The sequence below is a fragment of the Bacidia gigantensis genome (genome assembly GCF_019456465.1).
Source record: "Bacidia gigantensis strain McMullin 20006 chromosome Unknown contig_245, whole genome shotgun sequence".
NCBI lineage: Eukaryota > Fungi > Ascomycota > Lecanoromycetes > Lecanorales > Ramalinaceae > Bacidia > Bacidia gigantensis.
Window position 1 is genome coordinate 661,549 of NW_025408601.1, and position 144,179 is coordinate 805,727.

Genomic DNA, 144,179 nt, shown 5'->3' on the forward strand with positions numbered 1-144,179 from the left:
ACTCACTCTGAAAGTCCATAGTCTAGCCGCCAAGACCGTCAAGGCTCTTCATATAAAGGAGGAGCCCTGCCCATGTAATAAAGCGTCGACAGCCACTCCACTGGTACCGGCAACTGCGTTAGATCGGTAAGCTAGATTGTGTCTACCGCCAAAGGTGAGTCTACTCTTCTTTTTCTTTCAATCTTTCGCCGACCAGTATTAGTCCTCGGCATCGAAGTACCTCTACGCCATTCCACTCAAAATGAAATGAATCTCTTTGAGCTGACAATTACTCCTAGATTCCGCGTCGTGATTAGGAGGGCTATTGTCATAACAAAATCCATAACGGATAGAGAAAATGACGACGAGTTTAGGGGAATCTGGTTTCTGCAAAAACAGTCAATGTGAATATGCCAACAATGAGCACCGGTACAGAGTTTGTAAGGCGTACGGATGCAATGTGCGATGGAAGCGTTGTCAAGTCGCTGGCAGATGTAACGGTGTGTATTATAGAATCTGTAAGAAATGTGAAGTACATCCCGGTGCAGAGCTAGACTGGTGACGTGATACGCCCATAATTGCGGGGAAATAGGGAGTTTTATAGCTGTATTGTTTTACGCTATATACATAATTGAGTTCAAAACACTTTACCGTCTAAGGACAAAATAGTAAACCGACAATGCACTCCCTAGTGGGCACGGAGGTTAGCTAACTCCGTGGGTGGCCTCGAACCTTTTCTTACCGCTCTTAGCGAGCTCATTTCGGGTATTTTATGCAATTGTTTCAAAGGACAATAATTAGCTAATTATGCCTATTAATAAGAACCTTCCCATCTACAAATCGAGCGGGTCTTTAGTTTTTTACCTAGGTGATAGGATTTGCCCTTCAATAGCCTAATTCGAAAATGCTATAAGAGTAGGCTATAAGCTTTAAAGTTCTTTAGCATTGGATACTAGGAATAATTTGAGCCTTCTATGTACTGCTAATTGTCTAACAGATCTCCTATAGCATATTCCTACTTTCTATACCTAATATTTAAAGGCGTTTTCGATCTTTAATAAACCCTTTCCGTAAGTTAAGTTCGCTCTAGAATAGATAACGACAACTAATAAGACTTATAATTAACTTGTAAAACAAACTTATTACTACCTAATTCTTAGGATTTTAGAACCTATAGCTTATAAATTTCTAGATCCTTTAGAGGCACGCTTATATTGGCCTAGGATTGGAGCGGACTATACTTATTATCTATTTTACTTTATCTTTAGTTAGATATATATTTTCTCCTATAGATAGGTTAAAATACTTTAAGATATTAGGGAAGAGGTCCTTCTCCAACAGAGTAAAGAACTAAATTATTAAAATTTCTAGGAAGTGGTTGCCGGTCCCTATTAACAAGCTATTATTATCTATAGCGGAAATACCTTCTATATACTATAGTCTCTAGCTGCGTCTAATGCAGCACTATAGTATACTTAAAAGTTATCTATTTACTAGAATAGCATACTAATATAGGGCTCTTAGGACCTAGTTTCTAGAAGTCTCACTTAACTTGTTTTTTGCTTTCGATATCTTTGTCAACTATTATAAGTTAGAAGGTATTGCCTATAAATATATTGCTGCGCTAGCTATAGTCCTAACGCTTCTAGAGCGTAATAATTCTCTATTTATGCTTTTATACTTAAAAACACCCCTAAGATTTAATACTATATAAGGCTAGAAAGATAATTACTATAAGAGTTTATTTAATTGTTTTAGTAGCTGCATAACTTTAAGTTATAGTTTTGAAGGGATAGACTCGCTTTTCTATAGTGTTTTCTTTGAGCCTATAGTCCCTTGCAACTTCGTTCAAGCTTACTTATTAGGAGTTATAAAAGCAATCGAGCTATTATAGAGCAATCTGCGGATCCTCGCACTACTAATAGCTAAAAAATGCCTAAAGGTCTCCTTATTATAGCTAGCAACGATCTAGAATAGCTAAGTAAGCTATATTCTAAAATCTACTATAGGAGGTCTACTACTAATTAGTCTTCTAGCTGCTTCTTAGATAGAGATTATCTAATTATTTCTCTAAGCAAGATATCTTTCAATTACTAATCGATATAACGCTATATTACGCGCCCGCGAATATAGTATAGCTTATTTTGTTTAGCCTAATATTATGATTCCCTTCACACCTTTGCTACTATTCGGTGAGATAGCTATGTCTAATCTTAGCCTTAAAGTCAAAATGCATTTAAATTATAACCATAGACCTTTTCTATATAGTATAAGTTAGATATTAGAAACTAGCGAAGAATTACTAGATTAAAGAGGTTTAAAGTTAGTTACTTAACTAAGTATTTATTTAACGCCTATAGATTGTATAGAATATGTTAAGGGACTTCTGTAGAAGTAAGTCGCATTAAATGATATTAGAGGCTGTTGACTGATTCCTATAAGTGAGGCATATAGAGAGGCTAATATTGTGTCCTGTGATGCTAGTTTCAATCTCTTCAATTAGTATAGAAATAACGAAGGGGGTTTGTAGCTCGCTGAAGGTTTCGAGGACGTTGATGCCGTTAGGAGAAACAATTCATATCCATGGGTCAAGAATGATTCGGACGAAGATAAAGTTTTAGAAAGTAGAGATTCTGAGAATACAGTCAATCGGGACAGCATTAAGAGATAGCGAGATAGTATAGGCCAATGAGGCGGAGAGAAACACGACTTTCGAAACAGTCGTTGTTTAAGGTTGTCTTTCACATCCAAGCATCGGTGGGTGAGATGATGATACAGGATATGCATTTTTCGATAAGAAGTCGCTTGGAACAAATTTGGACACGAGGGAACAAGCCATGTAGAAGGCTGAAGCTCCTGAGCAGGGGCCTTGTTTTGACATTTGACCCGTTATCGCCAGTAGGCAGATCACGTGACTCAAGCTTGGCGTGATCACTATCAAACACGTGACCCTATACCTCTACGAAAGTGTTGCAACTTCTTGTACGATATCCAGCATGATACTTAGTTAATGGTATTTATATACATGTTCTACTATACGGTTCTTTAGCAAGCTTACGTACCATTGTCACAGCTAATTACGTGGCTCCAACATTGTATTCGTCACCAACATAACTGGTGTACTATTCCGGGCTTGGCTGGCCGCTTACTAGTCGAGCCATGGCTGCTCCGCAACAGAAAGGTCTATGTGAGAATAAGGCTCTTCATAACGTCTGTAGGTGTATGGACATATACACTCCTTTTGTGATGCTCCTAGGATCCAGCAAAATTTAAGGGAGGTCGGACATCCAAGGCACTAATAACTGTAACCGAGGTCGACACACTTTTCAGCCTCGGGATTGAGGAATGCAATTTTTAAGAGGATGTGTTCGTCAGGGGATATTTGATGCCAATCTAGCAGGTCAGAGAACGTCCCTTTACTGCGTGGAGCTAAGCAAGATAAGTAATATTGTTGATTATGATTATAAGCCGCAAATTCTGCTGTCACCTGTGACCTGTCTCTTCCTATTTTCAATCTGGCTGATGTATCAACTATCTAACAAGCCTTACACGTCGTTCGAATGCTTCCATATTAAACTTATGTGGCAGCGATGAAGGCCAATATCAAAGTGCCTTACCAAAGTACCGGGCAGATAGGGCTAGGTGAGGAAAGTATGACCTGTTGCCGTCCTAGGTTGAGTACCGTTTATGCAATTCTTCCAGCTCTTCAATTCCATGAAATGATGTTGGTACCTTCGGTTGATCTCACGCATTTCTTCCGTCTTCACCTGACGATCGCTTCGGGCGCTTCTGATTGTGCTGGGTCCAGGCTTGCAACTTCCTTCATCTTGACTGTCTCGGTGAATCATCCCTTTCCATTCCCTTCCCTCATGCTTCTCAGGTATACCGTCTATACTCTCAGCTTCCTTCTCCTTTTTATTGGTTTGATCTGGCTGATTCCTTGTTCTAGGCGTTTGATTCTTGCTCAAAAACTTGCCGCCAGGCCCTCTGGGTCGTCTAGCTGCATGCCTATGTCGACTCTCGTGCATGTATGGTTTGCGGCCTCTTGGCATACTACCCGAAAACTCGTTGAGTCGCTGTCTTGCATCGCGCCGTTTCAATTTCCGATTGAATTGTTTGGCATTGACATAGACCGGAGTGTCATCAGAAACCTGAGAAACCTCTTCGCGAGATTGAAGCTCAGAATGGAGAATCGTTGCAGTTGGCGGATATGGAGGATGAGCCATCCAGCCCGAAGGCGGGGCCTGAGAGGGCGGACCTGACGGTGGATATTGAGTAGCCTGTTGCATTGGCGGAAGCGAAGGTTCTTGGGCGAAATGGTTTCGCCACGCATAGGAACCAGCATAGTTGATGGATTCGGCGGAAGGCATCGCAGAGTTGTCGGATGAAGTTCGCGCAAGGTGGTCCTGAAGCGCGACGTTCACGTCCAGGAGCATATGGGATGTCGAGCTTGGAATAGAGGAGGGTCGTTCTTGGAAGCATCCTCCTTCCGGTTTGGTTGAAACATGGATTTTATCCATCCCAGCAAAACGAAAAAGAACGTGGTAGCTTTGTTGCAAGCACTGGACGTGTCTACACGATGAAAGGTTAGAAAATGTTTGGTCTGTCCGATTGTTGATTTCTCACGAAATCACGCCCCTAGTGCTACGAGAGTTCCTGGGAGACGTGACGACTTTACAACTAAAAAGGCCTATTTAAGAAGCAGAACAAGGAATGATCAGCATTGGCGCATCCTACATAAATTGATCATCTAGGCTACCGCAGACTTTCGCCGCTGCAGCATCTTCTACGCCATGATCTGCCGTCTTCGAACATACCTAGTGAATCCGGGTTCTAGCGATACTACGAAGGCTGCTCTCCTATGTACAAAACCTACAACTTTCCAAACCAAAGATGCTTCCATTACAAGGCTCTGCGCGTGTAAGCCACAAAGTTGCGCAGGGCGCCAGGTCTGTGTACAGACTGAGCGAATGCCGCTTCCATGTTGTAGGACACAAAGGAGAATGCCTCAATCGGATCTAACCGTTCAGCATTCGTGTACTGGGTGAGATAGGGGGTTAGGAAGGGAAGTCCCGGACGTCTCCTCATTTCAGCGCGGAAGACCATGTAGTTACCATTGGGGTTGATGAGGCTGTAGTGCGGAGAGTCGGCACCTGCTTGCTTCTGGCCGTGCACAATGGCAGCTAGGCGGTGCCAGTTACGATAGCAACGTAAACCCTTGAATCATAGTCAGCAAAGGCAATCTGTATCCATGAGTTACTCTCACATGCGCGATTTCGTTGACACGATAGTTCAAGCGGGGATATGCTTTGCAGCACTCAGCAATCGCATCACGAAAGGAACACCAATTGTTGAGCAGGTGGATCGATTGTGATCCACTGTTTTTCAAGGCTTTAGGGCACACAAGGTCAAAATCCTGCATGTCGGAAATGGTCATCTCCCTTGCATAATCAATAGCGGGAGTAGAGATCAAAGCATTGAATGTGTCCACCTCAATTCTAAATCGCGGCCATGTGGTAGGTAACGCCTGTTTGTAGGTGTAATCGAAGCGCTCTGTCAGTATTTGGAGTCTAGTGAGTATTGCGCCGAGGGATATAGTCTCATCTTCTGCAAAGGTTCTGAGTGGTTCACATATCGGCTCAAGGTTAAAATACGCAGGGTATTCAGGTGGCAACAGACCGTTCAGGACCGCTTGATGAGCCAGTGCGCTTCGGTTTCGCAATTTCTGTTGTAGTCAGCAAAGCGACTGAGAGAGAGTTAAGACCGAGAGGGCCTACCTCTTCCACGTGAATAAACTTTTTTCTTTGGGTGGGAAACTCGCGTAGATAGCAGCGTATTTTGAGGCTGAAGCATCTATGCTGGACAAAGAGGTGTTCTATCGATTTCTCCATCCACCCTATAGCATATTTCAGACAATTTTCGATCCGAATATTTCTGAACAACCAATGGCTTTCTTGCTCAATACCGATGGCGATCTGCTCAGCATCCATAGCTACTGTGTCGCGCGGTTCCCAGTTCGAGCTGACATCAAGGAAAGTACGATCGGACTCCGCCAGTTCCACTATCTTATTCACCTTATGTTCTCTCTCAGTGTTTACCTGGGGCCTGTCCATGAAAACGGTGAGAATGTCATCCAGCCTGAATGTCCAAACATGTTGCAAGTTATGGTGGAGGGAGCTTTCGTCTCCATACAAGCCGAACCGTAGGAGGAGTTGTATTAGTTGGAGATCACCAGAGCAGAGAATCTTTTTCGCTTCCGCCCTCCACCAAGACGGCTGTTGATTTAGGGTTAGTGAAGCCAGATCGTGCTGAGGGACAGCTCTCCGAAGCTGTGGGAGGTGGGTCTGTTGGTCCAAGGCCTCTACATAAGTCGGTGGGGCTTGTGGCTCTTCTTGGCCTTCAATTGATGGATCACCAAGCCAGCCATTCCCCGTGCCTGCTGGGAAATTATTGAGGCTTTCAGCTTCCGTTGAATTGTTGGAAAGGTCTCGAATGGATTGACGTTGCAAATCCATAGATGCTAGGCTATGAAGGGGCAAATGACTGTGAATCCGAGATGGGCGATGCGCAACACCAGGCAGCAAAACTGGACTGGTCACGAGTAATAAACGTGTCTGTGGTAAGAGAATACGTATACTCTTCAAAGAAAGCCGGAGAAGAGGAAGCGAACGAGATGATTATATCTTACTGATTTCTCAAGCTGCATCCGTGTTGACGCGTTGATGATGGCGGCTGCATGATCAATCATTTGATACTTCGCCGTGACTATCAAGTGCGTCAACGTGATAGCAGCTCAGCCAAGCTATAAAAACTGGCGTGATCGATAGATCTTGAGTCAAGAGCTTCTCCACTAGTCACAAGCCACAAGTCAACTCCACGCTCTGGTTGGCTCCACAGCGATGCGCTCTCCAATTGTAGGAGCAAGGAGCTACCCACAGTTCGTCGATCCTGGCAGTCCAGAGGTTTGAGTATTCAATCTCTAATCCCAACTTGGTGTTCACATGGCTGGCGCTTTCCGAATCCGTAAAAGCGCAAACTTTATTGCCACTTATTTGCCAGTCATTTGAGTGTCAACTGCCAGCCGCGTTTCGGACCAACGTACGATGAATTATGGCGGAGTGAAAGCCCACAGGCTTGAGGGATGGTCTTTGGACATGGGCTTCTGTGCCACGATAAAGAGCAAGCTTTTCCATCGTCAGTTCATTTGGTTCTTCATTAGAAATTTAATCTGGAGAGCTCATATCCTGTCCCACCAGTGTCTGGATGTTCATATGAGTCCACTGTACAATGGATTCGGCCCATAGTAAGTCAGTGACAATATTTTCCAGGTAGTGAGAATAAGATTCGCGCAGATTCCACCCCCAAAGCCACTACAAACGTCGTTCCAGGATATCGATGTTTAACCGACGGCGCAAGCATGTACCTTGCCTCTTGGCGGCTTACAGATTGGGATACTGAATTCGTTCCGAGCGAATTTTCTTTGCCACGCCGGTGTATTCAGTCAACACCGGTTTGCAGGAGTGTGGTCATTTAAAATCCAGATCTTTCACACTTTGATTTCTTCCATTTTGTTTCTCAATTTGGGCCTGTGTATATCGCACGATCGACCCCAGCGGCTGCGTGGGTGACTTATCTCTCAAAGGAGGACACTAACCGATGCTTTGAGGAATTTGTTGATAAAGGGTACCGCGCGGCAATCATTGTGGTAGGTGCCCAATTGATAGAGAACGTCGGTGACTAAACGGTATATAGGGAGGCATTTCGCTGCCAGTTTATTGTCGTGAGGCTTCCGTCGATCTTGGTGTTTGGAACAATGAACATTGATTTGCGGTGAAGACGGAGTCTTGAATGCTTTCACTCACGAAATTGAGCATTCAGGCGTTTGCCTCCCTTGTGTACTAGTTTACCATTAGGTAGAGGGTAATGGGTCACGTGTTTGATAGTGATTACACCAAGCTTCCATCACGTGATCTGCCTACTACCCCTTGCACCGGCTCAAAATAGCCGCTTGGCAGACAGGGGTAATGATTGGATCGGAGAGGCCCTAATCGTAGTATTAATCAGCAATACTCACTAGTTAAGCAAAAGATAACCTGACCAACTAGTCCCCTGTAAATGCCAAGCGGCTTTTTTGAACCGTAGCAGGGGATAATAGGTCAAATGCCAAAAACAAGGCCTGCTATATATCATCCACTCTGTGTCGGCTATGCTCCTTAAATACTCCTTTACAGGACTCGTGGGTGTACTCACTCAGAGGCCCCCTCCAATACTAAAAGCCATTACGGAACGGCCAAAGGGTAGATAGACAAATCCTCATTGCTTAGTACTTAGATCTTTCATCAACACATCATATTGCTCCTACTTCATCCCCACAAACTATATTGCTCTCACGAGGCTGGCGACTGCTGAACGTCGCTCGCACTTATTGAACCCTTCGGCGCTTGGTCCATCTGCGTCTTGACCTTTGACCTCTCGTAGTATCTGTTGAGGTACGGCTTTAGAGCTTTTGCATAATGCTCGAAACCAAGCACATCTATCGCCTCGAGCACATCGTTGCCGGCTATAGTTTTCCTCTTTTGGGAGTCCCCTATTTCTGCGGCTAGCCGCTATGTCAGAAACATGCTATAACGTCTGCTTCTTTGCCAGACCTTCGCTAGTAACGAACGAAATAAACTCGGTGGCGCACTCCTGCATGGCTTCTTTGGCCTCCTTACTGATTTTAGCCTCGTGGGGGAGCACTTGGCTCATGATTCGAGCAACTAAGTTGACCACCGTACATCAGCATTTATAAAAGCGCTGGTAATCACCATTGCCAAAGAGAAAGCACATCGCGGACGAACCGTTGGCAAACGGAAGTTGATTTTGAAGATCGAAAACTATATTCGAGTTTAGTCGTATTCTCCATTTAATAGCAGGGTGAGTCTCACATGCCTTCTTCGGACATTGCTTAGAAGAATCGCTATAGTTTTTTGAAATTAATAGCAAAACACGCGCCACAAAATTTGGACCAAAGTTTGGTGATTCTCCAGAATAGGGGAAAAGCAAGCAGGAAAGATTACAAATGTGCAGCGAACGAAATAAAGATATATTGCAAGCTGGGAATGGCACCGGGTGTTGATTTGCCAACATGAAAGCGTTATAGTGGAGTGGAGCCGTGTGATAGCAACTCCTAAAGAAACATTTACCCACACTCCATTTGAATCACAAAGCACAGGCCATTTTAGCGTTTGGCTGTCAAGGACGGTTCGCTACCCGCAAATACGGCAGTAAGTAGTCGATTTACTGATGTCAGGGGTTTAATTATAGAAAGTGCACCCCATAACTCAACTCTGTCTTCCCATTTTGATGGCTTGGCATGGAGAAAGAGCCGGAGCATTAAATGTTAACAAGTCTGAAAATTTATCGCATACTTGTTTTGTCTTCTTAGCAGGGATCTCTTTCTAATTCTGTCACCTGATTTCATACTAAACCGACTTGGAGATCTATCCAAACGTTGCACCTCCTTGTCGGCGTAAATCAATACTGTATGAGGTTTAGTTCTGGTTACGTAATGCCTGTCAGCTGCTCATCAATTTCCCCTCAACTCCCCATCAGCTTTCAGTTCAGCAGCTGTTAATTACACAAACTTCAAGCGAACGATCAACCTTTGATGATGGACTCGACGAGCATTATTCTCCGTACCGCAGAAGGCGATTTCTGTCCTCCCAAAATAGATTACGGGGAGATAAGCGAAGCCCAGCTGGAGGCGCTTGTTCAAAAAACCCGCGATGCAACGCTAGAGCTCGAAGCAGAGCTCGAGAAGCGTCACAACGCGACATCTGCTGCTCCGTCAAACCTGATCAAAGAATGCGAGAACAAGCTTCATAATTGCCTTCAGTATCTCAAAATTCACGGCCGTCTCGATGCGAGATCTGCCAAGTCAGTCGAACTGGCCGTCAGCCTTCTTCCGACTAAGCAGACAGTTCGTGGCGCTAGAGTCTACCGGGATTTCTTGAACGACGTAATACGCCACTGTGGTCATGGACTTGCTTTACTGTGTGCTGCCAGCCTTGGTAAGCAGAACATTGTGGCTATGAACGCGCAGGCTAGAACCAGCCTCATTTCCCATATCAGAAGCAAGAAGGTGTCTCTTTATTCTCCGGACCTGGAAACCCTCGCCAAACAACATAATCTGCCAATTGGAACCGGTACGCTATGCATTTCTTACACGTGGCCAAAAGCTGACCAGGTTGGCAGGTACTGAGCTTGGCAGTCTGGCAGAACGGCCAACAAAACGGGTGCGCGAAGATCAGCCCACAGCAGCTGCAGGTCATGTTCAGACAGAAAAGACAAACGAACAAGCACATGCCAGGACAGAAAGAGAACGTGATGATACATCTGTACCGGCTGACTCTAATCGAGTTGGTGGTATGTCATACTTTCTAGCATAATTGAAGACTTTTAAGCTTATGCAAATCCAAGGACACATTGAAGGTATTCCTCAAACCTTAACGGATATCCGGGAAATTCATAGAGCAGGAACGGATGCTCAATTTTCGAGAGTGCAAACAAGTAGGCGTAAGCAAAAGCTTTCATTACGCGCAAGACACCACTAAACTATGTACTATAGAAATTCAGTTCATGTTCTTGAAAGCACCCATCAGTCAAATACCACTCTTGAGCAATCTCATTCTAGATGCAATTCAGAACAGCCGTCAGTGGAAAAAGGAAAGGCAGCTAGGAGAATCGACGACAGACTGTCTGATGACAATGGTCCCCACAGACCCAGAGCAGGATATCTCTATCTCTTTGTGGGTTAGTCATAGGGAGGGACTTCAAATGAACGAGATGATTATGCTTCAGCGGACGTGGTCAGCCTGGCATAGCCATTAATCACTTCAACCTCAAAACCCTTTGGGACAGATATCTTCTAGTCCACGGTCGTGTTTGGATATTCCCGAGTACCCCCCTTGGAGTCAGGATTAAACACCACAATCTATTCTCCTCTTCCTATTATTTATCTGTCGTGATCTTCTTTAGTAAATCGATGGCTGGGTAGATATTCCTCTCTTCCTGCAAGTGCTGTATCTCCACGCTATATTTAATGCCTAAGTTAGATTCAGATACGTGCTAAAGGATTAAAATGAAATCACACACCTTTCTGGGCATGATCGACGACTTATGGCGAGTTGCGAAAGGCGTCCGTGCAAAAAGCCACCTATCCCATGTTAATATGAGCCCTCCATGCCCTCAAGTAGATCCTCACAACGCCTTTACCAACAGGAGCAAATCGTAGTTTAAGCTATAGGTCAAATTTTCTCAATAGCCTAGTATGTCCGGTAGATGACACTTGTTGCTTCGTTTGTAAACGTTGATAAAAAGACAGTTATTATATTCGTTCCCAAATAGGCAGACAGTAAATCGTGAGCTCAAGTATCGGGATAAATGTAGCAATAAGGAGCTACAGGAACCGGCTATAGATTAATAATAGCCGTATGCGAGGACGCGAAGCCCGCAGGAAGACAAGTGCCTAGCGGAGAGAGAGATATGTTGCGAACTTAAGTGACATGCCTATCGCCTATTCGGCACAATTAAGCTTTACGGACTGCAAGGCGGATCAAATAAACTTAGCCTATACTCACCTCATCTATAAAACATTCAATTTGCTTTAAGGGGAAGTGGCGGAGTGAGGTCGAGTCTTATAACGTGAGGAGCAATCTGTGTATTTAAAGAGGGTTTTCTAGCGAAATAAAGGAGATAGAGCAAATTTAAAAGCGTACAGCGCAAGAAGACATAGAAGTAAATGTGCTTTAAGAAGGGTAGATATTAATACCCAATAGATTTTAAGGAATATCCCTTAACTAGGTAGGACTAGCATTATTAGCGGGTCTTAGCCGAGCTAGATAAGCGACTTGTTACCGGTAATAGGCGCCTAAATAATTAGGCGGCTTTTTAAAACCTTGGCTTTAGTTTTCACTAAATTCTTATAAAAATATATTTCTTAGCATTTATTACTAGTGCATAGGCCTACCTAAGACCAACGCATAATACTATTACTTGCCGGCTGCTAGCGCGATACATAGAGAAATAGGTAGGACTAGGCTATATATTGTCTAAAAGGGAGATTCTCTTTATATATATAGAAATAGAACTTTTTCAAATATATATATATAAGCTTAAACCTCTCCTATTCTTAATAATTTATATAAATACTATTTATTCCAAATCCTCTCTAGCGGGTATATTAGCTATAATATTATCGAATACTTTAATAATATAGTTATATAAATCCTCTAATAAATATAAGGGATTTCTAATAAGCAAACTATTCTTATAAAGGGAATAAAATACTATATATCTTTTTATATAATAGCTTAATAGAATTAAAGGCCTATAGGTAATACTTATATAAGGAGTAAGTATCTCACCTACATAATATAAGTTAGCTATATAGATTATAAATTAAAATAGCTTAAGTTATACTAACCTTACTTATAAGTTATTATACTATATTAAGGGGAAGAGTAAGGTTGACTTCGCAAATATAAGAGGTAGGGCAGTCTACACCTTTGAGAGGCTCTTTTGCATAGAAAAGAGAATAAGAGTAGGGTAAAAAGCATATAGTATATATTAAGCTAGAAGTAAATATAATTAATAGGCCTAAATATTAATACCTAATAGCTATCCTTTAATATAGGGTTAGATAAGTGTAATTAGCGAGCCTAGCTAAAATAGATAATAATACTGCAGTAATATGCACTAGATAGCAGATAGAAGTTAAGTAGAAACTAGGTTATATTATTTTATTAATTAAGGTATAAATAATTATTAAAAGATTATAAGCAATTTAGTAAACCTTTAGTAAAGCTTTATATTATATAGTATTTTAAATACTTACCTTAGCCTTACTAATTTAGGGCTAGTAGAAAGTTAGTATAAAGGGCGCCTATAGAAAGTACTAGTAAGTTATAAGAGAGACTTTTATAGAACAAGTGCCTAATTATTATAAAGTATCTAGCTATAAGAGAGTACCTAGCCTCTATATAATTTCCTATTATAGTAAGATATCTAGTTATTAAAAAGAAAATTTTATTAGAATATTAGGGAATTAGAAAGGGAAAATACTTCTATATATTTATAAAACCTATAGGGACTTTATTATACTGCGTTCCATCTAAACGCTAAGCTAACTAGTATAAGATATCTAATGTTTACTACTTCTACTAGCTAACACCTTATTACTATAACCCTTAGGCTAGTTATACTTATTGCTCTTCTATATCCGCCTTATTTGCCTTCTTAGTAGAAACTAAAATCACCCCCCTAAACTTTCTCCTTTAGGTCTAGTCTCTACTATTGTTAGCGCCACTCTATTAATACTAGTTAGCTAACAATTAATATTAGAAAGGCTTTTAACTAGAGTCGCTTACCCTGCCCTATCTATAACCCTATATATTACCTATATTATCTAGCCTAATACCTTCGCTCTTATTACTACTCTTTTACTAGCTATATAATGTGCCTTAGCTTACTCCCTACTTTAGAATTCTGCTTTCTAAATCCTACTTTTTACTATTATAGCTATTGCTAATATAAGTTACTAATCCAATCCCTTTCCTAAATACTTAATTATAGCTTCTTAGTGCCTATACTTAACCTCCTCTATAGCTAATAAGGAAATAGTACTAATAGAATCCTAGTAATACGCTAGCTATACCTAGTATTGTACTAGTAATAATATTGAAGCTATAATAGTAGAAGTTAGAATATTATATAGATAAAATATAGACTATAAAACTAACTAGGATAAGAGGAAAGATAAGTAAGTATATTAGAGGTACTGTGGCTTCATTATATATATTTAAGTATTTTCTATTGCTATTAGCTTTACTAGCATTTAATACTTATAAATTAAGTACTTAATCCTACCTATTTATAAAGCTTTAATAGTTAAGGAATAGAATAGTAATTATAAACTTTATATAGATAAAAAGAGCTAAATAGGTCAAGCCTATAAAAGAGACTATATAATAAGTTTTAGCTACTAAAAAATATAAACTAGTTAGTAGCTAACTTATATAAGGAATAACTACTTAGAAAGCTTCTAAATCTATTATCTAGTACTAATCTAAGGTTTTAATATATAGTCTATGAAATTAGCTTAATACCTTTATTAACTTAATTACTAATACTGCTAATAGTACTATTAAAGCTCTTTATAAAGTCTAGGTTATATTAAGTAAGAAGATCTAGTTATAGTCTATTAATTATATTCTTAGTATTATTTATAATAATAAAAATAATAGTAAGTAAAACTATAAGACTTATTTAACCTATATTCTATTCCTAGAGCTTATAATATAATAATATATCTCTTAAGATAGATTTGCCTATTGCAAGACTAAAACTAATAAACATTATAATAATAAAGATAATTACTACTAGGATAACTAGCCTTAGGATAATAAGCAAATCTATAGATATTTTCTTATTTAAGATATATAGGAAGGAAATGTTAGGGTCTATAATATTAAAGGGACACCTATTAAGTATAATAGCTAAGAATATAGTATTAACTATAGCGATAGCTCTACTATATTATAAGTAGAATAAAAGGAGTTATAAGCGACTTACTAGAGGCTTTCTACTTATATTATTATAATTTAATTAATTATATATAAGAGTACTAAATGTTTAGAAAAACAACCTGCAGATCCTAGTCTAGACACTATATTATATTCTATTATAAGAGGAGGGTTATAAGTTAGAAATTATAATAATTTTAAAATATAATTTATATAAAGAAATAAAAGATAAGCTAAGAAGAGCTAGCAACATTATCTATATAATAGCGGCATTTTATATAAAGCTAATTATATAATATTATTTCGCTTTATAATTAATTAAGTTACTTTCCTTAACTTTTTATTATAATAAGAGTTAGCTAACTATAAAATATTATAATTATTTAAAATATTTAATTATTTAAAATATTTAATTATTTAAAATATTTAATTATTTAAAATATTTAATTATTATAGACCTGCTAGTAAGGAACTAATATAAGAGCAAAAGTAGAAGGAATCTAGCGCAAAACTTGCAATAAGAATAGAATTTCATATACTTATCTACTCCTACTTTTTACTATCCTCTATAGTATCCTTAAATACTTTAAGGATAGGCTTATATAAGTCCTTAGGGTCTTTCTTAGTTCTAGTATTAAGCCTACCCTTCTCCTTATATAGAAATAGTATACCTTATAGCAATTTATATAAAGGCTTAATATATTTAAATACTAGTAGGAACTCCTTTAAAACCTTATTAAACCCTTTATCCTTAGCTTTTATTATATTAGTAAGTTTATCCTATACAATATCCTTAAAAGTACTAGCTTTAGGTTAGCTGCTTAGATTCTTATAGAGATCCCACCCTCGTTAAGTATAAAAAATTTAGTATATCTATTTACCTCTACTTTTTACTTCTATTATATCCTTAAGTACTTTAATTATTTTACTACTAGATCTTAATCCTCTTGCTCTTCTTTATTAGATGTGGCAGGTCTAAGGCTACTAATAACTTATAAACTATTTTGCTTATTATATCTTTCTAGTTATAATTGGAATTTAAAGTATAGGTTTTTTCTATATATATCTTAAATCTATAGCTAGCCTAAACTCTATAATTAAATCTAGACTTCCCTATAGACTAGTATATTTAACATATTATTGCCTCACTAAATCTAGGATATCTAAGGTGAGTTCTGCGCTAATGTTCTAACCTATAAAATGCTACGAAAAGTCTATTACTATAAACGAATTTAGCTATAGTTAGGTTGCGAAGAATCTAGCTCTTAGTCTTAGAATAATAATTATCTATCTTCCCCCTAAGAGCAAATAAATACACTTAAGTATATAATGATTTTAGAAGATATCTAGCTTCATTATATATAGTATAGGGAAACCGCTATAATTAAGAATACTTTAAATAAAATCTATAGTTAGGCTCTTCTAGTAAAGGGCGACATAGTATCTTATAAAGCTTTACTTTAGAATTAACTTCTTAAAATCGACCCTTTACTATATTAAATAAATTTCCTAGCCTTAGGTAGATACTATTATCTAGATCTATTTTAGAATTGTTTAGACCTTTATTAACTATATTTTCCTCTTCTATTGTTAGGAAGCCTACTAGTAAATCGTTAGGTTTATACTTGTCGCCTAAATAGATAATTCTTTTACTAGCCTAAGGACTTATAAACTTAGTAATTTTTTGCTAGAAAAATAGCTAGCCAATTCTCTAGAGTTGTTTCAAAACTAGACTAAGACGAAAATAGGATAGTAAGTCTAGGCTATAAAAGATTATTAGAATTAGCTTGTTAGGGATTACTACTAGATATAGTTAGGTTTAGTATAGTGACTTTAGATCTTTTTTAATTACTAAAGGTTTAATCCCTAATTCGTTAACTAGGTGCGCTATTGCATAGGATAATTGCGCTAGACTTAGCTTAACTAGCACTATAAGAAGGTCTATAAGGCAGTTGGCTTCTTTATTAAATAAAAACTTAATAAGCTTACTATAGCCTAGAAACTAGGTAATATCCACTAAGACAATATACTAATATTAACTTATAGTAAGTACCTTAAAGGATAATTTTAAGGTAAAATTAGTAAAAAATATAATTAAACTTATTTTGTTATAATTTTAAAAGGGAAAGTTTTTAATAATTAATTTGTTTTCAAAACTAAAAGAAGGGATAATCGCCTATAGAGGTTAGTGCTTAGTTGTGCGCTTTAATACCTAGCCCTTCTAAGTTAAGGACAGTAAAAGGTAGGACTTCTATACTACTATAGCAGGGTAGAAGCACTCGGAGAGAAATTTAAGGTTAGTAAGTTAGCTATAAATACTATATAAAGGACAATAATATATAGCTACAAACTAATATTTATTATTGCGCCTATATAGGGATCTATATATAGGTAGAAAATAAATTAATTATAACTATAAAAGAGAAAATAACTAGTTTATCTAGTACTAGTTTTAATTTAAAAAAACATTAAAACTTTAGTACTATATATTAAAACTTAATATAGGCTATAATATAAAATATACTCTAAGAATAAATAAGATATACCCTAAAACCAATAGAAATCTAAACGCTAAGCTATAGTAGTAATTAAAGACTTAATAAAAAGCTTACTAAAAACTACTTTTTTCCTTTTTATAAAATCTACTTACTTAGATTCCTATCTAAAGGGCAATATTTGCTATAATATTATTAAATACTTTAATAATAGGATTATATAGCTTTTTAAAAGTACCTAGTAGGGTTTTTTTAAAAAGCGCTCTATTTTCTAGAAAAGGGAAAAAAATACCTTATATCTTTTTATATAATAGCTTTATATAGTTAAAGGCTATTAGAAATTTATTTAATAATTTCTTAAATCTATTAATATTTATAGTATACTTTTTTCTTCTAGTAATTACTTTAAAGCTGCTTAAATACTATTATATTAGGATATTTTCTTTAAGCTAGTTAGTAGCAAAATAAAAAAATCTTTTCTTTTAAATATAATAGGTAAGAATCTATAGAAGTATATAAAAAAATAACTTAAAATTATATTAATAAGTATAATTAGTATTATATAATACTTTAATAGCTATAAATTCTATTATACCTATTTAATATTATATATTACTATATCTATTATTAAGCTTTTTTATAAGATTTAAATTAATAAGTATTCCTATAAAATTACTAGTTTTCTTTATTTTTATAATTATAATATTATTCTCTAAAATATCCCTATATAAAATATTTCCTTTTAGATATAAAAATTAATATACTTTAATTATATTTTAAAAAGTAGTAAGTAAGCCTTTAATAGCTAATAAGACTAATAAGTCTAGCTTTTTAGACTATTACTTCTAGATAAACTTGCTTAGCGTTTAACTTGCTAGTATAATTATTAGATATCTAAATATATAGTTACTATACTTATCCTTATTAAACTTATATAAGCTAATAGCTAGCCTACCTAATTTTTATAATATTTTATATTGTTAGCTAAATTTAGATTTCTAGCTATCTAACCTAGATATTTTCTAACTACCCTACTTATTTCTAAGGCGCTTTTACTTTAATAAAGTCTTTAAGATACTAAGATTTTATATAAAGCTAAAAGACTAACTTAGCTATATCTAAGAAAAAGATATTATAGTACTTACAGTACTATCTTAAAATTAATATAGAAATAGAAATATTAATCTACTATATAGTTTACTAATACTAGTAATATATTAATATTTTATAAATTTAATAATACCTTTTATTCCCTTTTTATATACTAGCTAGAAATAATTTACTTTAAGTAGCTGCTTATTAAATATCTATAAAAACTTAATAATATTTACTTTATTACTATTATAGAAGTAGGTTATACTTTAATATATAATTATATATTACTTAATAAATAGCGCTTTATTTAGCTATATTTTATTCTTAATCTTTATTATATTTTTACTAATAATAATAAACTAGCCTATATTATCTAGCTTAGTAAATATATTTAACCCTAGCTTTTTATTATTTATTATAGTATACCCTACAATAGCTTAGATAAATTTCTTAAGTTTTTTATATATATTAAATTCCTTTAAGCTATATAGCTTAAAGCGATTAAAAACCTATAATTCTATAGTAGTTTTATATAAGAAGAAGCTATAAATAAAGCGGCAAATAAGCTAAATAGTATAGATATTATATATATACTTTATAAGCTATAGTAAAAGCAGTTTTAAGTTCTACTTTAACTACTTAAGCTTTCTAATAATATATATATCTTTTAAATTATATTTCCTATTATTTTTAATATTTTGTCTTTTTATAAATATATTTAATTAATGCTATATCTTGCTATTAGTAAGGTTATTAATACTTTCTATTATATAGAAAATACTATATAAATTTAAGAGATATTTATCCTTAAAATAAGATAGCTAGTCCTATATAGTATCCTTATTTAATAAATTAGGAAAATTAGTCTATTACTTGCCTCTATATTCCTTCTTTACTATATTATAGATAGCCTTACTTTTATAAGTCTAATACTATCCCTTAAAGTATTTTTTAAAAAAACTATTAATATTATAATATATATACCTTTTTATCTTATAGAATATTACTAACTTAATAATCCTCTAAGTCTATTTACTACTTTAAAAGGATAAGGATAATATTATAATAAAAGTACTATTAAAGGAAGGAAGAATACTTATATAAGGGGTTATTTTAAAGATAGTAATAATAAAGTTAAAGATAGTATTCTAGATATTAATATTAAGGGCTTTTTTAATAATAAGGTATAATAGTATATAATAGTATTTATAATTATAGTAGCTACTTTAAATAAGTCTAAAAAGCTTTAATAGCTTAGTAGCTATATTATTGTTTCTAATTTTTAAATAAAGGTTATAAGCAACTTTATAACCTATTAGAGTAAGTAGAAGTTTTAATATTGCCTTTTATAGTTTATAATTAGAACTATTAGTAGCGCTATTAAATAAGAGGGAACCTAGCTTATAGCTCTACTCTATTTTTTAAAGTAGCTTTTATAAATAGTTAAGAAAGATATCTAAAAGATATTCTATAATAATATTATAATTACTTTACAATAAGTTAGCTATCTTAAAGTATAAGGCGCAAGGCCTAGGCTATATTAAAGTTAGTATTTTATTTAAAAGCTATTATATAATACTATAAAATATTAATAGGTTTAAAGTTAATAATAAGGAGGCTAAAGAGGTAAAGAAGGCAAAAATATAATCCTATATTAACCTCTAAGATAACTAATATACTATTAAGTATAATTAATAAATTTTAGCGCTATACTAGGCAATAAGCTAGCTCAACTTTAAGCTAAGAAACCCTAAATATTAAGCTAATTATATATTATATTAAGCTTTTAAAATATAGTTCTAGGTATTTTAATAATAACTATAATATTCGAGCTCTAATACTAGCCTCTTCCTCTAATCCCTTATCTAGGGTATAGAGTTTCCTTATATAAGTAACCCTTTTTATCTACTATAGTATTTAACTATTATATAAGGAATATATAGCTAATATTTACTATAGTTATCTATAGAGTCCTTCCCTTCTTATTCTTCTATTAGTAGCTGCATTCAACATTAATAATAGGCAAATATTATACTAAGGACAACTTTACTGCATAGGGTATTATAGGCCTTAGAGGTTTAAATTTCTTATAAGTCCTTTCTTTAATACTCTTAGCTAGAAACTTTATATACTAATAATTTAATATAGTATAGCCTATATTATAGACTAGATCTACTATATCTATTAATAATAAGTCTTTCTATAGACTTAGGGATTTTATAATAGATATAGCCTATATATCTTTAATAGCTTAATATTATAATACTCTATTTTAACTATTAGTTTAGAGCCTTAAATACGTACTATAAAGTACTTATATAGTCTATATATATTATATAAGGTCCTTACCCTATTAGGGCTATAATATTATTCTAGTATTTCTGCCTAGTTATAGATATAGTAATAGCCCCTATAGTATAGCTCTCCCTTGCCTCTTCTTTGTATTAGTGTTAGTAAAACCGCCTAAACTCTTCCTTTAGTTAGTAAAATAATAAGGCTCTTAATCTAAATTATTAGGACTAGAATTATAGTTCTACTAGTTATATTTCCTTTATACTACTAGAGCTTACTATTACTTATATATTATATCCTTTATTAGCGCCATTAACTCTAATACACAAGACTACTGCCTAATTATATTATTATAATCTAAAAGTAATAGTAAAGAGCTAGGTATAGGCCTTAATTCTTATATTTAATAAGTGTAAAGGATATAATAGTATATAAACTTTAAGGTATATTCGCTACCTTCTACAATCTTTTAACTATATTAGCAGTTAGAAAAGGTAGATAAAAGCAGATTATTATACCTTATTTAACAATATCTTAAGATTAGAAATTTTAAGGTATTATTTTATATAGCCCCTATAAGGATAGCTATTTAATAGGCTATTCTTTGGAAATATCTTATATACTTTCTCTGCCTATTCCTAGTTAGAATTAATACTATTCCGCTAATTATTAAGTATTAGTGTCTAGTATAAGGCAATAGCTAATATTAATAGTAGATAAGAGTAATTAGGCTAATATAGGTAAGTAGGCATAGATTAAGAATTTAATTCCTACTATAGTAGTAGAGGGTTAATAATAATAAAAGATGCCTAGCTATATTATAGTAGACTAGATATATCTAGTCTTAAATATAACGCTAGATTAGGCAATACTAGAGAAGCTTAGGAAATTATAATAGTATTATAGGAGTTGTTAGAAAGAGAAGGGTTAGCGTAGTTATTGTTTATAAGGTATGGAGTGGAATTCATAGTACTCAACTCTTATTATAAGGCTTAGTTTCTCTTAGTAAAGGTTGTTAGTAAAAATCCCTCCTTGCCTAAGAAGAAGAATCTTTATTTAATACAATTAAGGCTAGTAAAATTACACTCTATTAAGATAACTATATTCTAGATGTTTAAGCCCTAGCCACCGCCGCTACATATAATAAGAAGGGGCTTAATAAGGGAGGGATAGTAGAGTAGGCAAGACTATTCTTAATAATAATAATATCTCTAATTATCTTTTTTCTTTATTATTATATTTAATACTATTTCCCTAGTTTCCTTAAGGATTACCTCTATACCTATATCCTGCTAATTCTAGTAGTAGAGTCGATAAGGAGGCTTAGCGTTTTCTAAAGGAATTCTTTAGGGGCAGTATTACCCTCTTTAATGTTTAGGCTCAAAGGCTTAAGAGATCTACTAGAAATATATAGTTATAGGATTCCTATATATAGGGGATTAATAATTTGCAATAAAGTAAAGCTAGCAATAGCCTTATTGAAATAGGCTTCTTTAATAACTAATTATTGTTTATAATTTATATAATTTAACTTTTTATATTTATAGATAATCTATACTTAGACTATACTTATATTTAACTATTTCTATCCTATATTTAGGTTCTTTTAATATTAATAGCTATATTTACTTCCTTCTTAGCTTATAATAATAGAGCCTCCTAAAGTATATATCCGCTATTAGAGTAATCCCTTATACTAAGTAGCAACTAACTACTAGATTATAAATATATAGTTTATTAAGTAATTTATTCTCTTACTTATATAGAGTTTTTAACTTCTATAATCTTATATTTCGCTTAAAGCTATTCTAAATAATATATTACTTTTAACTACTTTTCTTTATTTCTATAGTAATAAGTATAAAGTTGCTTATACTATTCTTATTAATAAAGTATATCTTCTAGCCAACTTTTAGTAAATTAATCTTAGGATTATTTATTAAGTATTTTATAAAAACTTTATATATTACAACTATAATATCCTTTTTTTCTATATTTTTTAGTTATTTAACTAAGTTTTTTAGCTTCCTATAAAGACTCTTTATATACTCCTTTACTACTTTATTATCTATAGAGTATAAACCTTCCTTTAAATACTAATCTTATCCTAAGCTCTTAAAGTCTAGTTAGGGAAAAATCTTTTCTAATATATAATAACTAGATCTAGTATTATAGGGAAGTGCGCTTTACTCTTATAAATCTAGATCTATTACAAGCTTTACGCTATTTTTAATACTACTTCTAGAACTAAAGTTAAAGTAGTATTAATTAAAAATATATAGAAATATAGCTAATATAGTTTAAATAACCTATTAAAGGGGAGAAGTAAGAATAATTATAACCTATAATAAATAATAAAATATATAGTTAAGTTGGGCAGCTTATTAGAAACTAAGCGAAGTTAAAATTAGGTTAAGTTTAGAGAAGTCTCTAGAAATATTATAGATAGATTTAATATAATAAATAATATAAATTTAGGAAGCTATTTAATTTTACCCTCTTCTAGTACTAAAAACTTAAAATTTAGTAAGTAGTAGGGTTAGATACCTTACAAAGATTATGTAATAAAAGTTAGTAGGTTAGAGAAATAAAATAGCTAATCCCACTTTACTATATATAATAATTAAAATATATATTCCTATACCTCTCTCCTACCGCATCGCTTTATAGTATAATCTATTTCACTAGAGCTCTTTCCTAAGTAATTGCAAAAATCTTATTTACTAGCTTATAGATATTTATACCTATACTTAGAATTTCAGCTTTACTGCTTTTAAAGGCCCTCTAGTGCATTTCCAAATTTTATATTAGAGGCTTATTAAGGGAAGAAGTAGAAAATAAAAATAGGTTAATAAGTAGATAGTATATTAGATTTTATTCCTCTTCTAAGTAGTAAAGGTTCTTGTATAGCTAGAGGTATTAAGACAACTTATTAATTTAAGGAAATAGATAGATTTATCTAGAACATATAAGCTAATAATTAGATTTAGTATTAGGAACTCTTTACTATATACTAAGGTCTCCTTAGGCCTAGGAATATAAAGATAATCTTCTATTTTATATTATTATATATAGGTTTTATCCCTACCTTACTTATATTCCTTATATAGAGGTTTATAGTCCTATAATCCCCTTTCTATATATTTAATATCCTATAGAGTAGCTTATAAGAACTTATTAGTCTAATTTATAGTCTTTCTAGTGCAATAAGGATATTTGCGCTTTCAATTAGTATCTAACACATAAATAAGGTTTTTCTAGTAGTAGTTTATACTATTCTTTCTAGCTTAAATATATTAACTATTAGTATTATAGTATTAGCAGCTATATAGCTAGTAGAAAAGGCTATTAAAGATAAGCTTAGCTATATTTTAATTATACTTAGGGCTTGCGTAGGTCTATACTATAATATATTATAATATTTCCTACTCCTTATATTGCTTAGTAGTCTTACTACTATAATTTAAGATAGTTAAATAAGCTAGAAGATTAGTAAGTTAAAGGTAAAATTTAAATAAAAAAAATATAATATAAAGGACGTTGTAGAGGGAGCTAGTATAACTAAAAATATACTACTTAAGGAGATAGTAGAGAGCTAGAGTAGTGTTTAGAAAAGGCGTACTATAAAGCCTCTAAACTAGGCCTATTCTATAGAAGCTCTTCTATAATCTTTAGTAAATACTTAGCTACAACTAGCTAGGATAGAAGACTCCTAGGACTATATAATTTATATTAAGGCTAGTATTTTACTTATTACTATCTTTTTTAATAAGAATTATATCCTATATAGTAGATTATAAATTCTTATCCTAAGTTATAGTATCCTTTATAAGTGTCCTTATCGTTTATAGCTTTACTAGTATAACTCTATATTCTTTTAACTTTTTTGCTAATATATATCTAGTTAAGATAGTTATTTTCAGTAGTAGACTAGTTATTATACCCCTTTTTCATTTATATATTATTAATCCTAAGTAAGTTTCAAGCCGCGATTTCCTTTTAGAGCTTACTATTATTTAAGCTTTCCCTAGCCCTAACTTCAACTTCGTAGTTTATCTTAGTGCGTTTGCATTATAATATTCTCCTTTACCTACTATTTTTAGTATATTCCTTAGGTTTCTAAGGATATTCTATCCTAGTATTACCCTAGCCGTTGCTATGTAGAGCTTTTAGCGAATTCTGCAGAGAAAGAAGTAAGTAGTAAATTTACTCTAAGGAGTGAACGCAATAGCTGTAGGATTAGTGTTTATAGCAGTTTATAGATTTTAGGAGATTAGCTATTTAACCCCCGAAGTTAGTCGTGGACAAAGTCTAGCAAAAGAGCTATAGTGGGTTGTAGTTGCTGTTGTTACTTATACGGAGAGCGCATAGTTTAATGTTCCGCTAGCCCTTGCTATAGTGATTGGTGCTATGTTCGGACTTTGTTAGTATGGTGCGGTGGGGCGATAAAAGAAATTTCAAGCTATAGGAATGTTATGCCCTCTTCTTTCCTTAAATACTGTCTTGTGTTTTGTAGAGTATATTACACCTGTAACACTTATTCTTCTGGGCTTACCCTTTTGTAATCCCAAACCGCACCTGTCCATCACACCTCCAAGCAGAACGGCTGTTGGCGCAGGGGGCTCACATTCCATCAACGAAACTGATTGCAGTAACTGCGATACACCAGGGATCGTCACCAAATGCAGAGTTGGCAGTCTCGTCAACGAAACCATCTCCTACAACCGGTAGACAGCAGTATAGACCCAGTAGCCTCGGTCCCCGAAATGATAGCGTTTGTTCAAACCATAACTTGCTCCCATCAAGGGTCCAAGCAGAAAAACTACTCAGCCCTAAAGCGCGCCTTGCGGATTGAAAAATTTGGCCATGAATGGCTAGCGCAGTCGCCTCGCCTTGACTTGTCACCCATGCATCAAGGCTGCCGAGGCAATATTCTGGTGATTGGCTACTGAACCGATCTGAAAATCGTGTGGCGTTCGATATGAGATCAGTGCTAGTTGGCCCTTGCATACAGACGCAAGAACCACTTACCTTTTTTTCTCTTGTACAGTATTGTAAGACCTTGTTTAGTATGTATTCGTTTCTGCGCTATTCAAGGGTTCCTTGCGCAGATGTTCGTAGAGACGCAGATCTAAGCATTGGCCCCATTATTTCTTGCGGCCTACTGACTCGCCTTGCCTTGTCGCTCAGCTCTCATGTTCGCAAGGGCCAAGAACTGTGTGGAACCACAGTGCTTCAACATGTTCCGAGTAGGAAACTCGCTAGGCAAAGGTGCTTTACTAAGACTTTTGAATGTATCAACAAGGCGCTCTGGATGTAGCATCCGCAACTGGTCATTTCCCATTGCATTGCCTCACCAGGATTTCATGGAGGAAGATCGACAGCCGCAAGGCGAAGCTCTGCCTCTACGTGATGCCTAGAAACTCCCTGTGTCTGATATTAGAGCAACTCCTCGTTCCGGTGCAGTATCAAAATGTCGTACAAATTATCGTCGTTCAAAATCCAAGCGAGACCGTGCACCCAGCATTTTCTTACGAGAGCATTCATCTCTTACAAGATGACGATAAAAGTTAGAGATTGTGGCCCAACTACAAGTATTAGCATTCTCCTCGAAAATATCAGCGACAAGGAAATATGTCTGGACAAGGAGAGACGCCCCGATGAGTCTCCTGCAGATCGAACGGCGCCGCCCAGCGTTTTTCCAATGATTAAGCTGCTCCATCAGCCTAGCCTGTTGGTAGACCAACTCGAAAAGATGTACCTGAAAGACGAAGCCAGCAATGTCAGCAGTCACCGACCTTCACTCCAAGCACACGGTTTGACAAGACAGCAAAAGTATCCGTACGTGTTCATCAACAGCTTTGCACAACCAGCAAGATCTCTCAACAGCAGTATCCGACGTTTCGACCCACCTGTGCCACCCTCCTTGCTCGTCCCCAAACCACCGACCAACTCACCAACAAACCACCGGCACACCCAACACCTCCATACCACCAGCGCCCCAAATGCCCTCGAGGCCCTTCCCTCGTCCTCCTTCCTTCCCACTTCCCCCCTCTCCCAATAGAGCCCCCCTCTTCCACCCTCAGCCCCCCTTCCCTGTCCCCCCACCATCAGCTCCTCATCCAACACCTCACTTCCTTAAAGGTCCCACTAACCTACCTCCTTCCACCATGCCATAAAGCGGACATTGCCGTTCTTCTTAACCCTAAGAGGCTGGAGGATCATTTCGCGAGAGAGGCCTTTGATTTGGTGGAGTTTAGTGAGTGGTTAGGGAAGTTGGTGTTGGGTGCGTGTGCGCCTGTGAGGGATGAAGGGGTCAAGGGGTTGGTGGGAAGCGTGAGGGGGAGATTTGCTGGAAGGGGGAAGAGAGGGAAGGGTGAGGAGATGTTGAAGAGTGTCGAGGAGGTGGTGGGACGGTGGTGGGGAATATTGGAGGTTATGAGGGACGTGAGCTGTCCCTTCTTCCTCGATCTCTTCGATCTATGGCTTCTGTGGTCTTTTCAGCCCGCTTTGGTATTATCATATCTCCTGTTCCTGCTGTTCCTTGCTCTTCCGGGCACAACGCTTTTCAATAAGGGGTTACTCTGACTGTTCCATCCATAGGATATTGAGATGTGTCGACAAAAGATGGCAGCAGTACAGCAGATGAGAACGAGGTTATCGATAGGGTGACCACACGGCGCAGTTGTTAAATGCGTTTATACATGCACAAGTGAGAACTGGATAATATTGGAAGCGAAGTGGTAGCACAATCCCACGTCGATCTTTAGGATGACTTAATAGGATGTCAAGGGCAACCAATCGCTGTACGAGGCAATTAGCCGGTCCAACCTTAAGCCGACAAGCGCTGACTTGTTTGGCCGGCTGTGAAGTCGGCGCTGATTATCAAGCTTTCAGGATCTAGTTCTAGGTCTCAGTCACAACAGCAATATTCGTGTTTTGCTACTAGCTTTTCCTTCCAATTTATCTGGTGCACATTATGTCCTTAAGTAAATAATCCCTTTCCTTCTGTCCCTGCATTTGACTAGAAAGAAAAACCAAGACAAATGCGCTGCGTGGCTGGCTGGCTCCAACCCCGCCAACGCTTAGTCATGCAGGGTCTGGGTTTGCTCTCACGTGGTTTCTCCTCCATAATGATCTTCTCTTTCCAGCCAAGTTACCTAAGGCTCCAAAACGTTGGCGATATCCCGTTAATTCATTATGTATTCCCCGCCATACATCTATTTCCATAGTCGTACAAGGGTTCAGGTGGGAGGACGGAGTCGACCCTATTTTACAGACACTTAACTCCCTCAATGATGCTCCAAGCGATCTCCTCCGATCTCTCACTATTAACGTGTCGCAACCCGGCGCCCTTATGACTTGGCTCAGCACAAACAGTGCCGCTCTAATCACCGATCTCTTCATCTTTGTTGATGCGGTGGTCTCCGATTCGCCTAGTCCTTAGCAATGGTGCCGACTTTTCGATAAACTGCAGCAAGACGCAACGAATCTTCAACGGTTAACCGTCTCCTGGGACGCAGTGGGACCTTGGGGCACACGGAAACCGTGGAGCATAGAGGATATAGTGCATATTGGACTGGGAAGAAGCGTTGTCTTTATCCGCGACCTGGCACAGCTCAAGCTGAAGGAATCGGTGGAGATTTGCGGGTTTTATGCCAAGTACTGGCCGAGATATTTGGAGGAGAAAATAGGTTTGAAGCCGGTTGAGGATATTTCGAATAGGGATTGGGAGCGGGCGCTTCGAGATTACCAGGATAACACTGAGCCGCTGAATCCTTGGGTTGATACTGAGGATAGGAGTTTAACCTACCCTTTGATATGGTAGAGATATGTCTTGCTATGGCGTTCACCTACTCATGGTAGGATACTCTTAGCAAAAAATCTCGTTGAGAATTTGATACAAACTTAACAAAGTCATGGGTCGCGCGTCCTCGAGACGATAAAGAGCTAATTTGTGGGTGTTTACACTTTCTTTCGTTGGCTCGTCTTCATTGATCCCGGCCCGAATTTCAAAGCAGAGCTTTCATGAATAGCCAATGACTCTTCAGCTTTGAGATATAATCGTCAATTTCTCTTTCATATGTAAACTTCCTGTGGCAGCATACACCTTTCGAGCTTTGCTTATCCACCATAAATACCATAACCTTTGCTAACATTTGGCAATGTTAATGAAAAACAGCGGGAATATGTGGTGCCCGACAAAGTCGGACACAAATGCTTATAATTTTCCCAATCCAACCCACTCTTGAATATCTCCTCGAGCGGTTGTCTTTGGCTGACCATTCTGAGCAAGCTCCCGGATTTCGTAGCCACAAATGCCTCTTGAACATCGGAGTCGCAGGTACGAAGAGTCGTACGGAGCTTTTCCTGCAATAGTACGTCGAGAGGGTCTCCCACAGTGGCATGGTGGATTATCGTCAGTGATGCCGCGATAATCATCAAAACAAAAAAACCGGTCGGTGCAGTTTGGTGTTTTGCACGTGTAGTAAGGACGACCAAAATTTCCAATGTCCCTGTCTGGGGTGGTCGTTTGGGTTATCTCATCTGATGTTTCCTGGTTGCATCCAGGACATAAAGGTGCTCCGGTAAAGTAGGAGGTACTTGACATCTTTGAAATGCTTTATGACTTTTGAAAGACCGATGAGTCTTAGCTATTCGCCCAAAAAAATAGTGTTGCGTAGCCTACCAATTCAAAATTTCCTAACAAGTTCTGAAAGGCCAAGTTAGAAAGTCGTCAAGGACCTGGTAAATTCAATTGCGTGGTAGGTTTAAACCCGATGGCGAAAGGGCTGAGAAGATTGAAGGTGAACACCCCGCGTCGGCCTTTTAGGATGACTAATATGGTGTCAAGGGCCCAGTCATTCCTACTGCAAAACTAGTCGGCCCAACTTTATGCCGAGAAGTGCTGAGTGTCGGCTCGGCTCGAAGACCCAGCGACTGCAAAGCCAAGTGACCATTCACTACGCCCGCTCTGGGTAGGTGGCCCTGGAGATAATCAGCTATCCGGTTTCGTGTCTCGATGAAGCTTCTAGAGATTGAGCGAAAGTTCACCTGGAACCCAGCCAGCCTCAACATTTTGCTGTCGAATGGGGGCCAGCCTCCTTTCTCTTCACGTCCCACGATTCAATCGAAAATATTCCGCGACACCTATTATGATCTGGACAATAGGCTCTCCAGCAAGGGTCTCTGGGTCCGAAAGCGTTTTTACAACCCTCACAAGCAAGACGATAGGTCAAAGACCGGCATGTGGGAAGCCAAACAATCCATGCCAGGGAGTTCTTTCGTGCGCTCAACCTATGATGAAACACAAGACCCAATTCGGATTTGGCAAATGGTCAAAAATTGCGTCCCCAAATGCGCTGGACCTAATGAGTCTTTTGGATTAGAAGAGACTTGTCGATTTGTAACTCACCGGCGGTCATTTCTCGCGGACGGAAAGTTCATTGTCGTGCTCGATGAGACGGACTTTGGGCACTCAGCTGGCGAGGTGGAACTACTTGCAGAGGACGCAAACAAGGCGCATGCGGATATTGATGTCTTCTTGGCTCGCTACGCATGGCTCTTCGATTGCTCCAAGCCAAAGGGGAAGCTCACAGCTTATTTTGAAAAATATCCTCGTAATAATGTGTGAACTTATGGATTGGGCTGTCATCTTCAAGCCTATCAGGACTAAGCTTGTGATATGAGAAGGAATGACTGGTATCGGATTGGTCCAGCTACATCCATTTTTGATCATCAGGATGTTAGGCATTCAAACAATTGCAGGCATTGGGTAAGGCAAGGAAAGCATGAGTCGGTCTTGAATTGTGCTGTCGTTCACACAGTGCCGAGCTACTCATAAATCAGAAGAGAAGAGCAAATGCTTCGAGACCAAATGAGACCATGCCACTCAACTGTCGCGCTGCCTTTCGTGCAATGGTCCTCCCTCCCTATCACTGATACAACGGCTTATACGAACAAAGTACAAATCCTGTTCTGCGGACCATTTCTACCAGTCCAGATCAGGCTTGGGAGAGTCTCCCGAGCAATCCGACTTCGACCATTGGTATATCCCGCCTCGCATCTCAAACCCATCTTCGTCCCAGTACACATCTTTCAATGCCGCCGCAACCCCAATCTCTAGAATACTTTTTGTCGGCTCTCCCACCCCTTATTGAGGAAACGCAAGTACTCGTCTAGCAACAAGTAAGAGCTGGCCATAACATCGTTGCCTTCTGGGACGAAACATTCCTGATGCCTGTGTTTCTCGTTGAAAAGACGCCACTCATCATCACTGATGAGGAAACGCCTTGCATCACGAAGGGTATGCTCGGACCCATTCTCTTCTGGAACGATGAGCACTTGAAAGCATTTCCAGCGAAAAGGCTGTATCTCTTCGATGGCGGCGTTCATATCTTCGTGGAAATTGTAGCGATTCACCACAGTATTGATCTTCAGCATGATACCATGCTCTTTGCATTTTTGACTCAGTTCCACGACCGTCTTGAGGTGGTTACCGGTACCTCTTCCGATTTTAACATTTGTTGTTTCATCAAAAGAGTCACAGGAGATGGCCATGATGTCCGGATACTCGCCATATTTGGCGAGCCATCTCTTTGTCACTTTGCTACCATTTGTGACTACGGAGACAGATTCCAAATTGAGAGTTTCCTTGCAATACATGACCAGTTGGCCAAGAAACTCAGCATTCATGAAGGGTTCTCCGCCAGCAAAGTTGATCTTCTTCATGCCGGCAGCTCTGAGAATAGCCATGGCTTTCTTCGCATTAGGAAGAGGCTCAACATGTGACGACGTAGCCGTGTGGAAACAGAATCCTTGTGTGGACTTAGTCATGGTCTCTCAAATAGAATTCATATTAGGACACTAGATTTCCTTACCACAGGAATAGTTGCAATGCCTAGTCAGGTGATAGTTGACGGAGACTGGGATTTTCCGTCGCTTGCCCCCGGATTTTAAGAGTTGGTACGACGCGAAAATCAACCCGATGAGGCCAAGGAGGACTGTGGTTATTCCCAAAGAAGTACGAGTGAGCATGTCTAATATGAACTTGTAAGGATGGATATAGAGATACTAGTCGATAAGAATCCTTCACGAGCTTTCATGCTCACAAACAACCTGTAAGGCTGACACTTTGTGAGGGGTCGCATCGGCTGCCTGCATGTTGTTGCCTGCTGGACAAGAAATCTCAACCAATAATAAACCATAAAGTAACCATAACTGTGGACTTGACCCCCAAGGTAGCGCAAAAAGAACAAACGAAAGCAGGTCATCACTCGCAAAGCACAAAGTGTATTGTCAGGCATGGAGACGACTCAAAATGCATGGATCGACTATAAAGCCGCCAAGATTGTTTGCGTTGTCGGTGAGATCTCTGGAGCGCTCTTACTATTGTTGTCAGATGCGTTGCTCACCAAATCACCCAGGAGGTCCCGGAGTAGGTAAAGGAACCCAATGCGCAAGACTCGCCGCAGATCTCGGGCTTGTGCACATCTCTGTTGGCGAGCTCCTGAGGGAAGATGCCGTAAGGCCATCTCTCAATCGCGACCTCCAAATTGAGACCATCATGAGAAACGCGTCCCTCGTTCCTTACTACTACGTCCGCAACATTCTCGACATCTGCCTCGTTAAGCACATGCGGAATGGGCGGGTCAACTTCCTTATCGATGGGTTCCCAAGGAGCAAGGAGCAGGCTCAGTTCTTTGATGGAGAGGAAAGTATAATTCCAATTGAGGTTTTCAGGGAAGAGAGATTGACTGTTATTGCAGGGCTGGAAGGCAAAGGCAGTTCTTCAGTTTCATTGCTCTGAAGACGTTATGCTCTCGCGCATGTTGAAAAGAGCCGAAATGTCTGAGAGAGTTGACGACACCACCGAGGTTTTTCGCAGGAGATACGCTGGACATGTGCAGGAGATCTCAAGCGTCACCGGGGCATTCATGGGGAAGGTTATTGATGTGCGAGCTAGTCATTAGTACCGGAGAGATGGTCACTCACTGTGATTAGGTTGATTGTGAAAGGGCTCTAGATGACATTTACGGGGAGCTCAAAGGCCAAGTTGAGGTAAACTGCGCCAGATACCACCAAATCTTCTACTAATAAAATGTCAAGGGGATCTTTGGAATCGTACCGGAACGAAAGGAGGATCTGGGCGGGATTCACGGTGCAAGCCATCAATAGTTCACGTTCCGGGTTCAACAGATTAAGGTTTGCTTTAGGGAAGCCCATGTCACGAATCTATGACGAAAGGAACTAATTTGGCTTCCTTTTCGGAAGAAGCAATTCAGGCAGTGCGTGAAAGAAAGGCGCATACTGGAAGAGAAGCTATTGGCCTTGAGATCTAGGTCATTCTGTAAAATACCTCGGCGATCATACATACAATGGCTGCAAGAAGTCGGGTACCGACCTTACATCTCAGGAGATTTTTCCTATGATAATATTCCTAGGGGATTCGTTAAAATTCTCGGCGAATTGATGGTCATTCATCAGTGGCTCTTGGGAAATTTTTCTTGGGAGCAATTCTCTCGAGAAAGGTCTTCGGAACGCACCATTACGAGGATTCTGGGTCGATTCTGGGTCTGCTAGGTACGTGGGGAAAGAACATTCGCAAGAGTCCTAAGAGCAAGGAGTTAAGCATTTCATGGTCGGATTGCCGTCAAAGCAAGAAAACATTTGGGTGGGGTTTTGGAGAAAAGGTCCGCCAAGACCTTCATACTTGAGCCAAGTTTAAAGACACGTGTTCATTGACAACAGCCTTGGCGGGAATGGTTCAGGAGGAGCCTGGTCGCTAGAATAGAACAATCTTGAAAAGGCTTTTGCTATTTATGTAAACGGTGGACCTCCCTACAGAGAGACCGGTCACTCAAAGAGACTGGTCACTCAAAGAGACTGGTCATTGAAAGCGTCTAGTCAGCGAAATCGCTCTGGCTGATTAGCCGCTTTGAGTGGCTGATCTCTTTGGTTGACCAATCTTTGGAAACGTTTGAACGTTTTCAAAGACTGGTCTAAATATTAGCAACCCTTTTTCTACGTTCATTTTGGAGCTAGCCCGAACCTTATCCCAGGTACAGTCTTTTGGGAGCCGTGTTGTTCTATTAGTAATCCCTTTCGAAGTAAGCTAGGGTCAATTGACTCCTAACCCTCCCAAGAAAATGCTCCTAACTTAAGAGACTTCCTAATTCTCACTGGGTTTTCCTCGGTGCCCTGTATAGCTCTGGCGGAGAGTCAGAGCTGGGATTAGGGCTAGCGCACCTGACGCGCGGAGGGGTCAAAATAACTATTTGTCGCTATAAAGACCATGCAGAAATTTGCGTTTACTATCTGGGTATTGGAGAAAAGGTCCGCCAAGACCTTCAAACTTGGGCCAAGTTTAAAGCCACGTGTTAATTAACATAGCCCCTTGTGCTTGGCGGGAATGGCTTATTTATGTTCAAGCGTTTAAAATGACTGTTCGATCGGAGGTTATTCATGTGGACAAGCTGTTATGCAATCCCTAAAGACAACCCATTTCATATACCAACCGTCCCCTGGTGTTTCTTACGCACGTGATGCCGTTGAGATATACCTTCAGTGGCAACTCTCTTAATTACACCTCATAACCTAAGTCATGGCAACTAGTCATTCTCTCATCTTAATGTTCTCGCGTTCTGCTTCTTCCGCAGATGATGCAGTTGAGATATATCCTCGTTCGTGACTCGTTTGAGTATACGCTCTTGGTGAGATAAGGCATCGATTCTAACGTCCGATGCTGAAGATCTAAGCTCCTCAGTGATGCTGATTTTGCTCTCAGGAACCAAGAGTATCGTATTTGTCCCATCGGCGACGACCGCTGGGAAGCAATCGCATGGAGCCAACAAACGCAACTCAGTATCGAATGGCCTCATTCCCTGTCTCATGTGTTCTTTTGCCATGCGCTCAATCTCGGATGGATCGAAAGGGTCAACGTCGCGAAAGGTAATATCTTTCCAGATGCCTTCTTCAAGAAATTTAAACTTGATACGGATCTTGGTGGTGTCCAGCCTGGCGAGCCTTGCTGCCGAGGCCGCTGAGTCAATCAAAGTTTCCCTTGGATCCTGACCTGGTGTTGGAATCGGTGCCGAAGTCGTGTGTTCTGCTGTCTCCTGCGTCTGGCCTTGTGGAGTTTCTTGCCTTTGGTCCGTAGTGCTGTGCAAGTCATCAAGGTTTTTGGAATCGTTTATGGCCTTCTCAATATCAATTTGGGTCCCACGTTTTGGAGCTCTCGACGTCGAGACTTCGCCTGCTGGCGCTTGCACCGACTCTTCCTTTTGTGCCCTTTCTACTTGGTCTATAAGGTCTTCGTCGAGTAAGTCTTCTTGTTCGGCTCTTTGTCGCTCTTCTCTCTCTCGTTCATTCTGCTCTTGCTCTTCCTTGTGCCTTTCCTGCTCTAGCTTCTCCCGCTCGAGTCGCGCACGCTCTTGTTCCCGTCTTTCCTGTTCCAGTCTTTCCTCCTGTCTCTCCTGCTCTATTCTAGCAAGCCTTTCTTGCTCCTGTCTTTTCTGTTCCATTTTTGCCTGATTCTCCCGTTCCCGTTGCTCTTGTGCGATTCGTTCCAATTCTAGCTGTGCGAGTCTTTCCTGCTCTTGCCTTTCTTGTTCCTGCCTTTCTTGTTCCTGCCTTTCTTGTGCCTGCCTTTCTTGTTCCTGCCTTTCCTGTTCGATTCTAGTGAGCCTTTCTTGTTCCTGCTTTTCCAGTTGGGCTCTAGCGAGTCTTTCCAGCTCCTGCTTTTCTTGTTCGATTCTAGCGAGCCTCTCCTGCTCCTGTCTTGCGAGTCTCTCTTGCTCTGCTTGTTCTTCCGCAAGTCTTTCCTGCTCCTGTTGAACGACGTCTATGTTGTCCAGTTGCTGGCTCTCATCTTGTAAGGTTCCAGTGTCCACAGCCATGTCGTCGGACCCAAGATGATCTTCATAGACTACCAGCTGCAAATGAGCTTGTGGGTCTGGATGGGTACTCAGTGACGATGCGACTCTCACCTCCGTAGTGGAATGGTCCGGAGTGGGGGAAACGATGGTGGCCGGTGACGGTCTGCCGAAGAAATTCAAGTACACAAATTTCCGAATGAAAAATGATGTGATCCCCTCACCTTGTTCCTCTTTAGTGTCGTGAAAGTGATCGATGAAAAGGAATTCCTTATCTGCCTCGTAGTCCCCTACCCCTGGGCACCCCCATCGCCGGTCTATGCTTTCACCTGGACCGGCCGTGACGAGCAATGGACGCGATCCATCAGAGCTGACGATATTGGCCGTCGAATGCGGATATTGTTTTAAAGCCATAATCTCTGGGCTGTCAAAGCCCAGTCGGCTAGCCAGATCAGCAAACCCGCGCAGTACAGCTGGGTCTGCTTTGGCTATCGACGTTGCTCGACGGTCACGCGCTTGAGGCTCTCTGGGCATATCGAGGAAATGGCGCATGGCGTACGCGTACAGTTGGCGACACCCCAGTTCCACCCGATCTCCGAAGCTTGCGGACCTGGACCTAAATGTAGATTCCGTAACCTGTATTACCGTATGATCCAGGCCTAAGCTCGTGCTAGAAAATGCTCGTTCCAATGCAGTAGACACTGTCTCTCCAGGTCGCAGGCTTGTTAAGCGTTTTATGCAATTCATGCAAGCCTCCACATAACTATAATTCCTGAAAAAAGAGCGTATGGACGGTACCAGCCCTTTGAACCCTGACAACCTCCTCCAGATTCCCTCACGCTCGTCTCTGGTAAAATTGCTGAAGATCGCCCCGCCGAGCACTTGGCTACGTAGCGCTTTCGCATCGAGAGTGGATGCCCACGGCGCTGTAAGTTCCAAAGCTTTGACGGTATCTTGATCCACCTTTTCCATTGCTCCCAGGTCTCGTTGGAGGAGCATGCTCCAGAACTCCAAGGTGTGATGGAGGTACCGCAAGTATTGCTATTTGTTGATTAGTGGATGAAACGATCGACGAGTCCACTCACCTCATCACATCTGACGGCCGCCACCTTGTGCCATATACCGAGTATCAGTCCCCCTTCCAAGAGGGACGGAATCTGCAAAAAAGCATCGAAAGTCGCCCTGTAGTCATCGTGCCGAAGAAGCTGTTTTAAATTTTTGCTCTTTTGTGGAGTCAACCATGTCCACCATTGCTGTTCGAAGCTGAGATTGTGTTGAAAGTGATATTGGCGTATTTTGCAGTAGATCTCGCCGTCAGTAGGCTTCTCCTCGTTGGCATAATCCTCGATCAGACAGCTTCTAAGCTCGCGGTTGGCGTCTGTGGAAATGACGGATTAGATCGTTCGATGCACCAGACAAAAACATTACCCGCGAGATAAAGATCAACTGTCCACCATTTATCCCTTAAGGGAAGGACCTCCTTCGCAGCTTGAATTCGGTGCCGACCGTGAAGGCATTCTAACTGATACCCAGCTGGGATAACTAAATCCGGATAGCCGACATCTGGATTACTAAGCAGGGTCGCCGGTAAGATGCCCGACGCCTGGAGGGCGACATCAAGGTGCTGTTGTTCTATTAAGGCGGGGATGTGATTCTTTATGGGCAGTCGATCACATTTCTTCCGAAAGTTCGATTTCAACCTCTCGACATTTTTCCTCTTGAGCTCTCTGGGCTTCTTTCCTTGGAAATGTAGCCATTCGAGCCTGATACAAGCTGTTCCTTTGAACTTCACCTTTCTCTCCGCTTGGATTCTCAACTCTTCCTCGTGAGTACGGGTCGGCGGCATTCTGAGCAAGCTTCTCAGAGAATATGCGTGGAAAGATAACGAAACACGGTGCTCTCCTGGGAGCTACCGACCCTTCTATTTGTGCTTCCTTAGGTGAATCTCCAAAACTGGCTTCCCCCTTCTGCCCACAGAACTGGCTCCCTCATCCTGACAGCACCCTTTTGATTGTGCGCTTTAAATAGTAACGTGGTTATTCACAGCCTCTTTCATGCCTTTCCATCCTGTTCGATCTCGTTCTACGATTCCCTCCATGTTCCTTGAGTCACTCTGCCCCATCGTCCGTCCTGGAACCTTCGAATCGCTATTGCGCGCATAAACTTACGATGACCTCTACATCTGATAAACGCAAGACACGTATCGCTCTACAAGAGATAAAAAGGGTTGTGCGGTCTCCACACTCCGAACCCGGGTTCCAAGAGCCAGGATCGAGTTTCTGGGACCGCTCGGTGCCTCAAGATGTATCAAAGCAACCCGAAGGAAAAAGAACCTCCTCACCCGAAAGGAGAGAGTCCAATGAGAACGCCGCACCCCTCGGGCTTCACTTGCCAAAGGCCGTCGCGGCAGGGCTGAGAGCGCACGAGTATGTAAAAATACATGACGAATCCCCTTGGAATAGGTTTCAGAAAGTCTACGAATTGAAGCTCGAAGATTTTACGACTGTTGCGATGAGAAAAGCCTCCCCGTGCGAGGTTGTTATGGTGAAGGAACTTCAGACGCCGGAGGGCGTTGAGAAGCTTCGCATGCTACAACAGATCCGGCACGAGAATTTTATTGCCTTCCTCGAGTCCTTTCAGTACCAAGAACGCTCTTTTGCCATTCTTGAACACATACCTATCTCTCTCTCACAGATCGCCGCCTCTCCTCCCTATCCTACCGAGCTTCAGCTCGCCGCCATACTCGGACAGGTGCGTCGGGCGGTAACATCCCACTTGTATACTGACTGAAGCAGATTTTGAACGGCCTCGCTTACCTCGCTTCGAAAGGGTTGGTGCACGGTTCTTTGGCCTGCTCCAATGTCCTCATCAGGCCCACGGGGGTGGTCACGATCGGTGAGCAATCATTCAGTCTGCGGGATCTCTATTGACATCAAGGCAGCGAACCAGGAGCATTGCCGCAAGGTCGACTCCTCGCACGATGACCATCGGGACTTGAGAGCGGTCGGCCGTATCGCCACGGAACTGATGCAGAAATATGTCAAAGACGACAATGCCGTCGGCGTGGAGGATCTATATCGTTGGCCGTCTACTTCCAAAGCCGTCGTCTTCCTATCGGAAACCACGTCTGCCGTTTCCGTGAACGAATTGATCCAGGTGGGTAAACATATCTGCTCAAGCGACCGGCTAACGTCTCTAGAATCCTCTCATCCGGTCTCCTTGGCAGTTGGAAGAGCTGAAGTGGATGGTTGAATTGGCTGGGGTGTCAGTCTACCGAGGGTACAAATATCTACAATAGGTTCCAGGTTCATTCTCTTCCCCGCGCGCAGGGCAGTATTCTGGGAATCATCCAGTAAGTGACTCATTGAACTCGCTGACCTCGAACGCTCTAGCTTCTAGAGGCTCCTAAATTTAGCACGCATCCGAAAAGGGTGTGTCCTGCTCCTATATTGGAGCCATCCATTTCTTGATGGTCTTCCTAATACCCAGAGACCCCCCGACCTTTCCCAGTTCCCAACTGCTCAACATATTTAAAGGGGCTTGGTCGTTTGCATTTCACCATTTTTCTTCTTCATTCTCCCCCTTCGACCTTTTCTATCCCTTCCCTTTCGCAGTCCAGCCATTTCCTATCGAGATCTCTCACTATCTTCCACTCTCTTTCTCGCTCGTCTGGACATGGATATCACCCAAGCATACGCTACTGCCGCGGGCGGCATCATTATTTTATTTGTTCTCGCCAACAGTCTTTCCCATATTGCACGGTTGATTAAGCTCGTCCATTCTTTCACATCCGTCCACCTTACCTATCCATATCTCCTCAGCCGTCACCGGTTTTTAGGACCATGGACTCGAGCCGGCGTTCTCGCCCAGCTAATATATGTGACCGCCAACCTCTTCTCCCTCAGCTATCGAGTCTCCACGATCTCAGAAGCTGGCCTCCGCGCCGGGACGCTCTCGTTGATCAACATGATCCCCCTCTTCGCTGGACCCCACCTCGGCTTTCTCGCAGACTTGCTCGGTGTCTCCGTGACCGCATACCGTCGCCTCCATCGTTCGGCGGGTTTGCTATCGTCCGCCCTCTTTCTTTTTCACGTTTTCACCATGGTCGGCCGAGGTTCGCTTTCGGTAGGAACAGGCCGTGGGCTGTTCGGTGTCATCGTAAGTACCTGTGGCTGGCTCGGTTACCTCTTTACTGACGGCTGTAGGGAGGAGGTTCCCTCTGCCTCCTTATTGTACTGTCCCATCCTCTCCTCCGCAAGGTCTCCTACGAAATCTTCCTCCGTACGCACCAAGCTTTGGCGGCTCTCTTCCTCTATTCCGCTTGGCGACATCTCCCGTCGGATGGCCTTGTCCCTCGCTTGTACATCTACCTCTCTGCTGGCGTGTTCTCGAGCACGCTCCTCTTCCAAGCCGGGAGCGTGCTGTATCGGAACCGTGCCTTCCGCCACGGTCGCTCGCGAGCCGTGATCACCCAATTCCATGGCGCAGTCAAGATCAACATTCATCTTTCGAAGGCGGTGAAGGTTGAGCCCGGGCAATATATCAACCTATGGATTCCTTCTGTCAGCTTCTGGTCCTTTCTCCAAAGCCATCCGTTTGTGGTAACCTCCTGGGCAGATGGGCGGCAGGACACTCTGGAGCTCTTTGTGGAGCCTCGCAAAGGCCTCACCCGAGAGCTTTTGAGTCACGCCGAGACCGAGGGGCCCGGTGATGCCAAAACTTCTCGCTGGGTGCTGTTCAGTGGTCCTCATGGGAGGAGTGCAGCAGTGGGCGACTATGAGAACGTACTGATGATTGCGGATGGGTTCGGCATAGCAGCTCACCTGCCGTACTTGAAAAGACTTATCCATGGCTACAATGCTCGGAAGGTTCGAGCTCGTCGAATCCATCTGGTTTGGCAGTTGCGGGATATCGGTAAGCTGCCGGAAGGATTGAACCTTTATGACTTTTGCTGACGACTTCAGAAATTGGCATCGCGGCCCAGTCGCTGCTGAACCGTGCCTTGGATGATGATACGCTGGACCGAGGCTACGTCTGTGAATTCTACGGCTATGCTGTTCATGATATGCTGACATGCGGCCCAGATCCTCCGTATCTCGATCTATTTGGAATCCGGAAACGTCCAGAAGGTCTCCTTTGGCCGGCGGGCGACTGTGTACAATGGGACTGCCTGCATGCGAGACATCCTGCACACGGAAGTGACGGGAGCAGACCCAGAAAGGGCATCAAAGGATCTCGAAAGGCAAGAGGACATGGTTCAGGGGGAGAAAGAAAGGACGCTGATTATGGGTGAGTTCTCTAATCCTTCCGCGTACTCCATGGGGTTGATCATCCTTCAGTGTCCGGGACCGAACAGCAGCGAGATGATGTTCGAAGCCTTATATGGGGACATTTGAAGAACGGGGTGAAATATCTGGAACTGGAGTATCAGCCGAAGGCACGGTAAGCTGGTCAGCGGTGTTTGTTAGGATGATGGGGTTTGGTGGTATCGTTTTAGATTTCCTCTCATTCTATAACGTCCTAGTTTGAAATTATGCGTGGGAAAGGCGACGAATAGGCTACAGTAATACATAAAGGACAATGTATAGGCTTTCTACGAATATATGTTCCCCATCCATGCAGTGATGCTGACTTTGCTCTCCGGAACCAAGAGTATCGCGTTTGTCCCATCAGCGACGACCGCGTGATGTAACCTAGTAAATTACTAACGTCCCTCCCAATGTGCTAAGAAACCCTGTGTGCCGAGAAGCATCTTTAATTGGGGCATCGCAAGACTTTTCCTCGCAAGATTATCAGGTAATGATCAATGCGCTATCGTTTCCGAGCTATTTCTGCACAAGATACTGGTTTGTAGCGAGAAAAATACCGAGATCTTGGTCAATTTACCGATCTTTCTATGAATGCCGTCAAGAACCGCTTCAGCGACTTCCACCCGTTTCGATACGACCAACTACACAACTTTGAATTTCGGACCCATAGTATAATAATCCTATCACGAAAGAATATGAATACAAACTCTGAAGGCGCTCAAGCTTCGGGAACATGTATTCTGGCAGTTTCGCCGGGCAGGGGGGACAGGATCACCCTGTCTCTGGCGTAAGCATTTAGCGTGCGTCAGCAAGGGTTTATATTACACCGTATTAAAGCATGGTCCAGCGGTATCTTATATTTCATACTAACTTATTCTCAATTTATCAAAGTATGGCGCACTGCGGCGGGCTTCTAGAAGTGTCTATAGGCGGCTACTTTGTGCATTAGCGCTGCCTACTAGTCGTTTATCGCTGCCTAGCGCTAACACCCATCCCTAGGGTCGAAACATCCCTAGCAAGGGAAATGTTGTCCAGATATAAACCCCATTCCGGCGTGGTGAAACGCCTTGCATGATGAAAATTAGTCTAGGTAACATATGTAGATGTTGTAGACACTTGGCGCAAGGGATTCTTGGGAGCTTATCATCACGGGACTAAAGCCTGCATCATCAACTGGCTTTGGGTCATTGGTACATAGCTGCCCCACCTACTATTCATTCCAATTGAATTGTTGACTCACCACTTCCAGCCGATCATGGTCCCCCATTATTATTGCTCTCTGCTTATTCTGAAAATTTATACTGATATGAAACTCCTCGCGTTATGAGTTGCCGCTGTGTTCTCTGCGATCGAACTTTTGACAACGACGAGGCTCTGCAGCAGCATAAACGAGGTGCACCTGCTCATGCCTTCGACTGTGCAAAATGCGACCGTCATTTTGGCAGCGAAGAGGCTCTTGACCAGCACCTACGAGATTCCCCAGCTCATGCTCCGTCCTTCGACTGTGAGAGTTGTAATCGATCCTTCGGCAGCGAAGAGGCTCTGGGGCAGCACCTGCAGGACTCGCCTGCCCACGCACCGTCCTTCGACTGTGAAATTTGCGATCGATCCTTCGGCAGCGATGAAGCTCTGGAGCAGCACCTGCGGAACTCTCGTACTCATCAGCAGGATCCAAATACCCCTTTAGATCTCTTCTTCCGCTCTTTCCCAACCTTTAGATACGACCCTTCTCTCTCACCAGCTGTGTCGTATGGCAACTTGCGAGAACATGAAGGGTGGCGGCGTGGCGATGCTGCGTCACAAGACGCATGGAACAGATATCAAGATGCATTAGAAAGCGAATTGCGTATGTGGTATGGTGCAGAGAGCGATTTGGCTGCGTGGCATGCCCTTTGTCGTGCTATTGGTATCAAGCCGCTTCCGCAAACGTGTGAGCAATGCGAGGAAGTATGAGCGCGTTCAACAAAACTGAACATCCATGCTGATCCGAATCATAGGTTGTACGAAGGACACATGTTAACATTGTTGATTTGATTGAGTGGGGACGAAGACGTGGAAACACCGAAGAAAGAGTTCAGACTTTCCGCAATGTGGCAGAGCTACGAGCCTATACCAAGAGCACGAGTAAAATATTTCGCAATACGTTCGATCAAGAGGATGGCAACATTGTTCTGAGACATTTACTCCGCAAGATCTTTCGTAGGGATTTGTGAAAAAGTGAGAGGTAAGTATTCTTGTGTACCAAGGGTTAAAAAGTCAATATCACTGTCAACGTCATGATCATCATCCCCAGCGTCATCATAGCCGTATAGGTCACTTTGCGGCTTAGAGCACGCGCTCGTCGCGCGTTTTCAAAATAGGCACGCAGCTACGCGACCCGCGTTCCTTACACTTGACGGCATCGTGAGGCCTTGTGCATTTCCATTTGCTTCAGTGTGCCCCTGCCGTTTATCACCCTGCCGCTATCATCTTTAAAGCCGTAGTCCCAGACCTGCTCGTCAGGATCCTCCCGAGAACGAAAATCTGGAGCCGCCCGAGGTGGCAGAGAAAGATCGGTGGTATACCGCTAATTTATCTCGATCGCGCGGCGTGCGGCAGGTGTCGTCGCTGAGGTCCCATGTTCCTCTCGCTCCTGCAAGTGAAGGAGAAAGTTGCTTCGCAGGATCCACGACTTGCCGTAGTCAGGACACAAAGGGAGCTTGCATGGATAGGCCCATACATATCCAGAGGAGAGGTCGGCATCGTCAACCTCGTCATCGTACTCGGAAGGAGCGGGAGGGTTAGAGACCAAGGAAGTCATGTGTCCACGTTGCCTTGGAAATAGGTGATTATAGGAGCAGTAGAGGGTGTCTATGGATGTGGTAGGCTGGGTTAAGGGTTTGTAGACGGGCGTTCTCCCGCCATCAAAGGCCAGGCAGGCATCACAGCGCACAGCCACAGTCTCACCAGCCACAAGCTCGGATTCAGACACCTTGTCTATCATCTAGAGTAAAATATACTGTAATGATTCTGCGGGATGCGCGGAATTGTTTCAGCCGTTGGTCTTTTTGATTGGAGGTACCGACCGGCATCGCGACGTTGCATGGAGTTCAACTCCACGGCAGCCATAAGACTAAGAAGAACTTCTAAGCATTACCATGGACTCTGAGGATCGGATAAGGGTCATTTATGTATTTCGACTATGGAGCAAGCTTAATGGCGGTGCTATGGAGGAGAAGTCCTGTTTCGCTATAAAAGGAGGCTCTCCACAAATCAGGCGTAAATACGATAACGTGAACGCAGTCTTTGATGGAAAAGAGGTCCCGAGCATTAAAGACTGGTCGCTGCACATTTTTAATTCAAGAAATACGTAAAGTTTCGATAAGTTCATAGAGTTCCAATTGCTTGAAGCCAAAGTACTTATCAGTTTTCTCGGCACGGTGGGCTTCTCGCATCCCAGGGACGCACGTTAGTCTCTTATTGGCTTAGCGGTCTGCATAGGTGCATTACTTCCTACCCACGGATTTCTAAATCGACATCACATAACCGTAGTTTTCTGCGTGTACGCAGAAAACTACGGTCATGTGATCCTCCTCTCTTCATTAGAGACACTCAATTTAATATCCTGTTAACTACAACATGTATGATGACCATCTAGCTCTTGTATAAAGTAATTTACTTTAACTATTCCTAGAGTAAGTTTATGCGTATATAGCATATTTGCTAATCGTGAGTGCTTAAGGCAGGACCCTAGCCAGTGTTTGCTTCAATTTTGAAAGATCTGTGATAGGCGGACCTATTTTGCGCCTCCTTTGTATCCTGATTGCTTTCCATGCATCTCATACCTACGTGATGACCCTAATTCTGTTCCCAGATGTAAAAAGGAGGGAGTAGCCCGGAACGCGATTCTTCTTTTAGCATTACACTTTAGTCCTGAAGTAGCGACGCCAATGATGCTTCACATATGTTTCAGCAGGAATGCTGAATTCTCTTGTCGTATAAGGCCTATCCCTCATCTCGTAGGTCCATCCCTCATTCACGGTCTGGCCCTTTTCAAGGGCCAGCCAGCTTTCTATCTATGTTCCTAGGCCCAGTCTTCCAGGATCGACATTCTCTTAGACTCCGTCTCCAAGAAGGGAAGCTCTCCCGGGCGTCGTCTTCCGGGGAACCATGATATCCTTGGAGGCATCCTCTTCTAGGCTCCGTCTCCCTTTATCTGTGCTATCCAGGGCACCGTCTCCGAGTAACGAGACTCTCCAGGGAGAATCATGCTCCTGGGAGAGGCTTAATAGAATCATCAAACCGCCGGAAATGACCCCGAAAGGGTCCCTCAACTTCTGGCTGAGCTGGGCATCCAAAACTGGTGCAAGGTGAGCCACGACGTGGATGGTTTCCCAGGAAGCCCAAAAGCGCCTCCCAAGATATAAAATGAGTTGGGAACGCACATTATTGCGGTTTGGTTCAAAACAGATCTAATGTCAGTATATTTGCTTGCGCTTTTCTTAATAGAGGACAGGATAAAAACTCGGACTCTGCAAGCTATGACTTCCGAATTAACCACACGCCATACTCAAATTCGTTTCGAAGTACCTTCCGAAGCCTTTTCGCCATCTGAAGGCGACACGGGAAACGATCACGATGATGACCCCACTTCCTGCAGGAGCACCCTCACTACAATCGACGTAGAACGACTCGGAGCACTGGAAGATAATTGGAAAGGCATAGCTCCTCAGACACTCGCTGAGTAAGTCGAACCATACAATATTACATGATCATAAAGATGCAAGCTAATCGTGTCAAGGCTTTTCAACAGCGTCAAGTACTCTGATATCACCATCCGTCTCGGTGAGACGGAAGTAGATCTGCCGGCCCACCGCATGGTAATAGGACTTCAAAGTCCCTGGCTTGACGAGTTCATCGCAAAATATCCAGCAGGTACTTCGGGGGTGCTGCACTGGCAGGGTGCCAGCGTACACTCGATCTGGAGAATATTCCGTTACCTATACCAAGGGGATTATTCTGAGGACACTGCCATGGCACTTGAGGGGTTTGGTAAGCTTTCGATCTCCAGCAATTTGCATGTCGTTGATTGGATTAAAACAGACGACGAGCCAGATCTCTTGAAGCATCCCAGAATTTTCATGCTTGCCGGCCAGCTTGAGAAAAATGAGTTGAAAGCGCTGGCCCTCAAGCGATTTCAGTCGCGACTGAAAGAAGACTGGCGAGTAGAGGATCTGGTCGATTGCATTGAAGAAATATACGAAAACCAAAACGAACACTGTCCGCTGTTAAGACCAATTGTTGTAGAAGCAGCGTTAGCATACTTTTTACAGGGACTAGTCGCGACCGTCTTTATAAAGATTCTACAAGAAATTGAAGATTTCAGAACCGACTTGATAGATTTGTTAGCATAAAGACAGATGATCGACCTAGATTTGAAACTAGTTATTTAGAGGAGATTTTGTAGAACGATAATACAGATAGTTGCATGAGCTGACTAAGGGAAGTTCTGTCCTCCGGGAGGACAGCACCTTCCTTGTTCATCCGTTACAGCTTAACGATCATTGATGTAAGAATACACAAATACTTGACCGGATTCTGTGCTGCGTGACGCTTTTAGAGTGGAAATATAATTGAATGCATATTGCGCTCAAGTCATTCCCATCTGCCCTACTGAACATTAGCATACGGTCCTGATATTTGGTTTCGCTTCTGGTATTGCTATTCCCATTTGATCAGAATTTAAACCCAATCACATCTTATTGGTTTGTGATTGAGAGCTCTTGTTTTCAATACTTCCGTAATTTCATCTTGTAGATTTGTAAAAGTGCGTTGACAAAGGCAACGTTGGTAGAAGGGTTGGTAGAAGAAGCGATAGTAGACGGGGAGAAAAAGTGGGAATGCGTTTGACCCCAAAATGGGGTCTCCATTTGTGACTGTCGGTCACTTGAAACATCATTATCAAAAGCCACCTTTCGGATGGAGGTGGCTATGACTGGCTAAGCCTCACCAAAGCCTTGCACACTAACAGTTCAGAAACACGCCGACGCACAAGCACGGAAATCCTTGCGGCGTTAAATTTTTTACTACCCTGCAGGTAAGGCGCGATATAGCGCAAGGTTCGCACAGAATGGAGGCCAGGTGGTGCAGCGAAGTGACGGGCGTTAAAAACGCGTGACGTTCTGCTTACTTGATTTTAGGTGGGAGCCTGCGTAAGGCTGTCCGATAGATTCTTCTAGAACCCTTGATTTGCGGACCTATTGGGTCCGCAAATCCAGATCCGTAAGATTGTTAGATTTCAACTCTCGCAATGGGCAGCCGGCATGACTCTCGAAATACCACAGTATATACGACAGCGACTCGCTGCGGTTATTGATGATTTAAAGAATGCTGTTGGGCAGGAAGCAGCCAAAGCTTACTTAACGCGTATTACCGCCGTTGAATCGCTGGAGCTCGAGCCCGGAGCCGAACTCCGCGACAACGCATAGATTAAATACGATGATAAAGAAATTAATACCGGCGATCCTTCATGTCCTACGCTATTCTCGCCCTCCGGAAAAATTGAAGAACCCCTCTTGCAGACGACAAACTCCCAGACAGGAGCTGACCCACGTTCTCCAGCATCGTCGCCTCAGATCGCCACCGCTGTATCTCCGATGGAAGACACACCCAAGGCGCTTAGCGATTCGTTTCGGGGACCAAGAAAAAATTCCAAGAAACGGACGTCAGGATATAACACGCTGGATACGGTCGCGCAAGGTTTGCCACGCAGCGATCTCCTTGATTGCCTCAGAATTCACTGGGACACTTTGAAGGTGGAAGGGATATTTACGATGCCCTCACGCCAAGTGTTCACGTGGACTATAGAAAGTAGCTCGGATCAAGTCCGTCGACTGCACCATCATCTCATCCTCCACCACTTGGATGTTGAAGACGACCTACACCAGTGGCGGCGGTCGATCGCGGAGATACGAAACCTGGACGGCTACACAAGTTTTCTTACCGAAGCTCAGACCAAACAAAGGATCCATAAGCAGACGCGCCACAGGGGGAAACAACAGCAACAAGGCACAAAAGGAATACCTCGCACATATCTACGCCGATCGGACCCCGCAGGATTACGAGCGTGTGAAGCAAGCGCTTAGGAAGGACCTGCGACACGGGCGACGATGGTCAATACTAGTCAATGGGTTCGTTGCCGAGAATGGAGACAGCATCTCAGGGCTCGGCCTGGGGCTTCTCTTGCTCTGTGGACCAGGCGTTGCTAGAAAAATGTCACATACCCAACTGACCCACGAGAATCTGCTGACCTGCATTACAGTTACAACACTACAGGATACACTGATCCTTATCTAAAATCTCTGCTCCAGCACATCCGCCGGTCTCACACGCATATATTGAGGATATGTGAGATGATGCGGCCAGCAGCGGAGAGCCTGGTACATCATGGTAAGCTACAGGAGGACGATGATTTCAGCGCCATTGCGGGAGGTTTGAAGCAGTACACCTAGCTTGATGCAAGTCAGTGTGGCCTGTGTTGGCCTGAAGTTCTCGCAAAGAGACGTAATCAGGTCAAGCGCTGGATTGCGCCTGGTACGTTCGGGCTGGCTTTGTCATCTTTCATTGTGGATGCTTCGCCGTTCTCCAGTCCAGATTTTGACTCTGGAGATATATCTGTCTGCGGAAGTCGTCCCAGTAGGTCTATGATGTCGTCTTTGAGAATCTGAAGCTGATCTTCCAGCTCGGAAACGGTCTTCTTCAAGTCTGGTCGAAGTTTCTGCAGGGCTTTGATGAATGGTTTACGCTCAGTGGACTTGATCCGCACATATCTGAACCAACGTTAAAGATGAAACTCTATGGATGGAACTGATGCGTTCTTACTGTTTGTTGGAGACTGAAGATCCTCTCCTGGTGCGATGGTTTCCCGGGATGAGCAATAGAACCGCAGCTCCAAATGCATTGTACAAAAGGATCCATATCCGGCTCTCCCACCACCAGTCTCGATACCTGAGATATCTTGTCTCCCACTCCTTCGCCAGAGTAGGGCCTTGAAGCTCAGGGTGAGCTTCTTTGATGAACTTGGTAAGTGCCCTTGTCACTGCGTTTCCTTTGCCATCGGTTTCAGGTTTGAGACCACTTTGCTTCGACGGTGCACCTTCTTCCCTGAAACCTTCAACATCTTGCAAGATCTTCATTGAAAAAACCCACTTTCCAATGCGCAAAACTACCTTATCTTGGAACGATCTGACCTGGGCCCGCTCGACAAGTTGACAGATTGTTTTAGCCGTCGAATCTGTTTTCGGTGCCTGTCGGTTGACGAGGCTTTTCGCTTGGGCAACTGCTTCGTTCCAAACAGTCATGACTTCCTCACATCCGATCGCTTCGATCATCTGGAGCAGTTCCTCCGCTCGTTCCCAGTGTTTTGGCATGATTTTTCCATACCCGTGCCCAGAGATAATAGCGGCGAGGTTGCTCCGCTCCTCAATCCATGCGGCTCGGGGACCCAAATGCGATGGGGGCACCCAGTCCGCTCTGCGACTTCTCTTAGCTCCTCTTTTGTTCTGGCCTGGCTCATCGTCTGGCATGTCTTCAGGCACACGGCGCCGTTTGATCCTGAGTGTCTTGTTTGGAGGTAGGACCATCTCCACCATCTGCCGCTCACTCCTCCCCTGACGTTCTAATTCGAGGAGACGTTCAAGATAGTGGTGTCGAAGTTGAGCACCGTCTATCTGCTCCTCTAGGGGGTCTCGATGGGAGGCGAGACAATCTGCATTGTATACCATGTAAATTCCACAATCAGAATCGTTCCCTTGCTGTTGAGATGCCTGCGACCATCAGCGGGGTCAAAAAGGAACAGAAAGTTGTGAGCATCCTCATTTACCCCATTGCCTGTAGCGAGGTCCTGTTTTGGGCTCTGCCAACCCTCCATGGCGTTCGTCAATCGCTCCTTGATGGCGGACACCACTCCCGCTGACTTTGCGACGTCTCCGGCGAGAGAATCGTATTGTCGGATGAAACTACGCTTGAGGTCCACATCAAACAACGTCCAATGGTTTTGAAAGCAGCAGGGAAGGATGACGCGATCATGACTGCTTTCTAGGGGCCACCGCACCCTGGGTGTGGATTGCTGATTGGTGTTCTTCGAGGCAGCAAACGATGTATAGGAGCTGTGCAGCACCAAAGTCATTGCCGGCCAACTGAAAGAGAATATCAAGGGCATCACATTGAAATTAGTAAGCCACTCTCCCTCTTGGAAATGGGAGAAGAAACGATTGATTTCATTGGGGTAGACGGTCTCTGAGCGTTCATCACTATGGACAACAAAGTTTTTGCCGCGATAGTAATTCTTGCAGTGTTCGATCTCTTGCTTCAGCTTATCTCTGGTTGCCGCTCCAACATCCTCCTTGGCCAGCCCGGCGTCAGTTTTCGGGTTGGAGCTCTCACAATCGATTGTGGTCGCTTCAGACCGTCGATCAGGTCCCGATGGCCGAACAATCACATCGAGTCTCAGGTTCGAATCGGACGGGTGCTCGGCATCTGCTGATTCAACCAGTCCAGGCTTCAAATGTGAGCGCAACGTCGAAGATGGTAGGTCGGCTAAGGAAATTGTCGCTACATTCGGCAATCCCTGCCACGGGGCGTTGGCAGCCGTACGACTGGACTGGGCCTTCTTGTTTTTCTTCTTCCGGTGCTGTTGTTTCCGCCTTAATTCCTCTTTGAGTTTTAATACCACATATCCTACCCCGTCAAGGAGCGCGACATAGTCCTCCGTTGTATTCGATCTCGAATACACGGAAAGAAGCTCTACTATCTCATTCAACGCCTGCTCGCGGGTTAGCTAAGGACAATCCAGACCGTATCATGTACCATAATTGAATTCTTCGATATCTGACCCGTTTACGTCGTCGTCAAGACGATATTGACCTGAACCCCTAAGCGGAAACAATGCAAGGTCACGTGATTGGAAGTTCTTTCGTCCCGGACGAAAGAACTTCAGCTTGATCACGTAAGATTGATCCTTCGCACCGCGTGGGCTTCCGTTGGTCCATTGACCGAGATATACAGAGATCCTCAGCTCGCATCTGCGCGAGCCTACCCTCAGCACTTTTTGTCTGGTGACGTTTCAATGGTTGCGTAAATACTATCTGGGGAGAGCAGAGTGAAGTTTGTACGATATACGTTGCCAAAAGGCCATAATTCACTCGACTCCGCCTCAATGCGCAGCCACCGCAAGCTTTCAAATCCTTCTGGCCCATGAACCAATAGGATTGGAGGTCGTTAGTAATCATAGTAGAACCCTTCTCATAGGCTCCTCCTCGGCATTGCGAACTGTGTCATACTAGACTTGACACGGTATAGGCGGACATGGTCGTCTCCGAAAACCTTGGACAGATGAAGGAGACCGCTTTTTGTAAGTGAGCTGCAAGGTTCCCCGGTGTTTCAGATTATTCTCATTCACTGACATCCTAGAATCCTCGACTGGAGCGGTGACAAGTTTAGTCCTAACAACACATGTATGCGTCAAAGCGCTATCGATGATGATCAAAGAGATGGTAGCGATCACGTTTCCAGGTTACGGGAGTCTGTACTTTTCAGATGCTCCGATCGATCCAAATTTGAAGTTGGATTTCGCTGATGGTTTCTGTCTGGGAGCTCATTGTGGAGCGACGTATTGGAACTGCAATACGGATAAAGCTCGAATCTACAGCGACAGAAATCATGATCGGGAGCCATGTGAGTCAATTCTTCTCTCGCTTCGTTCAACACCCTTCTCTGGTCATTGAGCCTAATGGATTTCAAACCCGGCTGCATAAATTGAGTTAACCTCGATTGAAGCTTTCTATAGTACACAGGGGATTATGGATCTTCCAAGGCTGAAAGGGACTGTAGTCAAATGTTAAAGAATGATAGGAACGTAGGCCAAACCTAAAAATATTTTACAGTCAAGTTTACTAAGGGGCGAACGCCGAAGAATGCGTCTCAAGAGAGCGAATGTCGGAAGCCGAATGTACCAAATTCGATGTAGCCGTGCATAGATTCATTACCACTTTCTTCTATCCTTTTCAAGGGTAACCAGAACTTCGCCAATACAAGATCGAATTGCGCTTGGCAAACTAGGGACGGGTCACTTGCGCCGCGATTGACAACCTCCGATCCGATCTAGTCAGTAAGCCCGACTCCCCACCCTTTTGTGATGCGAATTGTTTGTGAGCGTCGATCATCATCTTCTGCAGGTCTATGCTCTCCTTTCTTCCCAACGCCAACAAGCGAGAGTCTTCGAACAGTGCTCGTCCTCGAAAAATCGTCATTTGCGAGGTTTCACCACGTGATGGAAGCCGAACTATTTTGGGGAAAATGCAGATGGGGGACATGGACCGTGCTGCGCTTACATCCCCATCGTAAGGGTCTTCAAACAGATCTCCGTCCTCCCGCATCCAACCGCTCTCATCGTCTGGATCAGGAGCGTTTTGAATCAAGAGCTGGCAAGCATCTCTTTGAGAAATGTCCCAGACATCAACAGCCTTACGAACGATATTAGTCAGTGCTTCGGCGAGATGGCTATTGTCAGGTTCATCCGTGAACGGAGCAAGAAGCTCAAGCATGCAATCTGTCACACGCTTGAGCACTTGGCCCTGTGCGGAAGAAGCTCGGAGACCGTAGACGGTCAGTGCTCTCCAGGTGGATTCCGCACGGCTGCCGAGGGCTGCCGAGCTCCTGCGATACCGTTTGAAAGAGGGCTGCCGAGGCGGTCTCGCCTGGAGTGATCTCAGGTGCGAATGGCTGCCAGACCAGCTTGCGAACACTGTCAACGATGAGAAATTCGACGGCCGAGAGTCTTAAGCTTGTGGACACTTGGGATTCAGAGAGGAATGCAAATTCGGCGATCTCGCACGATATACCTCGACCTTCGAATGTCTTTCTTTTCTGTGGCACACCATTTTGGTCAGCATGAGGGAGACGCCGGCTACGACGTCGACTTACAGATCCTGGGCTCTGCGGGAGTGTCGAGAAAAACCTGGATGACGTTTCCTTGACGTTCTCTTGGATCTCCAGAAACTTTTGCTTACTGTACGCAAAGTCAGCGGCCCAGCATCTCGTCAAGATAAGCGGATTGTGGTCCTACTAAAAATCATCTGGACGGGCTTCGATGGCGAAGTCGTTTTTAACACACTCCAGCTCCAAGCGGAATGTTCGATTCTCTTCGTTGAGGGCAGAGCGTACAATGGACCAGTCTCTTTTCTCGTTTGTTATCGTTTCATGTGCACCTGCTAAATCGGCTTGAAGGACAGCAATCTCATTGGTCATCTTCTCGTTTGCTGCTTGAAGTTGTGTTACCGTCTCACGAGTCTCCTCCTTCAATGCGTCTTTGGATTTCTTTAATTTTTTCTCATACCCATCTTTAAGTCGATTCTCTTTCTCCGCGAGTTGATTCTGACTGCGCTGGAGCTCCCCCGTCTTCTCGTCCCGTATCTTCTCAAATTCTTGCTTTTCTTCTCGAAGACTTTCCCGTTTCTCTGCCATCGAGTCAAGTTCGCTTTTCAGCTTCTCGACTTCTTCGTCTCTGGTTGATTTCCACAGTCGCATCGCGGCATTGAGGTCTCTGATCTCGTCATCCTTGGCCTGCATGGCTCCGTAATTGCTTTCGAAAACCTCAACCTCAGATCGGTATTCGTGAAAGATATTGCTGATGTTCAACAGCGCATTAGAAGCCGGGCGAAACGCTTCTATCTCCGATTCAAGGCCTTCAGTAAGCTTTCCAAAGTAGAGAGGGCTTGGAGAGCTTTCATCTGATCTTTTTTTCTTGGTGCGCTTTGAAATGCCGTTCACGGGGTTCGACGAGTTGGGCATGACAGAATTTCCCTAGCCATATCGTTACTTAGAAGGAATAGCAATGGCTTTTGACCGCGGTACAAATCCCATCATACCTGCGACATTGCAGTGCTTCTGGAAGGTATTCGACGACTAAGTCGACAAACTATCGAACTAAAAAGACTCTCACGATAGGGAACTAGACGATGATTTTTACCAAGAACATACGTCTCCATGCAGCATTTTCAAATTTGCAGCGTTCGCAGAAAGATGGCCTAAGAACACGGTAGAAAAGACTGATGGAAGGTTATTTGACTGAGAGAACTCGGGCTCCATAACTGTTTGACGGTGTGTGGATGATAGCCTTGGAACACGTGTCGCAGTATTTGTCGACAAGCTATCTCCAAATTTGCCCGAATCACGTCTCCACCAGCATGGCCCCATCCTCTAAAATCAACCTGCACGCAAAGTGGGTTGTGAGTTGTTCGATCATGGATGGCCAGCACCTAACGGCCCAGAAAGAGATACCCCGCATCTTCCGCTAGGCCTCACACTACCGCTTTGTACCATTGTATAGCTTTCACCGTTCATCTCAACTCCATCTGCGTCCCTACTCCCTCTGAGGCACTCTTTCAATTGAGTTCCACAGTTGGTATGCGCAATGATTGAGAGCCGCAACCGTTCGGCGGCGGCGTAGCGTACAAGTTGCAAATACAAGGGGTCGATAGCCCATCTGTGTTCAAGAACGCGGCGCGTTGTTTGGTATGTCAACCTTGGTGGCAGGACCCGGCATGTTGAGTCAGGAATGCAGGTTGATCAGCTCTTTAAGCGTCGGAGAAATAGGCTAGTAGGTATGGCGGGAAGGACCTTCGTGCAAAGTTCCAAGTCGTACCCCACGTGCCTAAGCACGAAACACCACATTTTTTTTCAGGCCAACATTCTGAACTCATGGCTTGTGGTGTAGTGGGGAATGTAACCACTCTATTTGGCATTCTGTAGACTCAGTTATCTGCCTGTTGTAGTTGCAGATTATGATAGCCAGTTTCCTATGCTTCAAGACCCCTTAGGAGATGGTGAATGTTGGACGGTACTAAGTTGTACGTGGCTTAACCTATCTCAGGCTACTTTAGCTTTCGCTAAATCAAGGCGAAATCAAAGCGCACCGTTTTGTCAAACTTTATAAGCTGGGAACGTCGGGCCGGCGATGGCCATCAGGAACTCGCGCGTAGGCGCTACAGGCTAATCTTTCGGAACCCAATCATATCACGCAGTAGCCCATAGATGGGAACTAGCTACTGGCATGTTCATTGTAAACTTTTCTTCCAGCCTTCATTGGCTTTGAAAATCAAACACTTAAACTTCGGTACGTGATTGAGTCATATCAACAAAGTGCGGGAAAGTCACCTTAGGTACTCCGTGTCGGACCACTTATATCAAAGGCGTCTCAATGCCGCGGTCGCTTGGGCATCTTTGCAGATGGCTGTGCTCTGCAAATCCTGGCAATTGTCTCTCTACGGCAGCCATTGCAAATGATCATTGGTTTAAGGTTCTTGATGCAGTAAAGATCATCCTTAGCCAGCATGCATGGAAAATCTCTCGTACATTGAAAGGTCTCAAACCCGGGCCGCACAGTCCCAACCAAGTGGTGTCGCTAGACAGGGTGGTAACATTACGCGACGCATTTCGGATTCAAGACGAATGGCCTCAGCCGACACAGAAAGCCTTGACCGGGACGAAAGTATGAAATCCGAAAAATCAGGGCCTGAGAGGGGCGGGTATCTGTTGTACTCGAGAACGTTACAAGTCCTCGTCATATCTTAATGCCTTTGGACTGATAACAATTTCCAGTCATGTTTCCTTGTTATGTCTGGGATGGCATAGATAGGCAGTCCTTCTCCGAAAATGCCATTCTCCTTTCTGATATGAAGCATCGCTCTCAAGGCCATCCAATCAAGATGCGTAACAGGCAACCCAACGCAAGCTCATACCCTACGGATCAAATGATTACGCTCCTGCAGATGACCCCCGACTTTCTCGACGATTTTACTCTCGTTGCGTCTGGACGGGGTGGCCCAGACAACGTGACTGCAGCTTGCTTGGAATTCAGCGATGAAGGGCAAACGAATATACTGCGAGTGGCTAGGAATGATGACGGTGGCGTTGAGGCTCTTGAAGGAGTTAGGGATATTCTCACAACTATCTTCATGGGCTCACCAATCGGTTTGGTTTCCTTTGGGGGAAAGACGCGGCTTCTCCGCCCCCGGAACGAGGCTAATTTATCGCTGTTTCCTAGAACACGATTTAGATCCGTTGAAACAGCAGGTTGTAGGAAAGGTTCTTTCCAGATGCAAACGCCGCATCAAAGAGCAAGCCATCCGTTTGAACAACCGAATACAATTTGTTTATGGATCTGATACCGATCATTACATCCATCCAGAGATCATAGCGGTGTCCTCCAGGGACGAATCGACGCAGGATATGGAATTTCTCGGTCGCTATGGCGATGAAACTCATGGGCCCTACATGCGTCTGTGCGAGGATCGTATGAGGCAATTAAAGAAGCTTACAGCCGAGGTTATTCATCCATCTACAACCAGTGAGCTTAAGGCGCTGAATAACCTGGGTCAGCTGGCCTATAGCGTCCGACGTTCAAGCAGCTTTAAGCATTTCGTACAGGCGAATTTGAACAGAAAAAGGGAACCAGGCATTAGTCTACCAACTGTGTCGAAGATCATCGAGCGAATAGGAAAGATCTCCAAGTTCTATCGAGCAGCGCTGGCTATGACGGACTTTGTCACGAAGGCAAAAGAGCTTGGCAGAAAAATCACTATCGAGCCTATCCCAACATCGAGAATTCAAATTCCCGAACTGGCAAATCGAAAAGCCGCTCAACTGCGTGCGCGGGCAGGGCACAAATTCGGATGGGATGATAAGAATAAGTTCGGGCGCATGCTCGAACGTTGGCCCCGCTATCGGCAACATGCAGAGCTACAGCTGATTGTGTTCTACGAGGAGAATCCTCACATCCATCTCTATAGCAAATATATCGGATGTAACAAGCAAGCTTGCTACCTTTGCTTCAGCTTCATTAAGCATCACGCTCGATTTGAAGTCGACGGTGGTCATCAGTCTCTGTATTCCTTGTGGACAGTCAAAGATACCATCAATTTCAGCACGTTAGAAAGAGCACAGGCGTTCCAATCTGCGCTGAGGAAAGTCTGTCTTGATGTCGGAGAGAAGTTTCAGCAACTCAAAGCGGCGAAATGGCACCGTCATGGATTTGCGACCGCCAATGAGTCTGTGCCCAATCTCTCACGGATGTCTTTGGTACCTGCTGTGTCTAACAGCCCAGGAATACCAGACGAGGCAGCCGCTATCTCACAGACACACCTTACTCCTATACAAGAAGCTCTACCTGAAGAGCATGAAAAAACCATAAGTCACGATGAGCCAGCCATGGTGGACCAGCCGAACTCAGCTGCTACTGAAATTGCAGTTTCCCCGAATATCCCGTCTTTGCCAGCCACTATTCAGACCTCATCTCCAATCACGACAAGCGCCGCCGATGCCCGCATTCCACCTCCTAACATCCCAGCCTCACCACCGAATACAATTTCAGTATCTGATTCATCGCCCGATGCCCAAGGCCTGCCTGCCAATGTTTCGATCCGTGCTTCAGACGAACCCGTTGAGGCATCTGATGTCGAGAACCAGCGTCTCAAAATCCCTGCAATGACCCTCGATCATACTAATTCGCCTCTCATTGCAATGAGCGCTGTATCGTTACAGCTGCAAGGAGTTAGTACATCGAATGACCCTAAACTTTCCGTTCACAAGCTACCGGAGAGTACATCTGCCGTTTCCCTACATCGCAACCAGCATGGAAAACAGCGACGGCGTCGCCACAGTGATAAAACCCCGTCTGATGGAATGACCCAACCTCAATATTCAATAATTTCCGGTCAGCGGACCTCAGGGCATGAGTACAACGATTCGCTGCGCAAATACGGACGATCGCAACATCGTAGGCGAAGGAAGAATCACAGAGTGAGGTATCAACCGCTTGAAGTATTGAAGACAAAAGGTGGAGGCTATCCTTCTGCGGTCGTTTCATTTACGAAAGGTAATGAAACTCGGAGAAGGCGTGCTCAAGAAAGACGACGTCGTGAACGACAGCCCGCCCTAAAGGAACATGGGTGTTTACGAGGGCTAAGCATGATCTTTAGAAAAATCAAGCATTTCCTTTCCGAGCGCAAGACCAATCTACAGCGATAAGCAGTAGACGACGATTCCCTGATTCTTGCTCATATTGTTTGAGCTACGACTTAATCTAATCTGTGTTGACCTGTGTTGGCCTGGACTTCTCGCAAAAAAGGCAATCAGGTTAGGCGCTGGATTCCGCCTGGGACGTTCGGGCTGGCTTTGTGATCTTTCATTGTGATGCTTCGCCGTTCCCCAGTCCAGGACCGCCATTGAAAATCTGCCCTGTAATATGTCAACTTGGATGCGATAAGGCCTGTCAAGGAGCTGGGTGGAACGAGAAAGGCCACCAAGACTAATTGCAAGCTCAAGGATCCGGATTTGCGAGGATTGTTTGTTCTTAAATGGGACGAGTTTAACAACCATGTTCGACTTCCTCTCCACGCTGTAGAGGACTCCGAAGTTTAGATATTGTTTGCTTTGTCTTGGTTGGGTCTATTGTGCTCGAAAAAAACATGTATATCGAGACAAGTATGGACTTGAAATAAGCTCTCTTTAACAGGCCTTCTTAGTTCTAGAGTTAATAGCTTAGCCCATTTACGGCAGCCAGCGTCAGCGTCGCTATTACCGGTCAGGTAGACCAACACTGTAAAATGCGAAAACTTGGTCCAAGAGCACCATACCTGAATTTGTCGCTCTCTGACCACATATCACTCATCAGTCCTTTCTTACCATCCCCTAAACAAAGATCCCCAGAAACTCCCTACATCATCCCTCACTTTCTCAGCCCACCCTACAAACCCGTCCCTAACCCTTTCCCACCCACCTACCGCCGCCATAATGGTTGTCCCGGCAGCAATCAACCCCCCAACAACTCCTCCCCCAACAAACAATCCGGCCGCCGCCCCGCCCATGCCCGCGCTCTGCAGAAACGCAAAAAAGCTGCCCGCGCTCACGGCGCCGATGCTGGACTGCCATCCAGCTGCCACGGAGCCCACCACGGGACCGGCCGCGCTGAACCCTAGGATTGGTAGCGCGGTGGTAAAGATAAGGAGCGTGGAGGTGCCGAGAACTTGTGCGGCCAGGAGATAGGGATGGGCCCTAGCGTAGATACCGAAGCGGTAGGTGAAGATGCGCAGGCTGCTGAGGGCGTGCGAGAAGGTACGAAGGAAGGTTTCTAAAGAGGGGGAGAGCGCTGTGCTGGAAGCCTGGACTGGGGATGTTAGTAGGATGAGCTAGGAGGGGCTTCAGCTCTAACTTACGCCTTTCCAACATGAGGTTGGAGCGTGCGGTCGAAAGTGACGTTTGAGGAATATTGAGGAGACCGGGCCAGGCGGCGAGCAGAGGCTCGTGCTCCTCATTGTATATTTCGGCGATCGGTTGGTCGGAGTGAGAGTCAGCAGCGAGCGAACATGAGTGCTCCAAGTGGTTCTCTGAATCGGACATTATGACGTTGGATATTTCGGACCTAATATGTTCTTTGAATATTAGGGATTGTTAATGTCAGATTAGGTTTCTAAGCGAAGGCATTTCCCGGATCGAGGTTGATCGGATTGCCAAGGCTATAAATAGACCGGTAATTCTCACACATAATGAGCTCGGGATTCGGGCGTAGTACAGCCATGTCACCTATTCCTATAAGGATAACAATAGAAAAGCAGAAAAATATTCATCTTGGGATCAAGTACACACGAAAAACATTGCCTATATCTACTCGGATCGAACTCCGAAAGACTACGAGCGTACGAAGCAAGGCCTCCAGAAAGACCTGCGGCATAGGCGACGATGGTCAATACTGATCCATGGTTTCGTTACTGACAATGTGTCGTGTTCCCCGGTAGTTCCAAGGGCTACGTGTGTCGCCTGCGGAAGCAAGTTGTGAGGACGGAAGCGCCGACGACGGTGACAGGGCGCAGTGGTACAACACATGTTAGGATATTTCTGGTAAAGTGCAGGTGGATGATGTTCGAAGGCAGGGGAAGGGAACTTAGTGGCCGTCAGGGCGGCATGGAGGTGGGCAGGGGTGCCGGTGCAAAGGCTGCTTAAAACAGCGTCGAGGTAGGCCGAAAGAGGCTACCATTTTACCTGGATCCAGGTTAAAGTAGGGCGAGTTTCGCACAGAATGGAGCCCAAGATATAGCGAAGTTAGAGCCATCTCTCAAGTCGAAAAGTGATGGGCGTTAATTGTTATCTTTGAAACGGATGTGAAACGAGTTGTCATCAGTAAGCCTCGTCAGGTTTGGATCGCTTTACCTTCTTTTCGGGTAGGCCCTGCGTAAGGCTGTGCGATAGATCTTTCTAGAAACTGGACTTGCGGACCCAATGGGTCTGCAAGTCCAGGTCTACAAGAATTTCCACCTTTTGTTATAAGCATCTCGCATGACTCTTGAAGTATTACAGCACATATAGCAACGACTTACTGCGGTCATTAATGACTTAAAGAATGCTATAGGGCAGGAGGCAACCAAAGCTTACTTAACGCGTATTACCACCGTTGAATCGCTAGAGCTTGAGCCTGGAGCTAAACTCTATAACAACTTATAGATGAAATACATCGACGAAGACTGCATGACTGATGCCAGCGATCATTCGTATTCTACGCCGTCCTCGCCCTCTCGAAGAACCCCTCTTGCACGTGACAAACTCCCAGACAAAAGCTAACCCATGCTGCCCAGCACTGTCGCTCTCAAATCGCCAAGCTGTATCTTTGTGGAAATGTACAGTACTCTGGAACCAAAGAAAAATCATAAGGGAGACTCGTGGCGGACAGAATTGGAAGAGATGCCAGAATTGGAGGGGGTGTCACAATTGGTGGAGGAAGTCATAATTGGTAGAGGGGTCACAATTGGATGTCACTATGCTTATCCATATACAAGGTAAGGTCAATCTCGTCGGACTAGCTAAACTTCTATTAGTTACTTCAATCTCTATTGCATCTCTATCTAATCGAAGCAGCAACCTTACATTATGCTTTATGCAGTAAAAGCGAAGACCTAACAGTTCACTAGAAGGAAATTAAATCTCGTAAAAAAATTACACTAGCTAGCATGACTATATCACGTAGACCTTGCGCTGATTATCCGCAAAGATAGCAGGTATTATATATATTTATCGACCAATCATATACAATAGCCTCCTACGATAACGGAGATTATATATATAAACTGAGCAGAAAACACTTATGCGCTAACTAGACTTTAGAAGAAATCGTACCTTTTGCTAGTCAATCTATTTCCTTAAGACTTTAACAACCGCAACTATAATAGCTAACTAAAGTTGGAGGAGGCATTATCGCAAATAGTGCCTAAGTTAGCGGGTATAAGGACTTCAAAAGAGATATAAGCAAGGGTAAATTTTATATTATATTGTATTAGCAAAGTCTACAAAGGCAGTAGCATAATAGAATATAATTGCTTAGTCTCTATAGATACAACGCTCTCTTAGGCGCAGCCTCTTTAGTAATATAGTATTTTATAAAAGTATTCTCTTTTAGTCTCTATCTCTTAGATCTTATAGCTTTATTTTCTATTAATTTAAATTTGTTTTAGTATACTATAAAATAATAAATCTTTTAAAATAAAAGAATTATTATAATAAAATATTTTATTTTTATTAATTATATATTATTTTAAACCTAGCCTAAGGTCTAAAGATTTTAATATATTTTTACTTTATAATTAAATATATAATATTTTTTATATTATAGTTTCTTCTCTATTATATTAAACTAATAAAATTAAAACTAGTATTAATAAAAATTTACTTTAAACCTTTATATTTTTTTATTTTTTTAAAATATTATATATTAAATATATACGTCTACTGCGCTAGCTTTAAATAAGAAAAATATATAATATAAGCTAATTAAAGAAATTTTATTTTTTTAAAAAGATAAAATTTCTTTAATTATTTTTTAGCTAAATAGCCTATATTAATATTAAAACTTATAAATACTTAACTAGATTCTATACTATATAATACTTTAAAAATATAAATTAAATATATACTATACTTAAGTTATTTTAATCTATTTTACTAAAATTTAATATATAGTTTTACTTTTTTTTTCACTTTTTTATTCTTATTATTTCTATTAAAGCTTAAATTTAGCTAGATTTTATTAATTTAGGATTAAGAACTTTTTATTATTAATAATTCTATTATTTTATTTATTAATAATAAAATAAGTTAATTATTATATATAAATTAGCTATAGTAAACTTTAATTAAACTAAGCTAGTTTATAACTACCTCTATCTAAAAGGTAGCTTTTTAGTAATAGTACCTTTAGAAATATTAATAGTAAAGGTAGCAATTATATTAGTAAGTAATAGTAAAATATAAATAATAATAAAAATAAATATATATAGAAAAAAAAGAAATATATATTTAACCTAAGTATACTCCCTACTTTAACTTATTAATTATATAAAATTTTAAATATTATAAATAAAAATAATTTTATTTTACTAATTTTATATTTATAATTTTAATAAAATAATTTAATTTATAAATATTCTAAATATAAACTTTAAAAACTCTAATTATAAATATATAATTAATAATAGTTTACTAAATATATTTAATAATATAGGAGCTATAATATTATAACCTAAAAAAATATATATATTCTATTTAATTACTTTTAATTATCTAATATTAGAAATTTTTAAAATATTATTAATTAAATATTATATAAATTGTTTAAAAAAATCTAATTAGCTTTAGCTTTATTAGCTTTTTACTTATTAAAAATAAATATTAAAGCTTTGCTATAAATAAATTTATAAACTAATTATTATATTAAAATAAATAAATTATTTATTATATTTACTATTAATATATTCTATAGTAATATATTATTAATATTAAATAATATAGCTACTAAAGCTATATACTTTTTTATAGTACTAGTTTAAAGTTTTACTATATTTATTTATAATAGTTTTATTATACTATAATTAAAATACTTAAATACTATTAAAATAAATAATTACTTAATTTAAAACTAAAGTATAATACTTATAATAAAAGTTAATATTAATATACTATAATTACCTATAGTATTATAGTAGTATAGAGTATATTTAAATATATTAAAAATAGCTAATTATTAGTAATAGCTATAAACGAATAATAATATTTAATAATAATAAATATTTTATTATTAAATGTATAATATAAAAGACTATATAAAGGACTATTTAGATATTTCTCTATCTTCTAAATAAATAGTTTATTAAATATAATAATTTATAATAATCCTATTAGAATACTACTTTATAATAACTTTAAAAAGCAAGAAACTAATTAGCTTATCTAGATTAGAAAAAAAGAAAATATCTATTAAAAAACAATAGTATAAATCTTATTTAAAAAAAGTTAAAGTTAAGAACTTTATACTTGCAGCAGTATTATAAGTAATAGAATTGTTAGTAAAAATAAGAAATAAATTAAATAAATTAATAACTAATTATATTAAATAAATATTTAGGTACAAATAAAGTTAATTAGGTTAAAATCTATTATAATACTTATTAGCTAAGATATCTATTTAATATATATTATTTAACTTACTTTTAACTAAATCTAAATATAAACTTAGAAAAAAGTTATTTATAGTTTTAAATAATATTTAGAAATTTATATTATTATTAAAATAATCTAATAGCTTAAGAAGTTTCCTTTTATCTAAATATTAAAACTTATTAATAGAAGTTAATCTAATTTAATAATATTCTAGATAACCTAGATTATAAAAAAAATTTTATTTATAATTAATAAATTCTAATAATATAAGTAATAAAATACTATTTCTAAACTATAAAATTATATTAAACTAAAGTTATTTTAAGATTTATTAATTATTTACTTAGATAAAGTTTTTTTTCTAATTTTATTTATTATTTAATTAATTAAAAATTAAAATAATAAACCTTTTTTTTATTTTTATTTATTTTATCTAGTTTAGCACTATAATAAAGGCAGCTAGCGTGGGGAGAATTTACTTAGTAACTTGCAAAAACTTAGCTAATTAGTCTTAGACTATATAATATATATAATAAAACTCTACTAAAGCTAAATAATTTTATATATAGGAAAGCTATTTATAGATAGCGCTTTCTTCAATTTATTATATTATAATTAAAATAATATAAAAGAGATATATAAGATTTTATTTATTTAATAGAATAGCTATATTTAGATATAGCTATATATAAATAAAAACTTAATCTATTCTACTTTATAGTTCTTAAATTATTTATTATATTTCTTTATTCTAATTTAAATATCTAATTTAATAAGCTATAAAAAGAATTAAATTATTATTTATATACTAAGTAATTTAGAAAGATCTATTTATCTTTATAGCCTTTTTTTTCCCTACCTTCTTAGTATTTAATAAAATTAATAATTCTTAAACTAAATTATTATTTCTTTTTTCTAGGATTTTAATCCTTTAATCTATTTATAATCTTAACCTTTTTTTTATTTAATTTATATTAAAGGTAGTATTTTATTTTTATATTAATATAGCTCTTAATTATAATTAATTATTTAAAATAATATTAGATATTACTTAGGTTATTAACTAAATTTATTATTAAAAAATAAAACTTTATAAAAAACTTTACTAAACTATAAATACTTAAAAAAATAGATTTAGCTCTTTTTTACCTAATAAGCAGGGAGTAATATAATATAATATAGCTATAATTATTATAAAAACTTATTAAAAGTTATTTAAAAATATTTTATAATTTATAAAAATAATAAACTTATTATATTTTAGTTCTTTTTCTATACTCTATAATTTATTATCGATTTAATTAATAAGGGGATTAATATTTTAAGCTTTATAAAACTTAAGAAGTAATAATAATAACTAAGTAATAATAGAGGGTAAAAAAAAAGAAATAAAATAATTAATTATAATAGTTACTTTAAAAAAATTTACTAATTTAACTAATAAATATAAAATCTTTAAACTAGCACTAGATTATTATAAAATAATTTATATATCTAAAGTTAAGCTTAGTTTTTATATTTATTAATTTTATAATTTATTAAAAAAGATAGAATATTAATATGTTAAAAATAATAGTTTAAAATATACTTTACTAATTTTAAAAGTCTTTATATAAAATAAAGCTTCGCGCTAGCTAGAAAGTTATACTATTTTTAATTAATATATTAAAGCTATAAAAAGTTATTAAAAAGCCTTTAATATAAATATTAATTAATTAAAGTTTATAGTAAATATAATAAATATTATTTCTAATTAATTCTACCTTATAAAAGTAGCAACTATATAGTAGATTAATATAGGTAATAATTTTTATAAAGATTTCTAGAATAGTAATTATTAATAGGGAACTAAATAAAATAAAAAGAATAACTTAAATAATATATTTAATAAAGTAGTTCCTTTATAAGGCTAAAATATTCTACTAGTTTTAATAGACTTTAGCTAAATATTATTTAATAGTTATAAGCTCTTAAGTATAAAAAAAAGTTATTATTAAAAATAAAACTAATATTAGTTTAGGGAATATTCTTTATTACTCTATTTCTAATAAATAATTTAAAATAATAAAAGCTTTTGTTTTATTTTAAAGCGCTAAGATTATATAGTTTATATTAAAAATAGAATTTATTTTATTATATTAAAAATAAATAGTTATAAAGTTTATTTTTTTTAGCTTATAATTAAGAACTTATTAACTTATATTTAATAAAATTGTCTTTAAACCTAGGAATAAGTTAATATAGCTAAGCTATATTTAAGAATTAGTTTAAATAAAAAACTTTAATATAAGAAAAATTCTAATATAAATAAAATAATACCTTTTCCACTTTTAGCTAGTTCTAAGCAAAATATATTTTTTATAGTATATTAAAAAGTTTATAACTATTATAATAATAAAATATTTTGTCTTTAAATATTATACTATATCTTAAACTTTTTGCTATTTAATTAGCGATTCTTTTTAATTATTAAATTATTGCTTAATAAACTATTTTTTATACTTATTTAGTTATTAATATAATTAGCAATTATAAGAATTAATACTAGGTTTAATATAGTCCCTTATTTATCTAAAAAAGTAATAAATAAGTAAAATTAATAATCTTTTATTAAAGTTATAAAAAAACTTTATTAAAATAATAATTTAATAGAGATTAAACTTAATTATATCCTATTTAAAGTGGGCGAATATCCTCTACTCTTTTTCGAAAGTTATAAGTTCTTGCGTTTTAGCTTAAAAACTTTAGGAAGTTATGCTAAAAGAATAGAGAAATATATTGATACAATTACTCGGGTCGTACAGGTAAGCTTTAGCTCTCGGGTCCAACGCTGGGACGAGGCTACCGATGTATAGGGCTTTTACAGCTGGCCAGAGGTTAATGGCTCGATTGAATCCTACGAGCAGGTTGGTTATGGTCCACTCAATATGATTGTTGAGGGTTTCTTAACCTGGGTTAGCCCGATGAACCGGAAATCCCAACTACCATAGCTTAATTCGTGTTTGGGACCGACCCTATACGTGAGTTGGACCTGCCACTCTTTGAGATCCAGACGGTCCCAGGCAAGGGAAAAGGTCTTGTAGCTCGCTTCAACATTGCCAAAGGCACACGTATACTTTACGAGAACCCCCTTTTTACCACTCCACACCTGTCGCCAATTAGCCAAATGGAAAGTAATATTGCAACGAAGCTAAAGGCGCTATCAAAGACCCAGCAACGACAATTCCTTTTGCTTCATAACAGTTTCCCTGGCAAACACCCATTCAGCGGTGTTGTCAAAACCAACGCTTTGCCCTGCGGTCCCAACTCCGTGATTGGTGGCATCTATCCTACCATTTGCCTCATCAATCACAGCTGTCTTCCAAATGCTCACAATAGTTGGAACAGCGATACAAAGTGTGAAACCATCCACGCAATCCGTCATATCAATGCCGGGGAAGAAATCACCATCTCCTATGACAAAGGCGGTCCCTCCGACTCCCGACGCACCCATCTGAAAGATGCGTTCGACTTCGACTGCAATTGCAGTGTCTGCTCCCTCCCACTTCTCGAGCTCCAAATCAGCGACGCTCGCCGCCTCCAAATCCAACATCTGGACGACGCAATCGGTGATCCAAACCGCGTGATGGAGAGGCCAGATGATTGTCTAGCAGATTGTTACTCCTTACTTCAAGTCCTCGAGGAGGAATTCTATCGTAGTGCTAGTGCTTCGATTGCTAAGCTTTACTACAATGCCTTCTAAATTAGTATTACTCATAGCGACTAGGCTCAAGCAAGCGTTTTTGTAAAAAGGGGATATAAATCGAAAATAATTTATAAAAAAAAAGATAGCTTAGAGATATAGAAAGTTAAAAATTTAATAAAGAATTTAATAGGCTATAGGAATTTTAAAGCTTCTATAAAGTAGAAAACTACTAAAAGACTAATACTAAAAAGGCTAAATACTAATAGTTTTAAAAGCTAGTTATAAAAACAAGGGAAGTAAATATAAATTAATAAAATTATATTATTATTTAAAATATATAGTTTAAATTTATTTTAAATATATATAATAGTTAAAATAAAGAAAAGACAAGGTCTACTAGTTTAAAAAAGCTAATATATTAGTTAAAGTATTATTATAATAAGTACTTATTAATACTTTGCTTTTATATTTATTTTAATTTTAATATTTTATTTAATTTAATACCCTATTTTATTTTTAATACTTAGTATCTAAGTTTTCTTAAATAATATTAAATAAAAAAACTATAATATATATTAAATAGCATTTAAAAGTATATAAAAGAAATAGTTCCTATAAATTTTTTTTTATAAATAGATATTAATAAAATAGGCGCTATTTTTAACTTATATAAAAAATCTTATTTATATATATTCTAGGGAGAACTATTAATAAAAATAATAATATTTTTATATATTATATATTCTACTAATATAATAAATAATAATTTTTAACATTTATTAAATATAGAGATTCTATAGACTTATACTATATAATTTTTAAAATATATAAAGCTTTTGAAAATAAGCTATATATATTTATTATATAGGAATAAGTAGTTCTAGCTAAACTAAAATCAATAATACTAGTTAAAATAACATTATAATAAATATTTATTATTAAAGTTATATTATTAGTTAGATAAAGGTAGCCTAATATATACTTTAGATTAGTATAGGTTAACCTAGTAGTTTAACCCAAACTAGTAGGATTAGGTTAAGTTATTAAATTAAGTTATAAAGGCTTTAACTTAACTTAATTAAAATTAAATTAAGTTTAAAAACCTAATAGTTTAACCTAGTAATAAATCTATATATAGAAAAATCTAGCAAAATCTAGTAAAAATATATATAACTTAAAATAATATCTTAACTACTTATTTATTTATATTTACTTTTTAAAAAAACTAAGTTTTTATATAATTTATACTTAAAGTTTTAGAAAATTTAAAGAATAAGAAGCTTAAAGCTTTATAGGTATTTATAGTAAAAATAGCTCTTTAAATAGATTTTAAATCTAATTATTATTATAGTTATTATTATTTAATTTATTAGAATTATATTTATTCTTTTAAGTTCAATTAAATAAAGATATTATTCTAGTTTTTTTTTATTTTAAAGTTAAAAACTATAATATAGATACTTATTAAGTATAAGTCCTTTTGCCTAATTTAGAAATATACTATAAAAAAGATTAATAAAAATCGGATAACATAAAGAAAAAAATTAATAAAAATTAGATAATATATTTTATATAATTAATAGAAATTAAGCTTTAAAGCTTATTAAAATTAATAAAAAAAAAGATTTATTTACTTTATATTTAATAATCTAATAATACTAGTTAGCTATTATTAATATATTAAGCTATATACCTTTACTAATCTTAGATTTTATATAGAGCGGCTAGTATTTTCTTTATTTTTAGTATTACTTACTTATCCCTATTTTTCTTTATACTATTACCTTTCTTTAAGATTAGCTTAATAAGCTTCCTCTTTTTATTTTTTATTTACTTTAGCTATATTTTTTATAAAAAGATTATCTATATATATTACTTTATAAAAGTTTTATTACTCTTATTTCTAATTATACTTATAGAGTAATATATAAGCTTAAAAAGTAGCTAAAGCCTAATACTTATTATTATATAGCCTAAAGCTATATAAAAAAAGTTTTTTAATTTTAACTTTACTAATTATTATAGCTAGGATATTGCAAGCAACTTTACTTAAGATTAAATAATTAAGCGCTAATAATTTCTATTATAATAAAATATTATTATTTAGAAATAACTTCTAAAATATTAAATTATAATTAATATTATAGCTTATATTTTTATACTTTTTTAGAATAATATTCTGTTATTCTTATAATAATATATAAACTTACTTTTATTTATACTCCTTTTTTTATTATTACTATTATCTAATATAAAAATTAAAGCTAAGTAATTATCTATTTTATATTATATTCGTTTAGTTAAGCTTTTTTATAAATACTTAATATAAAATAAAGACTACTTTTTATTTTTAAATTTCTTTTTAAATAATTACTAATATTAAGAGGCCTATAATTTATATCTATTATAAGTATTTTAACCTATACTTTTAAATATTTTATTGCTATAAGCTAGATCTAAAAGCGTAGCCTTATTATAAAAAAACCTAAGGCTTTTTTTAGTTTTTATATAATAAAAACATAATTTCGTTTTAGCTATTTATAATGCCCTTTTTATCTTAGTTTTCTAGAGTATATATTTATACTTAAAATATCTTTATATATTTTTAAAATAATTAAAAAGTTTATTATAAATTAAGAATACTTAAAATATAATTATTATCTTTATATAACTAATAATATAAATTAATTTTATAAATTACTTTATAATATTTATTAAATAAATAATAGTTATTTATTTATCTATAGAAAGCTATAAATAGTTATAGCTTTAGTTTTTAAAAAAAAGTTTAAAATTATAGTAAAGATAGAATATATACGCTATTATATAAAATATTAAATCCTATTAAATAATAATATTTTAAATAAGCTTTAAAAGTTTTAGTTTTACTTTTAATTTAGCTTTATTTTTAATTAAAAACTTAGGAGTTTTATTAATCTATTCCTATTATATTGCGCAGAATTTGGACTTATATTAACTGCTTATATTTATATATATAGATAATTTCTTTAATTAAATAATATTTAGTATTAGCTAATAAGGCTAAAGCTTAAAATTAATAGAATTATTATAAATATTAATAGAAACCTTAAAAAGGGGAAAAATGTTTTTTTATTTTAGCTAAAAGCTATAATAAAGTTTAAAAGTCTATTAAATATATTAATTTTATTTCTTATATATTTTATTTATTATCCTAGTTTTTTTATAATTTATTATTTAAAAACTTAATTTTTATAGCGCCTAATATCTCTTTTAATACTAATTAAATAATATAAGCAAGATATAGAATATACTTAGTATTTTAGGTAATAAATATCTATTTAGATTTTTTATTTATTTTATAATATTTAGAAACTATTTTATAAAATAGAGTACCTATATTTTTTATATTATTAATAATAATAATATAAGTATAATTCTCAATATAATAGTATTATATAACTTTAGCAAAGTATAAATAGAAATTAATACTAAAATAAAGCTTTTTAATATATTTAAATTTAATTATTATTTTATAATATATTTAATTAAAATTAATAAAATATATAATAATCCCTATATAAGTTAATTAATTATAAAGTAACTAGCTATCTAAAGCTAATAAAACTTTTATTTTTTCTATTAGCAATATACTTAATAAAGCAAGTTTAAAGCTCTTTTATTTAATAAGTATTTTATTTCTAATTATAAATATACTTAGCAGCTATATATTAAGATTTAAGTATAAAACTAAATATTAAATAAAAATACTATTAGTAAAATTATAAAATATTCTAATAATAATAACTATTTATAAGAATATATTTTTAAAATTAAATTAAATTAATTTATAATTATTAATTATAGCTTTCTTAGCTTTAGCTTATAATCTCTAGGATTATTATAATATTAGTTTCTTTTTATTAATTTATTTTAAACTTTCTATTAATTTCTTTTTAATTCTTTTATTAAGCTTAATAAAAAAAAGTAAAATATAATTAACCTACTCTAAAATACTAGTGCGGATCTTAAACTACTTTAATCCCCTAATATTTATAAACTTTTTATATTTATCTATTTTAAAGTAGTTTAATATTACTATATTATTAGCCGACTTATATTAAAGATATACTAAAAATTTATTATATTATATATAAACTATATAAGGTTTACTATTATATACCCCTATATTTTTAATATATAATTTTCAATTATTAAACTCCTAATTTTAAGAGCCCTAATAGATTTTTACCTTTTATTTAAGCTTTTTTTAAAACTAAGATATAGTTTACTACTAAGTCTAGAAAGCAGTATTGTTTTCTTTGCTCTATTAATAGATTTTAGTACTATTGCTTTTATATAGAAAATTAATAGGAATAGTTAATTAACTAATAGTTAATTAATTAATAGAGGAAGTATTTCCTATATTATTATTAAAATTTATATTTAAACTTTAGCTAAATATTAAAAAAAAATTAGAAAGTAATATATATATCTAGTAACTAATAGTAAAATATTCCAATAATTTAGTAATAAAATATATAATTATAAATTTAAAACTATATTATATTGAATAATATTATATATAAGCGCTATTATATCTTATATTTAAACTTCTAAGAAAAAAAGCTTTAAACCTTTTTAAGCTTAGCTTATTTATTTAAAAGTAGAGACTACTTTTAACAGCTAGCTATCTTTAGTAGATCTTATAAAAATCCTAATTCCGCTTTCCTTAATACTTAGTTTTATTTTTTAGATTAATTTTTTCTTTAATTCTATTTTAAGTATATTTAAATAATAATTAAATATAGATCCGCAGAATAAAAAGACCCTAAATAGCTTAAAGTATAGTCTAGAACATTTATTAATAACCTAATATTAAGCTTTAAAAGCTTTATATATATTATTATTAAAAAGTATATATAAAAGGAAGTAATAGAGAAATAAACTAGGCAGTAAGTAGGTATAAATTAAAAAATTTATAGAATAACCTTTAAAACAATAATACACGCCTTATAAGAAATCTAATGCTTTTAAAAATCCATTAAACTTTTAATTTATAAAGCTTTTTTTAGCTATTTAGTAAAAGAAATCTTTATATAGTTAAGATTTTATAGGCGAATTTAATCTATAGTTTTATTTATTCTTTAAAAAGCTATAGAAACTATATTTATTTAATATTTTAAATATAAGTATCTAATAAAGATTAATTAAAATACTAGATTAAACTAATAGGAAAATATAGTTAGCTAGCTTATTATAATATATATAAAAAAATTTATAATTATAAAGAAGGATTTCAAATTATTAGATACTTTATTTATAAGATTATTTAATAGTTAGATTAAATAGCTATAGACTTATAATCTTATATAAAATAAAGATATTTCTATTAATTTATATTTTTATTAACTATTGTTTTCTATTAAATTAATTTAGATAAAATAAGCAGTAGTTACTATATCTATTAAATATAATTATATATATTCTTATTCTAATTATTTCTAATTTTCTAAAAGCTTTTTACTAAACTTTTTAGTTATTAATTTATATATTTATTTAGCTATTCTTAGATTTATATTATTTAGGATCTATTTATATAGTTAGTAATTATACTTTTACTATTACTTTATAAGTCTAGGTAAGTAAAAGTAAAGCTTAATAAGCTAGTAGTATAGTACTATATTTTACTAAATAATAATCTTTATTTTAATAAAATATTTATAAAGTATTTACTTCTTTTTAAACTTAGTTTATAGATAGTTAAAAACAATAATTAATAAAAAAGGGCAGGTATATTAATTAAAATTAATAAAATATTTATATATCTTTTATAATTATATTTAATAAAGTTATTATTAGATTTTTTAATTTAATTTATTTACTATATCTATAATGCAATATTTAGACAGTTACTATAGATTTTTTATAAAATATTAAATATATTATATACTAGTAAGATCTTTTTAGCTCTAAATTTAAAACTAGTTCCTTTAGCTTACTTAAAGGAATAAAATTAATATATTATAAAAAATAATAGATTAAAAGCTTAATAGAAAGCTTTTAAGTTATACTTTTTTATAAATAAAATTAGTTTTACTTTAGTCTCTAAACTAAATCTTATTTCTATATTTAAATTAAATTACTTTTTAAAACTATATAACTTTTTTAAATATATAAATATTATTAAATACTTAGCATTCTATATTTTTTTAACTTTATATTTTTATAGATCTATATTCTTTAGTTGTATTTAAACTTTAACTATATTAAACTATATACTAAGTAATAATATATCTTTCTAAAGACTTTATACTCTAATTAGGCAGCTTAGATTAATAGTATTAAATATAGCTTTTATTACTTTTACTCTTTTTTAAATATATAAATTATAAAAAGTTATAATTTCCTTTTTGAATAAGATAGTATATAGAAAGCAAAGTTTTTATTTTATAGAAATAAAAGTTAACTAGATAAAGCTATTAAAATAAGTTAATAGAAGGTAAATAATTAGATTTAAAGCTTTAATTAACCTATAAAAGCTTTATTATTTATTAAACTATACTATCTGCTTTAGGATTAGTTTAGTTCTTCCTATATCTATTAAAAAAGTACTTTTAAGCTTAGAAAACTAGAATAAAAGCTAAATATAAAATATAAACTAGTTTAAAAGTAGCTTATAGTAGATTATAAAATAGAAAGATAAAGAGATAATTATAATAATATATTATATAAATAAGGGTCTTATTTATTAGATAAATAGGTAGGGGATATAGTATAAATATAAAAATAAATAAAAAAAAAAGAAATAAAATAAAAAGCAAAGTAAATAGGGTAAAAAAAAGGGGGGCTAGGGGCTATATATATACTAGCTTAAATAAGTACTATTTATTTTAGTATTATTTTAAGCTATAAAATTAATAGAATTTTAAGTATAGATAGCAATAAATTAATAGAATTTTATACTTTTCTTAATTAAAAAAGAATTCTATATATATATATATATACTTTTTAGATATAAATCCTATATCCTAAAGCTTGCCTTTAAAGGAGTATTTAGTCTTTATTATTTACTTAATTTAATACTTTATTTAATATTTTATTTTTATTTATTTTAGTTTCTTTCTTTTTCTATTTCTACTATTATACCTATACTTTTCTATTCCTTTTAAACTTAGAATTTTTTAGGTAATAGCGTAGAAATAGCTTCTATTAAACTTATTATTATTACGCTATTATTTCTTTATTATTTCTATTAATTCTTATTATGATATATAAGAAAAATTAATTTTCTATTACTAATTTTTTAAAATAGGCACTATAATACAGAATTTAAAGTCTTAGTAGGCTACTTATTAAAAGTAAGTAAATAAAGATTAATAAAAAAAAGAAATAGTAGCAAAAAAGGAAGTAAAGTATAAACTAGTATTAAATTAAAAACCTTTATTAAGCTTATTAATATAGGATATATTAAGAAAACAACTAACCTACTAGCAGCTTATAAGCAGAAAGTAAAAGTAAAAAGTAAGTTTATTATATATATATTCTATTAATCTTATAGCTTTTATTATATTTTTCTTATTTTCTTTCTATTAATCCTATTATTATAAGATTATTTAAAACTTTACTAATATATTAAAATAGCTAAAGCTTTATAGGATATTAAGTATTACTAGAAGGAAATAAGCTTATTGCTTAGCAAAGTATTATTTACTTACTTTATTAAAAAGATTACTAAAAATTTTAATAATAACTTTAAAAGCAACTAGAAGCTATAAGCACTTTATAAAAAGCTTATAAAATAACTATAATTAATTTTTTTAAAAATAAATTAACTATATTTCTATTAATTTAAATAGCTTAACTAACTAAATTCTATTAATTTATAATAGCTAACCTATATACTATCTATATAAAATATATTATTATATAGCTAAAAAATATTTAGTTTACTTTTTCTTTATTTAATATATTAGCTTATTATAATTCTAGAAGTAATATATTAATATTATATATAAACTATAATATTAACTTGCTTAAGCTTACTTATAATCTATTAAAAGGTTAATTTAAATATAATATTATTTTATTACTAAAAAGTTAAGCTTTATTATATTAATAGAAAAAGAAAAAAAGCTAAAACTATAGGTATAAGTAAAAGTAAAAAGAAAAATAAAAGTAAAAGCAAGATTATTAGCTTTAAAATAGCCAAAAAAATTATACTAAAACTTGCTTTACTTTTTCTTTCTAGTAGTAATAGTAAGGATTCTACTGCTAAAGGTCCTTTTCTTAGTAAAGAAGGTAGTCTTATTAGGGGTCTTTTTTCTAGTAAAAAAGTAGTCCTACTAGGGAATATAGTCCTAATAAAGAAGGTAGTTTTAGTAGGGAAAATAGTTCTAGTAGAAAAGGTAATTTAAGTAGAAAAAGTAGTCTTAATATTAGGGGTTTTCCTATTAGTAATAAAGATAAGCCTAGTACTAAAAGTCTTTTTACTAGTAAAAAAAATAGCTTTAGCGCTAAGGGTTTTAGTGCTACTAATAATAGTAATTTTGTTTAAAAAGATAGCACTATTAATAGTAATAACTTTATTTAAGAAGATAGCCCTATAGATAATACTGCCCTTAAGGGTCCTATTGCTATTAAGGATTTTTATATTAATTTTTTTTATTTTTAGCATACTAATTCTATTATTAAATTAACAATTCTAAAAAAAACTTAGTTAATTAGTAGTTATAAGTTAAAAGATAATTAAAATAGTAAAGATAAGTATTATTATTAAAAGAATTATAATAAAGAAAAAGAAAAAAAAAGCAATATAAATATAGGAAAAAAAGATAGTATTATATATAATAGTAATATAAATACGCTAGCGGATTCTAAATAATTAAGATATTATATAATAAGCTTATATTTTTATTTAAAATAATAGTAATAAAGTATCTACTTTAAATATATTATAAGAATAAGTCTAATAATAAATAGAAATAAAATTTAATTCTTAAAAACTTTTAGAGTATTAGATATAATTAAGATATTTTATATTATATAGATTAATAAAACTAAATTATAAATACTATTTCTAATTAATAGAAATATTAGCTTTTAATATAACTAATCTTTACTACTAGGTTAATTTAGCTTATAACTTAACTTAATTTAGCTAGGTTAGGTTATATATTAAATTAAGTTAATTTAAGTTACTAGGTTAGGTTATAGCCCTTATAACCCAACCTAACCTATACTAATCCTAAGCGTAGCCTAATATTACTTAAATAATATAAATATTAAAAAAGCTAATATTAGAGTAGAAACTAATACTTAAGTAATATATTAGAATCTAAGTTTTCTAATTTAATATTTATATTAGATTTATTTTTATCTAATAAGCTTATTATAATATTATTCTTTTATAGTTAATAAAGTTTCTAAAGATACTATTTTTAATAAGTATATAATAAGGTAAAATTCTTAATAATAGTAATTTACTAATCTAGATTTTTATTATCTTTAGTAAATAATAATAGATTAAAGAAAACTTAAGCGATATAAGTATATTCTTTAAAAATATATTTAATTAGAGCTAAAAGAGGCTAAATAAAGGAAAAGATAATATTATTAGCTATAATCTATATAAGTATATTTTATATAAAAGCTACTATATTATAGTTAGCTTATATTTAAGTTTTAAGTATTTATTTATTCTTTTTAAATAAGTAGTTAATATTATACTTAACCTACTAATATTTATTATAAATTAGCTAACCTATTATTTAGTAAATAAAACTATATTATTTATAAATTTATTAATAAAAGTCTTATTATTATTTATAAAGCTTTTAAATATATATATCCTACTTTAAAAGCTATAATTATTTAAAAGAAAAGCTATAAAGTTAATAAGAATTAATTATATAGCTTATTTAATAAAAAATAATAATTAAGTATATTCGCAGCTTAGTACTATAAACTACCTTTTATATATTATAGTAAATTAATTAAAAAAGGTAATTCTATTAAAAAATTAAAGAATTAATATAGTTAAGTATAAGATTATATATTGCCTTATTTAAAATAAAATTATTTATTTCCATTAATTAATATATTTTTAGATTTAAAATAATAAAACTTATTATTAATAGCGTTACTTACTGCTTACTAAAGGTAGTATATAGTTAAAACCTATATAAAGCTAGTCTCTTCTTTTAAATATTTAATTTATTTTTAATATTAGCTATAAGGAAGCAGAGTATAAAGCTCTTTATTATTTTTTCTATATATAAAACTAGATATATAAAAGACTAGCTTTTCTTTAATATTATTATATTATTAAATAAACTAGTAATTTAACTTAAACTATACCCTAAGTATAAATACTATTTAAAAAATTATATTAAAAAATAAAAAAGCTTCATTATTATAAATAAGAGCAATAATATAAGAGATTATATAAAATATAAAGTTATTATCTATAAAAAAAGTATAAGTTTTCCTAAAAAAAAATTAAATTAATATTCTAAGTATTAAAGAAAGAATTTTTATAGTTACTTTTACTTTTATTATAACTTAATCTTCTTTAAGTATATTTAAAAGGTTAAAGCAATCTTATTTATCTTTTTATTATGTAATATAAATAATTTAATATAAATAATTTAATATTATTATAAGTAATTTTTAGTAGCGTTTTTAAATAGGAATTAATAACTGCAGCTAGTAGTAAAATAATAGTAACTTATACCCGCTAGCATTTATATAGAAAGGAGTTAGTATTTATTACTTAGTAATACTAGAGCATTTCTAAGAAGTCTTCTATATCTAATAAAGGTTTATCTATCTTACTATTATCTAAGCTATACTCTTTAGCTAAAAGTTTAATAATAAATTAATTTATTTTTTATTAGCCTAACTTAATACTTTTATATTTAATAGTATATTTTATAGACTTTCTTTAATATTAATAAACTAATTTATCTCTTTTTAAATTTAATATATATTTAGCTAAGCTAATACTAATATATAGTTATAAAGCTAACTTTCTTAATAGTATATTTATTATATATTTAATAAAAAAAGTTATTAATCCTATTTATAAAAGCCTTTCTAAGTATATAATATAAGTTGATATCTACTATTTTATAATACTTAAAAAGATTTAAGGTTAATAAAGGATACTTAGAGTATAAAAAAAGGGTATTTAATATATTTTCTTTATAGATTTTTTATTTTATTTTTATATAATTTAATAGAACTTTTATATAAAACCCCTATAATAATACTTCTTATTTACCTCTTTATACTACTAATTATAGTAATTATATATAAATATATAATCCTATAAAATAGAGGAGTTTATAATTAAAGAAGCTATTTAAGGGATATAGTAAAGGACTTTTCAACAAACTATAGTTAATTTAAATAAAGGTTATAAGTATTTATACTATAAAACAAAAGAAAGAGAATTTAAAAGTACTAATAGATATAGAGGCAATAGGCTATTAAAAAGAGGGAGAAGAAAAAGGAAGGCTACTAACCTCTTTAATAGGCGTGAGTAGGGGACTAGAACTAGCTTATAGAGTAAGCGCTCTGTAGGGAACCTTAGGTACCCTAGAATTCTTCTAGGGTCGCAATCTTGTATCTAACTACTCTCTCGCTTAACTGCCTATTGTTATACAATTGTTATAAATTTAGTATCTTCATAAGGTAAATTATAGTAGTGTAATATACAATAATATTAGGCAACTATAAAGTAGACTATAAAGCGGCATGGGGACTAGGCAGGGTCTAGTGTAAAGGTAGCTTAAAATGGCGTCAAGGTAAGCTAAAAGTAGCTACCTTTTTACTAGGATATAAGTTAAGTAAATAATATATTTAATAAAGATTATAATTATTTTTTCTATAGAAATTCTATCTTTGTTATAGGTAATTAATATATATTCTTAGTTTTTAGTAAAAAAATTAATAATAATATAAATATTATTTATTTTATTATATTCTAAAAAGCTAATAATAAAATTAATATTAATTATTTTTTATTATTATTAAAAAATAAATAAAAAATATAAAAAATTATATTATTTATCTTAAAAGTATTTATCTCTTTTATAAATATAATAGTTAATAATATATATTTTTATTATTTTTATTATTTTTAATTAATAATAATATTATTAAAATAGTTTAATTATTTTTTTAATTCTTAAGTAATTAATAAAAACTTAATTATAAATTTTCTTTATTAAAATAAGTATCTATATTAATAGAACCTATAATTTATCTTTTTAATATTAATATTTTTAAGGTTTATATTTTTATTTTTAATAATATTATTATAAATAATAATTTAATAATATTTAAAATTAATATTTTTATAATTTACTTTCTTTATAATCTAATAGAGGGACTTATTTCTAAGTTCTTCCCTAGGCTACAAAAGAGATATATTAAAATATTTTTTTAATAATAAGACTTAAATGTTATTTTTTTTAACTTAATCTTTATAATTTTATTAAGTTAATATATTAGCTTTAATATTGCTTTTTCTAGCCTAATATTTAATTTTAAAATTATAATTTATAAATATTTTAACTTATTTAATCTATTTTTAAAATAATTTCTTATTAATTATAAAATATTCTAAATTTTTATAATATATAAAAACTTTAATTAATATTTTTATTCTTTTTAACTTAAGTTTCTAAAACTTAAATATTTTTATAATAATTATTAATTTTTTATTATAGATATTATAATTATATTTAGCTAGATTAAAATTTTTATTATAAAATATTATAAAGTAAATATATTTATTAGTATTTCTTTAAGAAAGAATTCTTTTATTAATATAATCTAAAGAATTAATTTTAATAATTAATTCTAAATTTAAATTTAAATATTATAATATTAAGGCTTTTATAATTTCTTTCTTAAGTTTATTAAAAATTATATTTTTAAGCTTTATTTATTTAAACTTTAAATTTTTCTTTATTAATATATTTAAAACTTAAGCTATTTTACTAAAATTATATAAAAGCCTAAGAAACCTTATACTTATTTAATAGTTATAAAAGTTACTTACTTTTAAATAATAGTAATTTTATTAAGATTTATATAAATATTATTATTATTAATAATAATATTAAAAAATTTAGTTTTTTTTATATTAAATTTATATTTATTAATATCTACTTATAAGTTAATAGTATTTAGTTTTATAAAGATATTTTAAATATATTTTTTATATTTTTTAGAATTTTATTATAAATAAAAATATTATCTATATATACTTAATAAAAAATTTATTAAATATTTTAGCAAAATATTATTAATATAGCTTTGCTAAGTAGCTAGTTTATTAAATAATTTAAAAAGAAGTATTTTATATTTATATATTCCGAAATAAGTTATAAAAAAGGTATAATTTTTATTATTAAAATTTATATATATTTTATTAAAAGCTAAAATAATATTAATCTTTATAAAATATTTATATTTAACTATTTTTATTATTATTTTATTAATTAAAAAGAATAAATAATTATTTTTTTTAATAATTTTATTTAATTTCTAGTAATTAATATATATTTTTAATAATTTATTTTTCTTAAATATAAATAAGATTAATAATATATAAAATACTTTTAAAAATATAATAAATCTTTTTATAAAATATTTTTAAATATACTCCTTTAATTTTTATAATTTAAAATAACTTAGATTATAGAGCTTACTTTTAAAAAGTTTTTTAATAAAACTAGTTAATTTAATCTTATAATTATAACTTTAATAAAGTAGTAGCTAGCTAGCCTTTTTCTTATTAAAAACCTTTATGTCACGGATCATATGAGAGCAGGATAGGAATGTCCCGATTAGGCTTAGCTCCGCCCTACCCGGCTTGGCATAAGGCCCTACTTCCACTACAATCCTTAGATAGTTTAACAATCAACTTATTATTAACCAACCACATTGCATATATTGCTTATTAAGGTCTCTACGCACTGCGTTTCCTTACACTTTAATATATTATATAACTATTCTAATGTTTTAGTTTTAAGTTCTTCTTTTATTAAAATTAAAGTTATTTTATTTAATTCTATTAAAGTTTTTAAATATAGTTTTATTACTTTAATTAGATAATTAATATTTAATATAAATATTTTATAATATTTATTATTTTTTTTATTCTAATTAAAGAAAAAAATAATACTACCTTAATTACTATAATATTAAAACTATTCTTAAGTATTATATTTTCTTTTATTATTAGTTATTTTAAAATTAATTTTAATTATAATATTGTTTTTAGTAATATAAAAGCTTTTATAATTATAAACTTTTAATTATTTCTTTTTTATAAATCTTTTAAATACTTTTTTAGTTTTAGTAAAAATATTATAAAAAAAGTTTTTTATAATTCTAATAATTTTTTAATAATAGAGAATTATTATTATATTAATATTTTATTAGTAGTTAGCTATTTTTTTTGATAGAAATTATATTCTACTTTTAAAATAATCAATAAATATTTAATTTATTTTTATTTATAAAAATCTAATAATTAAAAAATAATTATTAAGTTCTATAATTAAGAATAATATTAAAAGGGATACTTTTCTTTAAATCGTAAATAATAAATATAATTTATATATAATAAGTTTTTTATTTATTTTATTAAAAGCTCTTATTAATTTTAATTTAGATAATAAAATAGTAATAATTAAAAACTAATTTATTAGTTCTTATATAAGATATAAATTAATAAAAATATAGCCTAATATATTAATATTTATTAACTTATTATATTTAACTTTATTTTATATAATACTTAGTATATAAACTTTTATAAGTAGCTTAAGTATAAAAAAATTAAGATACTAATATAAAGGATTAGCTAATAATAAAATTATAATTTCCTTGCCTTTATCTATGTTTTTAGAGAAGGCTTCTAATTTTCTATTTATTTAAACTTATTATTTTTTTTCTTTTTAAATATTTCTTAATATTTTTTATTTTCTAAGTTAATTTCTTAAATTTTAATAATAGGATTATAAAGGGATCCTTTTTATTTATATTTTTTAGCAGTATAACTAGGCTTATAATAAAAAAAATAGTTTTTAATATCTTTATCCTTTTTAGCTTAAGTTACTTAAAAGGGATCCTATTTTATAAGAATAATATATAATTCTATTTTAATAAATAACTTTAAAAAATTAATTATTAATTTAGAAAGGTAATTATAAAATATAAGTCTTAACTAAAAAGCACTTATTATACTTATATCTTTTATTATCTATTTTGTTAAAAAAAATTATTATTTTTTTAAATAAATCTAAGTAATTAGTAATTAGTATATCTATAAATTATAATAATAAATACTTTTCTAAGTTATTTTTTTATCAATTTAATATTTTTTTTAATTTATATACTATTTATTTAAATTCTATATAGAAGATTTAAAAAGGATAAAAATTTTATTTAAAAGTAATATATTTTTATTTTATAATATTAATATAGTTATAATTATAATATAAATTATTAAAATATTTAAGCAATTTTATTAATATAATAAAGGAAGTAAAATTATTATATTTATTATTTAAAAAAATAGTAATATAATTAAGTATATTGTTGCCTAACTAACTTTTAATATACTTAATTTAATTATTTATACTAAGATAATTATTTATATTATAAATAAACTTATTTAGTAATAAGCTAATCTATAATTAATAAATAATTTTACTATCTAGTATTATTATAAAGTATTTAAGATTAGCAATTTTTCTATAATAGCTTAATATAACTTTAATTATTATTACTTTATATTTTATTTTCTATTTAAATATAGTTTTATATTAAAGATTTAACTTAAGCTTTAGAAAATCCTCTTTATTATAAGTAAAAGTTTATAAATTATTATTTATTTAATTTATTTTTTTTAGCTTTTTTTATATATTTTTTTAGTTATTAGTTAACTTTATTAATATCCTAAATTGCTTTTTTATATTTTTTAAAAAGTGTATTTAAATATAAAACTAATTATTAAAAAATCTTAAACTTAGACTAAAGTTTAATATTACTTCCTAATTTCTTATTATATTCTTTTTATTATTTAAAGGAATTAATACCTTAGATATTAAAGTTTTTTATTTCTTTTAATTCCTTTTAAATTATACTTTAATAAAGAATATTATTAAATTCTTCCTATTTAACTTAGATATTTTATATATTTATCTATAAATAATATTAATTTCTAACCTTTTAAAGATTAGTTTTTTAATTAACTATATTACTTATTTAGTTATTATTCTTTATTATAATATATTATATTTAATAAGCTTAAAAACTTTATTTACTTTTATTTAAATTTGTTATTTAATTACTATTTCTTTTAAATATAGCTATTATCTTTTTTTATAGTTTTTTTTAAATTTATAAAAACTATTTTTAACTACTTTTTTATTTAACTATATAATAGTAATTAAAGTTAAAGGTAAGAACTAATAATAGTTTAGCCTTTAGTAAAGTTTATTTTTATAACATTGTTATTTAGACGTTATGATAATAGTAATAATCTTAATTCTAATATTAAAAGTCTATTTAGGGGTAAAAACTAGCTCCTAAAGCCTAGGAAAAATAAAAAGAATTAAGATAGAAAACTAGCTTTATTTTAAGTAAAAACCCTACTTATATATTTAATAAATATTGTTATATATTAACCTTCTAGTCTATATATATTTACCCTTATATAAGAGTAGTTTATAATACTTGCTAAGCCCTTAATACTGCTATTTCTATGTAACTAGGAGGGATATAATCTAGATTATAATAAAACTTAGTAAATAACTAAATCTATATTAATAAAAATATAAATATTTAATAATAATATTTAAATAAAGCAATAATAAGATATTATATTTAATATAAATTAATATATTAATAAGAAATAACTTTATTAACTAAGTATAAAAAGTATATTAAAATAATAAATTAATTTAAAAATAAATTAATTTAAAATAAAAAAAGCTATTAAAATATTAATAATAATATTATATATTAAAAAAACTCCTATAAAAGCTAATATAAAAATATTATAATAATTTAAAATATAAATATTTAAGAATAATTAAAATATATAAATTTATTAAATAAAATTAATTTTTATTAAATATAAGAATAATAATTAATAAATATATTAAAAAATACTTTTATATATAAAAAAAATAAAATTAAAAACTATAGTATATTTATTAAAGTTTCTATAGTAATATACTATAATAGATTTTATAATAAAATTATTACTATTATAAGACCTAGGAATTAAAGAAATATATAATATTATAATAGTTATAATTAATAAATATATAAAATATATTATAATAATACTATTTAATAAAATATATAATATAATATAACTAATATATATATTTTTAAATAGAATAATTAAAATTAAAGAATTTTTAAAAAAATAATTTTAAATAAAAATAAACTATTTATATTTTTATTTTAAAAAACTATTATAATAAAAATTAAAATAAAATTAAAACTTTTTATAATATATTACTTAAAGATAAATAATTAAATAGAAAAAATAAATTAAATATTAAAGATATAATTATAATACTATATTAATTAAAATTAAAATAATTAAATAAAGCTTTTATTTATAATAGAATTAATATTTAATAATTTAATATTAAGTATTATAAAGATAATATTATTTTATATAAATTATAAAAGAAATTTAAATATAAATAATATACTAAAAGAATTATTAAAATTATAAAAAACTATTAAATATATATTAAAACTTAAAAAAATATATAAAGATATTATAAACTTTTTAAAAAAAGTATAAATTAAAATAAAAAAATAAGAAAATAAATATAAAATAAATAGATTTTAATTAAAGGAGGGAAATAAAGTATAACTTTATATAAAAAATTTTAAAATAAAAAAACTAAATAAAAAACTAGATTTTTTATAAGTTAGCTTATTTAAAATTTAGAAATAAAAAAGACTTATTAATTATAAATTAACTCTAATATTATTTAAATATAAATTTAAAAAAAATAATACTTTTAAAGTTAAAAAAATATTAAAAGAATAATATAATTAATATTTTATTAAATAAAAAAATTACTTAAAAAAGAAAATATATAAAAACTAAAAGAATATTTATTATTTAATTATATAAAAAAGCTTTAGTACTTCTATTAATAATAATAATAAAAGTAAATAAACTTTTTATTTATTTATTAAACTAATTAAGAAAAAAAAGTTAAAATTATTAAAAAAAGAAAGATTATTAATTATTAAGTTTAATTTAAAAGCTAAAATTAATAAATATATATTATTAAATTATTATTCTTACTTTTCTTTATAATATTTATCTTCTTTTATTTTTAAAATATTCTTTATATTAAAATTATTTAATTTATCTAGCTTTTTTAAATAAAATAATTTTATTTTATAAATATATAATAGTTTAAAATAAATAGCTAGCTTTTACTTATTTAAATTATTAAAAATATTATATTATTTATTTATCTCATTTTTAAAAAGAGCTAAATTATATTTTTAATTATATTTATTATATTTAATATAGTAAATTAACTAATTAATCTTTATATATTTAAAACTTTAAAAGATATAGTTTTTATAATAATATATAATAATATAATAATTATAATACTTTTTTTTCTTAGAAATATAATAATAGTATTAAGTATTATTATTAAAAGATTATATAATATAATTAAAAAAATAATATAATAAAAGAAATTAATAACTAAAAATAATTATATTAAAAAAAAGATAATATTATAATTTTATATAATAAATATAACTAAATAATTATTATAAAATAGAAATTGTAGCTATATTAAATTATAAAGAAAAATAACTAAAAAAAAGAAAAAATCGCTAAAATACTTAAATATATTTAAATACTAAGAGTATTAAATAATTTTTAAATTAAGTAAACTTAAAGTAATTAAAGATTAAATATTATTAAATAAGTTAAATAAAGTTATATATATAGAACCTTTTATTCCCTTTTTTAAATAGATTTCTTTATATTTAATATAAGTTTTATTTTTTACTATAAAATTTAAAATAATTATAACTTAATTCTATTTTATTATTTTATTTTATTTATTTTCTAATTACTATTTATATTCTAAGAGAATTAACCTATTAACTTATAGTTAAATTAGCTAATACAATTTACTAGTTTAAATACTAGGGTTATAATAATATAATTAAAAAGTATAAATAATTTAAATTTAAATATAAAAGCTATATACTTAAGCTTAAAAACTATATTATATTTATTTATATAATAATATATATTATTATATAAAATAAAAAAATACTTATATAATTTATTTTATTATACTTATTTATATAAGTTAATATAAAAATATAAGACTTTAAATAATAACTTATTATTAGAAAAATAATAAAGCTTTAGTAGAATATTAGGGATAATACTCCCTAGAGGGGAAGTAACTATTATACTATAGTTTATTAATATATAGAAATATAAATTAGTAGTTTAGTTTATTAAAAAGTAGAGGAATATTTTAAAGACTTATTATTAAAAGTAAGGAAGCTTACATTAAATAATAAAAATCCTTACTTTTTTATAATAAAAGTTAATTATTCCTTTATAGTTTTTCTAAAATATTTATAAAATTAAGTATTTATTAGAACTTATTAGAATCTAATAGAAGCCTTTTTATATATATTTCTAATACTATTCTATATTATACTATCTAAGTCTTAATAAATATTTTTTTAAAATTATAAAAAAATTTAATTCTTATTATAAAAAATATTAATTATTTATTATTTAATATAAGTTTCTTTATTTCTAATAATAATATTCTAAAATATTTCTTTACTTTCTAATAAACTTAATTACTAATCTCTACTCCTATATATATAATAAATTATAATATAATAAATATAATTTTTTTTAAATAAAAAGTTTATTTAAATATTTATTAAAAGTTATTATATATTAATTCTTTTATTTAATTATATTTATCTTTATATAAAAATAGTTTATAATATTTACTAAGCCTTTAATACTAGAAAGTCTATATTATTAAGAAATATAATTAAAATTATAATAATTATTATTAGCTACTAGCTATCTATAGGCACTAAGAGAGCCTATAGGAGCTAAAGTAAAAAGGGCTTAGCAGGCTAAGCTTATTAAAAGGTTTTTTATCTACTTTAATAAGTAAGGTAAAACTTTTTATAAAAGATATTAGCCTTTATAAATAGTTCTTTAATAATTAATTTTTATATATTATTATAAGTTTATTTATATTCTATATCTTTTATTATAATTACTAATAAGGAGCTAATATATTAGTTTTATAATTTTAATTATTTTTATTTACTATAAAAAACTTAAAATAATTTAATATAACTATATACTAGGAAATCTTAGAAACTTAATTAAATTCTAATAATTTTAAAAATTTAAACTAATAAGACTACTTATAAACTAATAATAATATTAATAAATCTTTAAATATAATTTAAGATAATAACTTTTTAGCTTAAGTTAAAGAATAGAATTACTTATTAAAAGAATAGTAAGAACTTATTCTTTTTAAAGCTAAGAATACTAAATTAGAAGTATAAATAAAAATTAATTTTTTTTAACCTTTTGTTACTAGTAAAGTAGTAGCCCTAGTTTTTAAATTAAAATTTTTTAAACCTAAGAAGCTATAGCTTTACTATAATAAAAATAAAAGTAAATATAGCTATTAATTTAACTAAGCTAAAATTAAGTTCTTAAGTAGCTTAGAATACTTTTTAAATAATTACTTTAAAATTATATTTTATATATAATTATTAGAGGGTATTATTACTTAGCTCTAAATAAAGTACTTTAAAAACACTAATATAATAAGGATAGTTATAACCTTTTTTTAGTTTAAAGAATATTTTCTAAACTAAGTTATTAATTTAATTAACTACTAGCTTCGCGCCTATAAAAATTAAAAGTAAGCTAAATAGTAATAAAATAAAAAAATAATAAACTTTAAAGTCTATTTAAAAAAGTTAAAGGCTTAATTATATCTTTTTAAGCTTTAATATTAGTTTTAGTTCTTCTTAGCTAAATTAAAAAGTAAATTTAAGAATAGAATTCTTATTAATAATAGTATACTATATATATATAAAAATTTCCTTAGCTTAGTAATAATATATAAAAATATTATAAAGTATTATAATACTTTTAATTAAAATTCTAATTCTAATAAGCTTAAAATAGCTTAGAAAAAAAGTAGAAGTAATTTATTCCCTTAAGTAAATATATATTTAAGCCTAACACTACTAGTAGTTAATAAATATCTATAGCTAAAAAGTAAAAAATTGTTAAGAGTATTAAGAAATAGTATAATAAAAACTTTTATTTTATTTATAATTCTTTTAACTATTAGTTTAAAAACTACTTTTAAAAAAAGTAATAGTTTATTAGTATAGTAAATATAAATAAATTAAAAAATAAAAAACTTTATAAATACTTTAATAGTAAAGTTTAAAGAATATTTAATAAAAGTAAAGTCTATAATTTATACTTAAAAATAAATAGATTAATAGGGTAATAAGCGCTTTATTAAGGCTTTAGTTAACTTAGAGATTTATTTAAATTTAATTACTTAAAACCTATTGCTACTACCTTACTAATACTAGGATATTTAAATAGTAGAAATATATATTATTATAAAGTATATAAGCTTTATTATTAATTAATTAATAACTAAAAGTAAAGTAAAGAGTATTATACTTTTTTCTATATTATTAATATTATTAAAATAAATTTTATACTTAGAATACTAATGTTAAGCTAGTAATAAGTGTTAATAAATTACTAAACTTTAAAATAATAATTTAAGGTTAATATTAATTATTTTAAAATTATTAACTTTAAAAACTTTATAAAAAAGATTAATTTAAATTATAATATTTTTATAATTATTTATACTAGCTTTTTACTAATATTTAAAAATAATTAACTTTAAATTTTATAAGAACTTAAATAATATTCTAATTTATTTAATAATAATAAAGCTAATATATTACTATAATTTAAGTATAGTAATTATACTATTAAACTAAATAATTAAGAACCTTTATATAGTCTTTTATATAACTTATTAAAAATAGAATTATTAGAGCTATAGTAGTACTTAAATAATACTTTTATTTATAAGCTAATTTAGTATTTAACTTCTTTTACTAATATTCTAATATTATTTATTTTAAAGAAAAATAAAAAGCTATACCTTTATATAAATTATTATAGCTTAAATAATATAATTATTAAGAATTATTACTTATTATTATTGTTATAGATTATATAAGAGTAGGATAGAAATATCCCGATTAGGCTTAGCTCAGCCCTACCTAGCTTAGTATAAAGCCCTACTTCTACTACAGCTTATTAGATAGCTTATAATTAATCTATTATTAACTAACTACATTGTATATATTGCTTATTAAGGTCTCTATACATTGTGTTTCCTTATAAATAGTAGTAGTACTAAAAGATTAAGTATTGTTATACTTATTTAAATATTGAAATCCGGAAACAGCCCTATACTTTAATAGCTTTACTAATTATTAATATATCTTTAAAACGTTATTATTATATTAAAATCTTTAATAATTTTTTAGCTAAATATCGTTATACTACTATATCTTTTTCTATTACTTATAAACTCATTTTGCATTAAGCTTGTCTTAAGACCTTTAAGCTTTAGTTCTACTAAAATAGCTCTACAGTAGCTAATATAGCAAAAGTAAGCTTTATTTAAATATATATATATACTAATAGAACTAATATTATATATAATAATAATACTATCTATTTATTATATAGTTTATATTAATATAATTAGTTGCAGGATATAGACCTAGCTATTTCCTATAAAGAGATATACTTAAATTACTTATTTGTTAAAGTTTATCTTATACTAACTACTCTTTTAGCTACGTTATTAAAACCAATATATATAGAAATAGTAGCTACCCCTATACTAACTAAATTAGCTTCTATTATATTATTGCCTCTAGCTACACCTCTTTTAGCCTATTAAAATTAAGCTCCTATATACTTAGCTTTTAAACTAATATTATACTTTACAATTTCTAACCTCTACGCACACTATATTCCTTTTAAAACGATTAAGCCCCTATAGCTAATTGTTTTACCTACTTTTACGTAGAATAACTTTAAAAAACAGTTTATAAATAAGCCTTTTTAACTCCTCTAATCATAGCTTAAAAAGATAAGCTAAAGAACTAACTAATTAAAGAGCTTAGACACAATGCAAAGAAACAGTAGAAACAAGCTCCCTATTTAAAAAAAGCTCCTAAAGCTAAAGCCTATACAAAACGGCTTGAGAAATAGGCTATTCTTGTTCCTATCTATAGTTTACACAGCTTAAAGCTTATTAATAAGTTTTAAGCTATTTTTAAATAATTTAAGCTACAGTTTTTCAACTACTCAGTTATTCTGCGATCTTGTATCTCTAACTTTCAAATTTAATTTCAAATAACCTCTAATTTTCAACACTTTTTTTAACTAATTAGCTTCCGCTTACTATCGCTCCTTCTATAAGTTAATACGCCCCTCCAATATAATCCTTAGCCTAATTAGCTCAACCTTGCTATCGCTGTAGCCTCCGACGAAACAGGCTTTTTCCCAATATAACAAGATCAAATCTTGGCCAAAACTCGACTAAATTGGACAAGGATAATTCCCTACAAGAGCTTGACACATATGTAGACAAAGATAAGGCTATATACATAACAAGGACGTCATTTTTTATTGTTTTTAGTAGTATACTGTTATGGATTATATAAGAGCAGGATAGGGATATCCTAATTAAGCTTAGCTTAGCCCTACCTAGCTTAGTATAAAGCCTTACTTCTACTACAGCTTGTTAGATAGCTTATAATTAATCTATTATTAACTAACTATATTGCATATATTGCTTATTAAGGTCTCTACGCATTGCATTTCCTTATAATTATTAATTATAAAAACTTTAAACTACTTAAATAAGTCTTAATAATTTATAAAGTTAAACTTTAAAAATACTTATTATTATATTTATATTAAACTAGGTAATAAATAAAAAATAGTATTTTATATATAATATAGTTACTTTAAGTATAAAGTTATATTTTTTAGTTTAGTAAATATTTTAATAATATTTTAAGCTTATATTAATAGGGTTTTAGCTAGCTTAGTAAATATTGTATATATTACTTATTTAAATAATATCTTAATTTTCTTATAAAAGCTAGCAGATTACTAGTAGTATATATAAAAATTTTAAAAAATTTATAAAACTTTTAATTATATATTAATTTTAAAAAATATTAATTTAATATAATTTAAGTTAAGTTTTTAAGATTTATTATTAATATTAAAAATATTTAAATAAATAAGTTTTAAATAAAAATTATTTAAGAATAGCTATTATTAAAGAGTTATTAAAATATTTAAATATTCTTAAACTTTATTAACTTTTATTACTATTTTATTTATTAGTATTTAAAGATTATTATACTTTTTACTAACTTATTAAAAGGTAGTAAAGATAGTAAAAAAGTAGAACTACTTAATTAAACTAATAAAGCTAAGCTAGCTTTCTATTAGTTTAAAAAAAATTTATTTTTATTTTATTATTTTAATATTATAATTTAAAGTAGAAATATAAAGTAAAAACTAATATATTATAGTTTATTATAATAGGTATTTTTAGCTAATAGAATAAAAACAACTATTAGTATTTAATAGTATTTTAATTATAAAAGATAATTCTAGTTAAATAAAACTATTAAATATATAATTAAAAATTTTTTATTATTATAATAATATTTAAGTAGTAGTATTATTATCTATAAAGTAGTTAATATATTATTTAAATATATTATAATTATAATAATTTTAAAAGGTTTTTAAAATAAAAAAAGCTAAATAAGTAGTAAGTATACTAAATTTTAAAACTAGTTACTTATAATTTTAAAATTTTTTATTATTTAAAAAAAACTAATTTTATTAATATTTTATTAAAATACTTTAACTATAAAAAGGTTTTATTATTAAATATATTTTTATTATTTATTTTATAAAATAAGTTAGTTTTATAAAAAGAAAACTTTAAATAAAAAAAAAAGCTACTAGTAAAGTATTTATTTTAACTCTTTTAATTATAAAAATATAAATAATTATTTTAAAAAAAGATTAATAACTTAATTAATTTTATTTATAAAAATATATAATAGCTAATAAAATCCTTAATTAATAAATTTTAAACTAAGGATATTTAAATAAATAAATTTAAAACTAGTTAGGATATTAATAGGAACTAAATTTATGAGGTAGAAAAAGCTTATATTTCTAAGTATAGTAGGAGCCGCTTTCTAAAGTGCTATCCTACTTATACTAATACGTTATCCTATATATATTGCGCTGCACTCTAATCTAATCCCTAACAATATACTATTAACTAAAAATACTAATACCTTTATTAAATATATATATAAGAATTCTAAGACAGCTGCTAAAAGTACTTTTAAGGCTAATAAACTAATATCTTAAGATTAATCTTATATATATCTATTCCTCCTAATATATTTATAACAATTATTATCCTCTATTGCTAGCCTATTTTCCTACGCTACTCCTAATTATTTTTTAAAATCCTTAATCAAATCTAGAGCGTTAACAAAGTCCTTAATATTATATTAAATATTTTATTTATTTCTATATCTAGCCTATTTAACTAGGTACTAAATTTTATTCCAAACGAACTATTTCCTAAAGAGCTATTTAATTTTATATTTTTCTTTATTATCCTATATTTATATAGGAGGGAGCACTTATATATCTAGACAATTATATAGTTTAGCTTCTTCTAGTATTAATTTTAGCTATATAATAGAAATAACTAAGTAGATTACTATAGTTAATAGAAGCTTAAGCTAGTATATAAGTTTACTAACCTTTTATTCTACTTTAAAAAGACTAACGTATTAAAAGGTTAGTTTAGAGTTTAAAAAGCTTAGAATAAAATATCTATTATATAAATATAGGAAGACTCTTTAACTAAAGCTAATTAGTTTATACCTTTAGTTATAATAATACTTAGTAATAGTATTAGCCTAGGCAATTGCTTCTATAGCCTAGTTTTAATTTATATATTACTATACTATAATATTAATATCTAGCGTTTTAGAAAAAAAGTATAATAGATTATTTATTTTAAAGCTTAGAATAATTTTATTTAAAGTAAGTTCTACTGCAATAAAAGTAGCGTTATTTAGCGCTAACTATATAAATAGTAATATATTAATAAATAAATAATCTAGATTAGCTATAAGGTAGAAATATAATATAATCTCAACTATTTAGTTAATATATTCTAATTAACTATTAGTCTAGAGGTAGTAAGCTAATACTATAAGTATTTTCGTTCCTAGTATATTAAAGATTATCTTTTATAGTTCTAATATAAATTTCTAATTTCAATTACTAATTATAGATTTAGGTAGTCCTTAGTTATTAAAAAGAAAGGCTTTAATTAGAATAATAGCCTAGTTTATAGCAAAGTATATATTCTAACCTAGGATAAGTAAAACCTTCTTTAAAAACTTATATATATAGGTTAGGAGTATATTAAATCTTTCTAGAGATAATAGGAGCATTATAATAAAGTTAAAAGTTATTATATAATATAGAATTAATAGGGTTTATATTAGTCTTAAAGAGCTATAAAGGTAATAATATTTTATCTAGTTTATTTAATAGGAATAGTAATATAGAATATAGCTTTTAAGCTAGCGACTAAGCTTTTATATATAGATAGAAAATCTTAAGCAATTATAAGTATAGTAAAAGCTACTATAGGCTTACTAATTATATACTAGCTTAAAAACTTCTTTAACTAGTACTTTTAGAATATATAAGCGCTTTTAACTATTTTTATTATTAATATAGTATAGAAGGTTATTCTATAAATAGAAATAAAGTCCCTCTAGTATAGGCTAGTTATTTCTGTCCCTATTTAGAACAAAGTCCTTATTACTTATAAACTTAAGTATTTTCTTTTATTAATTATTTTTGCTATAAGCCTTTTATAGGCAATCCTTAAAGTTATCTAATATTTCTATTAGCATAATATAGTAGACTAGTAATACTTTATTTAGAATATTAAGTATTCTTTCTAATAGATAGTTTATTCCTTAGGAAAAACTAGGTAAGTAGGATAAAATATTAAGAATAATATATAGTTTTCCTACTTTATAATAGATATTAATATTAAATTATAATAGATATATAGATGCCCTAGTTAATTATAAATTTAATTTATTGCTAAAGCTAGTTATTAATTTTATTTAGTATATAATACTTAAGGTAGCTATATAATTAATATAAACTATAATCTAAAAGTAATAATTAGAAGTTCTATTAGAAGTTCTAGCTTCGTCCCTAATATATATAAAATAACAAATTTTCTTAATTACCTATATAATACTAGTAGTCTCTAGTTCTATAAGCTAATAATATAATTTAGCTAGGGTAAAATAATAGCTAAAGAATATAATAGGTTTAATATTATATTTACTAAAAATACTTTTATCCCCTTAATATAATATATAATTACTTTAAAGCTAAAATATATTAATATATTAATATTAATATATAATAGTTATTTAAAGCTAGTATAGGCAAGGAATATTAGCCTACTAAAGGTAGCTTATAGCATATTAAAAAACTAAAATTTATTATCTAACTTTTTACTAATAGATACTATATTACTAAAAGTCTTTCTAGTATTTCCCTTATATAGAGCAGATTTAAGTATAAGCATTTTCTATTTCTATAAAGGCTTAGTAATTTATATATAATAAAGTATAAAATTATAAAGCTATCTAGTTAAACCTAGATAAGTTTTAATATTTTATAGTATTTCTAGAAAGTATAAAAAGGAAATTACTTTTAGTTTATTTACTATTATAGTAAAGCTAAAGCTATCAACCTTTTACTCTAGTAAAATAATAGTTAAATATCCTAAGTAAGTTTTAAATAACTTAATTACTATATTTATATAAATAAAAAACTTAAAAATAATACTAAGGTAATATATATACTCTTTTAGCGTATAATTAAAAACAATAATATTATTAATATAAGCTTTAGCAAAATCTTAAAAAGAATATAATAGACTATCAATTTAATACTATATATATACTAAACTATTATAGTATCTTATAATAATAATATTTTAGTATTTACTTCTATAATAACTTAAGACTATAAGCTTATATTAATTCTTAAAATATACTATCTATTAATAGAAAAATCTAATACAATTTATAATACTAATAAATTTTATTTTTTATACTATAAAAATAATATTTAACTAGAATAGTAATAGATAAAAATCTAGAATTATAATCTTATTAAGCTTTTAAATATTAACTATAATATAGCTTTTCCTAATTAGTTCTTTACTAGGTAAGTATACTATTTACTAGACTATAAAAATAAAAAAGCTAAAAGATATAAGCTTATCTATCTAAAATATTTTACTAGTATAATATAATTTATTAAATTCTTTATTAATTATTTTATAATTTTAGGCGCTAATAAAATAAACTTTTAATACTTTAACTTTAATATTTTTAATTATTAGAATTAATATTTACTATTTTTCTAAAATATTTATAATACCTTTAAAGTTATACTAAATATCTAAATAAATGCTTATAATTTATTACAATTAATAAGTAGCGTTATTAACTCTATAGATAGTAATTCTATTAGCTATAATTAATTTTTAAACTAGTATAAAAAAAGCTAGTCTCTTTAATATAAAGGTATTAAAGTTTTTATTTCCTATAAAGGAAATATTAATACTGCTAAAAGCTATAAAGCTAGCAATAGCTAGCTTAGCTATTTTATAAAACTATCTACTACTAAATAGTTTAATAGCTAAAATACTTTCTTTTATTTTAGCTTAATAGTATTTTTTTTTATCTAGGTTATATAAATATTTAATACTAAAATTTCTTAGAATAATAATAGGATTATTAATAGTGTTTTAAACTTAAATAAATATTATATTAGTATTAATAATATAAGTGTAAAACCTGCCTTTAATACCTAGTAATAAAGGAAAGTTAGTTTTTAGGTAAAAAAAATAGTTTTAATTATATAGTATTAGCTTTTCTTTTATTTTAATTAATATTATTTTATTTAATATAAATAATATTATAATTTTTTCTATAGAATAAAGTATTTAATTAATATACTATCCCTTAAATATAATTTATAATAGAGTAGTAATATTATAGCTTTTAATATATAGCTACTAGTGTACTATATTAATAATTATTTTTTTAGGGCTAATAATATCTATACTAATTAAGAATTTAGCTTTAAAGTTATTAACTAGATAAACCTTATAATAGAAATAGCTAAGCTATTTATTATAGTTTTTATCTTTTCTAAGAACAAAAATATCTAAAAGGATATACTTATTATATTTATATAAATAATTACTAATACTCCTAATTAAAATATTTAATTTTATATAATAGATTAGTTAGTTAGCAGCTTTAGCCTTAAGATATTCTTAATTAATTAGTAATATTATATAACTATTATCTATATAAAACTTATTAAAATCCTATAATAAAGAAAAAGTAGCTTTAATTATAGTATAATACTATTAACGGAATACAAAACTATATATTATTTATAGTATAGTAGTTAATTTAATAATTATTAATTTTTTAATAGCAGTAAAGTTAGCTAAGACTATTATTTAACTATAAATAAAGCTCTTAATATAAGCTTTTAACTTATTATTAAAAAGAAAAGTACTTTTATAACAAATATACTTAAAAGGCTTTAGTTAAAACTTTATTATTTTAAAGAAAGCTAATAGAGATCTAGAATAGTTTTTATATAATAAATAATCTATTCCTTCCTATAACTTATTTATACTAATATAATAGTTATTAAGTATTTTATTTTTAAAGTTCTATTTTTTAAACCCTTAGTATTCTAAAATATTCTCCTTTTTATCCCTTTTATTATTAGCTTTTTCAATATTGCCCTAGTAAGTAGCTTATAGATAATTTATTTAGAAAAATAAATTATTTCTATATTTTTAATAGTTATTAACCTATAAGGGTTAATTACTAGAATTTAATATATTTTAAGGATTAAATAAAGTATTTATTAGTATATATAGTTAAAAGGGAATAAGTAACTAAAGCTTATTCTAATAATTATTTCTAAATTTTTTTAAAAACTACTAATATTAATTAGTCTAGTATAGGGGATAGTATAAATAATAAAGATAGTTATTTTACTAATATAAATATCTTAACTAAAAGGGTTATTAAAATAACTAATTAGCTCTAAAACCTTATTTATTACTACTTTAATAAAAATTATTTTAATAAAAATTAATCCTATATTGACTTTAGAGGTATACTAACTTGTTATTTAATATATATTATTTTTAAGTTATATTATTACTATAACTATAATAGATATCCTATTATATATATTTCTTTAACTTAATTATATATAAAAATAATAATAAGTTAGTTTATTTTATAAGTTCTAAAATATCTTTTTTTAGTTCTAAATCTAGATTTTTCTAAGCTTAGGTAACTTGCTAGAAAGTACTTTTAAAGTTAGCATCCTTAGTATAACTAATTATTTATTAAATATAATTAAATAGCTTTCTCTTATTATATATATTTAAAAGCGAAAACTATTCTAATATAAATAAGTTAAAAGCTTTAAAATAAGATAACTTAAAGCATTTTATAAGCTAGTTAATTTATTTTTTAATCTTAAATTAACGAAAAGTAGAACGTTCTAGTTCTAATAGTTCTAATATATATTAAATAAAAATGCTACTATATAAATAAATATTAAAGTTAGTTTTAATAATCTTTTTTCTTTTAATATAAATAAGGTTTTTAATTTATTTAATAAAGAAATAAATATTCTAATAATAGATATCCTTTTTATTTATATACTATTAGTTCTAGGCTATAAAGTATAGGGAGTTTATTGTTAAAAAACCTAATGTTTTTTAGTCTCTAATATCTAGAACTAGCATTGCTAGCCATACTAACTAGTCCTTAATTGCTAAGTAAGCTAAGCAGTTTTAAAGGTCCTAGAGGACTTTATCTTCCTTTTATTTTAGCTAATATTACTTGAAGCTTAGCCTGCTAAGCATCTATAAAGTTTTAAACTATATTAGTTAAAGGCTAATTTAGTTGATTGTTTATATTCTATAGTCCTATTAGTTTTTTATAAATTCCTTTGTTAGCAGTAGTTACTAACATACTAGAAGGGCATTTATTAGTTAGCAATAAACTTAATTCTAAAGAAGATAGTTATAGTATATTTAGTAGTATATTTCCTATAGATAGACGATCTATTATTTAGAATAGTTAATAAAAAGCTTTAGTCTAGTCTTAAAAGCGTTTCTTATCCTTATATAAAGTACTTTTATTAATCGCCTACATAGATAGCTAAAGTTTATTCCTATTATTAAGGTTAAAAAAGACTAATCTTAATTAAAAGCAATTTTCTTAACGTACTAGATTTGCAATTAATATTAGTGTAAGCAAGCGTAGTAGGCATAGTTTTCTATTAATAATATATTAGATAATACTAAGCATAATTAGGTTAAAAGTATCTACATAGCAATATCCTATATCTAGAAAGTCTTTAATTTAGAATACTAGTCTAATAGTTTCCTTATTAATAGTAAAAGCTAGATTAGAGGTAGCTAGTTAAATTTAAAGTAAATTAATTATAAAGTAATAAAGAAGTTAAATTTAAAAAGGTTAGAAAATACTAAAAAACAATAGTTTTAGCTAATTATAAAAAGAACAAAGTATTACTAAATAACCTTTATAGCTCTAGTAATTCTATTATATTATAACTTTAGTTCTAGGAAGGCACTAGGGCTTAGTTAAATACTATTATAAAATAGGCAGCAATAAAGAATAAAAGCTATATTTTAAACTTAAGCATAGGGATATAATAGATAAATATCTCTTTCTATTAAGGCTTTTAATTAATTAGTTCTGCTATCTTAAAGCAGGCTTAGCGTTAAGCGTTCTAGAGCTTTACTTTAAATAGCGGAATTTATTAAAGGTAATTAGGGACAATTAATCTAATTAATTCGAAAACTAGTTAATATAAAAGCTAGTCGATATACGTTAGTAAAGCATATACTAGGGCGTCTTAAAGGTCTAGAACACTATCTAGCATATTAAAATACAGTAGGTATATACTACTATTTAATAAGAACTAGATTTATAAAGTAGAAAAAGCTTGCATTTCTAAGTATAGTAGGAGCCGCTTTCTAAAGTACTATTCTACTTATACTAATACACTATCCTATATATATTGCGCCGCACTCTAACCTAATCCCTAACAGATATACTATTATAGCGCTATTAAATTAGTACTATATAAATTTTAAATTCTAAAAGCTTATTAAAATATAATAAATACTTTTATATTTTTAAAAATAATATTATATAAGAAAAGCTTATTAATAAATATTATAATAATTTATTAATAAGTTATTTTAAAGCTAATAAAATAAAAAAGCTATTAGCTAGAAAATACTATTAAAAGGGCCTAATAGCTTAAGTTAATAAATATATTAAGTTCTATAATATTTACTAGTATATTAAGATATTATATTATTATTTTTATAATATATTTTAACTCTTTTTAAAACCTTAAAGTTTATAAAAAAAAATTACTATAAACTTTATTACTAGCTTACTTTTTAGTAAGTATAAAGATAATATTTATAATACTATTTTAGTAGTAGTAAACTATTATATTAAAATAGCTAAATATATATTAATAATAAAAAAGATTAATAGCGCTTCGCTAGTAAAAGTTTTTTTTAAAAAAGTTATTTTATAGTATAATATATTTAATAAAATAGTAAGTATTTATAATTTTTTATTTATAAATATATTCTAGTTATTTCTATATTATATAGTAAAAATCTATAAGCAGCTTAGTACTACTTTCTACTTATAAATAAATAAATAAATAAAGTATTAAAACTAAGTACTAAAGTATTATTTAAGAAGTTTTATTAATAAAGAATATAATAATTAAGTAAAACTACTTTTTATAGCTAAATATATATATATAAATAGCTATTATAATAGTATAAATATAATATTTTTTAAGTTTATGTATAATTATTACTCTAAAATATATTAGGAAATTAAAGATAATTTTTTTAAAGAGAAAGTACTTATTATAAATAAATATATTAAATATTTATAATTATTATAAAATTAAATAGCTAAGCGCTAGTATACTATTAGTGAAAGCTAAGCTAAGTATTATAATTAGAAATATATTTTAAAAAAGTATTATATAAAGGACTTAATTATATTAAATATTAAAAACTTTAAGTAAAAATATTTAAATAAAAAGCTTTATTTAAAGTTTATTAAGCTATTTAGAATTAAAAATAAGATTAGAGTATAAGTATATTATTTAACTTTATTTTTAATATACTAGATTTATTTTATATTTTATATATTATTATTTAAACTTTATACTTATTAAGATAATACTAAGATAGTATTTATATAAGGACTAGAGCTAATTAATAATAAGGAAATATAAAAGATTAAAAAAATAGTAAATAAGGTTAAAAATAAGGTTAAAAATAAGGATAAAGTTTAATATAAAATAAAATAAATAAATTAAAGTATTAATTATAATTAATAACTATTATATAAAGAATTAAATACTATAATAAATTTTTAAAAAGAGTTTAAAAAGTAAGTAATATATAAGTAAAAGTAATTATAATAATAATTATAAGCTAGCTAGGGTATATAATATATGCCTAGCTAAGCTTTTATACTTAACTATTATTCTTTATATATTTTACCTCTTAAGTTATTTATAAAATATTATTTTTATTTATAGCTATTCTACTAGTATTATTAACTAAAGAGAAAGTAAAAGTAATAAATTAAAAGGTGCTTTTTAACTTATAAATTAAAAAGTATTTATAATAATTTAAAGTTAAAGAAAAAGGAAAAATAAATAAAAAGTACTTATATTTAAAAGATAATATTACTTTTAAATTAAACTAGTATATTAATAATAGAAGTAGTAGAAGGTAATTAAATTATTAATAATTAAATATAATTAAAAGTTATTTTTCTAAACTAATTTAATAAAAATATATTAAGTTAATACTTAAGTATTATTATTAAATTAAAGTCTAATATAAATTAGAAAGTACTTTAATATATAGGTTAAAAATTTTAACTTTAAATACTAAATACTATTTATATTTATATATTAAAACTAGCCTAATAAAAAATAATTTCTAATTACTAATAAAATATTAATAGAAGTATTTTATTAATAAAATTACTTTATTACTATTTTAGACTTTTAATATTTACTATTTATTATACTTTTTAATAATAGGGGAAGTAGTAAATTTTTTATATAATAAAAGGAAAGAAGTAAGTATTATTTTAAACTTAAGTTTATACTTATTTAAAAGTATTTTATTATTAATATTATTATTATTTAAGCTAGAGTTTAATATTATTTAATTTATTAGCACTAGCAAAGAAATAGTAGATATAATTTATTTTATTTTTTCTATAAAGTATAATACTTTTAAGTATATTAATAAAAGTATTATTACCTACTAGCAGAGTATTATTATTAGAAAAAGAAGGAGAATATATTTTTTTATTATTGTTTTTATTATTTTTATTATTCTTATTATTAGTAAGTATTAGTAATATATTAGTATTACCTTTATTTATTTTATTATTAAAGAAAAATATAAATAAGAAAAATAAAAAAAATTAAAGAAAATAATATTTCTACTTTATTATTTATTACTAATATATAATTTAATTTATTTTATATAAGTTAATAAGCTAGTATACTAATAGTATTAAAAAAAAACTTATACTTTAATATTACTTAATATTACGGATTAGAATATAAGAAGGGTAAGATATCCTAATTAGGCTTAGCTTAGCCCTACCTAGCTTAGTATAAGGCCTTACTTCTACTACATTTCCTAGATAGCTTTATAATTAATCTATTATTAACTAACTATATTATATATATTGCTTATTAAGGCTTATACCTAGTGCGTTTCTTTATAAATAATAGTAATACTAAAAGATTAGGTATTATTATATTTATTTAAATATTGAAAATCTATATTTATAGCCCTAACACCTAGCTAGCAACTACTAAAAACTATTATTAAAATCTTTAAAATACTATTATTAAAATTTCTAACAATTCTTTAGCTAAATATTATTATACTACTATATTTTCTTCTATTACTTATAAACTTATCTTGCGTTAAGCTTATTTTAAGACCTTTAAGCTTTAGCCCTACTAAAATAGCTTTATAGTAGCTAATATAATAAAAGTAAACTTTATTTAAATATATATATATACTAATAGTATTAATATTATATATAATAATAGCGCTATCTATTTATTATATAATTTATATTAATATAATTAATTATAGGACCTAGCTATTTATTATAAAAAGATATACTTAAACTATTTATTTATTAAAGTTTACTTTATAATTACTCCTCTAACTATATTATTAAAACTAATATATATAGCAATAGTAGCTACCTTTATACTAACTAAATTAGCTTCTATTATATTATCGCTTCTAGCTATACCTTCTCTAGCCTATTAAAATTAAGCTCTTATATACTTAGCTTTTAAACTAATATTATACCTTATAATTTCTAACCTCTATATATACTATATTCCTTTTAAAATACTTAAAACAATTAAGCCTTTATAGCTAATTATTTTACTTACCCTTATATAGAATAACTTTAAAAAATAGTTTATAAATAAGCTTCCTTTAATTATAGCTTAAAAAGATAAGCTAAAGAACTAACTAATTAAAAAGCTTAGATATAATATAAAGAAAAAGCAGAAATAGGCTCCCTATTTAAAAAAGGCTTCTAAAGCTAAAACCTATATAAAATAGCTTAAGAAATAAGCTATTTCTATTCTTATTTCTATTTATAGTTTATATAGCTTAGAGTTTATTAATAAGTTTTAAGCTAGTTTTAGACAATTTAAGCTATAGTTTTTTAGTTATATAGCTATTCTGTACTATTTTCTAGCTTTATTAAAATAATAATTTCCTACCTCTAATTTTTAATACTTTTTTCTAACTAATTAGCTTCCGCTTACTATTAGTCCTTCTATATATTTAGATACCCCTCCAACATAATTCTTAGCCTAATTAGTTTAACCTTATTGTTGCTGCAGCTTCTAAGAAAAAGTTCCTTAATATAATATAAGTAGTTTTTGCCTAAAACTCGACTAAATTAGATAGGGATAATTCTTTATAAAAGCTAAATATATATAGATAAAAATAAAGCTATATTAATAATAAGGATATTATTTTTTATTATTTTTAATAGTATACTATTATGGATTAGAATATAAGAAAGGTAAGATATCCTAATTAGGCTTAGCTTAGCCCTATCTAGCTTAGTATAAGGCCTTACTTCTATTATATTTCCTAGATAGCTTTATAATTAATTTATTATCAACTAACTACATTATATATATTGCTTATTAAGGCTTGTACCTAGTACATTTCCTTACACTTAAGGTAGTATATAATAGAGTTATATTTTTTAGTTATTTTTTTTAGTAAATTAGTTAAAACTTTGTTTTTTTTTTAATATTATATTTTTTTCTTATTCTTTCTATACTTATATAATAAATATTAAAGTTATAATTTTAATAAGGTTATACTTTTTCTATTATTATTAATATTTTTTTAAATATAATTTTAATAATATTTTTAATAGTAGTAAAGCTATTATTAATATAGTATTAATAGTAAAGTAATTATTTTATAAAAGTATAGAATTTTTTAATAAACTATTTTTATTAATATTAATAATAAGCTAATATTAAATACTTACTAAAAGGTAGTAATTATAGCTATAATAAAATAATTAATATTAATTATAAATAGTAAAAGTATATTTATATATAATATATAAAAAGTTAATAGTTTTTATTTTTATTAAACTTATATTAGTACTTAGCTAGTAGCTATTTACTTTAATAAAAAAGGGTAATATAAGTAATAACTAAGTTAATTATATTATTTTTATAAAAATAATAAAAAATAAATATACTAGTAAGGAGTTAGTAGGGATAATAATATATATAAAAAGTTTTTAAAAATATTAAGTTTATATTAGTAATTAGCTAGCAATTATATTTATAATAATAAAACCTATAAAAAATAGCTATTAAAACTATTAAAAAGAGAAAATAAGTATAATAATAATTTTTTATTATAATAATAATAGTACTAGCTACTTAATAATAAAATATTATTTTATAGTTTTATTAGCTTAGCCTTCTACTATTTATATAATAATAGAAGAGTTAAGTATATAATATTACTATTACTATATATTAATATTTACACTATAATAATATATAATAATAAAAAACTTTTTATTTTTTTTTATTTTTAAAAGTTTAAAAAGTTTTTAATAAGCTTTTATAAGTTAATTTATAACTTATTTCCGCTCTACTTTTATATACTAGAGACTAGTATATAAAGGGGAAGCAATTATTAGCTACTAGCTATTTATAGGCGCTAAGAAAGCTTATAGGAGCTAGGGTAAAAAGGGCTTAGTAGGTTAAACTTATTAAAAGGTTTTTTATCTATTTTAATAAGCAGGGTAAAACTTCTTATAAAGGGTATTAGCCCCTATAAATAGTTCTTTAGTAATTAGTTCTTATATATTACTATAAGCTTATTTATATTCTATGTCTTTTATTATAATCGCTAGTAAGGAGCTAGTATATTAGTTTTATAATTATATACTTAATTTTAAATTTAATTTTTAATATATTCTTAAGTTTATATTAAATTATAATTATTATTTTATTATTTTTCTATTAAAAAGTATACTCTTTTTATTCTCCCTTAATATTTCTATTAATAAATTAAAGGCTTTAAATCGCTATCTTAATACTCTTAGAACTAACTAATCTAATTCAAAGTAATTTACTCTAGTCTGTATCTTTCGCTCACCGTAGCGATATATACGAACAATTATTATTCACCTTTTTGGCTTATACGTGCTTTTTATCAAGATGTCACCTAGCATGACCTCGCTTTCACAAGCATTGCCAAAGCCAATGTTTAATGGTGAGCCTGAAGAAGCGCCTAGCCATACCAAGGCCAATGGACTTAGGGTAGTCGGAGCTGGAGTGCTGGATGAGACACAGGTCGTTTTAAAGGTAGGCATAACTTTCTTCAGCAACGACGAGACACTACAGCTAAAATGCTTACAGCGCCATGGGCCTCCGGCGTACGGTTTGCGCGCTGCATGGCGGCCAAGGGGCCCAGATGATTACGGTGACGGAGGGGCTTTTCCCGAGGTTCCATTCGCCCAGTATCCCCTTGACATGGGACGAAAATCGTCCTCGTCGTCTTCGAACGCACTAGCGTTAGAAGTAGATGCCGAAGGGAAGGTCAAATATGATGCAATTGCTCGACAAGGCCACGGCGGAAATCGGATCATTCATACGTCTTTCAAAGACTTGATACCTTTGCGGCAAAGGGCAGATGTGGGAGAGCTATCTCTCGAACGCCCCTCAGAAGAAGATGTGGCTCAACAAACAGAAAAGACCAAGGAGGCGCTTGCAAAATTGGTGACTGGCGCTCTTGCAGCTCAAAAGCCAAAGCAAGTGAATGGGTTGAAAAAGAATGAGGCTACTTACGTTCGCTACACCCCTGCGAACCAAATGGGCGACACCTCTCGCAAGAATGATCGCATAATGAAGATCGTCGAGCGACAGCAAGACCCCATGGAACCCCCTAAATTCAAGCACAAAAAGATACCTCGAGGCCCACCCTCTCCGCCTCCACCTGTCATGCGTTCACCTCCCCGAAAACTTACTGCAGAAGATCAAGAAGCGTGGAAGATTCCGCCTCCTGTCTCTAATTGGAAAAATCCAAAAGGCTATACCGTTCCCCTTGACAAGCGGCTCGCGGCGGACGGTCGTGGGTTGCAGGATGTTACTATAAACGACAAGTTTGCCCAATTCGCAGAATCGCTCTTTACGGCAGATAGGCATGCCAGAGAGGAAGTCAAGCAACGAGCAGCAATGCAGCAAAAACTGGCTGAGAAGGAACGAACCCGAAAAGAAGACCAGTTGAGGGCACTCGCGCGGCGAGCTCGAGAAGAACAAGCTCAAGCTAGTGGGCGTGAGACAAGGGCAAGATCTTACAGCAGAAGTTCAGCATCTTCGAACAGATCAGACAGCGAGGGTGAAGAGGCCGCAAGAGAACGTCAACGAATGCGACAAGAACGGAAGAAGGAAAATGAAAAGCAATTCCGCCAGTCTCGGATGGGTGCAGAGCGTCGAATGCAGATGCTCGCGAGGGAGCAGAATAGAGATATATCAGAGAAGGTAGCGTTGGGACTGGCAAAACCTACTCAATCTAAAGAAACCATGTATGATTCCCGGTTGTTCAATCAAACTAGCGGGTTTGATACAGGCTTCAATGAAGATCAGGCTTACGACAAACCATTGTTTGCTGCTCAGGACGCTTTAAGTAGCATCTATCGGCCCACTACGACCGCTGAAGATGAGGACGAGGTGGAGGCTGGCACTAAGGAATATGACAAGATTTCTAAGAGCAATAGATTCGAGGTTTTGGGGAAAGCAAAAGAAGGGTTTAAAGGGGCTGCTGAAGCTGCACAACGAGAGGGCCCAGTACAGTTTGAGAAAGATGTCGCTGCTGTTGGTGGTGACGATCCTTTCAAAATCGATGAGATGATACGAGAAGTGACTGGTAAATCTGGAGGAGCTCAGAAGCATGGGCTTCAGGAAGACGAAAGGGGGTCGAAGAAGCCGAGATTGAATGAAGACAAGTAACACCTCATTCTGGCCATAAACAATATTGCTGGGATCAACAAATTGTCGCCAGTGACAAGATCCTCTTAGTCCCACGATCTAGGTTTCGCTAGCCTTCTACTGGCTATGTATTTGCTGAACTCACGACTTGAACCTTCTTGTAACCTTCCCTTACCTTGGTCAACATTTGCTTTATACTGCGCATCACTGCTGAGACAGGAGATAATCAAGCGTATAGACGTTCTCATCACCTAGTCTAGACAAATCGGCCTCAATCTTGGCTATCGTCTTCTTTATGCTTCTCATCCCCGTCATATGCATTGACGAATTTCCCTTTATGTAACCACCGTGGAAACTTAGTATAGCTTCGATCCAAAGTAGGTTAAGTTCAAGGGGTGGAGTCTCGCCCGTTGCTTCGTTAATGAACCCCATCAGACGAGCTAGATAAACCCTTGGTAGCTGCTGCGCCACCAGATCAATGCTTGCGGTTGGTGTGGCCGCGTACACACGCCTTATGAGAGACTTTTCGTTCAGCCGGAACGCTAGGACGAGTGCCCGTAGATAGTCTTTCTCCTCAACGGCCTCGATAACTGCAGCGATCGTAATGTCGATTTCTAGGTCAAAAGGGTCAAATTGTAGCGTGGTGTCCAGGGAGTATATGAGAAGCCCTTCTGTAGTCGCTGCACAAAAGGCTTGGCTCGTGGGTGAAAAGCTGATGGCAGACGTCCGAATAAGTTGTCGTAAGTGCTTTGAAGAGGGGGTTCCCCCGATTGTTCTAGGAAGAGTCCGATCAAGGCGATCTTCGAAATCGGGCTCCTCTCTATTCTCATCTAACAAGCTCTTTGGGCCCGCATCAGTGAGGTTACGGCTGTTGAGAAACTCCTGCGTTCCGTCCAGAGAGAGATTTGCGGATGTCGTTATTTTTTTGAGCAGGGTGCCTGATTGAACATCATAAAGGCAGATGTATTTTGATCTCCCTCCTGCAAGGATACAAGTACCGTCTGCACTGTATACAATACAATTAAACGACTTAGTGCCGGCAGTGTTTGCAGCAATCCGCCGATCTGATAGCTTGCGACCTCCAGAGGCATCTCGACGATTATCAATACCAGATTCTTGAGTGCCTTCCTCAGAGGACCAAAAGGTGAGCTGACCATCGAGAGTTGAGACGGCAACTTGTTTCGAATCTGGACGAAAAGCAACTGCTAAGATGTCAGCCGGTAGCTGCAAAGACTCGCTTGTCTGTGTGCGACCAAAGATGCTCCAAATCCGCACTGTGTTATCCCAACTGCCACTAACAAGTGCATCGCTTGTAGACGCAAATGCCATGGACGAAACAGGTCCTTCATGTCCAGAGAGCTGGTCTAGCAATTGCCCTGTTTGAACGGACCAAATGTGGATATCAAACGAATCGGTAGAGCCGGCGCACACAACCTCGCCGCTTGGATCCACTGCAAGACATGAAAATGACAAACGGGTTGGGGCACTAAACGCTCTGAAATTTCGGTATCTGACCAGGTCCCAAGCACGCACAGATCCGTCCAAGCTAGAGGTGAAAAGAACGTTGCCCTTCCTTGCAAATTCGCAGCCAGTCACACTACTGGTATGCTCTGTGAAAGTTGCTGTACAAAAACCAGAGGGCGCGTCCCACACCTTGATTTTCCCGTCGTCTGCAGCCGTAATAATGCGCTGGCCATCCGGAGAGAATGCGAGGTCGGTGATGGAATCAAAATGGCCCTGTTGCTTAAGAATATATGACTCCGATTGCCACTCCCACACGAGGAGCTGACCAAGCTTGGAAGACCCAAAGGCGAGCCATTCTCCAGAAAGGTTCAAGGTGACAGCATTAATGTCATTCTTCGAGATACTATATGCCTCCATAAGGGCACATCATTCATATGAGTGAGGGAACTAACCTCAAGGTATGTATTACGCTACAATCCGGCATCTCATACAAGCCGAAGAGGCCATTTGAGAAACCTACAACAAGAAGACCACATTCTGCATGGAAAGCCGCAGACATGACTTTTGCGTCATTTTGCATGAAGTAATGCCGCTGTGATATACGCCATTGAGGGGGCGTTCCGTTCTCATCGTTGGCTACTACACTCCCATTCTCGAATGGCTTCTGTATGTAATTCCATTGGAAAAGTGCTCCGTCCTGGCTGACAGTATATATCTAGACCTCGTTCAATGCCCAAGAACCATTCACGGTGAACGTGAGCTTACGTCTTCCTGGTCATTCGAAAACCATGCGCCAAGGAGACTCTCTCGGTGGCCAGCCAACGTTGTCGGTGAGAATTTCTCCTCTGGGTCCGCGCTCCATATCCGAGCAGTGAGATCTTTACTGGCGCTGAGGAAGAACCGGGAATCATTCGACCATTCGATATGCTGCACCTGATCGTGATGACCTGCATAGATCCGATGGCGTCTGAAGGGTGCAAACTCCAATCCATCTTGAGAATCCACACCTGGCACATCTGGCATATGCCACACCTCGATGAAACGAGCACCACCAGCGGCAAAGTGACGACCGGAGGGCGAGAAAGCTAGAGCTGAAAGTGGATGTTTGAAAGTGAAGTGGTAGAGGGCAAGCCTTCGATGAAAGTTTGTAAGAACACATCGGCCATCTTCATCCACAGAAAGCAAAAGATTGCCACGGGAATTCAGACAGGTGCGAACAATATCGCGGCGGTGAAAGCAGGGAAGCGTGTAGGATTTGTCACTGAGCACGTTAGAACTCAAGCATGTCTAGCCAATCTTTGAAGCTCATTCTTACTTGACCAAATCAAAGACTGTGACACGATTGCCCACCGGCGAGATCAAAGTTGTACCATCGGGTGTGAAAAGCAGGTTGCCTTTGCAATATACTTTGCCCAGTAAGTTAGAAAACTACGAAACATTAGACCAAGAACAATGGGGAGGGGGCTTGTAAGAGCAGTCTACCGCAAAATCAGTCTTCATCCTAAGACAGGCCACAGTCAGCCAGCCGCCGCTCAAGCCGTCTCGCAGCGAGCGCTTTGTTGTCTCCCCTCCGCATGTTGGCTAGAATGAGAAGAGGGTCTGTGGGCAAGCTAATCTATTTCTGGCCTCATTTCTTTGGCAGGGCCAAGACTTTTCTCCTGAAATTCTGTTCCGTAGTATCAACACACCTTTCGTCAAGTTGATTTTCTCGTTACCTTGTTTGACCGGTGCTGCGCAAAGTAGCGAGACAAATCTCCCTGCATTGAGAGTCCGCGGTCACCATCTTTGCGCCATCGAAAACCTTTTGGTACTTGTCATTACAACCTTTTTGGTGATATTGAGCAGCTATGGCTCCAGCAACGTCTGAGAGCGCTTCTCCGATCGGGATTGCCAATGTACGAATGCTGCCCTCTTCTACGTTCGCTGCGCTCTTCATCCCCGCTAACATTGCTCCGCGAAAGCTTCCGAACCAACGGTATCGTCTCTCGTCATCCGCGATCGAGCTTCTATCGCAGTTTGATGCCTTCCTACTTACTGATCGATAGGCACAAAATTGTTGCAAAGCGAGGTGCCGCCTTTACTATCATGGTAGCTGGCGAGTCAGGACTAGGGAAAACAACGTTCATCAACACGCTTTTCTCTACTACGATTAAGAACTACGCAGACCATCGCCGCCGCCATGCCAAGCAGGTGGACAAAACCGTAGAGATCGAGATCACCAAGGCTGAGCTGGAGGAGAAGTTCTTCAAAGGTTGGATAAGATACTACTCCGTATTGACCCAAGCCAAGCATACTCACTGATAGCTTGGGTCAGTCCGCCTCACGGTTATTGATACCCCTGGCTTTGGTGACTATGTGAACAACCGGGACTCGTGGATGCCAATCATAGAATTCCTTGATGACCAACACGAATCCTACATGCTGCAGGAGCAGCAACCGCGCAGGGTTGACAAAATCGACCTCCGAGTCCATGCCTGCCTGTACTTCATTCGCCCCACTGGTCATACCCTCAAACCCCTTGACATCGAAGTCATGAAGCGACTAAGCTCACGAGTCAATCTCATCCCTGTTATTGCAAAGGCGGATACATTGAGCCCCACTGACCTTGCCCGCTTCAAACACAGAGTAGGTGGCACCAAGCCAGGCGTGTTGAGTAAGCTTGACTTACGAACGGTTCTAGATTAGGAACGTCATTGAGATGCAAGGCATCAAGATCTATCAACCACCACTAGAAGAGGATGACGAGGCTGCTGCAAACCACGCGCGAGCTCTACTGGAAGCTATGCCTTTTGCCGTCATCGGCTCAGAGAAAGACGTCAAAACCCAGGATGGCCGAGTGCTAAAGGGGCGTCAATACTCATGGGGTGTGGCAGAGGTGGAGGATGAAGATCATTGCGATTTCAAGAAGCTGCGATCAATTTTGATAAGGACACACATGCTTGACCTGATCCACACGACTGAAGAGATGCACTACGAGGCGTACCGTGCGCAACAAATGGAAACGAGGAAGTTTGGCGAAGCTCGGCCTAAGAAACTTGATAATCCCAAATTCAAAGAAGAAGAAGAGGCATTGAGGAAGAGATTTACCGAGCAGGTAAAGCTGGAAGAGAATCGCTTCAGACAATGGGAGCAAAAATTAATTGCCGAGCGGGATCGTTTGAATAAAGATCTTGAGACTACACACGCCGCGTATGTTTCAATACTAGGCTGCTTCTCGCGCACAATGCTAATTGTGATACAGCATTAAAAATCTCGAGATGGAACTAGAACAGATGCAAGGGAGCGTGCAGAGGAGCCATGGCCGTCGTTAGGTGCTCTGCGTACCACTCGGAGCGGGCTAGGATTGCTTGAAATACTGACGTGTCGTGCTGGATTGCATGAATACGTTATCTCGTGGCCACTTGAATGCATAAGGCAAGTCAGTGCTTTGAATGTTGGCAGTCTAGGGTTCCGTGTGCGTATGGAAAACTCTTAGCCTGTAATGTAGTGTGACTTTTGAGGTCGATCATCCTTCTCCTACTGCATCCCCAACATGTCATGGCTTTCCCCAATCGTGTTGTCACTACTCTCACCGGTCACCAAGGTCCCATTCACGCCGTCGCATTCTCCGCTGGCCTCGGTCAATACGTACGAACCCCACCTCTTAATACTCTAGAATCCTGCCGCTCTAATCAGGCAACGCGCGAGCTAGATTCTAACGGGCTCCTCCGACCGCTCAATCCGCCTCTACAACCCTCTCAAAGCCTCTTCTAATATCCTTTCTTCGGGCCTCATCCAAATCTATTCCGCTCACGGCTACGAGATTCTAGACCTTGCTGTTGGCGCGGACAACGCACGATTCGCCAGCGTTGGCGGGGACAAGCAGGTCTTCCTCTGGGACGTGAGCACCGCTCGCACACTTAGGAGATGGGCGGGGCATTTCAGCCGGGTGAATTGTGTGGATTTCGGGGGTGACGAGGGAAGTGTGGTGGTGAGTGGGAGCTTCGATGCCACGGTGAGGATTTGGGATGCAAAGAGTCAGAGTACGAAGCCTGTGCAGGTGCTGGAGCAGGCGAAGGATAGTGTAAGCGCTTTGCAGGTTAGTGGGTGGGAGATTGTGACAGGGTGTGTGGATGGGAAGGTAAGGGTCTATGACTTGAGGATGGGGATAGTTAGTGAGGACTTTGTTGGGCGTGCGTATCCATCTAGAAGATCTGCAGTTGCGGGACTTACGGTCAGGAATAGATCCGATAACATCTGTGCAACAAACGAATGATAGGAACGCTATTTTGTTGTCGACGCTGGACTCGACAATCAGATTATTTGACAAAAGAAACGGGCAGTGCCTTCAGAGCTACAAGGGTCATACGAATCAAGTCTATCGAATCCGGTCGTGTTTAGGCATGGCTGATGCAATCGTCCTGAGTGGTAGTGAGGATGGCCAAGTCTGTGTTTGGGATGTGCTTGAAGGCAAGCTGCTCGGCAAAGTCGACGCACACAGAGGGAAGGTCGCTAGCGCCGTGGCTTGGAACCGGACGAGAAAAGAATGGGCTAGTGCTGGTATAGACGGTGAGTCTTGCATAGCTCAGCCTATGATCAAATTTCTGACTTCGAAGAGGGACCGTTGAGGTTTGGGGCTCGGATTCGTGATCCAGAAGCTTAAGACCTTGCCTCAATCGCCTGTCGAACTCACTAAAGACAATGACTGGTAGGGTACCCTTTGCGAAGGCGTCATACTCTACATAGCTATTAGATGGCTAAGGAGGTGTCATACAATGACCTACTCTAAACCTAAAGGAGCTTGTGCCATACTCATCAACAGACTTAGCGCTACGTCTTGATGGCTCCATCTTCGACGAAACACAAAGGCTGTACGGCCAACTCCAGATCTTTCCCATCCATGAAGACTGCATTAGCGGTTGATAGATAACTTATTACAATAGCTGATATAATGTGACCACCCAGCAACCAGCAACACCACAAACTACTCCAGTGGCTTCAAAACGCAACGCTACAAGGCCCAATGTGATTGGAAATAGATGGTGTTTGGCCTGCCTAGTAGAACACTATTATCTCTACCAAGATCAAAGGGGTTTTGTTACCTGCGAGAGACAAACCCAAGAAGTTCAGCTGTTGCACGAAACACTTGTTCGGCCCAAGCAGTTTAGCCATATCGTTCGCTGGCGTTTATTCAACAAAGCAAGGTGCGAACCTGAAGTTCGTTGACTGTTATAGGTGAAGGCGCTGGCGGCGGTCTGCCGGTCGTAGATGAGGAGGAGCGATGTCGGTGATGATGGCCTGTCGGAATCATGTATGTATTCAAAGCCTTCAAAAGTAATTGAGTTGCTTATCTTTTCTCGGTAAGTACGTTGTAATAATGAACAAGGGACTACTATTGACAACTCCCGCGTCTAGATATACTTAAAAAGGCCATTTACATCTAAGGTAGAGCTAATGGACCCACGCACATGTTGCCTAGTGTTAGTACCCTTACTTACAACCGAGGTGACGATGTATGTCTCTCGTGAGGTGGAGGCGGACTCTAAACCATCGTTAGCAGTGATACCGCTCTCGACAGACATAGAGGCAAACAATATTACTGTGGGCAGGAGATCGATAGCTCTATGTTGGACAAAGGATCCTTCGCTTCTCACCGGCTGCGGAGTGTTGGATGTAAGTTGATCTTACCGCTTTGATAACAACATCTGTATAGAGATCTTTGTACACCAACTGAGTAGTCAGACTTAGATTCCATCTATTCAACATTCTAAAGGCGTCATCAAGATGTTGCAAAACGCAAGCTGATCTGCCCAACTTGATTTGGTGCGCGAATAAGAATCGTAGAATTACTAGAGCAAATTCTCGAGTGTATCAGAGGCATGCGGACCAGGCTAAATGAAGCATTCTATGCAAATGACAGTTCAGAATGTTCCTCATTTGGGACTGTAGTGTTTGCGAAAGCCACTTGTCCGCCCTGCCTAGTATTGTAAGAAGTACCTACGATACATTTGTTTTCGACCGATAAGAGACGGTCAGACTCCATGAGGTCCAGAAACGCTCGCGAACATATTGTGGCGGCAGTGCAAAGTAGTATGCCTCTATGATCTGGTTGATGGACATTCACGGACCAGGCTTTTGATGGATCGCTTTGTTGCGAGAAAACCCACAAGCAAGTTGACGCTCATACGGTTCCTGCTGAAAAAGTAGGAGGACAATTCAAGGTCAAGTCAGTATCTGTCCGTCCTAAGATTGCTGTATGGCAACTGGAGTATTTTGCGGGCTCCACAACAACGTGACCTGATGACATGAGATCCTGAAGACTCGGCGAGCCCACCAGAGACCGTCTGTCAAGATAATACCTTGATAGTGCGGCTGATCAGGCCACGAGTATTAGTCCACGCACTTCCTGAAGAATTACGATGGCTTGAATAGACGTGGGGAGGGAATCGCATGCATCGCTAAGTCTGCAGCCTGACCAAAGAGGTCAAGACGAGCAGGGTGACTCGTCGGGGCCGGATCGCGAAACGATCAAAGCGATCGCTTCTTCAATATTTGCTAAGCACGACATATATCAGGTCAAAATCTCATGTGACACCGAAGAGTGTGAGAAAGGGGAACGTGAGAGATTTGTCCAATTTGCAGAGCGAGACAATAGCCCAGGATTGGGGCCAAAATGGCCCCAGCTTTGCAACGTGTGGGTCTCAATGTAGGTCTTACGTAGGAGAGCATCAGGGCTCATGTCGACTAGAAAGCGAAGGCTAGGATAGCCTGGGCTAGAGAGTTTAGGATCGAGTCAATTTGATGGGCTTGACATTTCGGGCTTGGTCTATACTTTGCGCAGGTCGCCAGGAGAAGGTAAGATTCGTCAATTAAAGGATGTCAGCGTTGGAGAAATTGGTAACAAGCATACCGCCGATCAAAAAGCTCACAATCTATTTTACCTAAGTAGTAGTATATCGTAAGCAAGAATACCTGAGGTCAGGCATGTAAAGGCTGGCAGAGAACAGAGAAGCGAGAACCTGGTTGGATTTTTCATGGGCAAGTTGTCTGAAGCGACTTTTGGATCCGATTGCTGCAAGCCATGACTTTTCCTTCACATTCACAAGCGTGGACGTGGCACTCCTGAGGTTGGTACATATCTTTTTACGTAATGGGGTGGGATGCAAGGGGACGACTTGAACCCCCCTTGACCGAAGACCTGAGGCGACAAGCTATGTACTTGAACACTTTCGCTAGTGTCTATTGAAGCCGCACATGACTCCCTTCCTAGATGTTCTCAGTTTTAGTCAGGGGCCTGTAAATCGTACGTTAGCTCAAAAGTAAGCTATTTCGTTACTTCGGCGTAAGAAATCGAGACGTCAATTTTGGTGTAAAACGGTTGGAGCAACGGAGAAGGTATTTTGAGTGAATTGAGTGTGATCAAGATTTAATGCGACAGTTTGCCCGACTAGCACAATGCCTCAGAAGTCGAGATCTGCTTTAAATCACCTTGCCATGTGTTATCCGCTGGTCCGTTTGTGAGTGGATCCTTGCCGATTATGGAATGGAGGATTGTGTGCATCTCATAGAGCCCCTTAGTTTGGGCTTGCACGTCTTCATAGTTCTATTTTCGGACTCTAGGAAACCGGCCATGTTGGGTTGATGAGTGGGCTAGTTGCTAGGCTGGTGACTGAAGCCATGAATGAAAGCAATAGCAGATTTTTGAGTGCTCAATGAGGGTGGCCCTAATGCTGTGGAGGAGGCGGCGGAGGAGGCGGAGGCGGCCATAGTCCACCATAGTTGGGAGGTCTTGGTGGGACACCAAGACCATCGGTCCGAAATGGGAAGGGATGCGTAGGTACTGAGAGTACCAGACCCGGAGACTGGTTTACGACCAGGGATTGTGTGTGTGGCTGAATCAGACGACGAGGATCATAAGGTGGGCTTCGAGAAGTTTGCGCCCTAGTTGGGCCTCGGAAGGTTGCTGGAGGTGAATAAGATCTCGAGGAACTGCGTGGAGTCTTGGATTGGCGCCCAGGACTCCTTGAACGCGCCCGGGAAATGCTGCTGCTTCGGGAAAGTCTATCTCTTGAAGAGCTCCGACGTCTTACATGAGAAGGCTGCAAGCTTCGACCGTTCGTTACATCTGGAAAGGAAGTGGTGCGCAACGATTCTATGCTTTCACCTCGTTTGATCATCTGGCAAAAGCCCCTAGACCAGCCATAATAGCCTTCGGCACGAGATGTGCTTGCATTGGTATCGTCGAGAACAGTAAGCTGCCCCAATTGATCGACATCGATTTTCTGTTGTCTTTGTTCCTCGAGCCGGATGTTATCCAGTGAGTCAATCTCCTGTAAAAAAGACTCTACTGCTGTTGCAAGGTACTTATCAGCAGCACCCGAGACTAGCTGTAGCGGTTTGACAAGATTTGATTTGATTGGCCTTGTTGAGTTTGGCGCAATATGAGGCATCATATTGCTTGCAGGCAAATCGTAGAATGCAATAGATCCATCACCGTGCGCGGCTGGCATGATATAGGGAGCACTTCTGTCATCCTCTAAATTACCGTTTGCTACTTTTGACTCATCTTTCGAGGTCCGGTTTCCTTGGCCGCCCTTTGTTGCTATCTCATGCAACTCTTGAATTGCCGGGTAATCGAAGAAACCTTCCTCCCGCCAAAAGCCGAGCAGCTGTTGCAATCGCTGCTGATGAAGCGAGCCTTCGCTTCGGACAGGCCCCGACGCACTCTTCACAATAGATTTCAGATAAAATTGAAGTTTGGCCGAAAGAGGCGCAGCTGCATACTCCTCAGAGTGGAATTCAGCATGGTGGAACAAATCATGGATCAGATAGAGTAGGTGTATTTGCATTCGTTGAGGCGAACAGGACGGACTAATGGACGTCCCATCATCATTGCCTTCGGTTGTTTTCTCTATTGACTCTGAACGGGCTAACATATATTTTCCAAGGGTCGGGAGCCGGTTGCCGGAGGGAAGTACATTCTGCACAAGCCAGTCTTTACAACGCTAAGCTCAAAGGTCCTTTAGCCTCCTCATCTATCATGTTTGGTTGACCATCAAACCTGGACATTCTGTGTCGAGCAGAGTCTTAGCATCCCTTCAAGCGAGTCGAGAAAGCTAATTGTGTCGCTCCGGCTTAATGACGTAGGGTCGGGCTTCGTCATGCTAGCAGTGAAAGAGGCTCTTGCGATGGCTAGCGCGTGCAACGCCATATTGATGTGAGTGAACGGTTTGGGTAGATGATCGTGATGAGTTCGTTGAGCTATTAGAAAATGCAACGGTGGGCGGTACCAAGGTTCCGCAGAATAACCCTTTTTCCGGAGCTAAACATTTATTCAACCTGACAACGCATAACTACTTAGCTCATCAGAGTATTTCAGCATAACGTATAGATAGCAAAAGTTGATCTAAGTTTGGATATCTCAATCGTACTTTATAGAAAGCTCGCAGCCAGGATCTTTCTTAATGGAGGTGCGGATCATGTTGGCACTATATCTGGACAGCATCGTCCTTGCTGTTGCGTTCGACCAATACCATCAAAAGTGTTCAACGGCTAAAGAGTCTCCCAACCTATCGATGACATCCGGATCAGACGACTTCAAGCTTCCGTATTGATCTATTTAGCGGTTGCTAAAAGTCAAGCCTCTTCCAATTCTTCAAGGGTTGTGGTTCAATACTGTGAAGTTTTCAAACAGAAAGAACACCTGCGAATAGGGCCTTCCCAGGGTCTACCCAAGGACCTCTGTCAGTCGAGACTGAGCTGGACGTGATATATCGACGTCAACACCCCTTTGGACTATCTTGATATCGTGGGATTCATTCCAATGGCCACTCTAGATGGACGCCCCGAGCCCCGAATAACGTAAATGCAGACGTCGATCACTTTTACACCATTGCCCTAGCGCATCCCGATGGTTGCCTTAGGTTTTTGATTATTCTAGACACATAATATTCAGCGACGTGTTAAGCCTGCGAGGATGACCATCTTGCCCTATGTTGGTGAATTCATCGTCCAGTACAATATATCGTCTTCCGCACATACTCATTAGCTGAATCTGTCGCCCTTCTTTGCTTTGAAAGGTCTTGCGGAAAGATATTTGCCCACGACTTCATCTTGCGCACTATTATCAGTTGATCTGTCTGCGGGCGTAGGGTCATGGCTTGCTTCTACATTGGGGCTGGCCGCAAGATCATTTGCTTTTCGATGCAATTTCTTTGATGGGGTCGACTTGGAAGTATAATCAGCCTCAATGTTGGCCTTGAGACGGCGACGCTTCATATCTTCTTCATGCCGGATTGCTCGGTCGGCATTGACAGAACGCTTCGCAAAGAAATATGCTCCACCGCCGGCTTGTTATTGTGAGCATTCAAGAGTGAGTAGTCAATTAAGCATACGAACCAACGATCAATGTTCCCCACCCTATCCTGTGTGATTCTCAGCTAGATATATCTTGCATCCTCCCCTGAACGTACCACGTAGATCGAATCTGCCATTGTTAGCGCGACAAATATTACTTCATGGCTCACGTTAGTACCGTGTTCATCCTGCACGGCCGTAGGTCGATTTCGATCGATTCTAAAACTGATGGGAACTTCGAGGATGAGGTCAGCCGAAGATGCTTGACAACAAACGAGGCGGGAGAGGGCGAGATTTGCTACCTCACATTCAAAACCCTCTGAAATGCTTGGCGTATTGAAGAAGCCTGCCCGCACACCCACTTTTCCCGACCTGAAATCCTGTGAATCTTGTAGTCCTTGAACGAGGAATTTGGGCTTGGTCTTAAGATCAGGGTCAAGTTGAGATTCTCTCATACAACTTTGTATGATCAAAGTTGTTTAGCTTGAAAGAATCCTCATAGTAGTAGAAGAATTCTAACAGGGGTGAAAAAATGACTTCGGGTGTGTGATGTGTAGGCTTGATCGACACGCCAAGCAGTTCACGGAGTTTTGAATGTAGCAAATTACGGTGGACTAGGAGAGCACTTATGCTTACGACAAAGAGTCACGGCCCGAGGGTCGGTGTATCTGAACGTTGCTGCGCCAAATCCAATTTTAGGGGGCGTTTTAGGGGGCCTGCCTAGGAAAGCTACCTACAGGCGGGCTGTATAAGGCTGCCTTGCCCCCAATTAGCGCCTATAACTTGGCGCGGCAATGTTCAGATACACCGACCCTCGGCCGTTTCATGATTCATACCTATAGTTGCTCATGCTTCCTGCCTGTGTCATCCTTCCCTGATCTACCAACATTGTGAATATATCGTTTGCGATGAGTCTCACCAGTCTTGGTGATGCCCAGGAAATGATGGGTTTGAGCTTGGCCGACATACCTAAGTGAAGCTTTACTTCACTTAGGTACACATGTCAATTTGCCGCACAGAAACATTGTTAAAATGCCACCAAAGCGCAAAGCAACTACCAACTTCAATCTGAAATCCTCTAAAAGGGCAGCTCAGGAGTCGACCTCGGGTACACCTCAAAGCTTGAGCAGCGATGATGAGTATTCAGGTGGCTCTGTTGCCAGCGAAGGTGAAACAGAAAAGCTGAAGCAAGCTCGCGAAAGATTTTCTGTGCATTCAACTCAAAGGAAGAACAAAGACTCTTCGAAAAATCTGGACAGAGAAGTGAGGCAGAGCGGCTTGAGCAACCTCTCATATTTGCCCTTGAAATTTGATCATCCGAATCGTCCACTTTGGGTGGATGCCAATAAAGCCAAAATCACACTCGAGAGCTGGTCCACCATAGCGCCCCAGGCTCAAGATTTTTTAACCACCATCGCCGAGCCCCTGTCTCGACCCGAACACTTGCATGAGTACGCCCTCACTGTCCACAGCCTCTACGCTGCTGTGTCAGTTGGCCTCATCCCTCAAGACATCATCAATTTTCTTGATCGAATGTCAAAAACCCCTCTACCTCACGAGATAAGAACGTTCATTCTAGAGTGCACGAAGGCATTTGGAAAAGTCAAATTGGTGCTGAAAGACAATCGCTATTTTCTGGAGACACCAGATAACAAAGTCCTCCAAAAACTCCTACAAGATCCAATCATTAGTTCCCAGCGTCTGGATCAGAATGATGTCATCACTGAGAAAGCACCCCAAGTGGGCGGACTCGTGATCCCTGGCACCAAGGATGCCGCTGGGCTCAAGCAGCAGTCTGGCCCTCAACAGGATAAATTTGCCATCGAAGGCCCCCAGGACGTGGCGAATCGCGAGACTCAGCTATTGGATGCAATTCGCGTCGATGATGACGATGACGACGAGGAAGAGGAAATCAGCGTTCACTCTATCGAGATCCCCAGAGATAATGTCGAGACGGTGCAAAAACGGTGCCTTGAGATGGAATATCCTGTACTAGAGGAATATGATTTCAAGAATGACAACGACAACCCTAATTTAGATATCGATTTAAAACCTAGTACCACCATTCGAAATTATCAGGAGAAAAGCCTGAGCAAGATGTTCAGCAACGGTCGCGCAAGAAGCGGGATTATTGTCCTGCCTTGTGGAGCAGGCAAAACCCTTGTCGGAATTACCGCTGCATGTACAATCAGAAAAGGCATTGTCATCCTGTGCACAAGCTCGATGTCCGTCGTGCAGTGGAGAAATGAGTTTCTGAAGTGGTCGAACATCAGTCCCAATGATATAGCAATCTTTACATCGGACCATAAAGAGAAATTCTCTCGAAACACGGGCATCATTGTCTCGACATATTCTATGGTAACCCAGACAGTGAGACGATCGCATGACTCGGCGAAGATGATGGATTTCATGAAAAGCCGCGAGTGGGGTTTGATGATTCTCGATGAAGTACATGTGGTTCCCGCCTCGATTTTTAGGAGGGTTACCCACGCAATTGCAACTCATTCCAAGCTTGGCCTAACGGCGACTTTGCTTAGAGAAGATGACAAAATCAAAGATCTCAATTTTTTGATCGGGCCCAAGCTCTATGAGGCTAATTGGATGGAGCTTGCCGATCAAGGGCATATTGCTAAGGTGCAATGCGCTGAAGTGTGGTGCCCCATGACTACAGAGTTCTACCAGGAGTATCTGCGAGAAAAGTCGAAAAAGAGACAATTGCTTTATATAATGAACCCTCGTAAGTTTCAAGCCTGCCAATTTCTCATCGACTATCACGAAAGACGAGGCGACAAAGTGATTGTATTTTCGGACAACGTCTTTGCGCTGAAAGCCTATGCTTTGAAACTAAAGAAATTCTACATCTATGGTGGCACTCCTCAGACAGAGCGTTTACGTGTCTTGGAAAATTTTCAACACAGCGAACTGGTCAACACAGTGTTTCTCTCCAAAATTGGGGACACCTCGCTGGATTTGCCGGAGGCAACTTGCTTGATTCAAATCTCCTCTCATTACGGCTCTCGAAGGCAGGAGGCCCAAAGGCTTGGCAGAATACTTCGAGCCAAGCGAAGAAATGACGAAGGCTTCAATGCATTCTTTTACTCCCTAGTTTCCAAAGATACTCAGGAGATGTATTACTCGTCAAAACGTCAAGCCTTCCTTGTAGACCAAGGATACGCTTTTAAGGTCATCACTCATCTACAGGGAATCGAGAACCTATCCAATCTGGCGTACTCGTCACCTGCTGAACGGCGGGAACTGCTACAGGAGGTCATGTTGCAGAACGAGACTGCTGCTGAAGCCGAGAGCATTGACGACGACCCTTGGTCCCGCTTCACCAACAAAGACAATGGAAAACACAAGTCACTAAATGCGGCAAAGAAAGGAGCCAAGCGAACGGCTGGCATGCTTAGTGACCTCAGTGGAGGCCAAGACATGGCATATATCGAATACAACAAGAGCCGTAACAAGGAGCTTAAGGGAAAGTCAAACCCACTTTTCAGAAAATTCGCCAAAGAGCAACAAAAACGAAAGAAAGAGAGGCTCGATATGCAATGACATTCGAGCAGTTCTCTCGTGATTTCGGCAAAGTGCCTACGTGACGATGGTTTGACGATGGAGCTGCGGCGGGGACGGAAACTTTGGGCGAAGAGCATGATTAGAGCATGTCATGTTCCCTAAATGCACATTGTGGATATCTCAGCACGTTTCTGAGCTGAAGTTTTCCATTTTGTTTTCGTTGTGATTGCAGGTAATTGAACATGTGAGTGCTCCACCTCTTCTTCCTTCTGCGGCTTTTGGCCACTTGAGATTGGGCAAGCTTTTCATGTGCTCGCAAGGTCATTGATTGATCAACCTAGCGTTGAGAAGGGTAAGATTATCTTACGAGTCTCGGCATGTCGCATTTCCGCATCCGATTAGAAACCAGAGAAAGTACCGAGTGTTCCTTCCAGCTGTTCGGATTTTTTTGGCTTGATTCTCAATTCCGCGATTGCTTTTGTCAGCCAGACTCTGGGTGAGCCCAGAGCTAGTCATTTAGCCTTTCAACAGGTTTGCAAGCATGGCCTCGTGGGTATTGATCAACGGTGTGTCGACCATATCCTCTGCTCTTTTGATAGAACGGTCCCCGTCCGCAATCCGTTAGACGTTACCTCCTTGTTGTAAATAGAAAGGGTCTAGCAATTCAAAAGGCTCAAAGCTCACATAGCATTCAATGCCACGAAATTTCAATTTCAGACAAAATGACGCTGCTTTGGGGACTGGTAGAAATTACTCGGATCAAAGTCTCTCTTGATAATAGAGGTACATATCACGTTCCCGATATCACCGAGAAAGTTGCAGATAGACTTCCCCAAGGTCTTGAGGTAGATCATAATAGCTGCCGTATGTTCTTCAACTCCGAAGAATTCCATAATCATATTTCCTATCACCTCCTCACCCTTTACGCTCTGAGGGCGAATGCCACCTAGGTATAGGAGCAATACGATGCTAATGAAAGCTGTCAACGGCTCCTTTGCCCACCGACCTGCATGACGAAAGCAATCCCGCAATTTCTTGGGCGTCGGAAGCATTACAGAGACTTCCTGGCCATCTTTCAAGACGGAATCAAAGAGAAAGGAGTCGTGGCAACAGTGAACGAATATAAACTCGAGGAAGGCGGCATTGCCTCAGATATGCTGCAAAGAACATTCGCTGCTGCGTCGTCATTCTACACAATCTATACGTCTACTTAGTTGCTGATACTCTCTCCTCATGATGCCTCGATCTTAGCTGACATATCCAATAGGCCTCCTTCAATCCACTTAGGCTTCAGCGTCGAATATGCCCAACCAGCCATCGTGACCGAAGCACTCACCCAAGCCGCAGCCCACACTCATGGACCGGCAGACTATACCTGATGGCCCCGGAGGAAGCTGCCGCTTTGATCACGAAGCCATCAAGCCTCGCCACCCTCCTGGAAGCGCAAGCGGACGGAAGCTAGAGAATGCAGCGCACTGGTCTGATGGTAATACGATCCGAGATGGCATCCTCGTTCGCCCCCTGAAAGAAATACTCCGATATTGTTGACAACCACTAGGCCAAAAGTCTAGACCGTTGGATGTCTGCTAGGTTGCTTTTAATAACAGATATGCATCTCGATGGTTGGTTGCGCCGTACGAGCTCGAGGCAAAGACGGCCGAAATGATCAATGCCGACATCTACTTCACCGCCACGTCGCAGCGTCCTGATAGAATGGTGAAATTTGGATTTTACGACATGCGTTGCGTGAATTGCTTGGTTCTCTTCTCGACTTCTGGAGAAACGTGTTGCTAATGGTCTCGCAGGATCGAACGGCGGCCTCAAGTCTACACGTGATAAAGGGAGCATAAAGCCAGCCTTCAGGCCACTCGGCTTATGAAACAATGATCTCTGTCAAATTACAAGCTAACTACCTAATAACGCATTCAGGGTGAAGCGCTCTTGCTAGTGACGAGCATACAGCAGAGGGATGGGATAGTCTTCTAAAAGGCTTAATTTCTTGTACGTAAGGGACAGAAGCATGCGGCAAACCACCTGAATCAGCTTTTTAACGGTAAAGGAAACGGGACTGTCTAGGTAGTAGTCTTCTGTTAAGCCACACTAGGAATAGCATTATGACTGCGACATGAGTCCTGCTGAACATGTGCCGGGAGTGAAAGTTCTCCATTCGCTTAAATTAGACAAAGTTTGAAGAGAGGCAAATGCCGAAAGCATAGCTCATTGAGTGGAAATGGGACGCCCCCAAAAACACAACATGAAGCAGGGGTGAAGGCCATATGCCCATTGCTAAAGCCCAAGACTCGTCGCTGATTGCATCATGTGGTCAATCGCTATCCTTTCGAAGAACCGAGAGGACCCGGGGATTCAAGGTGGCATTTAGTTCCAGAACCAGCCGCTCCTACCTCTGGTCTTCTTATTCTGAATATCTTTTTGGGGACATTCTTGCGGCCTGGCTGCTTCGATTAAGGATGGCTCGGGTGACGGTGGTATTGCATTTTGTCGGTGAACAGTCTCGGTGCTTTTCTCTTGGCCGTCTGCGAAACGTTCCTTAAGCACGATCCGGGATATTATGGTCCCATCTGGCTGTCTAATCGTCTCGCGAGTTGTGAGGGTAGACAAGACGCTGGGCATAATAGCGGCTTGCGACGAAGTGGCGCTGTCTTCGTGGCGAGGAGCAAAAGAGTGGGCATGCGACCTTTTGCATGGTAGAAAACCCCTCTCGGCACATCTCTCAATCAATTCTAGCTCCGTGTCACACTTATCGAGATCTTCGCCGTCCTCGTTTTCAAAGCTGTCGTCGACTCTATCTTCATCTCCGTCTTCATCGTCATCATCATCGTCATCATCGTCGTCGTAAGCATAATCTGCACGAGCACCTTCCACGTCTTCTGCATTGGGCCTTTGAATTCGTTCTATCTGTCTCGATAAATCTTCTCGCACACTTGTAGTAGGAACACCTCTTATTAGTCTTAACAAGCTGTGGAAGAGATCAGTTTCACTAGCACTGGCACTGGCGCCGGGTTTATGGATTGAGCCATCAGAGCGATCTGAAGCATAAGTAGTACCGTGCGCAGTTCCATACATAGTGGAATGGGCGTCCTGCTTAACTTGACTTCGCTGTGTTAGTACGTTCCGCCGAGTCTGATCGGCTTCGGCAATTCGAGTCATGGTTTGGACCCAAATATGAGGATCTTCTCGACCGCTCGAAGCCTGAATTGGGTTTGAAAGCACGGGTATATCATGAGTGATCCTGATGAGATCCTCAAAGGCAGCTCTCCAAAGCAAGCCACGATTGCTGAATGGTTGCTGCGTCTCTAAGTGAATCGGCGAGTAGCCGCTGTGACAGAGGTAGAACATTGGCATCGCTTGGAGTGTTCCAAAGGTAGGCTGCGTAGCCGTCATGTGCCGCCGTTGAGCCTCTATAGATTCGTGATTTAGGAATGCACATAAATCGTCAGTCTCTGACGCTGAGAGCTTCTCCATTTCAGTCTCTCTATACAGACAGCTTTGGCGAGGAAGCTCGTCTGCATGCTGGCCTTGAGTACGAAGTCTGGTCTCGCGCTCACCGGATTCTTTCAACCAAGAGTCGTAATCTTTCTTAAAGTTTTCGAACGACATGGGAGGGCTGATGGTAAATGGATTTGAGCCAACAGCTGTGTTCATCAAGGAAGTGAACTGTTCATCTGCGAACCGTTTGAAGGCAACGAAGGGGTTTGGAGAGGTTTCGTGGCTACGGCCGTGGGCAATATCCTCCGAGCGAGGCATGATCGGTGCCACCGAAGGCTAGGTGGTAAGGAGTCAGGCTCCGAGTCGTGGTTCGTAGCTGGTAAGGTAAGACAGATGATAGGAATCGATTAGACGTGGCGGCGAGGTGGGGCTTCCCGGATCCGGTTCCGCGCTTTGCAACGGCATAGTTCTACCGTGTACAGCGTACATGATGAAATATACGCGACTCCCTCCCAAAAAACTCCCTTAGGACTCCCTAACGCTTACCTAGTACCCTCGCCAGTGCCTACAACTGGTGCAACCTAAGCCCGATTTCCAAAAGGGGCCGCCTTGCTCACAACTTGGCACAATCGCGATGCACCGACGCACACATCTCCATCGGTCTAATTCAAGAGTATCTAAAAGTGATACCACTCCCTAGAACACAATTATTCAGTCTCTAGTCAAAAGTGTTTTTCCATGAATTGTTAGCTGCAACAACTCATTTAAGAACACCTTGAGTAAAGACCTCCCCATCCGTCCAGACCGCCTGGCATTTCAGGGATAGCCCAGGCTCAAGAAGCGCGTTTCGCCCGCAGAATTGCTTGTCTTGGCCGATTACAGCATGGCGTTCAATGATAACCTTGCCAAGATGGGCGGGACAGCTCACGGTCGCCTATGGCTAACGCGATGCAGCAAATGTTGACGCCCTGCACGACTCACCAGGGACTGTTACCTGCCGAGGTCCATTGCCATAAGACCTGAATCATGCGGTCACTCTCAGCTCTCTTTTTGCTGATAGATAGCTCAGAGCGCCACAGTGGATTTCTCTATCAGCGATGCTCAGCTTCAATAGGCAATCTTGGAAGCTTCAATGGAGTTGCTGCAGAAGGATCGCGTATTAAGGGCGTCCCTGAATTACATTCGTGAAAGAGGATTAATTATTGTAACGAACGGCTTGTGCGGGCTTGTACGTACAGATCTAGGCCAATCATAATCCTGAGGGAAGCGAGTGCAAAAGCTCAACGTGACTAAGGTGTAACTCAGTGTTAAAGCTGAAGGTAGGACATTGATCTTTAGCACAGATTTTGCACATAACAAGGTCAGGCTCAATTTGCTCATGCATTGCGTATACACATGTATTGATTTGAGTTCGAAAGCTAGCTTTTTAGTTAGAAGAGAAGGCGCATAAAGTTGACAATCTTTGTGACGACGGTACCGGCGGCAGAATGAAGCCGCTGTCCAGGCAAGGTCCACCAGATTTGGGCGCAGACTTCATGCAGACTTTGACGTAGTCCCGGTTAAGCCCTGGCCTGAGAGCCAAGGATGAACATAAGTTAAAAGCCGGGTACTAACGTCCCATGTACCCTCAATAGGGTACATGACGGTGAAGGAGTCCAAAGAACTGGCGATTGATCGACATGGGCAAGGCTGACGTAGGCAAATGGCTTCCCACCTGTCATTCTCAATTCCAATCTTTCCTGAAGTCTTCTTTACACTGCTTGAACAGTTGCTCAATCACCGCACCTTTGCACACTATGCATGTCAGGCCACCGAGGGAAGAAAGATCTCGCGAGAGTAACACACCTTTCGCTGTGCCATAGTCCATTACTTTTCTATCGTCATGTAAGCGAGGTCTCTGATCGCATAGCTTGGGTCGCTCGGCCGTACTCATATCCGTGGCTCGGAGGTTTGCCACCACAACGTAAAGGCCTAAGGATTCAATACGAAACATCTGCTGTCACATTCCATGTGAACGAAGGGAGAAATCAAGTCGGAGAAGACAGGCTAAGACGCTCACTGATGGTCCTGACTGATAGCTCGAGGGAGCAGATGAAGGCGAGCCTAACCGATCGTGCATGTAGGAGCACGGTCGTGTCCCGGCAACGTCTTGTCGGCGTGTTTGGCCTACCAAAAGAGCTCTCACTATCATACAAGGCGTTGTGCCTCGCTCAAAGGAACACCCAGGACGTCCCTCAGATATTCCACTCTACAATATTGTAACGTTAGCATGAGCATTGGCAACGGCGAGGAAAGGGGTGCTTTACTTCGCGATCGTGGTCAGCTCTTCTTTTGAGCCCTGAAATCTTTCCTCACACCGTTCACGGGCCAAACCTCGCTCCGATGCAGCAACCTTTCTGATTTTTATGCGGAAAAGACCAGTGACGGGTCTGTGATCAGAGACGCGCAGATCATGTCGTCTGTAGTCTGCCTGATGAATCTTATCACCGCCTCTGCACAGAATGCGATCGCACCATGCTGGAGCCCTGCGCTTCTCGCCTGTGTCGTAAGCGTCAGACCCTACATCGTATTTATATGTGGGTGCAAATGTTATTGATGCTTCTCGGAGAGAGCGCACTGGGAACATTGGATTTCTGCGTTGCGATACTAACAATTGGTCTCTCTGTAACAATTTGTCCAAATTGTTGCTTTTCACGGCTTTGATAACTGTATCCCGTCCCATGGTGTCGATACGATAGTTTAGATCTCCATTCAAGATGCAAATCTCATGATCGAAAATCATGGACCCGTCACCACCACAAACAAACGTATCACCCTGAGGACTTGCCTCCCTGTTGCCCGGTAGGACCTCTGACTCAATGATAGCAGCTATGTCGCTATTGCGGCTGCTGGTCTGCGTCTGACCTGCAGCAAGATGACAATTCACCAAGCAAATTGAAGTATCGTCCAGAACGAAGCGGAACATCAAGGCACCCTTAGCCACAGTCAGTTCAGTGCCAACTACCTTAGATGAAACCCATGGCGTCAAACCTTGTTGCCGTGAAGGCCGCCCATTCCACGCTTCAACTCACCAGTGCCAATATCACGAAGACGACCTCGCTGGTTGGCCTTCACGAAAACACAGCTGAAGAGACCTACCATGTTGGCAGTGTGAAGAAGCTGGTACGGCTCGTTGTTGGAAGCGGCTTCGTCAACGCAATGCACAAGATAATCTCGCCACGCTCGGTATTGGCGGCTCATATGATCTTGCTCTGCTGGGTCTTTTTTCTTGTTGCCTTTGAACAGGGTCTCTGCAGATTATCAGATCAAACTTTGAGTGAGCCTAGTATTACCTACTGGCTGTGAGTTTTTTATCCTCTAAATCGACGAGCTCTTGAAACCCAAAAATTAGTATTTCAGGTAGGGGCCCTTGGTTAAGCATTTGTTGGAAAAACCGAGACTCGGCAGCGTCCTGTCGAAGATGATTCGGTGTTGCGGCGCCCGCGTTCCAGGTCATCACCAGAGCAGAGACCTCGCGGAAAGAGCAGAAGTCAGCCTCATGCTGCCGCATGGCATCGTCTAAAGACACATTAGGCTAAAGGTAAATCAGATATCACATGAGAGTTTTTTACCGATCCATTCATCTCGCAGCGTCCCATCCCAGAATCTTAGATTGCTGTCGGCTCCAGTACTTGCTACACGAAGGACACCAGTCTTCCACAAGCTGCTACGATCGACCGAAAGGCTAATTACTGGGTTGCCTTGATGTGGAAGCCAACCCTTTCTTGTTCTCCATGGTGTTGTACTTGTGTCATAAACACAGATGGTGCCTATACTGAATGCAGCCCAGAGTTGAGAACCGGCGCCAACAAGGGAATTGATTTTATAGACATTTAAGCTGACAGTACCTATACATGAGTAATTCTGAGTAGAATAGAGCGATATCTTTCCATCAGCATGACCAAAATAGACCCGGTCTAGTTGTGTACTGATGACAGCACCTGAGGTAATGGAACCTAGTTGAGGCTGTATCAGCGGCGTTGACAACACATTGAAAGCCAAGCCGTCACTCGCGTTCGGCCGAAGGATGCTTATTTCCTTGCCAGAAGCAAGCCATAGACAATCTTCAATTATCACTGAAAAAGTATGACCTCTAGGAACCGGGTGAGAATTGTGTGTTCCTTGTAAGTTTGGCATTCCATTTTCATCACCCGGCCAAACACAAAGCTTCCCACCATTATCAATAGTCCAGAACTCATTCTGATGACGATGAATTTTGGCTATTTCGCGTCTTTCATGAGCGCCTGATTTTGTAGCAACTATACGTTGGCTTAGAATGTCAAGTTCCTGGAGGTCGCCAGTATTTGTTCCCAGCCAAAGCCGTAAGCCTTCGTCGTTGGACTTGGCACCTGGTTTGAAGGCCAGAGAGGAAATCCTCAGCTCTCGCTCGGTAAAGCTCAGGCTCAACAAGATCTCACTAGTGACGACATCCCACACTTTCACAGTCTGCCCTACGACACAGACGTACCTACCACACAGATCGACTAATTTGAAGTCTTCGCCAAGTTCGATTGCTCTAGCACCAGCTTGGCAGTACGGAAAGCGTCTATTCACCTCTGAAATATCTGGAAACCCTGCATCATTAGTTGTGCTGGCACTGAAAGAAGAGCCTATCTCCTGTCGTATAGTAGAGATAGGGAGTTGCCTTGTTTGCTCATCTAACCGGTTGGGCATATGTCTTGGCGTCTCCCGCACAAAGTCGTGTGAAACTATCCGTTTCTGTGAAAATTCCGTTGTCGAGGATGGCGCTTTGGAGACGGCCATTACTGGCTTTTTGGCCGAAGACATCGAATAGGCTACACTGGATCTATCATTAAGGTCTGAGGAGGGTCTCACAGGTTCCCCTTTTTTTCCGAAGTGGTAACGCTGGTCTCTCGTCGATAGGTCGTGCTGTTTTGGGCGCAGACTGGCTGAAACCTTTAGCCCTGGCATCCACTCGTTGCCGATCTCTGGAGCTGACTTCTCCACGCGATCCGTCGTCCAAGTGTCTGGCATTTGCAGGCTGATCAACGATTTGAGTTGTTCGCGGTTTGGGGCTAACGAAGTTTTGCACAGCCGACTGTGATCCAGAACTTTCGTCGCTGCTAGGCGGGGTACTGAATGGAGAAACCTTTTTATCAATGAAAGGGGAAGACGGTCTTAATCTAGGACTTCGGCCGACCGTGACCGGCTTGAGTGAGACCTTTGGCTTATCCGCACGGTTGACTGGAGGTGGCATCATACGCCCAACAGACTCTGGAGTCTCAACCGAAGGCCCGCTTTCGAGTTGGTTGTGAGATCTTTCTTGCTCTTCTCCGGTTTTCGTTGATGTCCGAAATTTTGTCAAATTTGACAGATGTTCAGGTGCGGTAGCGTCGTGTGTCAAATTGAGATTTTTTCCCGGTCCGTCATCGACCTGCGCCACTTTATTACTGAGGTTGTTGCTTGGTAAAGACTCAAAACTTCGAGAGAATATCTCGACGTTTCTCGATGGGGATGAGGTACCCACTCCATCCAGATGCTTACTTTCGTGTCTTATATCCCGACTTCCCAAAGCATATATTTGTGGAGATGGAGGATCACTGAGGGGCCGAGGCGGGACTCTGGGACTTTGTGCCTGCGATGGCCTAACACTGGTAGAGGGGGATGCAACAGGGGGCTTCGAGGTCTGTTCGGAGGTCTCTGAGATGATTGCTGATCTTGACTACCGCCAATGCGAATACCTGAAGTTTTGCCCTGCGGAAGCTGAGTAAGATTCAAGGGCGAGTTCGGATCAGTGTAAGATATTTGCTCGAAATGAGACCTCAGCGATGAAACAGGCTTCTGCGTAAGGGCAAACAAATCAGCGTATGTGTATATATCGATTTGAGTCGTTGCTTACGGTGTGTGTGCCATCTGTCCCATTCTGATTTTCCATATCACTCTCAAGGGTAAGGATGAGATGTATATGCAACTCGTGGCAGGAGGATTGATCACTAGACGCAGTCCAACGTCATTTAAGACTACCCCTTATGGACGACTTTCCGATTGGTTCAAGAGGCCAGGTCCAGTGAGATACTGAATTGCCAGGCGAAACTTCTAACTTGTACGAAGCTGGACGTTGTGTCTTCATTGTTCCTCAAAAAACTTTACTGACCCAAGGACCGTCTCCCTATTGGCAAGAGTATTCTGGTTGTACAAAAGACCTGGAGCCCCACCTCATACTTGGCCGCTGTAGCGACCTCTGAATAAACCACTCTTTCTGGAAGTACGATCACACTCATCGGTACGTATTGCTTAGCTTCTACTGGCCAACCCTAGGGGGACGGAAGCGGAGAACGCGGGGCTATCCGGCCCCTCGAAGCATTGAGGTACCTTTACAGCCTTTACAGGTAGGCCGAATCGTCCGACGCTCAATTCCTAGGAGATCACGAACACATTGCGACTCTGAAGCTATGTGGTAAGAAGGTACCTGACCTTGTGGTAATGCAGCTGGCTCAGTATTAGCAGCAAGCATATACTTAATGCTCAAGTCTCTATAAGAGCGCCGTGCTGTATGACACGCCTTGTTCACGAGTAGTCATCCTTCTCACACCAGCCTTCAGGTCGGAAATGGTATGACTGCGCAGAATGCCATCAGGAGCGAGAATCCCACCCCCTGCAGCAGAAGACCGATATGGTGAGTAGAGACGAACACGGGTACAGCGAAGATTAGACCTGATATAGTCACATAGACTTTTGCTTGCAAAAAGTGCCGAAAATGCTTCCGGAAAGACATTGAAGCATATGAAGAAAGGTTGTGATATTACGAGCACATAGGTACTCTGACGAACGCTGATCAATTCTTAAGTGATGAATACTGCCCGCACTGTGATAATCATTATGTTCTCGAAGCTCAGACGCCTAAATCTACCTTGAACGTGGAAGGGGAGGATGCCCGTGTTGACTCTCGCATGTTGCGCGACGATCGTTTACGTACGGATCAGCCGAGTTCAATACTGGACGTGGAAGGGGCTTCTGAAAGACTAGGATAGTCAAGTACACCTGCCTAGGTCTGCACAAGAAAGGTGCCCGGTTGATGAACACCCCAAGAGTCTCGAGAGAGACTTGACTGCCATGAAAGGCAGACCCATATATTACACCACCACAAGCCTCAAGAAGCGACATCAAACATTAGATGCGCCTCTCTCGGAATAGTGCATCGGCTTTGTAGCTGTAGCAGTCGCTTCCCAATTCACTTCAGGACGCTTTCTACCTACTGCACCCCTGAACGACCAATTTAGCATAGCATAGCAATCTCAGACAACATTGCTCAGAGCAATGAAGCAAGCCTTACGACAGAAGTATATCTGCGTTTAGATTGTCCGTTGCTACATGCCGCAATGGTTGATGTGGTCGTTCTCAAATGAAAACAGGGTGGTCATTGGCAACTGCCACTTCATTAGTTTACTTCATTAGCTAGACGGTCCTGCACCATCGTCCCTCGTTAGTGTGGCGGCTGAAGCTGTACCTGGCGTTCTGCTCGTCTTCTTCCTGGCTGCTTCCTCCTGTTTCTCGGTTTCAATGTCCTTCACAAACGTCTCCACGGCTTCTACCGGTAGCATCTCAATCGCTTTCCCGGGCACCATGATGGCTATCTCAATATTTTTTGCGCCTGTCTGGACTACCTCGAGCAAAGACTTCACCGTCAGCTTTATTGTATCGTCTCTGTCCATGCCTTCTTTATGATTTCGCTCCAAAAATTCCCTTACGGTCTTGCTAGACCTTCCTATCGCATTGGCTTTCCTGATCCAAGCGTTAGCAAAAGACCCAAGGCAGGGCCCGGCAATTCGAAACATACCAGGCGGAGTAGATACCAGATGGCTCGGTCTGGTACAAGCGCGGCGTCTTGTCGCCTTTGTCGAACCCTACTATCAGGGTGCTTATACCAAATGGTCTCACTCCGCCACTCTGTGTGTAACGCTGCTGTACTCCAGCAACGTATTTCGTGATATACTCGATTGTTACCGGGTCTTCGACCGTAAGGCGATGAGACTGTGCCTCGACCCTCGCCTTGTCCACCAATATTCGAGCATCAGCGTTCAAGCCGGCAAAGGCCAGGCAAGCATGTGTGTCTATCACTCCGATCTTTGACGGTGTGATCCGAGTATCTTGTAATTTCATGGCAGATCGTTTTTCGCAGCCCAATACTACGATCTCTTGTCCTTTCACACCAACGGCACAAGTACCTATCTTGCGTCAATGGCATACCAGGGCCAGCTTCTAGACCTAAGATCTACCTCTTTTGACCGCCTCAAGTGCATATTCGACCTGGAAGACGTGGCCATCTGGACTGTGAGACGTAAGCAATAACGACTTTGTTGCGCGAATCCTCTCGTAGCACACCTGAAGACTACAAAATTATGTCAGTAGAAGTATCAAAGCCTTCTCCCGCTGCAGAATTACCTGAGAGAGCTCTATCATATCCTGAAGCCATCTTTTCACAATGTAACTCGACTGCAGGCCAAGATGGTCAATTCGAGAATGCAAGTCCTCGAAAGCAACGGTATTAATAGTCCTGTGAGAGCAGTGTTTTACAGTAAGAAAGACAGGACATTGACGAGGCCAAGTCAAGCTACCTATTAGATCTTTTAGGTAGCAAAGCCCTGCGTCTGCCGCATCTAAGCCTTCGGCCCGAAAGAATGCCTAGAAGAGCTCACCCCCATATCGGATCAACCCCCAGATCGGATTTCTCAGCCTATAGGTGTTGCAACTATGCGATACGGAGCGGAATAACTATTGTCCGGGGCAACTCATAAATCTTTATATATTAAAGGAACAACTATTAACTAACAACAACTAGTTTATATATATATAGCTTAATATGCCTTATAGGTATATAGCTAACTAATTTTTAATAATTATTACTAAGCTTTATATTTATATAATAGTAATTTACTTTAGTAGTAAATTAATAATAAAATATACTAACTATTTATTATTAAGGCTTAAATTATATAATTATAATACTTTTTCTTAAAACTACTTTTTAAATAATAAATAAGAAGTTTAATTTTAATTATAAATACTTAAAATAATCTTTATTTAGTAGCTTAGTAAATATATTTATAAATTAGTCTTTTATATTAATATATTCTACTTTTAAAAGACTTTTTTCTATATATTTATAAATATAGTAATACTAAATAATAATATACTTTATTTTTTAATAAAATTTAAAGTTTTTAATAAAAGTAATATTCTTAGAATTATTATTTCTTAATAAAATAAAATATTTTTTATTAAAACTAGTTTTATTAAGTTATTATAAAGATTATATACTAAATTTACTTCTTTTATAAAATATTATATATTTAGCTTTAATTATTAATATAGCTACTATATATTATTTCTAAGTATATTATATATATAATATATTATAATAAGTTATTATATAGCTATTATTAGGGATTAGGTTAGAGTGCGGCATAATATATATAGGATGCTATATTAGTATAAGTAAAATAGTACTTTAGAAAGTGGCTCTTGCCGTACTTAGAAATATAAACTTTTTCTACTTTATAAATCTAGTTCTTATTAAATAGTAGTATATACCTACTATATTCTAGTACTTTAGACAGTGTTCTAGACCTTTAAAAAGTTCTAGTATATACTTTATTAATATATATTAACTAGCTTTTAAATTAACTAGCTTTTATATTAATTAGCTTTTTAATTACCTTTATTAAATTCTACTACCTAAAACTTTAAAATACTTATCTAGAATAATAAAAGGTTTTTCCTTTTTATTAAGGACTTTAATTAATAATATTAAAAAAGATACTTATCTATTATATCCTTATATTTAAGCTTAGAATATATTGTTTATTTATCCCCTATTACTACCTATTATTATAATAGTATTTAACTAAGTAATATAGACGCCTTCTAAAAATACTAAAGTAATAAAAACACTAGAGTAATAAAAATACTAAAGTAATAAAAATACTAAAGTAATAAAAATATTAAAGTAATAAAAGTATACCTTTTTTAAAAATAATTACTTAAGACTTTTATTAACTTTATTAAAATTCTTTTACCTTTATTTTATTTTAATTTATAAAATTAACTAGCTACTTTTATTCTAGTTTCTATTAATAAAGAAACTATATAATTAGCGTTCTAGATTAAAGACTTCTTAAATATAGAATACTATTATATAGATGCTTTTAATCTAGTTATACTTAGCGTTATTTAATATATTATTAATAGAAAATTATAATTATTATACTTGCTTATACTAATATTAATTACTAATCTATGTTAAAGTTCTTAATTAAGATTAGTTTCTTTTAATTTTAATAATAATAATAAGCTTTAGCTATCTATATAGATAATTAATAAAAGTACTTTTTATAAAGATAAAAAATGCTTTTAAAACTAGACTAAAGCTTTTTATTAACTATTTTAAATAATAAATTATTTGTCTATAGGAAATATACTATTAAATATATTATAATTATCCTTACTAGAATTAAGTTTATTATTAACTAAAAAATACTTATTATTAGTAACTACTACTAATAAAAGAATTTATAAAGAACTAATAAAACTATAGAACTATTTAAATAATTAGCTAAATCCTTTAACTAATATAGCTTAGGGATTTATAAATACTTAGCGGGTAGAGCTATAAGTAATATTAATTAAAATAAGAGGATAAAGTCCTCTTAAACCTTTAAGACTGCCTAGACTACTTAGTAATTAAAGACTAGCTAATATAGCTAGCAATATTAGTTCTAGTTATTAAAAACTAAAAAATATAAAAATTTTTAATAATAAATTCCCTATATTTTATAGCTTAGGGCCTATAGTATATAATAGTAAAAATATTTACTATTAAAATATTTATTTCTTTATAAAGTAAATTAAAAACTTTATTTATATTAAGAGAAAAAAGATTATTAAAACTAATTTTAATATCTACCTATATAGTAGTATCTTAATTTAGTATATATTAAAACTTTTAAAACTAGAATATTTTACCCTTTATTTAATTTAATATTAAAGAATAGATTAACTAGCTTATAAAATACTTTAAGTTATTTTATTTTAAAGCTTTTAACTTATTTATATTAGAATAGTTTTTACTTTCAAATATATATAATAGGAGAGAGCTATTTAGTTATATTTAATAGATAATTAGTTATATTAAAGATATTAACTTTAAAAGTATTTTTTAGCAAGTTACTTAAGCTTAAAAGAATTTAGATCTAGAATTTAAAAAGGATATTCTAAAACCTATAAAATAGACTAATTTATTATTATTTTTATATATAATTAAGTTAAAGAAAAATATATAATAGGATATCTATTATAATTATAATAGCAATTTAATATAAAAATAATATATATTAGATAATAAGTTAGTATATTTTTAAAGTTAATATAATACTAGTTTTTATTAAAATAATTTCTATTAAAATAATAATAAATAAAGTTTTAAAGCTAATTAACTATTTTAATAACTTTTTTAGCTAAGATATTTATACTAGTAGAATAACTATCTTTATTATCTATATTATTTTTTATATTAGACTAATTAGTATTAGTAGTTTTTAAGGGAATTTAGAAATAATTAATAGAATAAGTTTTAATTATTTATTCCTCTTTAACTATATATACTAATAAATATTCTATTTAATCCTTAAAATATATTAAATTTTAGTAATTAACCCTTATAGGTTAATAACTATTAAAAATATAGAAATAACTTTTTTTTTAAATAAATTATTTATAAGCTATATATTAGGGCGATGTTAAAAAAGTTAATAATAAAAAAAATAAAAGTAAAAATATTTTAAAGTATTAAAGGTTTAAAAAATAAAACTTTAAAAATAAAACGCTTAATAACTATTATATTAATATAAATAAGTTATAAAAAAAATAGATTATTTATTATATAAAAACTATTCTAAATTACTATTAGCCTTTTTTAAAGTAGTAAGGTTCTAACCTAAGCTATTTAAATATATTTATTATAGAAGTACTTTCCTTTTTAATAATAAGTTAAAAGCTTATATTAAAAGCTTTATTTACAGTTAGAAGTTAGTTTTAGCTAATGTTGTTACTATTAAAGAATTAATAATTCTTAAATTAACTATTATATTATAAATAATATATAGTTTTATATTCTACTAATAATATTATATTATAATTAAAGCTATTTTATTTTTATTATAGAATTTTAATAAGTTTTATATAAATAATAATTATAAAATATTTCTAATTAATTAGAAATATCTTAAGGCTAAAGCTACTAATAAACTAATTTATTATATAAAATTAAATATTTTAGTTAAGGGTATTAGAGATTATTTATATAAATATAATAAATATATTTTTTTAAATATTTTTGTCCTTAGGAAGAATAAAAACAATAGTAAACAATTTAATTATTTCTATTAGGAAGTCTATTTTATTAATAATTATATATTAAAAGCTATAATATTACTACTTTATTATAAACTATATTTAAAAGTTAATATGTAGATTAAATACTATATTCTACTAAAATATTATAATCCTACTTAAGTTAAATAAAATAATACTAATTAAAATAAAAAGAAAGTTAATTCTATATAATTAGGACTATTTTTTTACTTAAAAACTAACTTTCTTCTATTATTAAATATTAAAGGCAAGTTTTATATTTATATTATTAATATTAATATAACTTTTATTTAAGTTAAAAATATTATTAATAATTTTATTATTATTTTAAGGAATTTTAGTATTAAATATTTATATAATTTAAATAAAGAAAAATACTATTAAGTTAAAATAAAAGAAAGTACTTTAGTTATTAAACTATTTAAATAATTCTATAAAATAGCTAAGCTAGCTATTATTAGCTTTATAGCTTTTAATAGTATTAATATTTCCTTTATAGGAAATAAAAACCTTAATACTTTTATATTAAAAGGACTAATTCCCTCTATATTAGCTTAAAAGTTAATTATAGCTAATAAAATTACTATCTATAGGATTAATAGCGCTATATAATAACTATAGTAAGTTGTAAGCATTTATTTAAATATTTAATATAACTTTAAAAATATTTTAAATATTTTAAAAAAATAATAAATATTAATTTCAATAGTTAAAAATACTAGAGTTAAAGTATTAAAAAATCTACTTTATTAGTACCTAAGATTATAAAATAATTAATAAAGAATTTAATAAACTATACTATATTAGTAAAATATTTTAAATAAATAAGTTTATACCCTTTAGCTTTTTTATCTTTATAGTTTAATAAATAGTATACTTGTTTAGTAAAAAACTAATTAAGAAAAGCTATACTATAATTAATATCTAAAAGCTTAATAAGATTATAATTTTAGATTTTTATTTATTACTATTTTAATTAGATATTATTTCTATAGTATAAAAGGTAAAATTTATTAATATTATAGATTATATTAGGTTTTTCTACTAATAGATAGTATATTTTAAAGATTAGTATAAGCTTATAGTTTTAAGTTACTATAGAAATAAATACTAAAATATTACTATTATAGGATACTATAATAGTTTAATATATATATAGTATTAAATTAATAGTTTATTATATTCTTTTTAAGATTTTACTAGAGCTTATATTAATAATATTATTATTTTTAACTATATATTAAAAAAGTATATATAGTACTTTAGCGCTATTTTCAAGCTTTTTATCTATATAAATATAGCAATTAAGCTATTTAAAACTTACTTAAAATATTTAACTATTACTTTATTAAAATAAAAGATTAATAGCTTTAGCTTTACTATAGTAGTAAATAAACTAAAAGTAATCTCCTTTTTATACTTTTTAGAAATATTATAAAATATTAAAACTTATTTAAGTTTAACTAAATAGCTTTATAATTTTATACCTTATTATATATAAATTACTAAGCCTTTATAGAAATAAAAACGCTTATACTTAAATCTACTTTATATAAAAGAAACGTTAAAAAGACTTTTAATAATATAGTATTTATTAGCGAAAAGTTAGATAATAAACTCTAGTCTTTTAATACGCTATAAGCCGCCTTTAGTAGGCTAATATTCTTTATTTATACTAGCTTTAAATAGCCGCTATATATTAATATTAATATATTAAAATGTTTTAGCTTTAAAGCAATTATATATTATATTAAAGGGGATAAAAGTACTTTTAATAAATATAATATTAAACTTATTATATTCCTAAGCTATTACTTTACTTTAGCTAAATTATACTATTAGCTTGTAGAACTAGAGACTACTAGCATTATATAGGTAATTAAGAAAATCTATTATCTTATATATATTAAGGATAAAGCTAGAATTTCTAATAGAAGTTCTAATTATTGCTTTTAGATTATAGTTTATACTAATTATATAGTTACTTTAAGTATTATATATTAAATAAAATTAATAATTAGCTTTAGTAATAAACTAAATTTATAATTAACTAAAGCGTCTATATATTTATTATAATTTAATATTAATATCTACTATAAGGTAGGAAAACTATATATTGTTTTTAATATATTATCTTACTTACCTAGTTTTTCCTAAAAAACAAACTACCTATTAGAAAGGACGCTTAACGCTTTAAATAAAATATTACTAGTTTATTATATTATATTAATAGAAATATCTAATAATTTTAAGGATTACTTATAAAAAGCTTATAGCGAAAATAACTAATAAAAAAAATACTTAATATTATAAGTAATAAGGACTTTATTTTAAATAAGGATAGAAATAATTAGCCTATATTAAAAAGACTCTATTTCTATTTATAAAATAACTTTCTATATTATATTAATAATAAAGATAGTTGAGAATACTTATATATTCTATAAGTAATAATTAAAAAAGTTTTTAAACTAACTTATAATTAATAAGCTTATAGTAGTTTTTATTATATTTATAATCGCTTAAAATCTTCTATCTATATATATAAATTTAATTGCTAGCTAAAGAGCTATATCCTATACTACTATTCCTATTAAATAAACTAGATTAAATACTATTATTTTTATAGCTTACTTAAACTAATATAAACCCTATTAATCCTATATTATATAATAACTCTAGATTTTATTATAGTACTTTTACTATCTCTAGAAGGATTTAATATACTTCTTATTTATATATATAAATTTACTAAAAAGATTTTACTTATACTAAGTTAAAATATATATTTAGTTATAAACTAAGCTATTATTCTAATTAAAGCCCTTCTTTTTTATAACTAGGGACTACTTAAAGCTATAATTAGTAATTAAGACTAGAAATTTATATTAAAACTCTAAAAAATAATCTTTAATATACTAAAAATAAAAATACTTATAGTATTAGCTTATTACTTTTAAACTAATAATTAATTAGAATATATTAATTAAATAGTTAAAATTATATTATATTTTTATTTTATAGCTAATCTAAATTACTTATTTATTAATATACTATTATTTATATAGTTAATATTAAATAATACTACTTTTACTATAATAGAACTTACTATAAATAAAATTACTTTAGGCTTTAAAATAAATAATCTATTATATTTACTTTTTAGAATATTAAATATTAATATTATAGTATAGTAATATATAAATTAAAATTAAGTTATAAAAGTAATTACTTAAGCTAATATTATAGCTAAGTACTATTATAACTAAAAGTATAAACTAATTAGCTTTAGTTAAAAGGTTTTTTTATATCTATATAATAAATACTTTATTTTAAGCCTTTTTAACTTTAAATTAACTTTCTAATATATTAGTCCTTTTAAAATAAAATAAAAGGTTAGTAAACTTATATATTAACTTAAGCTCCTACCTACTATAGTAATTTACCTAGTTATCTCTATTATATAGCTAGAGCTAATACTAGAAGAACATAATTTATATAATTACTTAAATATATAATTACTTCCCCTTATTTAAATATAAAATAATAATAAAAAATATAAAATTAAATAGCTCCTTAGAAAATACCTTATTTGAAATAAAGTCTAGTACCTAGTTAAATAAGCTAGATATAGGAATAAATAAAATATCTAGTATAATATTAAGGACCTTATTAATACTCTAGATTTAATTAAAGATTTTAAAAAGTAATTAGAAGTAGTATAGGAGAATAGGCTAGTAAGGAAGGATAATAACTATTATAAATATATCTAAAAAAGTAAATATATATAATATAAGTTTTAAAAGTACTTTTATACTTTAAGTTATTTTAGTCTTAGAATATTATAGCTTTAGAATATAATACTATAAAAGTATAGCATTTTTTATCTAGAGTATATTATTAAAGATTAGGTTAGAGTATAGTATAATATATATAGGATATTATATTAGTATAAGTAGAATAGTACTTTAGAAAGTAGCTCTTACTATACTTAGAAATATAAGCTTTTTCCACCTTATAAATCTAGTTCCTATTAGCTATAAATTAATTATTTATTTATATAATTATTTATATATAATATATTTATATAATAAATAATAATAAAGTTTTATAATAAAAATATAATTATTAAATTAAGAATTTTTTTAAATATTTAAAAACTTTTATTAATAAGTTTATATACTATATTATAAAAATATAATAAAATTAATATCTATAAAAGGTTTTTGCCTAAAAGCCGCGAAATACGCGGATTAGTAGTAGGTTTTTTCTTAGTAAAATATAAAGATTAATTACTTAATAACTAAGCTATTTTAAGTAGTTTTTAAAACTTTAAACTTTAACTATAGCTGTATTTAAAGTTTATTAAGTAATTTAAGAAATTTATTTTTTAAAAAACTTATTTTTTACTTAAGTTTCTTAAATAGTTAAGTATTTTAAGTATTTAAACTTAAAATATTTAAAGTTTTAAAGCTTTTATATAATAAACCTTAATATAAATAAGCTAAATATAGGCTTAAAGTTTAAAATTTTTAATTAAAAAGTTTATTTTTTTAAAAAATAGCTATTAGGAGTTAAAATATCTTATATATTTATTATGTAGCTATATAAATAGGTTTTCGTATGTATTCGCATGTATTCGCGTGTATTTAGCAAGTTTCGCGGGTTAAAACCTTTTGTAGATGAACTAAGCTTTAATATTACTAAAGTAATATTTAAATATATTATATTACTAATATATATTAGCTTTCTTATTAAATATTAATATTTATATTAATTATATTACTTTTTATTTAGCTAAGCTTATATAATACTTTTATAACTATCTATAAAAGTATTTATAAATTAAGTAATAATAAGACTATATTACTTAATTAGTTTTTTAATATAGGAAGTTTAATTTATTATAATATAATTATTATAATATATTATTTATAATTTTAAGATTTTTATTAATAGTTTAGAATTTATAATCTTAAAATAATATTCTAAAAACCTTTTAATTTTAATATAAGTTAATTTCTATTTATAGGTAATAATAATATTATTAATATAAAATATAATTAAATATTTTTATTTATTATCTATTATTTTTCTAAAAATATAACTATTTATAAATATAAATAAGAATTTAAATTTACTTATAACTTTATAAAATTTAATTACTTAAATTTAAGCTAATTACTTTAATCTATATAAGCTTTTTTTAAGCTTTAAAACTTTTCCTTTTAATTATTTACTATTTAGTATACCCTTTAATAAAAGTATAAAAATCTTAATATTAAAGTTACTATTTAAGTAAACTATTATAATATTAATAAAAAATACTTATAATTTATATTTTACTCTTAAGCTAATAAATAAGTAAAGAAATTTAAATCTAAATATTAATATAAATATTTTATTATAATTAATTCTTTTTTTAAGTAAATTTATAAGCTACTAGTCTAGTTTTATATTTATTTATTATATTAAATAATAGGATTTTTTTTAAAGATTTATTTATAATTTATAAGTTTTTAATTAGTTAGTTTATTAATAATTTCCTAAATATTATTTAATATAAAAGAGTTAAACTTATTTTGAATAATTTTATTTTAGCGAAACAAATTTACAGAATTAGTTGCTTACTTATAAGTAATTAGGTCCTTTTTTATAGAAACTAAGAATACTATACTAAATTGCTATTTTCTAAATATATTATTAAAAATATAAAAATTATAGGTTTTTTTATTATATATAGAATAATAAGGTTATTATATATTATAAATACTATTAATATTAAAATTAATATTAATATTAATATTTGTTTTTTTATTAATATTATTTTTAGTTTAACTTTCTAATATAGGAATAAATATTAATAATAGAAACTTAATTTAGTTTTACTTTATATACTTATATAAATTAGACCTAAATATACTTATAAAGTTGTTTTCTTTTTTAATAATCTTTTAATTTAAAAAGATTAAAAAGATTATAAAAGGATTATTTTTATTTTCTTTTTAAAGAAAAGATTATTTATATATAGTATTATTATTAATAATAATTTATATATATTTTAATATTATTAATTTACTTATAATAATAATAAAGATAATATTATTATTACTATTTTTAATATTTAAGTTAACTCTACTTATTTATT

At 34.2% G+C, this 144,179-nt stretch overlaps 24 protein-coding genes across 24 annotated transcripts; 10 read left to right on the forward strand and 14 right to left on the reverse strand.

Annotated features, from left to right (window-relative positions):
- Positions 1–3,617: 3,617 nt before the first annotated feature.
- Positions 3,618–4,415, reverse strand: KY384_005279 (uncharacterized protein; the record flags this gene model as incomplete). The annotated part of the gene is made up of 1 exon (XM_044813780.1): positions 3,618–4,415. The coding sequence occupies one exon, from the start codon at positions 4,413–4,415 to the stop codon at positions 3,618–3,620; it is 798 nt and encodes a 265-aa protein (XP_044669081.1).
- A 466-nt stretch (positions 4,416–4,881) lies between these two features.
- On the reverse strand, positions 4,882–6,494 carry KY384_005280 (uncharacterized protein; the record flags this gene model as incomplete). The annotated part of the gene is made up of 3 exons (XM_044813781.1): positions 4,882–5,196; positions 5,240–5,704; positions 5,757–6,494. The coding sequence occupies 3 exons, from the start codon at positions 6,492–6,494 to the stop codon at positions 4,882–4,884; spliced, it is 1,518 nt and encodes a 505-aa protein (XP_044669082.1).
- Positions 6,495–8,366: 1,872 nt separating this feature from the next.
- On the reverse strand, positions 8,367–8,727 carry KY384_005281 (uncharacterized protein; the record flags this gene model as incomplete). Its single annotated transcript, XM_044813782.1, has 2 exons — positions 8,367–8,578; positions 8,628–8,727. 2 exons carry the CDS (start codon positions 8,725–8,727, stop codon positions 8,367–8,369), a joined length of 312 nt encoding a protein of 103 aa, XP_044669083.1.
- Positions 8,728–9,631: 904 nt separating this feature from the next.
- Positions 9,632–10,778, forward strand: KY384_005282 (uncharacterized protein; the record flags this gene model as incomplete). The annotated part of the gene is made up of 3 exons (XM_044813783.1): positions 9,632–10,166; positions 10,216–10,386; positions 10,666–10,778. 3 exons carry the CDS (start codon positions 9,632–9,634, stop codon positions 10,776–10,778), a joined length of 819 nt encoding a protein of 272 aa, XP_044669084.1.
- Positions 10,779–29,447: 18,669 nt separating this feature from the next.
- Positions 29,448–30,059, forward strand: KY384_005283 (uncharacterized protein; the record flags this gene model as incomplete). Its single annotated transcript, XM_044813784.1, has 1 exon — positions 29,448–30,059. The coding sequence occupies one exon, from the start codon at positions 29,448–29,450 to the stop codon at positions 30,057–30,059; it is 612 nt and encodes a 203-aa protein (XP_044669085.1).
- Positions 30,060–30,547: 488 nt separating this feature from the next.
- KY384_005284 (uncharacterized protein) lies at positions 30,548–31,261 on the reverse strand (the record flags this gene model as incomplete). The annotated part of the gene is made up of 1 exon (XM_044813785.1): positions 30,548–31,261. The coding sequence occupies one exon, from the start codon at positions 31,259–31,261 to the stop codon at positions 30,548–30,550; it is 714 nt and encodes a 237-aa protein (XP_044669086.1).
- Positions 31,262–34,047: 2,786 nt separating this feature from the next.
- Positions 34,048–37,144, reverse strand: KY384_005285 (uncharacterized protein; the record flags this gene model as incomplete). Its single annotated transcript, XM_044813786.1, has 3 exons — positions 34,048–36,339; positions 36,384–36,676; positions 36,727–37,144. The coding sequence occupies 3 exons, from the start codon at positions 37,142–37,144 to the stop codon at positions 34,048–34,050; spliced, it is 3,003 nt and encodes a 1,000-aa protein (XP_044669087.1).
- Positions 37,145–37,467: 323 nt separating this feature from the next.
- Positions 37,468–38,550, forward strand: KY384_005286 (uncharacterized protein; the record flags this gene model as incomplete). The annotated part of the gene is made up of 2 exons (XM_044813787.1): positions 37,468–38,049; positions 38,236–38,550. The coding sequence occupies 2 exons, from the start codon at positions 37,468–37,470 to the stop codon at positions 38,548–38,550; spliced, it is 897 nt and encodes a 298-aa protein (XP_044669088.1).
- An 849-nt stretch (positions 38,551–39,399) lies between these two features.
- Positions 39,400–40,744, forward strand: KY384_005287 (uncharacterized protein; the record flags this gene model as incomplete). The annotated part of the gene is made up of 5 exons (XM_044813788.1): positions 39,400–39,456; positions 39,504–40,212; positions 40,263–40,330; positions 40,383–40,587; positions 40,638–40,744. 5 exons carry the CDS (start codon positions 39,400–39,402, stop codon positions 40,742–40,744), a joined length of 1,146 nt encoding a protein of 381 aa, XP_044669089.1.
- Positions 40,745–45,127: 4,383 nt separating this feature from the next.
- On the forward strand, positions 45,128–46,000 carry KY384_005288 (uncharacterized protein; the record flags this gene model as incomplete). Its single annotated transcript, XM_044813789.1, has 2 exons — positions 45,128–45,330; positions 45,388–46,000. The coding sequence occupies 2 exons, from the start codon at positions 45,128–45,130 to the stop codon at positions 45,998–46,000; spliced, it is 816 nt and encodes a 271-aa protein (XP_044669090.1).
- A 1,510-nt stretch (positions 46,001–47,510) lies between these two features.
- KY384_005289 (uncharacterized protein) lies at positions 47,511–47,987 on the forward strand (the record flags this gene model as incomplete). Its single annotated transcript, XM_044813790.1, has 2 exons — positions 47,511–47,860; positions 47,957–47,987. 2 exons carry the CDS (start codon positions 47,511–47,513, stop codon positions 47,985–47,987), a joined length of 381 nt encoding a protein of 126 aa, XP_044669091.1.
- A 166-nt stretch (positions 47,988–48,153) lies between these two features.
- KY384_005290 (uncharacterized protein) lies at positions 48,154–50,953 on the reverse strand (the record flags this gene model as incomplete). The annotated part of the gene is made up of 4 exons (XM_044813791.1): positions 48,154–48,415; positions 48,468–49,411; positions 49,468–50,409; positions 50,927–50,953. 4 exons carry the CDS (start codon positions 50,951–50,953, stop codon positions 48,154–48,156), a joined length of 2,175 nt encoding a protein of 724 aa, XP_044669092.1.
- A 747-nt stretch (positions 50,954–51,700) lies between these two features.
- On the reverse strand, positions 51,701–53,435 carry KY384_005291 (uncharacterized protein; the record flags this gene model as incomplete). The annotated part of the gene is made up of 4 exons (XM_044813792.1): positions 51,701–52,194; positions 52,250–52,511; positions 52,569–52,653; positions 52,711–53,435. 4 exons carry the CDS (start codon positions 53,433–53,435, stop codon positions 51,701–51,703), a joined length of 1,566 nt encoding a protein of 521 aa, XP_044669093.1.
- A 1,883-nt stretch (positions 53,436–55,318) lies between these two features.
- KY384_005292 (uncharacterized protein) lies at positions 55,319–57,671 on the forward strand (the record flags this gene model as incomplete). The annotated part of the gene is made up of 2 exons (XM_044813793.1): positions 55,319–55,616; positions 55,690–57,671. The coding sequence occupies 2 exons, from the start codon at positions 55,319–55,321 to the stop codon at positions 57,669–57,671; spliced, it is 2,280 nt and encodes a 759-aa protein (XP_044669094.1).
- Positions 57,672–66,036: 8,365 nt separating this feature from the next.
- Positions 66,037–66,717, reverse strand: KY384_005293 (uncharacterized protein; the record flags this gene model as incomplete). The annotated part of the gene is made up of 2 exons (XM_044813794.1): positions 66,037–66,273; positions 66,385–66,717. The coding sequence occupies 2 exons, from the start codon at positions 66,715–66,717 to the stop codon at positions 66,037–66,039; spliced, it is 570 nt and encodes a 189-aa protein (XP_044669095.1).
- A 38,353-nt stretch (positions 66,718–105,070) lies between these two features.
- PRP45 (mRNA splicing protein) lies at positions 105,071–106,861 on the forward strand (the record flags this gene model as incomplete). The annotated part of the gene is made up of 1 exon (XM_044813795.1): positions 105,071–106,861. The coding sequence occupies one exon, from the start codon at positions 105,071–105,073 to the stop codon at positions 106,859–106,861; it is 1,791 nt and encodes a 596-aa protein (XP_044669096.1).
- A 183-nt stretch (positions 106,862–107,044) lies between these two features.
- Positions 107,045–110,067, reverse strand: KY384_005295 (uncharacterized protein; the record flags this gene model as incomplete). The annotated part of the gene is made up of 5 exons (XM_044813796.1): positions 107,045–108,707; positions 108,757–109,019; positions 109,070–109,565; positions 109,620–109,732; positions 110,020–110,067. 5 exons carry the CDS (start codon positions 110,065–110,067, stop codon positions 107,045–107,047), a joined length of 2,583 nt encoding a protein of 860 aa, XP_044669097.1.
- An 84-nt stretch (positions 110,068–110,151) lies between these two features.
- Positions 110,152–113,044, forward strand: SPN4 (Septin spn4; the record flags this gene model as incomplete). The annotated part of the gene is made up of 8 exons (XM_044813797.1): positions 110,152–110,279; positions 110,350–110,555; positions 110,619–110,929; positions 110,985–111,493; positions 111,546–111,610; positions 112,114–112,458; positions 112,685–112,852; positions 113,037–113,044. 8 exons carry the CDS (start codon positions 110,152–110,154, stop codon positions 113,042–113,044), a joined length of 1,740 nt encoding a protein of 579 aa, XP_044669098.1.
- A 2,963-nt stretch (positions 113,045–116,007) lies between these two features.
- Positions 116,008–117,494, reverse strand: KY384_005297 (uncharacterized protein; the record flags this gene model as incomplete). Its single annotated transcript, XM_044813798.1, has 3 exons — positions 116,008–116,123; positions 116,448–117,264; positions 117,345–117,494. 3 exons carry the CDS (start codon positions 117,492–117,494, stop codon positions 116,008–116,010), a joined length of 1,083 nt encoding a protein of 360 aa, XP_044669099.1.
- Positions 117,495–118,327: 833 nt separating this feature from the next.
- On the reverse strand, positions 118,328–118,776 carry KY384_005298 (uncharacterized protein; the record flags this gene model as incomplete). Its single annotated transcript, XM_044813799.1, has 2 exons — positions 118,328–118,603; positions 118,756–118,776. 2 exons carry the CDS (start codon positions 118,774–118,776, stop codon positions 118,328–118,330), a joined length of 297 nt encoding a protein of 98 aa, XP_044669100.1.
- An 895-nt stretch (positions 118,777–119,671) lies between these two features.
- On the forward strand, positions 119,672–122,194 carry PTR8 (transcription factor TFIIH complex ERCC-3 subunit; the record flags this gene model as incomplete). The annotated part of the gene is made up of 1 exon (XM_044813800.1): positions 119,672–122,194. The coding sequence occupies one exon, from the start codon at positions 119,672–119,674 to the stop codon at positions 122,192–122,194; it is 2,523 nt and encodes an 840-aa protein (XP_044669101.1).
- Positions 122,195–124,531: 2,337 nt separating this feature from the next.
- On the reverse strand, positions 124,532–125,818 carry KY384_005300 (uncharacterized protein; the record flags this gene model as incomplete). Its single annotated transcript, XM_044813801.1, has 1 exon — positions 124,532–125,818. The coding sequence occupies one exon, from the start codon at positions 125,816–125,818 to the stop codon at positions 124,532–124,534; it is 1,287 nt and encodes a 428-aa protein (XP_044669102.1).
- A 2,086-nt stretch (positions 125,819–127,904) lies between these two features.
- On the reverse strand, positions 127,905–131,524 carry KY384_005301 (uncharacterized protein; the record flags this gene model as incomplete). Its single annotated transcript, XM_044813802.1, has 6 exons — positions 127,905–128,576; positions 128,633–128,892; positions 128,939–129,160; positions 129,214–130,437; positions 130,478–131,253; positions 131,502–131,524. 6 exons carry the CDS (start codon positions 131,522–131,524, stop codon positions 127,905–127,907), a joined length of 3,177 nt encoding a protein of 1,058 aa, XP_044669103.1.
- A 1,529-nt stretch (positions 131,525–133,053) lies between these two features.
- PRE6 (Proteasome subunit alpha type-4) lies at positions 133,054–134,075 on the reverse strand (the record flags this gene model as incomplete). Its single annotated transcript, XM_044813803.1, has 5 exons — positions 133,054–133,384; positions 133,440–133,827; positions 133,879–133,931; positions 133,985–133,991; positions 134,045–134,075. 5 exons carry the CDS (start codon positions 134,073–134,075, stop codon positions 133,054–133,056), a joined length of 810 nt encoding a protein of 269 aa, XP_044669104.1.
- Positions 134,076–144,179: the final 10,104 nt, after the last annotated feature.